This window comes from Gobius niger (genome assembly GCF_951799975.1).
Source record: "Gobius niger genome assembly, chromosome: 16".
NCBI lineage: Eukaryota > Metazoa > Chordata > Actinopteri > Gobiiformes > Gobiidae > Gobius > Gobius niger.
Window position 1 is genome coordinate 31,412,767 of NC_136867.1, and position 143,192 is coordinate 31,555,958.

A 143,192-nucleotide genomic window follows, 5' to 3' on the forward strand; every position below is an offset into this window, starting at 1 on the left:
CCTTTGTCACTAGTTACAGTAAAGAGGCAGCTCCAGGAGTCAGCTTCAGAAGAGCGTCCAGGAGTCAGCTTCAGAAGAGCCTCCAGGAGTCAGCTTCAGAAGAGCCTCCAGGCTTCAGAAGAGCCTCCAGGAGTCAGCTTCAGAAGAGCCTCAGGAGTCAGCTTCAGAAGAGCCTCAGGAGTCAGCTTCAGAAGAGCCTCCAGGAGTCAGCTTCAGAAGAGCGTCCAGGAGTCAGCTTCAGAAGAGCCTCCAGGAGTCAGCTTCAGAAGAGCCTCCAGGAGTCAGCTTCAGAAGAGCCTCCAGGAGTCAGAAGAGCCTCCAGGAGTCAGCTTCAGAAGAGCCTCAGGAGTCAGCTTCAGAAGAGCCTCCAGGCTTCAGAAGAGCCTCCAGGAGTCAGCTTCAGAAGAGCCTCAGGAGTCAGCTTCAGAAGAGCCTCCAGGAGTCAGCTTTAGAAGAGCCTCCAGGAGTCAGCTTCAGAAGAGCCTCCAGGAGTCAGCTTCAGAAGAGCCTCCAGGCTTCAGAAGAGCCTCCAGGAGTCAGCTTCAGAAGAGCCTCCCGGAGTCAGCTTCAGAAGAGCCTCCAGGCTTCAGAAGAGCCTCCAGGAGTCAGCTTCAGAAGAGCCTCCCGGAGTCAGCTTCAGAAGAGCCTCCAGGAGTCAGCTTCAGAAGAGCCTCCAGGCTTCAGAAGAGCCTCCAGGAGTCAGCTTCAGAAGAGCCTCCATGAGTCAGCTTCAGAAGAGCCTCCAGGAGTCAGCTTCAGAAGAGCCTCCAGGAGTCAGAAGAGCCTCCAGGAGTCAGCTTCAGAAGAGCCTCCAGGAGTCAGCTTCAGAAGAGCCTCCAGGAGTCAGCTTCAGAAGAGCCTCCAGGAGTCAGAAGAGCCTCCAGGAGTCAGCTTCAGAAGAGCCTCAGGAGTCAGCTTCAGAAGAGCCTCCAGGAGTCAGAAGAGCCTCCAGGAGTCAGCTTCAGAAGAGCCTCAGGAGTCAGCTTCAGAAGAGCCTCAGGAGTCAGCTTCAGAAGAGCCTCCAGGAGTCAGCTTCAGAAGAGCCTCCAGGAGTCAGCTTCAGAAGAGCCTCAGGAGTCAGCTTCAGAAGAGCCTCCAGGCTTCAGAAGAGCCTCAGGAGTCAGCTTCAGAAGAGCCTCCAGGAGTCAGCTTCAGAAGAGCCTCAGGAGTCAGCTTCAGAAGAGCCTCCAGGAGTCAGAAGAGCCTCCAGGAGTCAGCTTCAGAAGAGCCTCCAGGAGTCAGCTTCAGAAGAGCCTCCAGGAGTCAGCTTCAGAAGAGCCTCCAGGAGTCAGCTTCAGAAGAGCCTCCAGGAGTCAGCTTCAGAAGAGCCTCCAGGAGTCAGAAGAGCCTCCAGGAGTCAGCTTCAGAAGAGCCTCCAGGAGTCAGAAGAGCCTCAGGAGTCAGCTTCAGAAGAGCCCCCAGGAGTCAGCTTCAGAAGAGCCTCAGGAGTCAGCTTCAGAAGAGCCTCAGGAGTCAGCTTCAGAAGAGCCTCCAGGAGTCAGCTTCAGAAGAGCCTCAGGAGTCAGCTTCAGAAGAGCCTCCAGGAGTCAGCTTCAGAAGAGCCTCCAGGAGTCAGCTTCAGAAGAGCCTCAGGAGTCAGCTTCAGAAGAGCCTCCAGGAGTCAGCTTCAGAAGAGCCTCCAGGCTTCAGAAGAGCCTCCAGGCTTCAGAAGAGCCTCAGGAGTCAGCTTCAGAAGAGCCTCAGGAGTCAGCTTCAGAAGAGCCTCAGGAGTCAGCTTCAGAAGAGCCTCCAGGAGTCAGCTTCAGAAGAGCCTCCAGGAGTCAGAAGAGCCTCCAGGAGTCAGCTTCAGAAGAGCCTCCAGGAGTCAGCTTCAGAAGAGCCTCCAGGAGTCAGCTTCAGAAGAGCCTCCAGGAGTCAGAAGAGCCTCCAGGAGTCAGCTTCAGAAGAGCCTCCAGGAGTCAGCTTCAGAAGAGCCTCCAGGAGTCAGAAGAGCCTCCAGGAGTCAGCTTCAGAAGAGCCTCAGGAGTCAGCTTCAGAAGAGCCTCAGGAGTCAGCTTCAGAAGAGCCTCCAGGAGTCAGCCTCAGAAGAGCCTCAGGAGTCAGCTTCAGAAGAGCCTCCAGGAGTCAGCTTCAGAAGAGCCTCCAGGAGTCAGCTTCAGAAGAGCCTCCAGGAGTCAGCTTCAGAAGAGCCTCCAGGAGTCAGCTTCAGAAGAGCCTCAGGAGTCAGCTTCAGAAGAGCCTCCAGGAGTCAGCTTCAGAAGAGCCTCCAGGAGTCAGCTTCAGAAGAGCCTCAGGAGTCAGCTTCAGAAGAGCCTCCAGGAGTCAGAAGAGCCTCCAGGAGTCAGCTTCAGAAGAGCCCCCAGGAGTCAGCTTCAGAAGAGCCTCCAGGAGTCAGAAGAGCCTCCAGGAGTCAGCTTCAGAAGAGCCTCCAGGAGTCAGCTTCAGAAGAGCCTCAGGAGTCAGCTTCAGAAGAGCCTCAGGAGTCAGCTTCAGAAGAGCCTCCAGGAGTCAGCTTCAGAAGAGCCTCCAGGAGTCAGCTTCAGAAGAGCCTCAGGAGTCAGCTTCAGAAGAGCCTCCAGGAGTCAGAAGAGCCTCCAGGAGTCAGCTTCAGAAGAGCCCCCAGGAGTCAGCTTCAGAAGAGCCTCCAGGAGTCAGAAGAGCCTCCAGGAGTCAGCTTCAGAAGAGCCTCCAGGAGTCAGCTTCAGAAGAGCCTCAGGAGTCAGCTTCAGAAGAGCCTCAGGAGTCAGCTTCAGAAGACCCTCAGGAGTCAGCTTCAGAAGAGCCTCAGGAGTCAGCTTCAGAAGAGCCTCCAGGAGTCAGCTTCAGAAGAGCCTCCAGGAGTCAGAAGAGTCTCAGGAGTCAGCTTCAGAAGAGCCTCCAGGAGTCAGCTTCAGAAGAGCCTCCAGGAGTCAGCTTCAGAAGAGCCTCAGGAGTCAGCTTCAGAAGAGCCTCCAGGAGTCAGCTTCAGAAGAGCCTCCAGGAGTCAGCTTCAGAAGAGCCTCCAGGAGTCAGCTTCAGAAGAGCCTCCAGGAGTCAGCTTCAGAAGAGCCTCCAGGAGTCAGAAGAGCCTCCAGGAGTCAGCTTCAGAAGAGCCTCCAGGAGTCAGAAGAGCCTCCAGGCTTCAGAAGAGCCTCCAGGAGTCAGCTTCAGAAGAGCCTCCAGGAGTCAGCTTCAGAAGAGCCTCCAGGAGTTAGCTTCAGAAGAGCCTCCAGGAGTCAGCTTCAGAAGAGGCTCCAGGAGTTAGCTTCAGAAGAGCCTCCAGGAGTCAGCTTCAGAAGAGCCTCCAGGAGTCAGCTTCAGAAGAGCCTCCAGGAGTCAGCTTCAGAAGAGCCTCCAGGAGTCAGCTTCAGAAGAGCCTCCAGGAGTCAGCTTCAGAAGAGCCTCCAGGAGTCAGCTTCATTAGAGCCTCCAGGAGTCAGCTTCAGAAGAGCCTCCAGGAGTCAGCTTCAGAAGAGGCTCCAGGCTTCAGAAGAGCCTCCAGGAGTTAGCTTCAGAAGAGCCTCCAGGCTTCAGAAGAGCCTCCAGGAGTTAGCTTCAGAAGAGCCTCCAGGAGTCAACTTCAGAAGAGCCTCCAGGAGTCAGCTTCAGAAGAGCCTCCAGGAGTCAGAAGAGCCTCAGGAGTCAGCTTCAGAAGAGCCTCCAGGAGTCAGCTTCAGAAGAGCCTCCAGGCTTCAGAAGAGCCTCCAGGAGTCAGAAGAGCCTCCAGGAGTCAGCTTCAGAAGAGCCTCCAGGAGTCAGCTTCAGAAGAGCCTCCAGGAGTCAGCTTCAGAAGAGCCTCCAGGCTTCAGAAGAGCCTCCAGGAGTCAGCTTCAGAAGAGCCTCCAGGAGTCAGCTTCAGAAGAGCCTCCAGGAGTCAGCTTTAGAAGAGCCTCCAGGAGTCAGAAGAGCCTCCAGGAGTCAGCTTCAGAAGAGCCTCCAGGCTTCAGAAGAGCCTCAGGAGTCAGCTTCAGAAGAGCCTCCAGGAGTCAACTTCAGAAGAGCCTCCAGGAGTCAGCTTCAGAAGAGCCTCCAGGAGTCAGAAGAGCCTCCAGGAGTCAGCTTCAGAAGAGCCTCCAGGAGTCAGCTTCAGAAGAGCCTCCAGGAGTCAGCTTCAGAAGAGCCTCCAGGAGTCAGCTTCAGAAGAGCCTCCAGGAGTCAACTTCAGAAGAGCCTCAGGAGTCAGAAGAGCCTCCAGGAGTCAGAAGAGCCTCCAGGAGTCAGCTTCAGAAGAGCCTCCAGGAGTCAGCTTCAGAAGAGCCTCCAGGAGTCAACTTCAGAAGAGCCTCCAGGAGTCAGCTTCAGAAGAGCCTCCAGGAGTCAGCTTCAGAAGAGCCTCCAGGAGTCAGCTTCAGAAGAGCCTCAGGAGTCAGCTTCAGAAGAGCCTCAGGAGTCAGCTTCAGAAGAGCCTCCAGGAGTCAGCTTCAGAAGAGCCTCCAGGAGTCAGCTTCAGAAGAGCCTCCAGGCTTCAGAAGAGCCTCAGGAGTCAGCTTCAGAAGAGCCCCCACCATTAAAACAAGCGTGAGGAGCCATCTCCATCCACTAACCCACACATGGCTTTCCCGTCCAAAAGGGAACTTTTCCTGTGGCCATTGTAGATGTTGTGAGAACATGGTGAAGACACTTTATGGACCTGGATGTTTTCTATAAATGGTTTTATCACCAACACCACATGTAGTGCATGACCTTGAGCCCCTGAGGTGCTTCCACGTGGTCCTCACTAAAGGAGGCTGAAGGACAGAGCGGCTCCTAAGGCCAGACAAACGACTAAAAACTGTGAAAAAGGACAAAGTGTTTGATACAAATAAAGTTTATTTGAACGAAGCGTATTTACAAAAACAAAAAACACTTTTATACAAAAATAGAGTCCAGTCCGTCGGCTCCAGATCCGTCTCTTGGAGCCGCGCGTTCATGCTGCGTTTCCCATGATCCTCCTCTGTCTGAACTACAGTTCCCATGATGCTCTGCTCACTCAGAGCCCTCCCCCTCCTCCTTCTGTTTCTTCTTCTTCTTCTTCTTCTTCACCTGAAAAAACAAACAGCGTTAAAGACGTCCAGAGAGTCCTCGACTGTACCGGGTTAAGTGTTTCTGACCCTGAAGTCAGAAACACTGTTTAGTTTCATCTTGGTCTCGTTTTTCGACCCATCAGCTGCATCTGACGGGTCAGAGTGACCCGGGTCGGCTCTAAAACAGTTTAAACATACGTTTGTGTTTGAGTTCAGCTCTAGTGCCTTTTCCCCACACGCCCTGTTCCTGTCCTACATCAGGGTGAATAAAGTCCACACTAAAGAAAGGCCTGGACTCTAGAGGTCAGAGGTCAGAGGTCAGACAGCCAAGAGATGACATCACAGACATCAGTGAAAATGCGAAACCATCTTGAGCTTCATCACTCCTCGACCAGAGCCTCAGAGGAACATCAGGAGGAGCCTCAGAGGAACATCACGAGGAGCCTCAGAGGAGCCTCAGAGGAGCCTAAGAGGATCAGGAGGAACATCAGGAGGAACCAGGTTGCTCCTGATGTTCCTCTGAGGCTCCTCCTCGATTCAGACCGTGTGACCGTTGGGAGTTTCCCGCCTGACTGATCTTATTGAGGCCGAAAGTAAAAATGTAATTCCTCCTTTGTGAGATCCATAAAGGATTATCTTATCGAAAAACACTTAGATGGAAGTTTATGCTTTGGGTCCATTTTCTGTGGACTTTCTTGATCATAATTTTCCACCTAATTTTCTCCTTTTTTAAATTTATTTTCTGCCACAATTTCTCCCATTTTCCCCCAAATGTAACTTCTTTTCTTTCCCTGATCCTGAAGATCTTCTAAACATTGTCCTGTTTCTGGATATTCTAGTTTGTGTCAGCGCCGTGGCCCCGCCCCCAGACTCACCTCTACAGGCTCCGCCTCCTCAGCCTCAGGCTCCGCCCCCTCGCTCTCTGCTTCCACTTTGATCTTTTTCTCCTTTTTCTTTTTCTTCTTTTCCTTCTTCGTTTCAGCGTCGGCGGCGGCGGCGGGCGTGTCCTCCTCGCTGTCCTCGCGCTTCCTCTGAAAGGGCGAGTGAGGTTAGTGAGGTCAGAGGTCAGAGTGAGGTCAGAGTGAGGTCAGAGTGAGGTCAGAGTGAGGTCAGAACTATAATAAATAAATATGTAGAAACTAGAGGAAAAGCCTGGAGGTCCCGATACACGATATGGTTTGATTCCATCTCATGTAATATATCGATGCGTCTCCAATGACATCACGCATAGTTCCGGTGGCCATTTTGAATACCGAAGTAGAAATATACAGTACTACTACATGCAACAATATCTGTACTCAGGGTGAAAATGAAAGACTGAGACATTTTATTCATAATCATTTCTCAAGAAGATGAAGTTAAAACAGACGTGGCAGCTCTGTCTGTGGAGCAGGATTTACTAAAGATCTGCTCCACTCAGAAGACTAAATGAACACATCAAAGAGAAACAGAAAACCTCTGTCATGTCGGCAAAGTCTGAGTCAAACTGTAAAAATCAGTGTTTAAGACGTTAGCATGCTACGGGCTAGCATTTAGCTTCAACACGATAACACGTGTGGCTCACATCTATGACCTCTCAGGAAATACTACAGTAACAGCTCTGACCTGTTGTGTCCAAGGCTGAAGCTAAATGCTAACCGGTAGCATGCTAACACCTTAAACACTGAAAAATGTCTTTGATTTATATCCTGAGTAGATATTGCTACATGCTGCAATACTGCATAATTCTACTTCAGAATTCAAAATGGCCGCCATAACAAAAGTCACATGACTGAAAAGCTTTTATATCTTAAATATCGATATATTGCCCGAGGTCAGAGGTCAGAGGTCAGACAGCCAAGAGATGATGACATCACAGACATCAGGGATAATGCGAAACCATCTCGAGCTTCATCACTCCTCGACCAGAGCCTCCAGGGGAACCTCAGAGGAGCCTCAGGGGGAACCTCAGAGGAGCCTCAAGGGGAACCTCAGGGGAGCCTCAGGGGAGCCTCAGGGGAGCCTCAGGGGGAACCTCAGAGGAGCCTCAGGGGGAACCTCAGGGGGAGCCTCAGAGGAGCCTCAGGGGGAACCTCAGGGGGAACCTCAGAGGAGCCTCAGGGGGAACCTCAGGGGGAGCCTCAGGGGGAACCTCAGAGGAGCCTCAGGGGGAACCTCAGGGGGAGCCTCAGAGGAGCCTCAGGGGGAACCTCAGGGGGAACCTCAGAGGAGCCTCAGAGGAGCCTCAGGGGAACCTCAGGGGGAACCTCAGGGGGAACCTCAGAGGAGCCTCAGGGGGAACCTCAGGGGAGCCTCAGGGGGAACCTCAGAGGAGCCTCAGGGGGAACCTCAGGGGAGCCTCAGGGGGAGCCTCAGGGGGAACCTCAGAGGAGCCTCAGGGGGAACCTCAGGGGGAACCTCAGAGGAGCCTCAGGGGGAACCTCAGGGGGAACCTCAGAGGAGCCTCAGGGGGAACCTCAGAGGAGCCTCAGGGGGAACCTCAGAGGAGCCTCAGGGGAGCCTCAGGGGGAACCTCAGAGGAGCCTCAGGGGGAACCTCAGAGGAACCTCAGAGGAGCCTCAGAGGAACCTCAGAGGAGCCTCAGAGGAGCCTCAGAGGAGCCTCAGGGGGAACCTCAGGGGGAACCTCAGGGGGAACCTCAGAGGAGCCTCAGGGGGAACCTCAGAGGAGCCTCAGAGGAGCCTCAGAGGAGCCTCAGAGGAGCCTCAGGGGGAACCTCAGGGGGAACCTCAGGGGAACCTCAGGGGAACCTCAGGGGGAACCTCAGGGGGAACCTCAGGGGGAACCTCAGGGGGAACCTCAGGGGGAACCTCAGGGGGAACCTCAGAGGAGCCTCAGGGGGAACCTCAGGGGAACCTCAGGGGGAACCTCAGGGGGAACCTCAGGGGGAACCTCAGGGGGAACCTCAGAGGAGCCTCAGAGGAGCCTCAGGGGGAGCCTCAGAGGAGCCTCAGGGGGAACCTCAGAGGAGCCTCAGAGGAGCCTCAGAGGAGCCTCAGGGGGAACCTCAGAGGAGCCTCAGGGGGAACCTCAGAGGAGCCTCAGAGGAGCCTCAGAGGAGCCTCAGGGGGAGCCTCAGGGGGAGCCTCAGGGGGAACCTCAGGGGGAACCTCAGGGGGAACCTCAGAGGAGCCTCAGGGGGAACCTCAGAGGAGCCTCAGAGGAGCCTCAGAGGAACCTCAGAGGAGCCTCAGAGGAACCTCAGAGGAGCCTCAGAGGAACCTCAGAGGAGCCTCAGAGGAGCCTCAGGGGGAACCTCAGGGGGAACCTCAGGGGGAACCTCAGGGGGAACCTCAGGGGGAACCTCAGGGGGAACCTCAGGGGGAACCTCAGGGGGAACCTCAGGGGAACCTCAGGGGAACCTCAGGGGGAACCTCAGGGGGAACCTCAGGGGGAACCTCAGGGGGAACCTCAGGGGAACCTCAGGGGAGCCTCAGAGGAGCCTCAGAGGAGCCTCAGGGGGAACCTCAGAGGAGCCTCAGAGGAGCCTCAGAGGAGCCTCAGAGGAGCCTCAGGGGGAACCTCAGGGGGAACCTCAGGGGGAACCTCAGGGGAACCTCAGGGGAACCTCAGGGGGAACCTCAGGGGGAACCTCAGGGGGAACCTCAGGGGGAACCTCAGAGGAGCCTCAGGGGGAGCCTCAGGGGAACCTCAGGGGAACCTCAGGGGGAACCTCAGAGGAGCCTCAGAGGAGCCTCAGAGGAGCCTCAGAGGAGCCTCAGAGGAGCCTCAGGGGGAACCTCAGAGGAGCCTCAGAGGAGCCTCAGGGGGAGCCTCAGGGGGAACCTCAGAGGAGCCTCAGGGGGAACCTCAGAGGAGCCTCAGGGGGAACCTCAGAGGAGCCTCAGAGGAGCCTCAGAGGAGCCTCAGAGGAGCCTCAGAGGAACCTTGTTGTAGGAAGTCTTTATGAAGTCACTCATGTTTAAACAGGCCTGTCCCTCGTCACTATGGAAACTTAGTCCCTCGTCACTATGGAAACGTAGTCCCTCGTCACTATGGAAACTTAGTCCCTCGTCACTATGGAAACGTCCTTTGGGTTCGTACCTTCTCTGTGGGCGGCGGCTCCGATGGCGGCTCCTTCTTCACCTTCGAACTGGAAAAACAAACCACAGAATCAGGTCACGAGTTCAACTTCAGGATCAGACAGAAACTGAGGGGGCGGGGACAGGAAGTGAGGGGGCGGGGACAGGAAGTGAGGTGGCGGGGACAGGAAGTGAGGGGGCGGGGACATGAAGTGAGGGGGCGGGGACAGGAAGTGAGGGGGCGGGGACAGGAAGTGAGGTGGCGGGGACAGGAAGTGAGGGGGCGGGGACAGGAAGTGAGGGGGCGGGGCCTGTCCCTCAGTGAGGCAGTGAAGGAGCAGAGGCTCAGACACAGTTTCTCACTGAGAGTTTCCTGTCGCAGACTGACTCCCTCAGAGACCACTTCAGATCAGAGAGGGATAACTGTCTGCTACTACAATACTGCAGTACTACTACAATACTACTACAATACTACTGCAATACTCCCTCAGAGACCACTTCAGATCAGAGAGGGATAACTGTCTGCTACTACAATACTGCAGTACTACTACAATACTACTACAATACTACTACAGAGACCACTTCAGATTAGAGAGGGATAACTGTCTGCTACTACAATACTGCAGTACTGCAGTACTACTACAATACTACTGCAATACTCCCTCAGAGACCACTTCAGATCAGAGAGGGATAACTGTCTGCTACTACAATACTACAACACTACTACACTGCTGTGGGTGGTGTTGTAGAGCCTGTGGGTGGTGTTGTAGAGCCTGTGGGTGTTGTAGAGCCTGTGGGTGTTGTAGAGCCTGTGGGTGGTGTGTTGTAGAGCCTGTGGGTGGTGTAGAGCCTGTGGGTGGTGTGTTGTAGAGCCTGTGGGTGGTGTTGTAGAGCCTGTGGGTGGTGGTGTAGAGCCTGTGGGTGGTGGTGTAGAGCCTGTGGGTGGTGGTGTAGAGCCTGTGGGTGGTGGTGTAGAGCCTGTGGGTGGTGTTGTAGAGCCTGTGGGTGGTGTTGTAGAGCCTGTGGGTGGTGTTGTAGAGCCTGTGGGTGGTGTTGTAGAGCCTGTGGGTGGTGTTGTAGAGCCTGTGGGTGGTGTTGTAGAGCCTGTGGGTGGTGTTGTAGAGCCTGTGGGTGGTGTTGTAGAGCCTGTGGGTGGTGTAGAGCCTCACCTATAGTCCGGGTGCTCCTGGCTCCACTCTGACGGGGTGCTGCCGTTGGGTTTCCCGTGTTTGTCCAGGAGGCCTTTCTGGATCATCATCTTCTTCTGACTCGCCTGAAACAAAAGGTACACAAGTTACACAAACTACACAAACACAAGTTACACAAACTACACAAGTTACACAAACTACACAAACACAAACACCCTGAAGTCCCGGGTTCAGCCTGAACATCTTCAGACAAACTGAAACTAAAAGACGTTTGTGAAGCTGAGCTCGGCCCATCAGAGTCGGGTGATAGATGGAGGTCAGCAGCACCAGAGGCTCTGGGTCTATCAGCTCATCATGTGGGACCAAGTACTACAGTATGACTGCAGTATTACAGTAATAGTTATGAAGTACAGTAGTATAACAGCAGTACTGCAGTATAACAGCAGTACTGTAGTATAACAGCAGTACTGTAGTATAACAGCAGTACTGTAGTATAACAGCAGTACTGTAGTATAACAGCAGTACTGCAGTATAACAGCAGTACTGCAGTATAACAGCAGTACTGTAGTATAACAGCAGTACTGTAGTATAACAGCAGTACTGCAGTATAACAGCAGTACTGCAGTATAACAGCAGTACTGTAGTATAACAGCAGTACTGTAGTATAACAGCAGTACTGTAGTATAACAGCAGTACTGTAGTATAACAGCAGTACTGCAGTATAACAGCAGTACTGCAGTATAACAGCAGTACTACAGTACTCCCCGCGTGGTCCTCGTACCTTTGGGCCCAGGCCCCATTTCCGTGGATACGTGTCTCGCTCCATGATGACCCTCTTGATCTTGGCCACCACGCCGTGGTCACAGGTGGAGATGACGGCGGTGGTCATCAGCGCCACGGCTGCAGCGGGAGAGAACAGACATTCAGATAAAAGGAAACTAAACATTACAACGTTCAGATAAAAGGAAACAAAACATTACAACGTTCAGATAAAAGGAAACAAAACATTACAACGTTCAGATAAAAGGAAACAAAACATTCAGACAAAAGGAAACAAAACATTCAGATAAAAGGAAACAAAACATTACAACGTTCAGATAAAAGGAAACAAAACATTACAACGTTCAGATAAAAGGAAACAAAACATTACAACATTCAGACAAAAGGAAACACAACATTACAACATTCAGACAAAAGGAAACAAAACATTACAACGTTCAGATAAAAGGAAACAAAACATTACAACGTTCAGACAAAAGGAAACAAAACATTACAACGTTCAGATAAAAGGAAACAAAACATTACAACGTTCAGACAAAAGGAAACAAAACATTACAACATTCAGACAAAAACATTTGATAAAAACAGATTTAAAGTTTAAAGTATTTTCCTCAGACCTGCTCTCTAAACCCCGCCCCTCTAAACCCCGCCCCTCTAAACCCCGCCCCTCAGAAAGTGCCGTCATGCACGAGCTAAATGCAGCTGCAGTTACATGGATGACCTGAGGTGGCAGCAGTGAGTCAAAACTGGCATCGAGCCTTTAAACCGAGCGCAGAAAAGTTTGCAAAGGTTTGATGAATAAAGGTTTTTTAAAAAGGCAACAAGTTCATTTGTTCTTTCAGAGCTTCATCACATCAGGAGGAAACGGTTCTAACTAAAGGTGCAAATGTAATATCAAATATTTGAATATTTGTAGAAATAAAGCTAAATGCTTTACTTTGGTCCCATCAGAGTCGGGTGATAGATGGAGGTCAGCAGCGCCAGAGGCTCTGGGTCTATCAGCTCATCATGTGGGACCAAGTACTACAGTATTACTGCAGTATTACAGCAGTAGTATTATAGCAGTAGTATTACAGTAGTAGTATTACAGTAGTAGTATTATAGCAGTAGTATTACAGTAGTAGTATTACAGTAGTAGTATTACAGCAGCAGCATTACTGCAGTAGACCTACAGCAGTAGTATTATAGCAGTATTACAGTAGTATTGCAGTACTGACCTGTACACACGGCCTCTCCTTTGGTCGTGATGACCACGATGTCCTGGCTGATCTCGATGCCGTCCTCGTACCTCAGGACTCCAGGGAGCATGATCTTCGCTCCGTAACAGATGGCGTTCACCTGAAAACACACACCTTTAACCTCCAGAAGACCAGGAGACAGAGCTTTAACCTCCAGAAGACCAGGAGACAGAGCTTTAACCTCCAGAAGACCAGGAGACACAGAGCTTTAACTCCAGAAGACCAGGAGACACAGAGCTTTAACTCCAGAAGACCAGGAGACACAGAGCTTTAACTCCAGAAGACCAGGAGACACAGAGCTTTAACCTCCAGAAGACCAGGAGACAGAGCTTTAAACTCCAGAAGACACAGATCAGGCTGAGGAACCACAGCTTCTACAGGTCAGAGGTCAGACAGCCAAGAGATGATGACATCACAGACATCAGGGATAATGCGAAACCATCTCGAGCTTCATCACTCCTCGACCAGAGCCTCAGGGGGAGCCTCAGAGGGAACCTCGTGAAGGAACCTCCTGAGTCTCAGTATTTGAAGTACTCACAGCGCTGTCCTTCATCACGATGCGTTTGTGTGTATTGTACAGTAGTATTGCAGTAGTATTGCAGTAGTATTTGAAGTACTCACAGCGCTGTCCTTCATCACGATGCGTTTGTGTGTATTGTACAGTAGTATTGCAGTAGTATTGCAGTAGTATTTGAAGTACTCACAGCGCTGTCCTTCATCACGATGCGTTTATGTGTATTGTACAGTAGTATTGCAGTAGAATTGCAGTAGTATTGCAGTAGTATTTGAAGTACTCACGGCGCTGTCCTTCATCACGATGCGTTTGTGTGTATTGTACAGTAGTATTGCAGTAGTATTGCAGTAGTATTTGAAGTACTCACAGCGCTGTCCTTCATCACGATGCGTTTGTGCGACGTCAGAAGTTTCTCGAGGGGAAACACGACTCGTCTCAGATACGTCTCGTCTTTATTATGATCGAACTGCCACTGAGCGTCCAGCACGTCGTGCATCGTCACCAGGTGGTCCTGAGGAGAAGTACTTTACTACCAGTACTACACATACTGTATACTACAGTCACCAGGTGGTCCTGAGGAGAAGTACTTTACTACCAGTACTATATATACTATATACTACAGTCACCAGGTGGTCCTGAGGAGAAGTACTTTACTACCAGTACTACACATACTATATACTACAGTCACCAGGTGGTCCTGAGGAGAAGTACTTTACTACCAGTACTACACATACTGTATATACTACAGTCACCAGGTGGTCCTGAGGAGAAGTACTTTACTACCAGTACTACACATACTGTATATACTACAGTCACCCCCCCCCGGTGGTCAGTGATGTCAGCACTGAGGTCTGTCAGCGTCCAATCAGAACGCTGCTTTGCCTCGTGCTGTTTCTGTCCCAGAGACTAATTACCAAAACCCGAAGCGGAGCCGGGCCCGGACTCAACTCTCTGGATCTTAAAGAGGGGGTGTTCTGCTTTAAAGAGGGGGTGTTCTGCTTTAAAGAGGGGGTGTTCTGCTTTAAAGAGGGGGTGTTCTGCTTTAAAGAGGGGGTGTTCTGCTTTAAAGAGGGGGTGTTCTGCTTTAAAGAGGGGGTGTTCTGCTTTAAAGAGGGGGTGTTCTGCTTTAAAGAGGGGGTGTTCTGCTTTTGTCAGTCCCATAGCACCAGTCTATATCTCACTACAATGATGACAAACCTTCTGTTGGTCTGTAAATGCAGTAAATTAGAATAACTGCCTTGTATAAAATGTCTCTCTCAAAATGGCTGTAGTGAATGTCTTGAAATAGGCCTCTGTCTCTTTAAGAACCTCTGAGCCTTTAGACACGCCCCCTCCACACGCTGTCTGTGGCATCAGTGGGGAGGGGGTTCTGCTGAGGAGCAGTGGTTGGTTACTCGGCTGGTGACCAAAGCTCGGAGGCGTCTCCAGGAGGTGGGGGCGTTCCTAGGAGGACTCAGGCAAACCTATCCCTAAAATGGCCGCCGTCAGAGTTTTTACAGATGACTCAGAAATACGTGAATGTGCCAAGGCAACACTTCAGCCATGTTTTTAATGAGGGAGTGACAGAATAACAGGATGGAAAGCTGGAACAAGTCCATTTTACAGAATACCCCCCCTTTAAAAGTAACCTCCCCAGGACTGACCTTCTCCCCCAGGACTGACCTTCTCCCCCAGGACTCCGGAGCGGACTCTCCTCAGCTCCTGCATCTGCCCCCCGACCCCGAGCAGGAGCCCCATGTGGACACACAGAGTCCGGATGTAAGTGCCAGCCTCACAGGACACCCAGAAGATCCCTGAGGGGAGAGAGGAGGGTTACAAAGGGGGGGTCATGTGAGACACAAGGAGCAGAGGAGGAGCAGGGGAGGAGGAGGAGCAGAGGAGGAGGAGCAGAGGAGGAGGAGCAGAGGGTATTAATAGTGGACTGACCGAGGCGTTTCTCCGGGTCATACTCGATGAGTTTGCTCTCGTAGATGGTCCTCACTCTGAGCTGACGCTTCACTGCAGCGATCAGGGGGGGGCGCTGGAACAAGGCTCCTGTCAGAGTCTCCAACGTCTGAGGAGCAGAAGAAGAACGTGAGGAGCAGAAGAAGAACGTGAGGAGCAGAAGAAGAACGTGAGGAGCAGAAGAAGAACGTGAGGAGCAGAAGAAGAACGTGAGGAGCAGAAGAAGAACGTGAGGAGCAGAAGAAGAACGTGAGGAGCAGAAGAAGAACGTGAGGAGCAGAAGAACGTGAGGAGCAGAAGAACATTTGAACATAAACCCTCTAGAAAAAAACGTCAGTCAGGAGTGAAGCTCGTGTTGGTCACTGATGGCGTTGTGTGGTAGTATTACAGTAGTATTGCAGTAGTATTACAGTAGTATTACAGTAGTATTTGCAGTAGTAGTACCTTGGCGAGCTCGTGTTGGTCACTGATTGCGTTGTGTGGTAGTATTACAGTAGTATTGCAGTAGTATTACAGTAGTATTTGCAGTAATAGTACCTTGGCGAGCTCGTGTTGGTCACTGATGGCGTTGTGTGGTAGTATTGCAGTAGTATTACAGTAGTATTACAGTAGTATTTGCAGTAATAGTACCTTGGCGAGCTCGTGTTGGTCACTGATGGCGTTGTGTGGTAGTATTACAGTAGTATTACAGTAGTATTACAGTATTTGCAGTATTAGTACCTTGGCGAGCTCATGTTGGTCACTGATGGCGTTGTGTGGTAGTATTGCAGTAGTATTACAGTAGCATTACAGTAGTATTTGCAGTAATAGTACCTTGGCGAGCTCATGTTGGTCACTGATGGCGTGTGGTAGTATTGCAGTAGTATTACAGTAGTATTTGCAGTAATAGTACCTTGGCGAGCTCGTGTTGGTCACTGATGGCGTTGTGTGGTAGTATTGCAGTAGTATTACAGTAGTATTTGCAGTAATAGTACCTTGGCGAGCTCGTGTTGGTCACTGATGGCGTTGTGTGGTAGTATTGCAGTAGTATTACAGTAGTATTTGCAGTAATAGTACCTTGGCGAGCTCGTGTTGGTCACTGATGGCGTTGTGTGGTAGTATTACAGTAGTATTGCAGTAGTATTACAGTAGTATTGCAGTAATAGTACCTTGGCGAGCTCGTGTTGGTCACTGATGGCGTTGTGTGGTAGTATTACAGTAGTATTACAGTAGTATTACAGTAGTATTACAGTAGTATTACAGTAGTATTTGCAGTAATAGTACCTTGGCGAGCTCGTGTTGGTCACTGATGGCGTTGTGTGGTAGTATTACAGTAGTATTGCAGTAGTATTACAGTAGTATTGCAGTAATAGTACCTTGGCGAGCTCGTGTTGGTCACTGATGGCGTTGTGTGGTAGTATTACAGTAGTATTACAGTAGTATTGCAGTAGTATTTGCAGTAATAGTACCTTGGCGAGCTCGTGTTGGTCACTGATGGCGTTGTGTGGTAGTATTGTAGTAGTATTACAGTAGTATTGCAGTAGTATTACAGTAGTATTTGCAGTAATAGTACCTTGGCGAGCTCATGTTGGTCACTGATGGCGTTGTGTGGTAGTATTGCAGTAGTATTACAGTAGTATTGCAGTAGTATTACAGTAGTATTTGCAGTAATAGTACCTTGGCGAGCTCGTGTTGGTCACTGATGGCGTTGTGTGGTAGTATTGTAGTAGTATTACAGTAGTATTACAGTAGTATTTGCAGTATTAGTACCTTGGCGAGCTCGTGTTGGTCACTGATGGCGTTGTGTGGTAGTATTGTAGTAGTATTACAGTAGTATTACAGTAGTATTTGCAGTATTAGTACCTTGGCGAGCTCGTGTTGGTCACTGATGGCGTTGTGTGGTAGTATTACAGTAGTATTGCAGTAGTATTTGCAGTAATAGTACCTTGGCGAGCTCGTGTTGGTCACTGATGGCGTTGTGTAGTAGTATTGCAGTAGTATTACAGTAGTATTTGCAGTATTAGTACCTTGGCGAGCTCGTGTTGGTCACTGATGGCGTTGTGTGGTAGTATTGCAGTAGTATTACAGTAGTATTGCAGTAATAGTACCTTGGCGAGCTCGTGTTGGTCACTGATGGCGTTGTGTGGTAGTATTACAGTAGTATTACAGTAATATTTGCAGTAATAGTACCTTGGAGAGCTCGTGTTGGTCACTGATGGCGTTGTGTGGTAGTATTACAGTAGTATTACAGTAGTATTACAGTAGTATTTGCAGTAATAGTACCTTGGCGAGCTCGTGTTGGTCACTGATGGCGTTGTGTGGTAGTATTACAGTAGTATTGCAGTAGTATTACAGTAGTATTTGCAGTAGTAGTACCTTGGCAAGCTCGTGTTGGTCACTGATGGCGTTGTGTGGTAGTATTACAGTAGTATTTGCAGTAGTAGTACCTTGGCAAGCTCGTGTTGGTCACTGATGGCGTTGTGTGGTAGTATTACAGTAGTATTACAGTAGTATTTGCAGTAGTATTTGCAGTAATAGTACCTTGGCGAGCTCGTGTTGGTCACTGATGGCGTTGTGTGGTAGTATTACAGTAGTATTACAGTAGTATTGCAGTAGTATTACAGTAGTATTACAGTAGTATTTGCAGTAATAGTACCTTGGCGAGCTCGTGTTGGTCACTGATGGCGTTGTGTGGTAGTATTACAGTAGTATTGCAGTAGTATTACAGTAGTATTTGCAGTAGTAGTACCTTGGCGAGCTCGTGTTGGTCACTGATGGCGTTGTGTGGTAGTATTACAGTAGTATTGCAGTAGTATTGCAGTAGTATTACAGTAGTATTACAGTAGTATTTGCAGTAATAGTACCTTGGCGAGCTCGTGTTGGTCACTGATGGCGTTGTGTGGTAGTATTGCAGTAGTATTACAGTAGTATTACAGTAGTATTACAGTAGTATTACAGTAGTATTACAGTAGTATTACAGTAGTATTACAGTAGTATTACAGTAGTATTTGCAGTAATAGTACCTTGGCGAGCTCGTGTTGGTCACTGATGGCGATGTGTGGTAGTATTACAGTAGTATTACAGTAGTATTACAGTAGTATTTGCAGTAATAGTACCTTGGCGAGCTCGTGTCGGTCACTGATGGCGTTGTGTGGTAGTATTGCAGTAGTATTGCAGTAGTATTACAGTAGTATTACAGTAGTATTACAGTAGTATTACAGTAGTATTACAGTAGTATTACAGTAGTATTACAGTAGTATTACAGTAGTATTACAGTAGTATTACAGTAGTATTTGCAGTATTAGTACCTTGGCGAGCTCGTGTTGGTCACTGATGGCGTTGTGTGGTAGTATTGCAGTAGTATTACAGTAGTATTGCAGTAGTATTACAGTAGTATTTGCAGTAATAGTACCTTGGCGAGCTCGTGTTGGTCACTGATGGCGTTGTGTGGTAGTATTACAGTAGTATTACAGTAGTATTTGCAGTAATAGTACCTTGGCGAGCTCGTGTTGGTCACTGATGGCGTTGTGTGGTAGTATTACAGTAGTATTGCAGTAGTATTACAGTAGTATTTGCAGTAGTAGTACCTTGGCGAGCTCGTGTTGGTCACTGATGGCGTTGTGTAGTAGTATTGCAGTAGTATTGCAGTAGTATTGCAGTAGTATTGCAGTAATAGTACCTTGGCGAGCTCGTGTTGGTCACTGATGGCGTTGTGTGGTAGTATTACAGTAGTATTACAGTAGTATTGCAGTAGTATTTGCAGTAATAGTACCTTGGCGAGCTCGTGTTGGTCACTGATGGCGTTGTGTGGTAGTATTACAGTAGTATTACAGTAGTATTGCAGTAGTATTACAGTAGTATTTGCAGTAATAGTACCTTGGCGAGCTCGTGTTGGTCACTGATGGCGTTGTGTGGTAGTATTACAGTAGTATTGCAGTAGTATTTGCAGTAATAGTACCTTGGCGAGCTCGTGTTGGTCACTGATGGCGTTGTGTAGTAGTATTGCAGTAGTATTGCAGTAGTATTGCAGTAGTATTGCAGTAATAGTACCTTGGCGAGCTCGTGTTGGTCACTGATGGCGTTGTGTGGTAGTATTACAGTAGTATTACAGTAGTATTGCAGTAGTATTTGCAGTAATAGTACCTTGGCGAGCTCGTGTTGGTCACTGATGGCGTTGTGTGGTAGTATTACAGTAGTATTACAGTAGTATTGCAGTAGTATTACAGTAGTATTTGCAGTAATAGTACCTTGGCGAGCTCGTGTTGGTCACTGATGGCGTTGTGTGGTAGTATTACAGTAGTATTGCAGTAGTATTTGCAGTAATAGTACCTTGGCGAGCTCGTGTTGGTCACTGATGGCGTTGTGTGGTAGTATTGTAGTAGTATTACAGTAGTATTACAGTAGTATTTGCAGTAATAGTACCTTGGCGAGCTCGTGTTGGTCACTGATGGCGTTGTGTGGTAGTATTACAGTAGTATTACAGTAGTATTACAGTAGTATTATAGTAGTATTTGCAGTAGTAGTACCTTGGCGAGCTCGTGTTGGTCACTGATGGCGTTGTGTAGTAGTATTGTAGTAGTATTGCAGTAGTATTTGCAGTAATAGTACCTTGGCGAGCTCGTGTTGGTCACTGATGGCGTTGTGCAGTAGTATTACAGTAGTATTACAGTAGTATTTGCAGTAATAGTACCTTGGCGAGCTCGTGTTGGTCACTGATGGCGTTGTGTGGTAGTATTACAGTAGTATTACAGTAGTATTGCAGTAGTATTTGCAGTAATAGTACCTTGGCGAGCTCGTGTTGGTCACTTATGGCGTTGTGTGGTAGTATTGTAGTAGTATTACAGTAGTATTACAGTAGTATTGCAGTAGTATTTGCAGTAATAGTACCTTGGCGAGCTCGTGTTGGTCACTGATGGCGTTGTGTAGTAGTATTACAGTAGTATTGCAGTAGTATTACAGTAGTATTTGCAGTAATAGTACCTTGGCGAGCTCGTGTTGGTCACTGATGGCGTTGTGTAGTAGTATTGCAGTAGTATTGCAGTAGTATTGCAGTAGTATTGCAGTAGTATTTGCAGTAATAGTACCTTGGCGAGCTCGTGTTGGTCACTGATGGCGTTGTGTGGTAGTATTACAGTAGTATTGCAGTAGTATTACAGTAGTATTGCAGTAGTATTTGCAGTAATAGTACCTTGGCGAGCTCGTGTTGGTCACTGATGGCGTTGTGCAGCCGGACGATTCCCACGTACTCTTTCCCTAAAACAAAGAGCAGTGATTGGCTGCTGTTGCTGTAGCCCACAGGGGGCGGGGTTTACAGGTGAGGGGCGGAGCCACAGGAGAGCACCGCCCCCAGAGCAGTTACTGATACGTCATTAGCGTTTAAGAACGTTATTAGCTGCTGGGACTTCACCAGCATCATGTTATTAGCGTGTCGTTAGCATGTCATTAGCGTGTCATTAGCATGTCATTAGCATGTCATTAGCGTGTCATTAGCGTGTCATTAGCGTGTCCTTGACGTGTTACCTGCGCTCTGCTGGGACTTCACCAGCCTCATGTTATTAGCATGTCATTAGCGTGTCGTTAGCGTGTCATTAGCGTGTCATTAGCGTGTCATTAGCGTGTCCTTGGCGTGTCATTAGCGTGTCATTAGCGTGTCGTTAGCGTGTCGTTAGCGTGTCATTAGCGTGTCATTAGCGTGTCATTAGCGTGTCCTTGGCGTGTCATTAGCGTGTCATTAGCGTGTCATTAGCGTGTTACCCGCGCTCTGCTGGGACTTCACCAGCCTCATGTTATTATCATGTTATTAGCGTGTCGTTAGCATGTCGTTAGCGTGTCATTAGCATGTCGTTAGCGTGTCCTTGGCGTGTTACCTGCGCTCTGCTGGGACTTCACCAGCCTCGTGGCTCGGTCCACACACACGATCAAACAGCCGGTGACCTTTGGGTCGAGCGTGCCGCTGTGACCCGTCTTCTCCACACGGAGGATCCTCCTGATCCAGGCGACCACTTCATGAGACGACGGGTTAGCGGGTTTGTCCAGGTTAATGAAGCCAGACCTGCAAATATATATATATACACTTAAAACACTTATAAAGTACATGTACACACTCCCAGACCTGCAGATATATACATATATATATACACTTAAAACACTTATATAGTACATGTACACAGACCTGCAGACACCCCGCTCCGGGTTATTGTAGAGCTATAGGAGTCTGACTACAGCTCTGTTATTGTAGAGCAGGGGTCCCTGTATCTGGTTATTACTAACTCTCTCCCATTCATTCTCAATGGTGTATGTGGATGCAGTACATGTTTTGGCCACCGGCCTCAAATCGGGGGCGCCGTTTCACTCCTTACAAATAGTTAAGGAAACACATCCAGGTTTATGTTACAAATGGACTCGTAAAAGAATTGATGCTAAACTGACACTTTCAGAATGATCTAATGTGTCGTTTTATTTCAGTTAAATGAGGTAAAGTCACTGCAGGTGCTGTAGATACTGGTGTTTTGCAATATGTTGATTTTGTTCAACTGAAACTAGGCTTTTTTCTTAGTTAACATTGTTTTATTATAGCATAGATTAGATAGAATTAAACGCTAACTATTATTTGTTTAGTTATGTGTGTTTCACGCTCGACATCACCGTCTTTGGCCCCCCCGTTGTAGAGCTTTAACTGAGTGGTACTCCTGCTACAGAGGCAGGACCTCTGGTAGTACTGCAGTAATAGTACCTGACGTAGTCGCTGATGTTCCTCTTCAGGGGGTTGCTGCCGCTCGGTAGAGGAGTGTAGTGACTCGTCCTGATGTTCAGTTTGTCAAAGTTCTACAAAACAAAACACGTCAGACACGAATCCCACAGAACTGCAGTAATAGTAATGTTTACGAGTACTGTCGTATTTAAAAGTATATGATGTTTGTCTCATCTTCAGTCACTAGAGTAGTAGTAGTAGTAAATTTAATAGTATTTGATGTTTGTCTAGTATTAGTAGTAAATTTAATAGTATTCTGTGATCAGATCTGTTTGTCTCGTCTTCGCTCGGAGGCGGAGCTTCGTGTGTCCCCGCGGCGCCGGACGCCTCTCGACAGAACGCCGACAGACACCGAACGCCACGCGGACAGGCCACGCCCCCAGAACGGGAGCGTCGCCGTGACAACAAGCAGCAGCCAATCAGAGCTCAGAGAATGGATAAACAGGTTCATCACGTCACAGACTCCATTATCCCTGCAGTACTGGCCTCCACCTGCAGGGGCAGCAGGTCATATCTGTCCCTGCAGTACTGCCCTCCACCTGCAGGGGCAGCAGGTCATATCTGTCCCTGCAGTACCGCCCTCCACCTGCAGGGGCAGCAGGTCATATCTGTCCCTGCAGTACCGCCCTCCACCTGCAGGGGCAGCAGGTCATGTGCAGTACCGCCCTCCACCTGCAGGGGCAGCAGGTCATGTGCAGTACCGCCCTCCACCTGCAGGGGCAGCAGGTCGTATGCAGTACCCACCTTCAGCAGCAGGGGCCACTGTGACGTGTCCAGAGACGCCGCTTTAGACTCAGGCTTGATCAGGAAGTCCGTGGTCTGCTGGATCTCCTACAAAATAAAAACAGGCTTTTCAAAATAAGACTCATTACACAGGTCTTTCAGAACATTATTATACAAGCCTTTCAAAATAAAACAGGCAGATCTAATCCAATAAAAGACTCACCCCGATTTCATCGTCTCCGATTTTCTTCGTCTTTTTCTTCTTTTTTGTTGAAACTAAAAGAAAAAAAAGATCAAAAACAAATTAAAAAACGAACTGTCGTCAAACGGGTTCATTTACAGCGTGTGTGAAACATCTGTATTAAAACATGAGGCGAATCGTTTCCATGTTTTAGTCAAAGGAATAAAGAGCTCGGTCCCATCAGAGTCGGGTGATAGATGGAGGTCAGCAGCGCCAGAGGCTCTGGGTCTATCAGCTCATCATGTGGGACCAAGTACTACAGTATTACTGCAGTACTACAGTACTACTACTACAGTAGAGGCTCTGGGTCTATCAGCTCATCATGTGGGACCAGAGGTACTGAAGTAATACTGCAGGACTGAAGTAACACTGCAGGACTGAAGTAATACTGCAGGACTGAAATAATACTGCAGGACTGAAGTAATACTACAGGACTGAAGTAATACTGCAGGACTGAAATAATACTGCAGGACTGAAGTAATACTACAGGACTGAAGTAATACTGCAGGACTGAAATAATACTGCAGGACTGAAGTAAAACTGCAGGACTGAAGTAAAACTGCAGTACTGAAGTAATACTGCAGGACTGAAGTAATACTGCAGGATTGAAGTAATACTGCAGGACTGAAGTAATACTGCAGGATTGAAGTAATACTGCAGGACTGAAGTAATACTGCAGGACTGAAGTAAAACTGCAGGACTGAAGTAAAACTGCAGGACTGAAGTAAAACTGCAGGACTGAAGTAAAACTTCTGGACTGAAGTAATACCTCGTCCGCCATGTTTAGAGCGAGGTTTGAAAAGCTCCTGATCTACAGCAGAAACAGCGGATTTAACACTTCGATCATTTACAAAAACACGCTTTTATCTCATGAAATCTCGCGATAAAACAGTCGCCTCGGCGCCAGGCCTGGGTCAGGGACATTACTGTGATTATTAATACGAAACATTCCTTTACATTCACTGTTAAAACACGAAACACTTCAGTAAAATCACAGCTTTAAGGAAAAGTGCAACATTAGAGGATGAACTGGGACGTTATTGAAATAAGTTACACATCTGCGTGGAGGAGCAGCAACACGTGGTCACCGCAGAGACACGTGGTTTTCAGTTTACGCGTTTTTCTGCAAAACTCCGAAACACGAAGCGGCTCAAAAACATCAGGGAGAAAAATCACAAAGAATCACAAAGAAACGGAGCGAAAACAGGACGAGATTCATTCAGAAAACACGAGATTCCGGAGAGAGAGCGCGGAGAGGCAGAGGGACGCGCCACGCAGCAGCGAAAACAGCCCAAACCCGCCGCTTCCGGGATTAAACGGCGGGAAACGTCACTCGCGTTCGGCCTAAACTCCAGTAAAACCTCGCGCCGCCGCGGGTTCGGCCTGAACGCGCAGTTTGAGCCGTTTTTGTGGAGTTTTGTCGCAGAGCCGCAGCCTCACCTTCTGTGTCCGCCATGTTTCCTCCTCTGTCTGCGCACGCGGTCTCTCACTTCCGCCGGGGCTGTCTCACTTCCGGCCGGAGGAGGAGCTCGCTCACGCTTTTATTCCTTTTTTATTCCTTTTTTTTTACGTTTGTTTTTTCTCAAGTGAAGATTAAAATGACCCGCGGGTGACGTCATTACGTTATATATAAATATTAAAAATGTATTTGAAAAGATCTTTCACAGAAGCAGAGCGTGAAAGTGCAGCGCTACTCCTGAGCAGCAGAGGGCGCTGTGTGCTGCGCGGGCTGCATTGCACGTGGGGCTCTGGTCTGGTCTGGTTCGGCTCGGTCTGTGGAGCGGCTGAGGCGGAGGACATGGAGGGTGAGCTCTATCTCTATAAAGTCCTGCGTTTTTACTGTTGTTCTCATATAAACAACACCGCGGCTAATGCTAACCTCGGCTAATGCTAACCACGGCTAATGCTAACCACGGCTAATGCTAACCACGGCTAATACTAACAGCTGTGACTCCGCCCGGTACCGGAAGTAAATAGCCCTTTGAAAATGTCCTGAAAATCACCTCTGATTAGAAACAATGATCAGTTAAACCTTCTGAAGACGCAGATGTTATTGACAGTGTTGGGAAAGTTCATTTTCTACATGAACTAGTTCAAAGTTCAGTTCACAAATTTCAAAATGAACTAGTTCGTTCATAGTTCATAATTGTTTATAGTTAATAGTTCGTTCATAGTTCCAAAAATGAACTAGTTCATAGTTCTTTTTTTTTTTTTTTTGCTGCGAGCTGTTATTCAGGCAAATATTCCATATCTTAAAGCAACAATCTGAAGTATTTTGAGATGCATTTTTGCCTTGGGCGAGCTTCAGCCATGAGTCAAACATATCATGGCCTCACTTAGCTCTTTATGTCTGTCACTGTTTTAGGAGTGGATTTTGGAAATCTTTGCTAATCATATTTTATTTCATTATGTCTATTATTTTTTTTTAAGTTTAATCGGTAAATTCTTGGTGGAAAATGAAGCTACAAATATTCAATTGCATTTGTGTTAATTTGGTAAATTAATCATGTGAATAAGATTGTTTTAGGACCTAGTTTGTAGTTAAAGAACTCCACATTGTGTCTTTATGTAAATGAGCGCACGCGGAGCCACAGACGTTACACAAGAGAAACTCACTTCGTGACCTCACACTGTGGCTGCGGCACCGTGCGGACCCGCTGGTTACCGGTGTGCCAGGGCCTGTGCCAGGGCCTGTGCCTGGGCCTGTGCCTGGGCCTGTGCCGGGGCCTGTGCCGGGGCCTGTGCCTGGGCCTGTGCCTGGGCCTGTGTCAGGGCCTGTGCCTGGGCCTGTGCCTGGGCCTGTGCCGGGGCCTGTGCCTGGGCCTGTGTCAGGGCCTGTGTCAGGGCCTGTGCCTGTGCCAGGGCCTGTGCCAGGGCCTGTGCCAGGGCCTGTGTCAGGGCCTGTGTCGGGGCCTGTGCCGGGGCCTGTGCCAGGGCCTGTGCCAGGGCCTGTGCCAGGGCCTGTGCCAGGGCCTGTGTCGGGGCCTGTGTCGGGGCCTGTGCCGGGGCCTGTGTCGGGGCCTGTGCCGGGGCCTGTGCCAGGGCCTGTGCCAGGGCCTGTGCCAGGGCCTGTGCCAGGGCCTGTGCCAGGGCCTGTGTCAGGGCCTGTGCCGGGGCCTGTGTGCCAGGGCCTGTGCCGGGGCCTGTGCCGGGGCCATAAACAGCAGAGTTCAGCGCCACAGAACTGGACACAGTCGGGCCGCAGGCGCGGGGGCGGAGCTACACTATAGACCCGCCAGAGTTTAGAACCGCTGGTAAACTCTGACGGCGGGTTTTACATTCACTGATCCGCGGTCTTAAACCACAGATATAATAAATCTGGCTCCATAATGAACCAACGTAAGAAGAACGGGAAATGCCGTTCACAGACACCAGAGTGAACGCATGGTTTCATTCATCAGGCAGGAACACTGTGCGTTCAGTTCACGTTCGCCCAAAATATGAACGCGTTCAGGTACATCACTGGTTATTGATGTGGAAGTGATGAAGCCTGAGGTCAAAATGGTTCCTAAGCTTTACAAATAATAATAATGATTATTATTATTATGAATCTGCTGGTTCAGACGTAGCTTTGGGATGTGTTTGTGCTCAGGCTCTAACAGGAAGTCCACGGCTCTGACAGGAAGTGCTCGCAAAATAAAAGACAACGCTGCAGATTTTCACAACATCCTCCTGCGCTGGGACAGACTCAACGACGACGGGTTTAACATGGCCACCAACATCAGCAACATCAGGTCAGAACATCTGTAACATCTGGAGGAACAGCCTCAGTCTGGAGCCTCAGTCTGGAGCCTCAGTCTGGAGCCTCAGTCTGGAGCCTCAGTCTGGAGCCTCAGTCTGGAGCCTCAGTCTGGAGCCTCAGTCTGGAGCCTCAGTCTGGAGCCTCAGTCTGGAGCCTCAGTCTGGAGCCTCAGTCTGGAGCCTCAGTCTGGAGGAACAGCCTCAGTCTGGAGCCTCAGTCTGGAGCCTCAGTCTGGAGCCTCAGTCTGGAGGAACAGCCTCAGTCTGGAGCCTCAGTCTGGAGCCTCAGTCTGGAGCCTCAGTCTGGAGCCTCAGAGTCTCTGAAAGAAACACTCTTTGGTCCAGGTCTCGGTGGAGGTCGGTGGAGGAGGAGTCTGTGTCGTCCTCGTCTCCTCCTGAAGGTGGCGCTGAGGAGCTGCAGAGCGAGTGCTCCAGACTCCAGGACGTCCTGAGCAGAATGGTGAGTTTAGAGCATGTGTTAAATCTGATGAAGACGTTCTGATGTTCTGCCCGTGTCTCAGGAGGCTCTGGTGCTGAAGCTGCAGCGTCTGTTCCAGTCTCACTGTGGCCTTTCAGAACTCAGTCAGTTCAGGAGCCAGGCCCCGCCCCTTTTCCACAGCTGGACCACAGAGGACTTTGGTGAGCCCCGCCCCCTTCACACACACGGCCCCGCCCCCTTTACACACACAGCCCCGCCCCTTTTCCACAGCTGGACCACAGAGGACTTTGGTGAGCCCCGCCCCTTCACACACACACACACACACACGGCCCCGCCCCCTTCACACACACGGCCCCGCCCCTTCACACACACGGCCCCGCCCCCTTCACACACACACGGCCCCGCCCCCTTTACACACACACACACACGGCCCGCCCCTTTTCCACAGCTGGACCACAGAGGACTTCGGTGAGCCCCGCCCCCTTTACACACACACGGCCCCGCCCCCTTTACACACACACGGCCCCGCCCCCTTCACACACACACACGGCCCCGCCCCCTTTACACACACACACACGGCCCCGCCCCTTTTCCACAGCTGGACCACAGAGGACTTCGGTGAGCCCCGCCCCCTTACACACACGGCCCGCCCCCTTTACACACACGGCCCCGCCCCCTTCACACACACGGCCCCGCCCCCATCACACACACGGCCCCGCCCCTTTTCCACAGCTGGACCACAGAGGACTTCGGTGAGCCCCGCCCCTTTACACACACAGCCCCGCCCCTTTTCCACAGCTGGACCACAGAGGACTTCGGTGAGCCCCGCCCCCTCACACACACACACACACACGGCCCCGCCCCCTTTACACACACACGGCCCGCCCTCTTTACACACACGGCCCGCCCCCTTACACACACACGGCCCCGCCCCCTTTACACACACGGCCCCGCCCTCTTTACACACACAGCCCCGCCCCCTTTACACACACAGCCCCGCTCCTTTACACACACACACACACGGCCCCGCCCCCTTTACACACATGGCCCTGCCCCCTTTACACACACAGCCCCGCCCCCTTTACACACACACACACACACGGCCACGCCCCCTTTACACACACGGCCACGCCCCCTTTACACACATGGCCCTGCCCCCTTTACACACACAGCCCCGCCCCTTTTCCACAGCTGGACCACAGAGGACTTTGGTGAGCCCCGCCCCTTCACACACACACACACACACACGGCCCCGCCCCCTTCACACACACGGCCCCGCCCCCTTCACACACACGGCCCCGCCCCCTTCACACACACACGGCCCCGCCCCCTTTACACACACACACACACGGCCCGCCCCTTTTCCACAGCTGGACCACAGAGGACTTCGGTGAGCCCCGCCCCCTTTACACACACACGGCCCCGCCCCCTTTACACACACACGGCCCCGCCCCCTTCACACACACACACGGCCCCGCCCCCTTTACACACACACACACGGCCCCGCCCCTTTTCCACAGCTGGACCACAGAGGACTTCGGTGAGCCCCGCCCCCTTACACACACGGCCCGCCCCCTCTACACACACGGCCCCGCCCCCTTCACACACACGGCCCCGCCCCCATCACACACACGGCCCCGCCCCTTTTCCACAGCTGGACCACAGAGGACTTCGGTGAGCCCCGCCCCTTTACACACACAGCCCCGCCCCTTTTCCACAGCTGGACCACGGAGGACTTCGGTGAGCCCCGCCCCCTTCACACACACGGCCCCGCCCCTTTTACACACACGGCCCCGCCCCCTTTACACACACACACGGCCCCGCCCCTTTACACACACACGGCCCCGCCCCCTTTACACACACACACGGTCCCGCCCCTTCACACACACGGCCCCGCCCCTTTTCCACAGCTGGACCACAGAGGACTTTGGTGAGCCCCGCCCCCTTCACACACACGGCCCCGCCCCCTTTACACACACGGCCCCGCCCCCTTTACACACACAGCCCTGCCCCTTTTCCACAGCTGGACCACAGAGGACTTCGGTGAGCCCCGCCCCCTTCACACACACGGCCCCGCCCCCTTCACACACACGGCCCCGCCCCCTTCACACACACGGCCCCGCCCCCTTTACACACATGGCCCCGCCCCCTTTACACACATGGCCCCGCCCCCTTTACACACATGGCCCCGCCCCTTTACACACACAGCCCCGCCCCTTTACACACGGCCCCGCCCCCTTTACACACACACACACACACACACACACGGCCCCGCCCCCTTTACACACACACACAACCAGGCCTCACTCTGGTTCTGGTTCTGGTTCTGGTTCTGGTTCTGGTTCTGACCAATGGCCGCCGGCTGCTCTGCTTTATGACCACGACACTGGGGGCCGCCATCGCTGTAGTTCCTCCATGTCGCCACTAGGCCTCATTGAAAAGCATTGGAGTTTAGACACGTTAAAAACTACTTTAACGCCTGGTTTAGACTCGGCTGATCTTCCTCCTGAGGAAACGCTGAGTCACAGTTAAAGAAACTGGTTTTAGTAAAAGGAATTAAATCTGGTTCTTAATGAGGGTCGGACTGTTAGCATTGGAGCAGCGCGAGCTACACGTCACACAAGGGCGGAGTCTACGGTGAAGATCCCGCCTTTATGCCCTTTTAAGGAACATGCTTCGTCACAGTTGGGGGGGAGGAGTCTGTAAATCCTCCATGACTCCGCCTCCGCCGTGGTCATTATGGTAAACGAGGAGGAGACGGCCATTATTTTTACAGTCTATGGTCCTGACCCGGGTCTTGTCTTGTAGAGTCCTGGCCGCGCTCGCTCTGCTCCTGGTCCTGGTTCTGGTTCTGACCCGGGTCTTGTCTTGTAGAGTCCTGGCCGCGCTCGCTCTGCTCCTGGTTCTGGTTCTGACCCGGGTCTTGTCTTGTAGAGTCCTGGCCGCGCTCGCTCTGCTCCTGGTTCTGGTTCTGACCCGGGTCTTGTCTTGTAGAGTCCTGGCCGCGCTCGCTCTGCTCCTGGTTCTGGTTCTGACCCGGGTCTTGTCTTGTAGAGTCCTGGCCGCGCTCGCTCTGCTCCTGGTTCTGGTTCTGACCCGGGTCTTGTCTTGTAGAGTCCTGGCCTCGCTCGCTCTGCTCCTGGTTCTGACCCGGGTCTTGTCTTGTAGAGTCCTGGCCGCGCTCGCTCTGCTCCTGGTTCTGGTTCTGACCCGGGTCTTGTCTTGTAGAGGCCTGGCCGCGCTCGCTCTGCTCCTGGTTCTGGTTCTGGTTCTGGTTCTGACCCGGGTCTTGTCTTGTAGAGTCCTGGCCGCGCTCGCTCTGCTCCTGGTTCTGGTTCTGACCCGGGTCTTGTCTTGTAGAGTCCTGGCCGCGCTCGCTCTGCTCCTGGTTCTGACCCGGGTCTTGTCTTGTAGAGTCCTGGCCGCGCTCGCTCTGCTCCTGGTTCTGACCCGGGTCTTGTCTTGTAGAGTCCTGGCCGCGCTCGCTCTGCTCCTGCTCCTGGTTCTGACCCGGGTCTTGTCTTGTAGAGTCCTGGCCGCGCTCGCTCTGCTCCTGGTTCTGACCCGGGTCTTGTCTTGTAGAGTCCTGGCCGCGCTCGCTCTGCTCCTGGTTCTGGTTCTGACTCGGGTCTTGTCTTGTAGAGTCCTGGCCGCGCTCGCTCTGCTCCTGGTCCTGGTTCTGACTCGGGTCTTGTCTTGTAGAGTCCTGGCCGCGCTCGCTCTGCTCCTGGTTCTGGTTCTGACCCGGGTCTTGTCTTGTAGAGTCCTGGCCGCGCTCGCTCTGCTCCTGGTTCTGACCCGGGTCTTGTCTTGTAGAGTCCTGGCCGCGCTCGCTCTGCTCCTGGTTCTGGTTCTGACCCGGGTCTTGTCTTGTAGAGTCCTGGCCGCGCTCGCTCTGCTCCTGGTTCTGGTTCTGCTCCTGGTTCTGACCCGGGTCTTGTCTTGTAGAGTCCTGGCCGCGCTCGCTCTGCTCCTGCTCCTGGTTCTGACCCGGGTCTTGTCTTGTAGAGTCCTGGCCGCGCTCGCTCTGCTCCTGCTCCTGGTTCTGACTCGGGTCTTGTCTTGTAGAGTCCTGGCCTCGCTCGCTCTGCTCCTGGTTCTGGTTCTGACCCGGGTCTTGTCTTGTAGAGTCCTGGCCGCGCTCGCTCTGCTCCTGGTTCTGGTTCTGACTCGGGTCTTGTCTTGTAGAGTCCTGGCCGCGCTCGCTCTGCTCCTGGTTCTGGTTCTGACCCGGGTCTTGTCTTGTAGAGTCCTGGCCGCGCTCGCTCTGCTCCTGGTTCTGGTTCTGACTCGGGTCTTGTCTTGTAGAGTCCTGGCCGCGCTCGCTCTGCTCCTGGTTCTGGTTCTGGTTCTGGTTCTGACCCGGGTCTTGTCTTGTAGAGTCCTGGCCGCGCTCGCTCTGCTCCTGGTTCTGGTTCTGACTCGGGTCTTGTCTTGTAGAGTCCTGGCCGCGCTCGCTCTGCTCCTGGTTCTGGTTCTGGTTCTGGTTCTGACCCGGGTCTTGTCTTGTAGAGTCCAGGCCGCGCTCGCTCTGCTCCTGGTTCTGCTCCTGCTCCTGGTTCTGGTTCTGGTTCTGACCCGGGTCTTGTCTTGTAGAGTCCTGGCCGCGCTCGCTCTGCTCCTGGTCCTGGTTCTGACCCGGGTCTTGTCTTGTAGAGTCCTGGCCGCGCTCGCTCTGCTCCTGGTTCTGACCCGGGTCTTGTCTTGTAGAGTCCTGGCCGCGCTCGCTCTGCTCCTGGTCCTGGTTCTGACCCGGGTCTTGTCTTGTAGAGTCCTGGCCGCGCTCGCTCTGCTCCTGGTTCTGGTTCTGGTTCTGACCCGGGTCTTGTCTTGTAGAGTCCTGGCCGCGCTCGCTCTGCTCCTGGTTCTGGTTCTGACCCGGGTCTTGTCTTGTAGAGTCCTGGCCGCGCTCGCTCTGCTCCTGCTCCTGGTTCTGACCCGGGTCTTGTCTTGTAGAGGCCTGGCCGCGCTCGCTCTGCTCCTGGTTCTGCTCCTGGTTCTGACCCGGGTCTTGTCTTGTAGAGTCCTGGCCGCGCTCGCTCTGCTCCTGGTTCTGACCCGGGTCTTGTCTTGTAGAGTCCAGGCCGCGCTCGCTCTGCTCCTGGTTCTGCTCCTGGTTCTGGTTCTGACCCGGGTCTTGTCTTGTAGAGTCCTGGCCGCGCTCGCTCTGCTCCTGGTCCTGGTTCTGCTCCTGGTTCTGACCCGGGTCTTGTCTTGTAGAGTCCTGGCCGCGCTCGCTCTGCTCCTGGTTCCGGGCCGAGTTGGACCTGAAGACCCGGATCGTCCAGGACTTGGCTCACAGCGACAGTCCGGACCTGATCCTGGTTTATCTCAGTCTGTGGATCCACCAGCCGCACATCCCGGTCCGGACCAGGCTGGACCTGGAGGGACTCCTGCTGGAGACCGGGCACCGGGACTGAGACCGGAGACCGGGCACCGGGACTGAGACCCGAGACCGGGCACCGGGACTGAGACCCGAGACCGGGCTCCGGGACTGAGACCCGAGACCGGGCACCGGGACTGAGACCCGAGACCGGGCTCCGGGACTGAGACCCGAGACCGGGCACCGGGACTGAGACCCGAGACCGGGCTCCGGGACTGAGACCCGAGACCGGGCACCGGGACTGAGACCCGAGACCGGGCTCCGGGACTGAGACCCGAGACCGGGCACCGGGACTGAGACCCGAGACCCGGGCACCGGGACTGAGACCCGAGACCGGGCACCGGGACTGAGACCCGAGACCGGGCACCGGGACTGAGACCCGGGACCGGGCACCGAGACTGAGACCGGGACTGAGACCCGAGACCGGGCACCGGGACTGAGACCCGGGACTGAGACCGGGCACCGGGACTGAAACCCGAGACCCGGGCACCGGGACTGAGACCCGAGACTGAGACCTGGGACTGAGACCCGGGACCGGGCACCGAGACTGAGACCGGGACTGAGACCTGGGACTGAGACCTGGGACTGAGACCTGGGACTGAGACCGGGCACCGGGACCGAGACCCGGGACTGAGACCGGGCACCGGGACTGAGACCCGAGACCGGGCTCCGGGACTGAGACCGGGCTCCATGACTGAGACTGGGCACCGGGACTGAGACCCGGGACTGAGACCGGGCTCCGGGACTGAGACCGGGCTCCGGGACTGAGACCGGGCTCCGGGACTGAGACCGGGCTCCGGGACTGAGACCCGGGACTGAGACCGGGCTCCGGGACTGAGACCCGGGACTGAGACCGGGCTCCGGGACTGAGACCTGGGACTGAGACTGGGCTCCATGACTGAGACCGGGCTCCGGGACCGAGGACCATTTTGGATCCCTGAGACACAGATCAGAGGAAGATCTTCATGTCCTTCAAACTAATATTGTTTTGGTCGATTATTTAAAATCATGATTTTATTCTTGTATCGATCAGATTTATCTTATAGATAAAAGACAGTGAATGTTCCAAAGGTTTCCATTAAAACAAACTTTAAATAAATGTCTTTAAATAAAAAGTCTTGTTTCTTTTTTGTCCTGCTTTAGACACTTCTGTAAAGCTTTTATTTCTTCTTATTTTTCATCAGAATCATCGAGACTCAAACATTTAGATTCACAAAGTTCAGGAGGAAAACACAAACCAACACCTTAGAGTCTTAAAGATTTAGACTTTATTCTGTTTCATGTTTCGTGTTTTGTGTTTCATGTTTCTTGTAGGGCTGAAACGACCAATCGATTATTGAAATCGTCGACAACTATTTCAATAATCGATTAAGCCTTTTCTGGTTCACACAGACTAAAATGGAGCAAAAATGACATAAAAATGTGTTTTTGATGGAAACCTACTTCTATCTCAGCTAGTTGTTTTCTAACATAAAACTATTCTGATTCTGCTGCATCTGGCCACGAACACAAGAGGGCGCCACCTGACCTGCGTTTATCCAGGAGAATCATCTCATCAAACACAGAACTGAGATAAAAATACTAACAATCTACAAAACCACTAACGTTTGAAAGAATATTTCATCATTTTATCCCCAATTATATGATTATATTATATGATTATATAATTATATTATATAATCATATAATTATACTAGCGAGGCCCGGCCTTCGGCCGGGCCTCGCTAGTCTCCACATTTGATATTCTGAGATTATGAGTGATTACAAAGAAATGTCCAACCGGTCACACAGTTCAGCTGTAGACCAGTGGTTCCCAACCCATTCCAAAAACTATGGCCACTACAAATGTGTAAAATAATGAATGCAAAAAATAATTTCAAACAAACAGCAATTGGAGTGTTTGATGCACCCGTGCTCCTTTCTTATAAACTACGACCATATGTTCGCTAAACTCAGGGAATAGAATTCAAGAGACAGTGTGATAATTATGGATAAATATTAGGGGTTCAGCTCGAACGGTTTGGTTCACGGTGCAGGACCCGTGGTTTGGTGCATCACGGTAGTGTGCAATCTAAAAAATAATAAGTAGGTTTTGAAATGAAATAGCCTAATGATCGTTGTTAGACAGTATTTATAACCTTACAATAAAATTGGCAATGCTTTCCAAGCTGCTTTAGAATCAAATGTACCTCTGGGCTCACAATACGTGAAAGCAAAATATAAAACAAATGGTCCAGCAGCAACGTAAAAAAAAAGGAGAAAACTACGCAGTGCAGGCCATGCGCTCGTTAAGTGGTAGTTTCATTTTCGCTTTTACTCACACGGTGGATAAATCACGCGGTGCAGCACGTTAGATTAGAGGCTCGTGTTTGAGCAGGTTTTGGGCAATGTTTTGCGTGTACTTTTTTTCGGAGACAAAGCTTTGGAGACGGAATACGGTCAGCACCAACCACGCACAAACTCAGTACTGTCGCCAGGCTTCCTGGTGTTCCCAAACGGTCTCCCATCCCAGTCCTAACCAGGCCCTTCCCTGCTTAGCTTCAAAGTCGGTATGGGAAATAAAAATGGCGGCGCCCAGGCAGCGGCCATTGAGATTGCGTTTTCTATAATAGATTATAATAATGTATATTATATGATTATATAATTATATTATATAATTATATAATACGATTATATTATATGATTATGTACACAGTGTCACTTTGTGTTTGAAGTGGCTTTAAAATAGTGAAATATTTTCATTTGATTTTTTTGTTTGATTTTAGTAGTTTTGTGCAGAACTGAAGTGGATTTAACCTCATCAACCTCATTAACCTCATTAACCTCATTAACATCATTAACATCATTAACCTCATAAACATCATCAACCTCATTAACATCATCAACCTCATTAACCTCATTAACATCATCAACCTCATTAACATCATCAACCTCATTAACCTCATTAACATCATCAACCTCATTAACCTCATTAACATCATCAACCTCATTAACATCATCAACCTCATTAACCTCATTAACATCATCAACCTCATTAACATCATCAACCTCATTAACCTCATTAACATCATCAACCTCATTACCCTCATTAACATCATTAACCTCATTAACATCATTAACCTCATCAACCTCATTAACATCATCAACCTCATTAACCCCATTAACATCATCAACCTCATTAACATCATCAAACTCATTAACATCATCAAACTCATCAACATCATTAACCTCATTAACCTCATCAACCTCATTAACATCATTAACCTCATCAACATCATTAACCTCATCAACCTCATTAACATCATTAACCTCATCAACCTCATTAACATCATTAACCTCATTAACATCATTAACCTCATCAACCTCATTAACATCATTAACCTCATTAACATCATTAACATCATTAACCTCATCAACATCATTAACCTCATCAACCTCATTAACATCATCAACCTCATTAACATCATCAACCTCATTAACCTCATTAACATCATCAACCTCATTACCCTCATTAACATCATTAACCTCATTAACATCATTAACCTCATCAACCTCATTAACATCATCAACCTCATTATCCCCATTAACATCATCAACCTCATTAACATCATCAAACTCATTAACATCATCAAACTCATCAACATCATTAACCTCATTAACATCATTAACCTCATCAACATCATTAACCTCATCAACCTCATTAACATCATTAACCTCATCAACCTCATTAACCTCATTAACATCATTAACCTCATCAACATCATTAACCTCATCAACCTCATCAACATCATTAACCTCATCAACCTCATTAACATCATCAACCTCATCAACCTCATTATCCCCATTAACATCATCAACCTCATTAACATCATCAAACTCATTAACATCATCAAACTCATCAACATCATCAACCTCATTAACATCATTAACCTCATCAACATCATTAACCTCATCAACCTCATTAACATCATTAACCTCATCAACCTCATTAACATCATTAACCTCATCAACCTCATTAACATCATTAACCTCATCAACCTCATTTACCTCATTAACATCATTAACCTCATCAACCTCATTAACATCATCAACATCATTAACCTCATCAACCTCATTAACATCATTAACCTCATCAACCTCATTTACCTCATTAACATCATTAACCTCATCAACCTCATCAACCTCATTAACATCATCAACATCATTAACATCATCAACCTCATTAACATCATCAACATCATCAACATCACCGACGTCATTAACGTCATTAACGTCACCAACGTCACCAACGTCACCATTAACGTCATTAACCTCATTAACATCATCAACCTCATTAACCTCATTAACATCATCAACCTCATTACCCTCATTAACATCATTAACCTCATCAACCTCATTAACATCATCAACCTCATTAACCCCATTAACATCATCAACCTCATTAACATCATCAAACTCATTAACATCATCAAACTCATTAACATCATCAACATCATCAACCTCATTAACCTCATCAACCTCATTAACATCATTAACCTCATCAACCTCATTAACATCATTAACCTCATCAACCTCATTTACCTCATTAACATCATTAACCTCATCAACCTCATTAACATCATCAACATCATTAACCTCATCAACCTCATTAACCTCATTTACCTCATTAACATCATTAACCTCATCAACCTCATTAACATAATTAACCTCATTAACCTCATCAACCTCATTAACACCATTAACCTCATCAACCTCATTAACATCATTAACATCATTAACCTCATCAACCTCATTAACATCATTAACCTCATCAACCTCATTAACATCATTAACATCATTAACCTCATCAACCTCATTAACATCATCAACATCATTAACCTCATCAACCTCATTAACATCATTAACCTCATCAACCTCATTTACCTCATTAACATCATTAACCTCATTAACATCATCAACCTCATTAACATCATCAACATCATAAACGTCACCGACGTCATTAACGTCATTAACTTCACCAACGTCACCATTAACGTCATTAACGTCATCAACGTTATTAACGTCATTAACGTCACCAACGTCATTAACGTCATTAACGTCACCAACGTCATTAACGTCATTAACGTCATTAACGTCACCAAACTCATTAACATCATCAAACTCATTAACATCATCAACATCATTAACCTCATTAACATCATTAACCTCATCAACCTCATCAACCTCATTAACATCATTAACCTCATTAACCTCATCAACCTCATTAACATCATTAACCTCATCAACGTCATTAACGTCATTAACGTCATCAACGTCATTAACGTCATCAATGTCACCAACGTCACCATTAACGTCATTAACGTCATTAACGTCACCAAACTCATTAACATCATCAAACTCATTAACATCATCAACATCATTAACCTCATTAACATCATTAACCTCATCAACCTCATCAACCTCATTAACATCATTAACCTCATTAACCTCATCAACCTCATTAACATCATTAACCTCATCAACGTCATTAACGTCATTAACGTCACCAACGTCATTAACGTCACCAACGTCATTAACGTCACCAACGTCATTAACATCATCAACGTCATTAACGTCACCAACGTCATTAACGTCATCAACGTCATTAACGTCACCAACGTCATTAACGTCATTAACGTCATTAACGTCATCAATGTCACCAACGTCATTAACATCACCAACGTCACCGACGTCATTAACGTCATTAACGTCATTAACGTCATTAACGTCACCAACGTCATCAACGTCATCAACGTCATTAACGTCATTAACGTCACCAACGTCACCAACGTCATTAACGTCATCAACGTCATTAACGTCATTAACGTCATTAACGTCACCAACGTCATCAACGCCATTAACGTCCCAACGTCATTAACGTCATTAACGTCATTAACGTCATTAACGTCATCAACGCCATTAACGTCCCAACGGCATTAACGTCATCAACGTCATTAACGTCACCAACGTCATTAACATCACCAACGTCATTAACGTCATTAACGTCCCAACGTCATTAACGTCACCAACGGCATTAACGTCATCAACGTCATCAACGTCACCAACGTCACCAACGGCATTAACGTCATTAACGTCACTAACGTCATTAACGTCATTAACGTCACCAACGTCATCAACGTCATCAACGTCACCAACGTCATCAACGTCATTAACGTCATTAACGTCACTAACGTCATTAACGTCATTAACGTCACCAACGCCATTAACGTCATCAACGTCATCAACGTCATCAACGTCACCAACGTCACCAACGTCACCAACGTCATCAACGTCATTAACGTCATCAACGTCATCAACGTCATCAACGTCACCAACGTCACCAACGTCATCAACGTCACCAACGTCATTAACGTCATCAACGTCATTAACGTCACCAACGTCATTAACGTCATTAACGTCATCAACGTCATTAACGTCACCAACGTCATTAACGTCATCAACGTCATCAACGTCATCAACGTCATTAACGTCACCAACGTCACCAACGTCATTAACGTCACCAACGTCATTAACGTCATTAACGTCATCAACGTCATCAACGTCACCAACGTCATTAACGTCATCAACGTCATCAACGTCATCAACGTCATTAACGTCACCAACGTCACCAACGTCATTAACGTCACCAACGTCATTAACGTCATTAACGTCATCAACGTCATCAACGTCACCAACGTCATCAACGTCATTAACGTCATTAACGGCATTAACGGCATTAACGTCACCAACGTCATTAACGTCACCAACGGCATTAACGTCATCAACGTCATCAACGTCACCAACGTCACCAACGGCATTAACGTCATTAACGTCACTAACGTCATTAACGTCATTAACGTCACCAACGTCATCAACGTCATCAACGTCACCAACGTCATCAACGTCATTAACGTCATTAACGTCACTAACGTCATTAACGTCATTAACGTCACCAACGCCATTAACGTCATCAACGTCATCAACGTCATCAACGTCACCAACGTCACCAACGTCACCAACGTCATCAACGTCATTAACGTCATTAACGTCACCAACGTCATCAACGTCATCAACGTCATCAACGTCACCAACGTCATCAACGTCATCAACGTCATCAACGTCACCAACGTCATTAACGTCATCAACGTCATCAACGTCATCAACGTCACCAACGTCACCAACGTCATCAACGTCACCAACGTCATTAACGTCATCAACGTCATTAACGTCACCAACGTCATTAACGTCATTAACGTCATCAACGTCATTAACGTCACCAACGTCATTAACGTCATCAACGTCATCAACGTCATTAACGTCACCAACGTCACCAACGTCATTAACGTCACCAACGTCATTAACGTCATTAACGTCATCAACGTCATCAACGTCACCAACGTCATTAACGTCATCAACGTCATCAACGTCATCAACGTCATTAACGTCACCAACGTCACCAACGTCATTAACGTCATCAACGTCATCAACGTCACCAACGTCATCAACGTCATCAACGTCACCAACGTCATCAACGTCATTAACGTCATTAACGTCATTAACGTCATTAACGTCATTAACGTCATCAACGTCATCAACGTCACCAACGTCATCAACGTCATCAACGTCATCAACGTCATCAACGTCACCAACGTCATCAACGTCATTAACGTCATTAACGTCACCAACGTCATTAACATGGAGGAGTCATGAGGACGAGGAGCCGTGAGGACGAGGAGCCGTGAGGACGAGGAGCCGTGAGGACGAGGAGCCGTGAGGACGAGGAGCCCTGTGGGGACATGGGTCTCATACGTGTAAACCAGCCACACTGGATTGTCGCCCTGGGCTCATTTCCACCCGTCGTCCTTCATGTGCACTCCCTCACACTCTCACTCATCCAGGCCTATTGTACATGTTTTTTAAAATCATAACTGTGTTCAGCTGGAGCAGCTTTAGTTCTTTTGTTCAGATTTGTCACTTTAACTCTTTCCAAAAGCTCCTCCTCCTCATTTACATTTGCTCCAGTTCATACAATAAAGTTTTAAACATTTTGAACACAGTTTAATCGGAGACGTTTGTATTTCCTGTTGAGGAGTGACTCATAAGGACGACGCCCACTCACTTCCTGTCTCCTGAGAGTCGCCGGTGTCCTTACGGTGATGTCACAGTGATGTCATCGGGGTCGCTCTCAGGTGAAAGGGGGCGGAGCTCACTGACGGCTCCAGCTTTTACTGAGATTTACCTGCAGACAGGCCCCGCCCCCCTCGGCTCACACGGACAGGTTTATGTCCTGGCCCCGCCCCTTCACCGGAGATTCACCCGAGCCCCGCCCCCTTCACCGGAGATTCACCCGAGCCCCGCCCCCTTCACCTGAGGCTAAAGGTGAGTCATGGGTTCACGGCCCGATGCACAAAGGTCCAATTCATGAATCAGTGTTAGTCATACTGCAAATACTACTACTACTAATACTGCAAATACTACTACTACTAATACTGCAAATACTACTACTACTAATACTGCAAATACTACTACTACTAATACTGCAAATACTACTACTACTAATACTGCAAATACTACTGCTAATACTGCAAATACTACTACTACTAATACTGCAAATACTACTACTACTAATACTGCAAATACTACTACTAATACTGCAAATACTACTACTACTAATACTGCAAATACTACTACAACTAATACTGCAAATACTACTACTACTAATACTGCAAATACTACTACTAATACTGCAAATACTACTACTGCTAATACTGCAAATACTACTGCTGCTAATACTGCAAATACTACTACTACTAATACTGCAAATACTACATTACTAATACTGCAAATACTACATTACTAATACTGCAAATACTACATTACTAATACTGCAAATACTACTACTACTAATACTGCAAATACTACATTACTAATACTGCAAATACTACATTACTAATACTGCAAATACTACTACTACTAATACTGCAAATACTACTACTACTAATACTGCAAATACTACTACTACTAATACTGCAACTCCATAAGAGAAACCAAGCTCTGATTTTCCTGAAAGAGAAGAATTATAAATAATAAATAAACCTATGAACGAGTATGTTTGTTATTTATCACCATAAATATAAATATATATGTATGTATATATAACAAAATACAATATTTACGGAGCTGGATCCGCTGGCAGGGGAGGAGGCCGGTCAGACCTGGCAGGGGAGGAGGCCGGTCAGACCCGGCAGGGGAGGAGGCCGGTCAGACCTGGCAGGGGAGGAGGCCGGTCAGACCCGGCAGGGGAGGAGGCCGGTCAGACCTGGCAGGGGAGGAGGCCGGTCAGACCTGGCAGGGGAGGAGGCCGGTCAGACCTGGCAGGGGAGGAGGCCGGTCAGACCTGGCAGGGGAGGAGGCCGGTCAGACCTGGCAGGGGAGGAGGCCGGTCAGACCTGGCAGGGGAGGAGGCCGGTCAGACCTGGCAGGGGAGGAAGCCGGTCAGACCTGGCAGGCCCGAGCGTGCTGCAGCTCGTGCGGTCGCTGAGGCTAAAACTCGGGTCTGGGGGGAGTTCGGGGAGGCCATGGAGGAAGACTATCGGTCAGCCTCGAAGAGATTCTGGCAAACCATCCGGCGCCTCAGGAGGGGGAAGCAGTGCTTCACCAACACTGTTTACAGTGCGGGCGGGGGGCTGCTGACCTCGACTGGGGATGTCGGCAACATCGCGTGGCGGTCGGGGACAGCGCCCCTGGATTGGCAGACCGGGGGGTGGTGGTCCCTCTCTTTAAGAAGGGGGATCGGAGGGTGTGTTCCAATTACAGAGGGATCACCCTCCTCAGCCTCCCCGGTAAGGTCTACTCCAGGGTGCTGGAGAGGAGGATCCGGCCGATAGTTGAACCTCGGATCCAGGAGGAACAAGGCGGTTTTCGTCCTGGTCGTGGCACACTGGACCAGCTCTACACCCTCCGTCGGGGAGTTCGCCCAACCAGTCCACATGTGTTTGTGGATCTGGAGAAGGCGTTTGACCGTGTCCCTCGTGGTGCCCTGTGGGGGGTGCTCCGGGAGTATGATGCCCTGGCTCGGGCATCTGTTCCGGATGCCTCCTGGTCGCCTCCCGCGGGAGGAGTTCCAGGCATGTCCTAGTGGGACAAGGCCTTGTGGACCCAGGACACGCTGGTGTCGCCTCAGGGTCAGCACAGCTGGAGGTGTGTGAGGATCGGGAGGTCTGCTGCCTCCGTGACCCGGCGGAAGAAAATGGATTTATTTATGGATCACAAAAGGCCTTGTTTTTTTGAATCTGTCAGAAACATAAATGTCCTAAAGGTGAAAGGCCTGTGAACATTAAAGGGAAAGTGTCTGATATAGTTTTAATTCAACTGAACTTTATTTTCAGGAAACGGAGGAAAATGTTTCAGATTGAGTTGCCTTGTGAACGAAATGCGCGGTTTAAATAAAGTTTATACCGTTATACTCAAAACGTCAGGGTTCAGTGGCCTCCTGGAGGAGGAGGAGGAGGAGGAGGAGGAAGAGGAGGAAGAGGAGGAAGAGGAGGAGGAGGAAGAGGAAGATGCAGTTGAAATGAAGAAGATGAAGGAGAGGATGAAGATAATAGAGTTTTCTCGGCTGAGCCCGGACTCTGCAGAGACTCGTTTTAATCAAAGTCATTTCGGAGCGACTGAGCGCGTGCGCGTGTGGTGGTGGTGGTGGGGGGTGTAGGGGTGGGAGGGGGGGGCGGGGTCAGAGTCTCGCGCTCAGTCCCGCTCGCGCTCAGACCTGGCTCAGACCTGGCGCGGAGCTGGTCCCGGGTCAGACTCAGTCCTAGACTCGGATTAAACTTTCTTTGGACCGAACCCGGGCGCGTGCGCGATGCTCGGGGCCGTGAAGATGGAAGGGCACGAGGCTCAGGACTGGAGCTTCTACAGCGACGAGGTGAGACCCGGACCCGGACCCGGACAGACCCGGACAGACCCGGACAGACCCGGACAGACCCGGACCCGGACAGACCCGGACCAAAACAAGCCAAACCAGCGCCAGGTTTTTCTGTTCAAGTCGCTTCGGTTCAAAGACTTAAACATTTACTAATCTTATAAATAAATATAGATTTACTTATTATAGTATAGTATAGTATTTATTAGATGAGCTCATGATATTAAGGCGAGACGCTGCAGGTGAACAGGGAAAACATGTATATTTACAGATGTCAATGTGAAACTGTTGCTGTCGATCAGTGGCATAAATGTGAGAAGAAAATATACATGGCAAGTTTCTGTCATTTTATCTTTTCATCAGAACAAGGTGTTTTATGTCTAAAAATGCCCCAAATTTCCTCATCTTTTCGGCGACAAAATCTGAATAATGGACAGAGCTACATTCAAATGTATGTTTTTATTTTATTGATGAATGATTTGCCAAGACTTTCTCAGAGCGGATTTAGGATTTCTTGTTTAGTTTTAAAATAAGCTGTTTTTTAGTGGAAAAATGTGTAAAAATTTAATTTTCGCCTCATTTTTTGACATTGAAAACTCAATAAATGGGGCTTAAGGGATTAAATAATAAAAAATCCCTCTGAAAAAATCTCCCAAATCTTGTTCAGTCCGAGGCTGGAAAATGTGAAGTCTTTAGGTCCGACTGACGTGGACATAGTGTCGCCACAATGACACAAACATGTGTTGAAATTGTGTTCTCCCATATAAGTCTATGGGGGAACATTGAATCAGTGCAATATTTAAACATGTTATTGTGAAGATTAGGCATGTTTTCTGTTTCCGGGGGAAAGTTTAAATGTTCAGAGACAGATTTGGCCCAAAACCTGAAAACTGACAGAATGTACTTTAGCCTGAAGTGTCTCCCCTTAAAATAATAAACAGAAAAATCATCCGCTCATGTTAAAGTCACAGTGAGTGACCTTTGACCTCACGGGTCATTAGTGTTGACTCATAATTATAAATAAATGTGTCGGACTCATAAACCTGAGTTAAACTTCCTCCTGTTTCTGCGCCTGAACAAAAGATCTGAATATAAATAAACATTATATAAATATAAATATAGATATAAATATAGAAGTATATATGAGTGTTTGTGTATTTAATGTAAGAAATGACTTCAAATAAATCATTGACCAAAACAGTCCGAGCGGTGACGTAAAGGCGTCTGTGGAAATAATAATAAACATCTGTATAATGTTAATGATAATAATAATAATAATAATAATAATAATAATAATAATAATAATAATAATAATAATAATAATAATAATAATAATAATAATAATGATCCTCATAGAGAGGGTTAAATAAATGCAGCTGATTCATGTTTATATAAAGTAAATCACGGCCGAAACCCGTGCGTAAAACGCGCGCGCTCGGGTTAAATGTTTAATAATAAACACGAGCGCGTCCGACGCAAAGGTTTGTTTAGTGAATTATTCATAAATGTGTGGTTAATATGTAGTATATGTAGTATATGTAGTATATGTAGTATATGTAGTATATGTAGTATATGTAATATATGTAGTATATGTAGTATATGTAGTTAATATGTAGTATATGTAGTATATGTAGTATATGTAGTATATGTAGTATATGTAGTATATGTAGTATATGTAGTATATGTAGTATATGTAGTATATGTAGTATGTGTAGTATATGTAGTATATGTAGTATATGTAGTATATGTAGTATATGTAGTAATAGTTTATTCTGCTGAAAATACAGTTAATAATAAAAGAATAAATGATGTGTTTTTGGAGGTTCAGATAAAAAGAGAAAAACTTCAACAGAACCGTTTATATAAAATATACATATAATACATATAATACATAGTCTATATATAAATATAACTGACAGTGACGGAGCCATGATCTCATTTACGCCTGTGAATCATTAAAGAGTCACATCTTCATATAGGCTTTATATTATATTATATTATATTATATTATATTATATTATATTATATTATATTATATTATATTATATTATATTATATTATATTATATTATATTATTATATTAAACAGGCTAAACTTTATTCATTTATATAAAACATTATTAAAGTCCTGACGACACTCACACAGACCCGGACAGACCCGGACCAGACCCGGACAGACCCGGACAGACCCGGACAGACCCGGACCAAACCCGAACCTAACCCAGACTAAAACTCAACTTCCTCTTTAATCTGATCTTTCTAAACTCCGCCGCGGTTTGTGTTGAGCTCCAGCGTTTGAGCTCAGTTTAAAAGTTTAAAAGTTTAAATGTTTAAATGTTTAAATGTTTAAAAGTTTAAATGTTTAAACAACATTGTTTTATTTGAGTCTCGTGTCGCAGGTTTTGGGCTGAACTCAGAGACAAAGGGCGAGACTGCGCGAGACCTTTTAGAACTATAATCTATAATAATCTATAACTGTAATCTATAATAATCTATAACTGTAATCTATAATAATCTATAACTGTAATCTGTTCATTAATGTTCTTATAATTATCACTTACATTTCCTTAAACAAGGACATGATCAGAACAAACCCATCCCCGGTGCGTCACGAGAGCAGGACGCGCAACAGGACGACGTGAAGCGGCCGGTGGATGTTCAGCAAATCACGTGTGGCGTGAAAGAGGCCTGAGCCTCTCTCCCCCGGCCTGAGCGCGCTCTCCCCCGGCCTGAGCGCGCTCTCCCCCGGCCTGAGCGCGCTCTCCCCCGGCCTGAGCCTCTCTCCCCCGGCCTCAGCGCGCTCTCCCCCGGCCTCAGCGCGCTCTCCCCCGGCCTGAGCGCGCTCTCCCCCGGCCTCTGCCTCTCTCCCCCGGCCTGAGCGCGCTCTCCCCCGGCCTGAGCCTCTCTCCCCCGGCCTCAGCGCGCTCTCCCCCGGCCTCAGCGCGCTCTCCCCCGGCCTGAGCGCGCTCTCCCCCGGCCTCATCCTCTCTCCCCCGGCCTCAGCGCGCTCTCCCCCGGCCTGAGCGCGCTCTCCCCCGGCCTCATCCTCTCTCCCCCGGCCTGAGCGCGCTCTCCCCCGGCCTCAGCGCGCTCTCCCCCGGCCTCTGCCTCTCTCCCCCGGCCTGAGCGCGCTCTCCCCCGGCCTCAGCGCGTTCTCCCCCGGCCTCAGCGCGTTCTCCCCCGGCCTCATCCTCTCTCCCCCGGCCTGAGCGCGCTCTCCCCCGGCCTCATCCTCTCTCCCCCGGCCTCATCCTCTCTTCCCCGGCCTCAGCGCTCTCTCCGCCGGCCTGAGCGCGCTCTCCCCCGGCCTCAGCGCGCTCTCCCCCGGCCTCATCCTCTCTTCCCCGGCCTGAGCGCGCTCTCCCCCGGCCTCATCCTCTCTCCCCCGGCCTCATCCTCTCTTCCCCGGCCTCAGCGCTCTCTCCCCCGGCCTGAGCGCGCTCTCCCCCGGCCTCAGCGCGCTCTCCCCCGGCCTCATCCTCTCTCCCCCGGCCTCATCCTCTCTTCCCCGGCCTCAGCGCTCTCTCCCCCGGCCTCATCCTCTCTTCCCCGGCCTCATCCTCTCTTCCCCGGCCTCATCCTCTCTTCCCCGGCCTCAGCGCTCTCTCCCCCGGCCTCATCCTCTCTTCCCCGGCCTCAGCGCTCTCTCCCCCGGCCTCATCCTCTCTTCCCCGGCCTCATCCTCTCTCCACCGGCCTCAGCGCTCTCTCCCCCGGCCTCATCCTCTCTCCCCCGGCCTCTGCCTCTCTCCCCCGGCCTCTGCCTCTCTCCCCCGGCCTCTGCCTCTCTCCCCCGGCCTCTGCCTCTCTCCCCGGCCTCAGCGCGCTCTTCACCGGCCTCATCCTCTCTCCCCCGGCCTCTGCCTCTCTCCCCGGCCTCAGCGCGCTCTCCCCCGGCCTGAGCGCGCTCTCCCCCGGCCTCATCCTCTCTTCCCCGGCCTCAGCGCTCTCTCCCCCGGCCTCATCCTCTCTTCCCCGGCCTCATCCTCTCTCCCCCGGCCTCTGCCTCTCTCCCCCGGCCTCTGCCTCTCTCCCCCGGCCTCTGCCTCTCTCCTCGGCCTCAGCGCGCTCTTCACCGGCCTCAGCGCGCTCTCTCCCCCGGCCTCATCCTCTCTCCCCCGGCCTCTGCCTCTCTCCCCCGGCCTCTGCCTCTCTCCCCCGGCCTCTGCCTCTCTCCCCGGCCTCAGCGCGCTCTTCACCGGCCTCAGCGCGCTCTCTCCCCCGGCCTCATCCTCTCTCCCCCGGCCTCAGCGCGCTCTCTCCCCCGGCCTCAGCGCGCTCTCCTCGGCCCCGTCGCTCCGCGGCCTCGGTCTGACCCGGGATAAGGATGTATTAAAGCGCTTTTGCATCGGCCCAAAGCGCTTCCGTGTCATTCACTCATCAGTGTCAGACTCTGGAGGCACAAGGAGGAAGTGTTTTGCCCAAGGACACAACGACAGTGCAGCTGCGGGACTCGAACCGCCGAGTCCATCTGCGCCCCCAGACCAGACCGGCCCCGGCCCCGGCCCCGGCTCCGGGTCCACTTTCAGTTATTTTAGTAACAAATACATAATAATACATCGTTATTATTATTGTTGTTTTTTTATTAAATATTGATATGATGTTTAATTGTTAATATTTCACTGATTTACAAACAGATAAAGTCACAGATCCTGTTATTATGACCGAGTGAAGCAGAAGCTCCTGGTTTTCGGATGATCTTCAACCAAAGCCGCACAAATGTACGAGAAATATGAGTTAATAAGAGAGGACCTCAGGACCAAAGCAGCGCCTCTGACCCGGCTCTGACCCGGCTCTGACCCGGCCCAGACCCGGCCCTGACCCGGCCCAGACCCGGCTCTGACCCGGCTCTGACCCGGCCCAGACCTGGTCCAGGCCCGGCTCTGACCCGGCCCAGACCCGGCTCTGACCCGGCTCTGACCCGGCCCAGACCTGGTCCAGGCCCGGCTCTGACCCGGCCCAGACCCGGCTCTGACCCGGCTCTGACCCGGCCCAGACCCGGCTCTGACCCGGCTCTGACCCGGCTCTGACCCGGCCCAGACCCGGCTCTGACTCGGCCAAGACCCGGCCCAGACCCTGCCCTAACTCGGCCCAGACCCGGCTCTGACTCGGCCCAGAACATACTGTAGCTCAGTTTGGAAAAAACTGTTCCTTTAACATTCCCGGCCCTGAGCCTGATGTTCTGATCACAAACAGTGAAAGAGACACTAAGTTAACATGTTAGTTAGTTATTAGTTATGGTCCAAACTACCTCCCAGTTCTTCACAGAGATGAGCGGAGTTAACCCTCATATATATATATATATATATATATATATATATATATATATATATATATATATATATATATATATATATATATATATATAAGAATGTACACTGTGTACCAACTATCCCAGGAAAAACTAAATTGCGACCCGGCCCAGGACTTAACAACAAACCATAAAGTGAAACTGGTTTGATTTATTTTGAATAATAATAATAATTAATAATAATTATTATTGCCTCCTTTAGCGCCTCTATTGCTGCGCCATAACCGAGGACGCCAGACGGCATTTTATTGTCCTGATGTGCCATTAATCAGTAAACATCAAAACTACATTTTTAGCCTCTCCATGTGAATAATGGCTCCAGCCTGCAGAATCTTTTTAATTTCACAAGTGGCATCAGACGACCCTGACGGGCCGTACTTCCATGACCACTGTCCACAGGCTCCTGACAGGGGGCGCTAACGCGCTGTAATGTTGTATAATGTGAGATTTATGTGTCAGCCCCGTTAGAATAACATGGGGGCCCCGGGCGTCACCATAGCAACACCGTACAAAATACGATATGGGTCTCATCGGCTTTTTGGATCGGGACGCCATCAACTATTTTTGTGCCGAATTTCATCCATTTCCGAGAAACTCATTTTTTTCCCATAATGCATTTTTTATTCTGCACCTGGAGGGGGCGCTATCGTGCCCAATGTCACTTTTTCACATTTGCTGTGTCCAGGGGTGAAAGGTCAATAAAATGTATATTTCCGATTTTTAATCGGAGTTTGTTTGCGCAAATGAGCATTCTCCGGACTTCCTGTCAAAATGGCGGACTTCCGGTTTGTCAGGGGGCGTGGCCACAATAATGTTTTTTGTTTGTCGTCACATGACGAATGTCTGTACCGAATCTCGTTTCTCTACGACAAAGTTGACGTCGGCCCCTCCCCCATTGGCGTAATGTATTTTCACTTTTGTAGGTGGCGCTGTGGCGCCATTTCCTCCCCCAATATAAAACACACATTTAAATTAATTTTTCACCGGACCTGAATTTTGGGCAAAGTTTGGTGAGTTTTCGACAATGTTCAGGGGGTCAAATTCCTGCTCATATTATACATTTTTGGACGATCCGCACGCAGCCGTGGGGCTCTGAGGTGTATATACCCCCACTCACACTATATACCCCCACTCACACTATATACCCCCACTCACACTATATACCCCCACTCACACTATACAATAATAAGTATAGTCACTGTTACAGGGTGAGTTTACGGTTGCCATGGCGACAGCGTGGCGTTTACATGAGGCCTTTGCGCCGCGGCCGCTCGGGCCTAATAATAGTAATAATCGGCCCATTGTAATAAGAGGCTTATGTTAAAAACAGTCTGATATTATCATTATTATTATTATTGTTATTATTATACTGTCATAATAATAATGGGCTGATATTAAAAAAGCCGTGTAATAAAAAGGATCTGTTTCTGAATCGAGTTAATTCTGAAAAAGGTCAAACGACAAAAACAGAATGAGAAAAGTATTTTAATAAAAACATGTTTTTACTGAAATAAAGCAACGGGTTATTAAACGGGTTATTAATAAAAGACGGAGCGGAGTTAACCCTCACCGACCCGGAGTTAACCCTCACCAACCCGGAGTTAACCCTCACCGACCCGGAGTTAACCCTCACCGACCCGGAGTTAACCCTCACTATCCCAGAGTTAACCCTCACCATCCCAGAGTTAACCCTCACCGACCCGGAGTTCACCCTCACTATCCCAGAGTTAACCCTCACTATCCCAGAGTTAACCCTCACTATCCCAGAGTTAACCCTCACCATCCCAGAGTTAACCCTCACCGACCCGGAGTTCACCCTCACTGTCCCAGAGTTAACCCTCACCATCCCAGAGTTAACCCTCACCGACCCGGAGTTCACCCTCACTATCCCAGAGTTAACCCTCACTATCCCAGAGTTAACCCTCACTATCCCGGAGTTAACCCTCACCGACCCAGAGTTAACCCTCACTATCCCAGAGTTAACCCTCACTATCCCGGAGTTAACCCTCACCGACCCGGAGTTAACCCTCACTATCCCAGAGTTAACCCTCACCGACCCAGAGTTAACCCTCACTATCCCAGAGTTAACCCTCACTATCCCAGAGTTAACCCTCACTATCCCAGAGTTAACCCTCACCATCCCAGAGTTAACCCTCACCATCCCAGAGTTAACCCTCACTATCCCAGAGTTAACCCTCACTATCCCAGAGTTAACCCTCACCATCCCAGAGTTAACCCTCACTATCCCAGAGTTAACCCTCACCGACCCAGAGTTAACCCTCACTATCCCAGAGTTAACCCTCACCATCCCAGAGTTAACCCTCACTATCCCAGAGTTAACCCTCACTATCCCAGAGTTAACCCTCACTATCCCAGAGTTAACCCTCACTATCCCAGAGTTAACCCTCACTATCCCAGAGTTAACCCTCACCATCCCAGAGTTAACCCTCACCATCCCAGAGTTAACCCTCACTATCCCAGAGTTAACCCTCACTATCCCAGAGTTAACCCTCACCATCCCAGAGTTAACCCTCACTATCCCAGAGTTAACCCTCACTATCCCAGAGTTAACCCTCACTATCCCAGAGCTAACCCTCACTATCCCAGAGTTAACCCTCACTATCCCAGAGTTAACCCTCACTATCCCAGAGTTAACCCTCACTATCCCAGAGTTAACCCTCACCATCCCAGAGTTAACCCTCACCGACCCAGAGTTAACCCTCACTATCCCAGAGTTAACCCTCACTATCCCAGAGTTAACCCTCACCGACCCAGAGTTAACCCTGTTTACTGCATCCATAATGTAGGGTTTACCATTGAGAATGAATGGGAAAAGTTAAAAGAGTGAGTATTAAACATATGCGGCCGCAATAGTAGGTCTATGTCTGGCTGTGGTGGGACAACGGAAGTGTCTGAAGGTCTAAACGCTGAAGGTCTAAACGCTGAAGGTCTAAACGCTGAAGGTCTAAAGGTCTGAAGGTCTAAACGCTGAAAGTCTAAAGGTCTAAAGGTCTAAAGGTCTAAAGGTCCAAACGCTGAAAGTCTAAACGCTGAAGGTCTAAAGGTCTAAACGCTGAAGGTCTAAAGGTCTAAACGCTGAAGGTCTAAAGGTCTAAAGGTCTAAAGGTCCAAACGCTGACGGTCTAAACGCTGAAGGTCTAAAGGTCTGAAGGTGTAAACGCTGACGGTCTGAAGGTGTAAAGGCGTAAGGTCTGAAGGTCTAAAGGTCTGAAGGTCTAAACGCTGAAGGTCTAAACGCTGAAGGTCTAAAGGTCTAAAGGTCTAAAGGTCTAAACGCTGAAGGTCCAAACACCGAAAGTCTAAACGCTGAAGGTCTAAAGGTCTAAAGGTCTAAACGCTGACGGTCTAAACGCTGAAGGTCCAAACGCTGAAGGTCTAAAGGTCTAAACGCTGACGGTCTAAACGCTGAAGGTCTAAACGCTGAAGGTCTAAACGCTGACGGTCTAAACGCTGAAGGTCTGAAGGTGTAAAGGCGTAAGGTCTGAAGGTCTAAACGCTGAAGGTCTAAAGGTCTGAAGGTCTAAAGGTCTAAACGCTGAAGGTCTAAACGCTGAAGGTCTAAACGCTGACGGTCTAAACGCTGAAGGTCTAAAGGTCTAAAGGTCTAAACGCTGAAGGTCTAAAGGTCTAAAGGTCTAAACGCTGACGGTCAGAAGGTGTAAAGGCGTAAGGTCTGAAGGTGTAAAGGCGTAAGGTCTGAAGGTCTCAAAGGTCCTGCAGGACATTCCTGTGGCACCAGTGCATGTTTGTCTTGAAGCTGAAGGTGTTTGTCTCTGTGTCCAGGTCTACTCCCCGATGTCCAACAGTTTACCCAGCGCTCTGCAGATGACGTCCCTGTCCTCCTCTGTGCCGCTGACCTCCTCTGGGCCCTTGTCCTCCTCCGCTCATCTGTCCGGCAGCTGCCTGGGCTCCGGCCTCATGACGCCCATGTCCCAGATGCCCGCGCAGATGCCTTCTCAGATGTCTGCACAGATGTCTGCGCAGATGACCGGGATGCAGCCCGTGTCCTACATGTCCACGTCCAGCGCTCAGAGCTTCAGCTACTGCGAGGGGCCACAGGGGGGCGCCCTGAGCCCGGCGTACGGAGGCTCGTACGGAGCTAGCCGCCGCGATGCTAAGTCCTTCCGCCGCAGTTACCCTCACGCCAAGCCGCCGTACTCCTACATCTCCCTCATCACCATGGCGATCCAGCAGGCGCCCAACAAGATGCTGACGCTGTCGGAGATCTACGCCTGGATCATGGAGCTGTTCCCCTTTTACCGCCATAACCAGCAGCGCTGGCAGAACTCCATCCGCCACTCGCTGTCCTTCAACGACTGCTTCGTCAAAGTGTCGCGCAGTCCGGAGAAGCCGGGCAAAGGCTCGTACTGGACGCTGCACCCCGACTCCGGGAACATGTTCGAGAACGGCTGCTACCTGCGGCGCCAGAAACGCTTCAAATGTGACAAGAAGCTGAAGGCCAACAGCAGCCCCGCCCCCGGCCCCGCCCCCAACACCGCCAACGTCAGCCCCGAGCCGCTGCCCTCCCACAATGCACCTCTGGACGCCTTCGACCACCCGTTCTCCATCCACAGCCTGATGTCGCACAGCGCTAACGCCAACGGGCTAATGTCGCACAGCGCTAACGCCAACGGGCTAATGTCGCACGGCGCTAACGGGCTAATGTCACACGGCGCTAACGCTAACGGGCTAATGTCGCACGCCACCAGCACCAACGGGCTAATGTCGCACGCCGCTAACGGGTTCGGCGCCCGCGGCCTCGAGCTCGACTCCAACTACTACAGCGGCGTTTACCCCCGGACACTGCTCAACCCGTCCTGATCCCGCCAATCAGAGAGCGGGACCGACCGACCAATCAGAGACCAGGACCGACCAATCAGAGACCAGGACCGACCAATCAGAGACCAGGACTGACCGACCGGGACCGACTGACCAATCAGAGAGCGGGACCGACCGACCGGGACCGACCAATCAGAGAGCGGGACCGACCGACCAATCAGAGACCGGGACTGACCGACCGGGACCGACCGACCAATCAGAGACCGGGACCGACAGACCGGGACTGACCGACCAATCAGAGAGCGGGACCGACCAATCACAGAGCGGGACTGACCGACCAATCAGAGACCGGGACCGACCGACCAATCACAGACCGGGACCGACCAATCACAGACCGGGACTGACCGACCGGGACCGACCGACCAATCAGAGAGCGGGACCGACCGACCAATCAGAGAGCGGGACCGACCGACCAATCAGAGACCGGGACCGACCGAGGACTAAACCAGGACTAAAGGTGAATGTGAAGCTGCTGCATGACTCGGAGACTCGGGGACTCGGGGACTCGGGGACTCGGGGACTCGGGGACTCGGGGACTCGGAGACTCGGGGACTCGGGGACTCGGGGACTCGGGGACTCGGGGACTCGGGGACTCGGGGACTCGGAGACTCGGGGACTCGGGGACTCGGGGACTCGGGGACTCGGGGACTCGGGGACTCGGGGACTCGGGGACTCGGGGACTCGGAGACTCGGAGACTCGGAGACTCGGGGACTCGGAGACTCGGAGACTCGGGGACTCGGGGACTCGGGGACTCGGGGACTCGGGGACTCGGGGACTCGGAGACTCGGGGACTCGGGGACTCGGGGACTCGGAGACTCGGAGACTCGGGGACTCGGGGACTCGGGGACTCGGGGACTCGGGGACTCGGAGACTCGGAGACTCGGAGACTCGGAGACTCGGAGACTGAGACTCGGAGACTCGGAGACTCGGAGACTCGGAGACTCGGAGACTGAGACTCGGAGACTCGGAGACTGAGACTCGGAGACTGAGACTCGGAGACTCGGAGACTCGGAGACTCGGAGGCTCGGAGACTCGGAGACTCTGGGACTCGGAGACTCTGAGACTCGGAGACTCGGAGACTGAGACTCGGAGACTCGGAGACTCGGATTTGCTGAGACTGAAGTTTGTAAATGAATTGGACTCGCCCTTATTTGGCACTTCCTGATTCTGCACTGTGACAAAACCAGAACATGCCTTTACACCGACCAATCAGAGCGGAGAATGCGGCTCGGGGGCCGAACACGGCCCGAACTGCTGCAGTGGAACGTTTGTGCATGTTTAACCACTGTGCCACCGCCCAAAGGACCACGTGGTGAGGAGGACCCGCCGGTGCACAGGGGGCATCTCTAACCCCTGTGCCACCGCCCAAAGGACCACGTGGTGAGGAGGACACGCCGGTGCACAGGCCATCTCTAACCCCTGTGCCACCGCCCAAAGGACCACGTGGTGAGGAGGACCCGCCGGTGCACAGGGGCCATCTCTAACCCCTGTGCCACCGCCCAAAGGACCACGTGGTGAGGAGGACCCGCCGGTGCACAGGGGGCATCTCTAACCCCTGTGCCACCGCCCAAAGGACCACGTGGTGAAGAGGACCCGCCGGTGCACAGGGGCCATGTTTAACCCCTGGGCCACCGCCCAAAGGACCACGTGGTGAAGAGGACCCGCCGGTGCACAGGGGCCATGTTTAACCCCTGTGCCACCGCCCAAAGGACCACGTGGCGAGGAGGACCCGCCGGTGCACAGGGGCCATGTTTAACCCCTGGGCCACCGCCCAAAGGACCACGTGGTGAGGAGGACACGCCGGTGCACAGGGGGCATCTCTAACCCCTGGGCCACCGCCCAAAGGACCACGTGGTGAGGAGGACCCGCCGGTGCACAGGGAGCATCTCTAACCCCTGTGCCACCGCCCAAAGGACCACGTGGTGAAGAGGACCCGCCGGTGCACAGGGGGCATCTCTAACCCCTGTGCCACCGCCCAAAGGACCACGTGGTGAAGAGGACCCGCCGGTGCACAGGGGGCATCTCTAACCACTGTGCCACCGCCCAAAGGACCACGTGTGAAGAGGACCCGCCGGTGCACAGGGGGCCATCTCTAACCCCTGTGCCACCGCCCAAAGGACCACGTGGTGAGGAGGACTGTGGTGAACCAGGCTCTGCAGATGTGGCGTCTCAAACCTCTTTTACAGGTCACGTGACTGCGGCGTCAGTGAGGTCACGTGAGGTCAGTGAGGTCATGTGACCACGACGCGGTCACGTGACCTCACAACGTTCTAAACAATCACATATTGTTTTGATGCCGATACCTGAACGATACTTTTTCCGATTTATTCTAAAATATTTGTGTCGAACCAGAAACAATAATGTGGAAGATCTGAACCTTTACAAGACCGAGTTCAACAAATGTGAGAAAAAGGAAAACATTAGCAAAAACAAAAGAGGGTAAAAAAAGGGGAAACAAGTAAAAAATACTTAAACAAAAGGAAAATGCAGCGACAAAAATGGGGAAAAATCATTCCTTTGATTCGGGCGTTTTTGTCCAAACCGAGTCGAGGGTTTTTCAGCCCGATGTTTGTTTTTCGGCGTCCCCGTGGCGACAAGGGTCAGGGGTCACCGTCCACAGCCGCTTTGCATAAATTAGCATAAGCCCCTGAATCACATGACCTGGGTCAGCGTGACTGAAGGAGCTGCTCCCCGGTCCAGACGACTGTCACACTTCGTTTAGAAACGTCCGGATGCCCTTCCCCAAACCCTGCAGGGACGGAACCAGACGCCCCCCCCAGCTTCCAACCCCTCCAGGACTAAACCAGAGACAGTTCAACAGGGACGGACAGAGGGTTCTAGAGGATTATAGAGGGTTCTAGGGTTCTAGAGGGTTCTAGGGTTCTAGAGGGTTCTAGAGGGTTCCAGAGGGTTCTCTATGGGTAATGAAGCTCAGCCGAGCTCCACAACATAGAACAAAATAAAAATATAAATGAAGCTGTGGCTCATGTTCAATGACAAGAGTTTAATAATGACTTAAAGAGGCCAAAATGTTTGAATATAAAGCCCACAGGTCCTCTTTAGGCCCTCTTTAGGCCCTCTTCTTCAGGTCCTCTTCAGGTCCTCTTTAGGCCCTCTTCAGGTCCTCTTTAGGTCCTCTTTAGGCCCTCTTCAGGTCCTCTTTAGGTCCTCTTTAGGCCCTCTTCTTCAGGTCCTCTTCAGGTCCTCTTCAGGCCCTCTTTAGGCCCTCTTCAGGTCCTCTTCAGGTCCTCTTCAGGTCCTCTTCAGGTCTTCTTTAGGTCCTCTTCAGGTCCTCTTCAGGCCCTCTTCAGGCCCTCTTCAGGTCCTCTTCAGGTCCTCTTCAGGCCCTCTTCAGGCCCTCTTTAGGCCCTCTTCAGGTCCTCTTCAGGTCCTCTTCAGGTCCTCTTCAGGTCTTCTTTAGGTCCTCTTCAGGTCCTCTTTAGGCCCTCTTTAGGTCCTCTTCAGGTCCTCTTCAGGTCCTCTTCAGGTCCTCTTCAGGTCTTCTTTAGGTCCTCTTCAGGTCCTCTTTAGGCCCTCTTTATGCCCTCTTTAGGTCTTCTTTAGGTCCTCTTCAGGCCCTCTTCAGGTCCTCTTCAGGTCTTCTTTAGGTCCTCTTCAGGTCCTCTTTAGGCCCTCTTTATGCCCTCTTCAGGTCCTCTTCAGGCCCTCTTCAGGCCCTCTTTAGGCCCTCTTCAGGTCCTCTTCAGGTCCTCTTCAGGTCCTCTTCGGGTCCTCTTCAGGTCCTCTTTTAGCTATAAACATTCTGCTCTGATTCATTTACTCAAGACTCAAGACAAAATGAAATGGATTTTTTTCAGGACATTTTCTGAGCCAAATGTTCAGCTTCTCTTGTCGTCAGTTTGCAAAATTAATAATGTGAAAAACTCAATTAAAAAACTATTACTATTATTATTATTATTACTATTAGCATTATTATTACTATTAGCATTATTATTACTATTAGCATTATTATTACTATTACCATCATTATTACTATTAGCATTATTATTACTATTAGCATCATTATTACTATTAGCATTATTATTACTATTAGCATTATTATTATTATTATTGTTGCTACTATGAATGAGGAGCCGCTTCATCCGTACTAATAGCAATGTTAATTTATTATTTTTGTTTGAAAGGGACAGTAAAGTATGTATATATATATATATATATATATATATATATATATATATATATATATATATTACATATATAATCAGCCCCTGTCCCTGAAAAGCAAAGGAAGACGTAACAACAACAAAACAATAATAAAAGAAAAGAGACGTTTCTAACAGCTCAGGATTAACGTCATGAAAAGTAGAGACTGGTCGTACGGTCACGGGTTTCACTCCTGAACCACTTCAGGTCATGTTATTTTGGTTGTTTTTCAGGGCCTGCACAGTTAACCCATAACTATTATAACTAACCATAACTAACCATAACTAACCATAACTAACCATAACTAACCATCACTATCAAAAAGATCAAAGAAACTGAAACTGAAAAGAATCTTTTATCTTCAGATCCAACTTTTAATGCTTTTGGTCCAAATTTTTCCCCATTTTAAATTTTTACTCAATGTTTTCCCTCATTTTTGTTCATTAAAAAAAAGAAAATATTCAGAAATGTTTTCCCCAATGTTTTCCTTATTTATGACACATTTTCGTCCACATTTTTTCCCCACACAAATGTTCCTCATTTTTGCCACAATTTCCTTCAATTTTTATTGTTAATATTTTGTAAACCTGCAGATCTTCCACACAGTGTTGTTCTGGACACAAACTTTAGTTTAGGTACCGGTATCATTAAAGTACTGGTATTGGTACCCAACCCTACTCCAGAGGCCCCTCTGGAGGACGCCCTGGAGAGGGGCCTCCGGAGGGCCCACTGGAGGACGCCCTGGAGAGGGGCCTCTGGAGGGCCCTCTGGAGGACGCCCTGGAGAGGGGCCTCCGGAGGGCCCTCTGGAGGACGCCCTGGAGAGGGGCTTCCGGAGGACCCTCTGGAGGACGCCCTGGAGAGGGGCCTCCGGAGGCCCCTCCAGAGGCCCTCTGGAGGACGCCCTGGAGAGGGGCCTCCGGAGCGTCCGTCTGCCCAGCCTCGGCGTCCTCTCACTGGGCGTCTCGTCTCTGGTTCTTCATGATCATGTTTTTCACAGATTAATTTTTTAAATTTTCCTCCGTATTCTTCTCCCACAAAAGGCCCCCGGGGGCTGATCCTCGGCCGGGGGCTGATCCTCGGCCGGGGGCTGATCCTCGGCCCTTTGAGTCGGGGCTCTGGGCGTGTGTGTGGGCCCCGTGTGTCCGTCCTCTGATTGGCCGTCGGTGTAAAGGCTGATTCTGATGATTTTATTGATTATTGATTATTGTCTGGCACTGATCGCTGCATGACTTTTTACTGAGCGTCTGTCGCTGCATGTTTAACTTATTGTCTTTTTACAATAAATCAGATTTAAACGTCTGGAGTTTGTGTTTGGTCCTGAAGCTGCGGCCGTGTGTGTGTGTGTGTGTGTGAGCGCGCACGTGTGTGTGTGTGTGTGTCCGTGTGTGTGTGTGTGTGTGTGTGTGAGCGCGCACGTGTGTGTGTGTGTGTGTGTGTGGTCCTAAATCCCGCCGGAGCTTTTCAAAGCGTGTGAATGGCGTGTGAATGGCGTGTGAATGGCGTGTGAATGGCGGCGTGACCCTCCAGTGCGTTTCGTGCTCGTCCCGTGAACCATGAGTGATCGGAGTTTGATCCGCGGCGTTTCTCACGTTCCGCCTGATCTGCCGTCATGGGCGGATAATACATGTATTATCTGTGTATTATCTGCTTATTATCCGCTGATTATTCGCCAATTTAGACGCTTTGATCCGGCGCTGATCCGCCCTCAGAGCAACTGAGCCGCTCATTATCCGCCAGCACCATTTCACGCCGCATTATGGGCCACGCGGCCACGAGAGGAGGAGGACGAGGAGGAGGAGGAGGAAGAGGAGGAGGACGAGGAGGAGGAGGAAGAGGAGGAGGAGGAGGAAGAGGAGGAAGAGGAGGAAGAGGAGCAGACTGAAGTCCTGAACCAAAACCTGGATTCAGTTCATTTTAAACAGTTTTACAGTTAACACTTACAACAAGGAATTCATGAAATATTTATTTGTTAAATATTAAACAAATATTTTCAGATTTATTAAATATTCATTAACTTGTGTTAATAAATATTTATTCAATTTTATTCACTTGTGTTAATAAATATTTTACAAATATTTAAACATTTATTAAATATTTATTAACACAAGTTAATGATAAACTAATAATGAACTTATGGTTTGTTAAAAGTCGAGTGAAGGATTTTTAAGATAAATGTTAAATTTGATGTAAAGTCAAGGCCCATAAAGTTACATTATTATATTACACTGTTAAATCATTATTATATTGTACTGTTAAATCAAAGTGTTACATTATTATGTTAAATCAAAGTGTTACATTATTATGTTAAATCAAAGTGTTACATTATTATGTTAAATCAAAGTGTTACATTATTATGTTAAATCAAAGTGTTACATTATTATATTACACTGTTAGATCAAAGTTGATCCTGGAGCTCTGTTGTCGGGGCTTCGTGCCCCTGTAGGGTCTCCCAGGGCAAACAGGTCCTATAGGTGACGGGTCAGACAAAGAGCGGGTCAGAAGCTCCTCATGACCAACAGGCCCATTTAATCATGAGGCCGTCCTTCTGTGGACCCACCACCTGCAGGGGGCGCCATAAGGGGCTGGTGCCATGTGATTTGGGCAACTCGATCGGTCGCCCCCATGACCCGGCAACGGACAAGTGGAAGAAAATGGATGGATGGAAGGATGGATGTTAAATCAAAGTGTTACATTATTATATTATACTGTTAAATCAAAGTGTTACATTATTATATTATACTGTTAAATCAAAGTGTTACATTATTATATTATACTGTTAAATCACTACATTATTATATTATACTGTTAAATCACTACATTATTATATTATACTGTTAAATCAAAGTGTTACATTATTATATTATACTGTTAAATCAAAGTGTTACATTATTATATTATACTGTTAAATCAAAGTGTTACATTATTATATTATACTGTTAAATCAAAGTGTTACATTATTATATTATACTGTTAAATCAAAGTGTTACATTATTATATTATACTGTTAAATCACTACATTATTATATTATACTGTTAAATCACTACATTATTATATTATACTGTTAAATCACTACATTATTATATTATACTGTTAAATCAAAGTGTTACATTATTATATTATACTGTTAAATCAAAGTGTTACATTATTATATTATACTGTTAAATCAAAGTGTTACATTATTATATTATACTGTTAAATCAAAGTGTTACATTATTATATTACACTGTTAAATCACTACATTATTATATTATACTGTTAAATCACTACATTATTATATTATACTGTTAAATCAAAGTGTTACATTATTATATTATACTGTTAAATCAAAGTGTTACATTATTATATTACACTGTTAAATCAAAGTGTTACATTATTATATTATACTGTTAAATCAAAGTGTTACATTATTATATTATACTGTTAAATCACTACATTATTATATTATACTGTTAAATCACTACATTATTATATTATACTGTTAAATCAAAGTGTTACATTATTATATTATACTGTTAAATCAAAGTGTTACATTATTATATTATACTGTTAAATCACTACATTATTATATTATACTGTTAAATCAAAGCGTTACATTATTATATTATACTGTTAAATCAAAGTGTTACATTATTATATTATACTGTTAAATCAAAGCGTTACATTATTATATTATACTGTTAAATCACTACATTATTATATTATACTGTTAAATCAAAGCGTTACATTATTATATTACACTGTTAAATCAAAGTGTTACATTATTATATTACACTGTTAAATCAAAGTGTTACATTATTATATTATACTGTTAAATCACTACATTATTATATTATACTGTTAAATCAAAGTGTTACATTATTATATTATACTGTTAAATCAAAGTGTTACATTATTATATTATACTGTTAAATCAAAGCGTTACATTATTATATTATACTGTTAAATCAAAGCGTTACATTATTATATTATACTGTTAAATCACTACATTATTATATTACACTGTTAAATCAAAGAGTTACATTATTATATTATACTGTTAAATCAAAGTGTTACATTATTATATTATACTGTTAAATCAAAGTGTTACATTATTATATTATACTGTTAAATCAAAGTGTTACATTATTATATTATACTGTTAAATCATTATTATATTATACTGTTAAATCAAAGTGTTACATTATTATATTATACTGTTAAATCAAAGTGTTACATTATTATATTATACTGTTAAATCAAAGTGTTACATTATTATATTATATGTATAATGTGTTATAATAAACTGCTATATTATATTATGCCAGTATAGTATATTGTGTATATATGTATAATGTATATGTATAGTATATGTATAAAAATAAGCTCAGAAAACGTTAAACTTTACTGACCGAATACTTTCGTAGTACTGACTGAATACTTTCGTAGTACTGACTGAATACTTTCGTAGTACTGACTGAATACTTTTGTAGTACTGACTGAATACTTCCGTAGTACTGACTGAATACTTTCGTAGTACTGACTGAATACTTTCGTAGTACTGACTGAATACTTTTGTAGTACTGACTGAATACTTCCGTAGTACTGACTGAATACTTTCGTAGTACTGACTGAATCTCAGCTCTTTCTGAGAAACTCCTCGTTACGACATTATTAAAGCTGATCATGGTGGACGACTTCAGAGGCAGAGAAAGAGCAGTGTGGGGCCCGGGGCCTCTCTCTGGCCCCCCCTCTATCCCCCCCCCCTCTCTATCCCCCCCCCACCCCTCTCGGCTCGGGGTCAATCTGCTGCAGCTGCTGCTCTTTATTTCATTAAAACCAAGAGGACTTCATTATGAGGCTCAGAGCGGGGGCCAATAACGGGCCCTCAGCGCCGACAATACCCCCCCCCTCACTCAGAGCGCCCCCCCCTCGCTCAGAGCGCCCCCCCTCGCTCGGAGCGCCCCCCCCTCGCTCAGAGCGCCCCCCCCCTCACTCAGACCCCCCCCCTCACTCAGACCCCCCCCCTCACTCAGAGCGCCCCCCCCCTCACTCAGAGCGCCCCCCCCTCGCTCAGAGCGCCCCCCCCCTCACTCAGACCCCCCCCCTCACTCAGACCCCCCCCCTCACTCAGAGCGCCCCCCCCCTCACTCAGAGCGCCCCCCCCTCGCTCAGAGCGCCCCCCCCTCACTCAGACCCCCCCCCTCACTCAGACCCCCCCCCTCACTCAGAGCGCCCCCCCCCTCACTCAGACCCCCCCCCTCACTCAGACCCCCCCCCTCACTCAGACCCCCCCCCTCACTCAGAGCGCCCCCCCCCTCACTCAGAGCGCCCTGGAAGGCAGGTCTGAGTGAGGGGGGTCTGAGGCTCCTGCTGCAGTCTCTGGAGCGGCCTGTCCTCCGCTAACCTGCCCCGGGGCGACAGTGGCTACAGTTTACCACAGAGTCCGAGTGAATGAAGGACGAGCTGCAGCGCTTTGAGGAACTTGTCAACACAGACCCCCCCTCACCCTCCCTGCTCCGTCAGCCCGCCCCGGGCAGAGCCACTGCTCCGTCAGCCTGCCCCGGGCAGAGCCACTGCTCCGTCAGCCTGCCCCGGGCAGAGCCACTGCTCCGTCAGCCTGCCCCGGGCAGAGCCACTGCTCCGTCAGCCTGCCCCGGGCAGAGCCACTGCTCCGTCAGCCTGCCCCGGGCAGAGCCACTGCTCCGTCAGCCTGCCCCGGGCAGAGCCACTGCTCCGTCAGCCTGCCCCGGGCAGAGCCACCCGTCAGCCTGCCCCGGGCAGAGCCTGGGCCACTGATGCTTTAAGGGTTTGGGGGATTACGACGGGATTAAGTCCGGGCTCAAAGCCTCAGAGCCTCAGAGCCTCAGAGCCTCAGAGCCACCCAAGTCGATCTCTGAGGGGGGGGGGGGTTTCCACGGAAACGGAGAAAGTCCAAAAGAATCCGGGACTCGGTCTGGACTTGGATCGATCCTAAAAACTAAAGAGGCAACGATAACAATAATAATGATGCTAATAATAAATATATCTTTATCACAGACCCTCATGTCCCTTTAAAGGGCCCACAGACCCTCAGTCATGTCCCTTTAAAGAGCCCACAGACCCTCAGTCATGTCCCTTTAAAGAGCCCACAGACCCTCATGTCCCTTTAAAGGGCCCACAGACCCTCATGTCCCTTTAAAGAGCCCACAGACCCTCATGTCCCTTTAAAGAGCCCACAGACCCTCAGTCATGTCCCTTTAAAGAGCCCACAGACCCTCATGTCCCTTTAAAGGGCCCACAGACCCTCAGTCATGTCCCTTTAAAGGGCCCACAGACCCTCAGTCATGTCCCTTTAAAGGGCCCACAGACCCTCAGTCATGTCCCTTTAAAGAGCCCACAGACCCTCAGTCATGTCCCTTTAAAGAGCCCACAGACCCTCAGTCATGTCCCTTTAAAGAGCCCACAGACCCTCAGTCATGTCCCTTTAAAGAGCCCACAGACCCTCAGTCATGTCCCTTTAAAGGGCCCACAGACCCTCAGTCATGTCCCTTTAAAGAGCCCACAGACCCTCAGTCATGTCCCTTTAAAGAGCCCACAGACCCTCAGTCATGTCCCTTTAAAGAGCCCACAGACCCTCAGTCATGTCCCTTTAAAGGGCCCACAGACCCTCAGTCATGTCCCTTTAAAGAGCCCACAGACCCTCAGTCATGTCCCTTTAAAGGGCCCTCAGACCCTCAGTCATGTCCCTTTAAAGAGCCCACAGACCCTCAGTCATGTCCCTTTAAAGGGCCCACAGACCCTCATGTCCCTTTAAAGAGCCCACAGACCCTCAGTCATGTCCCTTTAAAGGGCCCACAGACCCTCAGTCATGTCCCTTTAAAGAGCCCACAGACCCTCAGTCATGTCCCTTTAAAGAGCACACAGACCCTCATGTCCCTTTAAAGAGCCCACAGACCCTCATGTCCCTTTAAAGGGCCCACAGACCCTCAGTCATGTCCCTTTAAAGGGCCCACAGACCCTCAGTCATGTCCCTTTAAAGGGCCCACAGACCCTCAGTCATGTCCCTTTAAAGAGCCCACAGACCCTCAGTCATGTCCCTTTAAAGAGCCCACAGACCCTCATGTCCCTTTAAAGAGCCCACAGACCCTCAGTCATGTCCCTTTAAAGAGCCCACAGACCCTCATGTCCCTTTAAAGGGCCCACAGACCCTCAGTCATGTCCCTTTAAAGAGCCCACAGACCCTCAGTCATGTCCCTTTAAAGGGCCCACAGACCCTCAGTCATGTCCCTTTAAAGAGCCCACAGACCCTCATGTCCCTTTAAAGAGCCCACAGACCCTCAGTCATGTCCCTTTAAAGAGCCCACAGACCCTCATGTCCCTTTAAAGGGCCCACAGACCCTCAGTCACGTCCCTTTAAAGAGCCCACAGACCCTCAGTCATGTCCCTTTAAAGAGCCCACAGACCCTCATGTCCCTTTAAAGAGCCCACAGACCCTCAGTCATGTCCCTTTAAAGAGCCCACAGACCCTCAGTCACGTCCCTTTAAAGAGCCCACAGACCCTCAGTCATGTCCCTTTAAAGAGCCCACAGACCCTCAGTCATGTCCCTTTAAAGAGCCCACAGACCCTCAGTCATGTCCCTTTAAAGAGCCCACAGACCCTCAGTCATGTCCCTTTAAAGAGCCCACAGACCCTCATGTCCCTTTAAAGAGCCCACAGACCCTCATGTCCCTTTAAAGAGCCCACAGACCCTCAGTCATGTCCCTTTAAAGGGCCCACAGACCCTCATGTCCCTTTAAAGGGCCCACAGACCCTCATGTCCCTTTAAAGAGCCCACAGACCCTCAGTCATGTCCCTTTAAAGAGCCCTCAGACCCTCAGTCATGTCCCTTTAAAGGGCCCACAGACCCTCAGTCATGTCCCTTTAAAGAGCCCACAGACCCTCATGTCCCTTTAAAGGGCCCACAGACCCTCAGTCATGTCCCTTTAAAGGGCCCACAGACCCTCATGTCCCTTTAAAGAGCCCACAGACCCTCAGTCATGTCCCTTTAAAGGGCCCACAGACCCTCATGTCCCTTTAAAGAGCCCTCAGACCCTCAGTCATGTCCCTTTAAAGGGCCCACAGACCCTCAGTCATGTCCCTTTAAAGAGCCCACAGACCCTCAGTCACGTCCCTTTAAAGAGCCCACAGACCCTCAGTCATGTCCCTTTAAAGAGCCCACAGATCCTCAGTCATGTCCCTTTAAAGAGCCCACAGACCCTCAGTCATGTCCCTTTAAAGAGCCCACAGACCCTCAGTCATGTCCCTTTAAAGAGCCCACAGACCCTCAGTCATGTCCCTTTAAAGAGCCCACAGACCCTCAGTCATGTCCCTTTAAAGAGCCCACAGACCCTCAGTCATGTCCCTTTAAAGAGCCCACAGACCCTCAGTCATGTCCCTTTAAAGAGCCCACAGACCCTCAGTCATGTCCCTTTAAAGAGCCCACAGACCCTCAGTCATGTCCCTTTAAAGAGCCCACAGACCCTCAGTCATGTCCCTTTAAAGAGCCCACAGACCCTCATGTCCCTTTAAAGGACCCACAGACCCTCATGTCCCTTTAAAGGGCCCACAGACCCTCAGTCACGTCCCTTTAAAGGGCCCACAGACCCTCAGTCATGTCCCTTTAAAGAGCCCACAGACCCTCAGTCATGTCCCTTTAAAGAGCCCACAGACCCTCAGTCATGTCCCTTTAAAGAGCCCACAGACCCTCAGTCATGTCCCTTTAAAGAGCCCACAGACCCTCATGTCCCTTTAAAGGACCCACAGACCCTCATGTCCCTTTAAAGGGCCCACAGACCCTCAGTCACGTCCCTTTAAAGGGCCCACAGACCCTCAGTCATGTCCCTTTAAAGAGCCCACAGACCCTCATGTCCCTTTAAAGAGCCCACAGACCCTCAGTCACGTCCCTTTAAAGGGCCCACAGACCCTCAGTCATGTCCCTTTAAAGAGCCCACAGACCCTCATGTCCCTTTAAAGAGCCCACAGACCCTCAGTCATGTCCCTTTAAAGAGCCCACAGACCCTCAGTCATGTCCCTTTAAAGAGCCCTCAGACCCTCAGTCATGTCCCTTTAAAGAGCCCACAGACCCTCATGTCCCTTTAAAGAGCCCACAGACCCTCAGTCACGTCCCTTTAAAGGGCCCACAGACCCTCATGTCCCTTTAAAGAGCCCACAGACCCTCAGTCATGTCCCTTTAAAGAGCCCACAGACCCTCAGTCATGTCCCTTTAAAGAGCCCACAGACCCTCAGTCATGTCCCTTTAAAGAGCCCACAGACCCTCAGTCATGTCCCTTTAAAGAGCCCACAGACCCTCAGTCATGTCCCTTTAAAGAGCCCACAGACCCTCAGTCATGTCCCTTTAAAGAGCCCACAGACCCTCAGTCACGTCCCTTTAAAGAGCCCACAGACCCTCAGTCATGTCCCTTTAAAGGGCCCACAGACCCTCATGTCCCTTTAAAGAGCCCACAGACCCTCAGTCATGTCCCTTTAAAGAGCCCACAGACCCTCAGTCATGTCCCTTTAAAGAGCCCTCAGACCCTCAGTCATGTCCCTTTAAAGAGCCCACAGACCCTCATGTCCCTTTAAAGAGCCCACAGACCCTCAGTCATGTCCCTTTAAAGGGCCCACAGACCCTCAGTCATGTCCCTTTAAAGAGCCCACAGACCCTCAGTCATGTCCCTTTAAAGAGCCCTCAGACCCTCAGTCATGTCCCTTTAAAGAGCCCACAGACCCTCATGTCCCTTTAAAGAGCCCACAGACCCTCAGTCACGTCCCTTTAAAGGGCCCACAGACCCTCATGTCCCTTTAAAGAGCCCACAGACCCTCAGTCATGTCCCTTTAAAGAGCCCACAGACCCTCAGTCATGTCCCTTTAAAGAGCCCACAGACCCTCAGTCATGTCCCTTTAAAGGGCCCACAGACCCTCATGTCCCTTTAAAGAGCCCACAGACCCTCAGTCATGTCCCTTTAAAGAGCCCACAGACCCTCAGTCACGTCCCTTTAAAGAGCCCACAGACCCTCATGTCCCTTTAAAGAGCCCACAGACCCTCAGTCATGTCCCTTTAAAGAGCCCACAGACCCTCATGTCCCTTTAAAGAGCCCACAGACCCTCAGTCATGTCCCTTTAAAGAGCCCACAGACCCTCAGTCACGTCCCTTTAAAGAGCCCACAGACCCTCATGTCCCTTTAAAGAGCCCACAGACCCTCATGTCCCTTTAAAGAGCCCACAGACCCTCAGTCATGTCCCTTTAAAGAGCCCTCAGACCCTCAGTCATGTCCCTTTAAAGAGCCCACAGACCCTCAGTCATGTCCCTTTAAAGAGCCCACAGACCCTCAGTCACGTCCCTTTAAAGAGCCCACAGACCCTCAGTCATGTCCCTTTAAAGAGCCCACAGACCCTCAGTCATGTCCCTTTAAAGAGCCCACAGACCCTCATGTCCCTTTAAAGGGCCCACAGACCCTCAGTCATGTCCCTTTAAAGGGCCCACAGACCCTCAGTCATGTCCCTTTAAAGAGCCCACAGACCCTCAGTCATGTCCCTTTAAAGGGCCCACAGACCCTCAGTCATGTCCCTTTAAAGAGCCCACAGACCCTCAGTCATGTCCCTTTAAAGAGCCCACAGACCCTCAGTCATGTCCCTTTAAAGGGCCCACAGACCCTCAGTCATGTCCCTTTAAAGAGCCCACAGACCCTCAGTCATGTCCCTTTAAAGAGCCCACAGACCCTCAGTCATGTCCCTTTAAAGAGCCCACAGACCCTCAGTCATGTCCCTTTAAAGGGCCCACAGACCCTCAGTCATGTCCCTTTAAAGAGCCCACAGACCCTCAGTCATGTCCCTTTAAAGAGCCCACAGACCCTCAGTCACGTCCCTTTAAAGAGCCCACAGACCCTCAGTCACGTCCCTTTAAAGGGCCCACAGACCCTCAGTCACGTCCCTTTAAAGAGCCCACAGACCCTCAGTCATGTCCCTTTAAAGGGCCCACAGACCCTCAGTCATGTCCCTTTAAAGAGCCCACAGACCCTCAGTCATGTCCCTTTAAAGGGCCCACAGACCCTCAGTCATGTCCCTTTAAAGAGCCCACAGACCCTCAGTCATGTCCCTTTAAAGAGCCCACAGACCCTCAGTCATGTCCCTTTAAAGAGCCCACAGACCCTCAGTCATGTCCCTTTAAAGAGCCCACAGACCCTCAGTCATGTCCCTTTAAAGAGCCCACAGACCCTCATGTCCCTTTAAAGAGCCCACAGACCCTCAGTCATGTCCCTTTAAAGAGCCCACAGACCCTCAGTCATGTCCCTTTAAAGAGCCCACAGACCCTCAGTCATGTCCCTTTAAAGGGCCCACAGACCCTCAGTCATGTCCCTTTAAAGAGCCCACAGACCCTCAGTCATGTCCCTTTAAAGGGCCCACAGACCCTCAGTCATGTCCCTTTAAAGAGCCCACAGACCCTCAGTCATGTCCCTTTAAAGGGCCCACAGACCCTCAGTCATGTCCCTTTAAAGAGCCCACAGACCCTCAGTCATGTCCCTTTAAAGGGCCCTCAGACCCTCAGTCATGTCCCTTTAAAGAGCCCACAGACCCTCATGTCCCTTTAAAGAGCCCACAGACCCTCAGTCACGTCCCTTTAAAGAGCCCACAGACCCTCATGTCCCTTTAAAGGGCCCACAGACCCTCAGTCACGTCCCTTTAAAGAGCCCACAGACCCTCATGTCCCTTTAAAGAGCCCACAGACCCTCATGTCCCTTTAAAGAGCCCACAGACCCTCAGTCATGTCCCTTTAAAGAGCCCACAGACCCTCAGTCACGTCCCTTTAAAGGGCCCACAGACCCTCAGTCATGTCCCTTTAAAGGGCCCACAGACCCTCATGTCCCTTTAAAGAGCCCACAGACCCTCAGTCATGTCCCTTTAAAGAGCCCACAGACCCTCATGTCCCTTTAAAGAGCCCACAGACCCTCAGTCATGTCCCTTTAAAGGGCCCACAGACCCTCAGTCATGTCCCTTTAAAGAGCCCACAGACCCTCAGTCATGTCCCTTTAAAGAGCCCACAGACCCTCATGTCCCTTTAAAGAGCCCACAGACCCTCAGTCACGTCCCTTTAAAGAGCCCACAGACCCTCAGTCATGTCCCTTTAAAGGGCCCTCAGACCCTCAGTCATGTCCCTTTAAAGGGCCCTCAGACCCTCAGTCATGTCCCTTTAAAGAGCCCACAGACCCTCAGTCATGTCCCTTTAAAGGGCCCACAGACCCTCAGTCATGTCCCTTTAAAGGACCCACAGACCCTCAGTCATGTCCCTTTAAAGAGCCCACAGACCCTCAGTCATGTCCCTTTAAAGAGCCCACAGACCCTCAGTCATGTCCCTTTAAAGGACCCACAGACCCTCAGTCATGTCCCTTTAAAGAGCCCACAGACCCTCAGTCATGTCCCTTTAAAGGGCCCACAGACCCTCAGTCATGTCCCTTTAAAGGGCCCACAGACCCTCAGTCATGTCCCTTTAAAGGACCCACAGACCCTGCTGCCGCTGTAGGGTCTCCCAGGGACCCGGGTCAGACACAGAGCGGTTGGTCGACCACCTGCAGGAGGCGCTATGGGGCAAATACATCCGTCACTCAGCATTTAATAATTAGATAAAACTTGGGGTTTTATGTTTTTATTCAGAAGAAAAAGCTGAAATAAATATCACCGAGCGAGCGGCCGAAATCAGGTTCAAAACGTTTCACTCTCATTCATTACAGGTTAATTAAACATGATTTACTGTTAAAAACAGGTTAATTAAACATGATTTACTGTTAAAAACAGGTTAATTAAACATGATTTACTGTTAAAAACAGGTTAATTAAACATGATTTACTGTTAAAAACAGGTTAATTAAACATGATTTACTGTTAAAAACAGGTTAATTAAACATGATTTACTGTTAAAAACAGGTTAATTAAACATGATTTACTGTTAAAAACAGGTTAATTAAACATGATTTACTGTTAATAACTGATTGTTTCTTCATTAAAACAGTTCAAGTCTTTGGTTTCAAATGGAATCACAGCAAACACCGGCCAATCACAGGCCGCTCTGAGGTCACAGGGTGGGTCAGGAGCTGCGTCCTCATTGGTCCAGCTCAGGTGAGGGCGGGTCATGTGATCACACGATGGCACGCACACTTCCTGTTCCCACTTTCTTCCTGAGAACCTCCACCAGACGCTCCAGTCTGAGGAAACAAATATCTGTCAATACATGTGCAACATATATATATATATATATGTATATATGTGTGTGTCTAGTGTATATACATATACGTTATGTATATAAATATACGTTATGTATATAAATATATGTGTAACGTATATGAATATAAATATATGTGTAACTGATATAATATACATATATGTTTAAAGCAGCAGAGTAACTCGTGCCCCTAGAGGCCGTAAGCGTCACTGCAGGTGTCGTACGTGTCGTACGTGAGAGTAAATCTAACGCTGACAAAGACAAAGGGACAGATATTGTTCATCCAGTTACACAATGGAGATCATTGTTTATCTGTAAATACTGTTTAAGTGGAGCTAGCCCACAGCTAGCTTTACCCGTTAGCCTGTTAGCATGTTAGCTTCCTCTTCGTGTGTATTGGTGGCCACACACAAGCTGCAGGTGTGTTTTTCTGTCCAGAGACACCAGGGGGCGATGAAACCTCCCAATCATCCCATAAACACTTGTGTTACCCCCACAGGGAATACAGGGAGGGTTTATTAAGGTCAACAAGTTACTTAGTATTTCTTTAATGTGTATAAATGTAACCCGTTCATAAGTAATAACGGTATAATTACACAAAATGGTCCTTTTGGTTACTTGAATTTTGTCCATACCTGGTGTTTGATACACTGTGCAGACTTGGTCCTCCAGCCACTTCTTCTATGCTTTTGTTTCTTCTTCGTTGACTTTTGAGATGCCCCTGTATATATTCGGGCTTTGACCCTTGACCCCTGCCTCTTCCCTTTTGCAAATCTGATATTGGGAAGAGGTCAGTCATCTATTGTAATCCTGTGTTTTAAGAGTCCTTTTGTCAGTATTTTGCACTTATTTTCTTCTGGGAACATATTTCATTTGCATTTACGTTGATATTGAGCTTCATCCAGACCCGATGTTTTTAATTTATTCATGTGAAGTAATGCGGGAGATGCTAATATTGTCCATTGTCTTCTCTCCTTTAGTTTGGGCTGGATCTTGTTAGCGGCACATGTTGACTGTATTTTTGTATATATTTTTGCCAGAGTAAACGGAGACGCCTCCAAAAGTGACCGCTGTGTCTCGTGGCTTCTTAACACGTCACAAACTGCATAAACTACACAACGCAGACGTCACCGCTCACATAAATAAACTAAAACAGAAATGAGTGAAAGCTCCTGCACACGTCTCACTCTTTCAGACATTTACCACCGAAACGTTTCGGTCAAACGTCGAGTCTGACGAAGTTTGACCGAAACGTTTGCATTCATGTCCCTGCGCTCTGCACATGTGCGGATCATTAGTGACGTAATGTAGATACATCTGTTAAATGTATATAAGTATACATGTAATTGATATAAATATATAGATAATATATATAAATATGTTAAATGTATATAAGTATACAGGTAATTAATATAAATATATAGATAATGTATATAAATATGTTAAATGTATATAAGTATACAGGTAATTAATATAAATATATGGATAATGTATATAAATATGCTTAATGTATATAAATATAAGTAAACGTGCATGTGACTCACCTGCGGATTCTCTCATTGGCCTGAACAAGCTCCGCCTCCGAACGCTCCTTCTCCTGTGACGTCATCAGCAGGCGCCGCTGAAGGGCTGTGACATCATTAGTGAGCGCTGCGGGGGTGTCAGCTATGACCTCATCAGTGGGCGGGGCATCCGAGTGGCTGCAGGAAGTTAGCGTTAGCACTTTTTTGCTAGCGTTATTAATCATTAATTACTAGGTAATAATGGCATGAACGCTGACCTGTGACTGGCTCTGAGCTCCTGAAGCTCCGCCTCCAGCCCCTGTCGCTCGCCCATAGCTGAGTCTCTCTCTCTCTGCAGCGTCAGCAGCTCGTCCTGAGGTCAGAGGTCAGAGGTCAGAGGTCAGAGGTCAGTCAGTACCACGTCAAGTCTGTCGGACGATTCATTCTTTTCAAAATGTGTTTATAATTGACTTGAAAATAAAGTGTTTTCTCAAGATTTAGCGATTTAGAAAATGTAGAATAAAATAAAACTTTTCAAAATCTAATGGATTTGGATTTAAAGTCGAATTAATATTTTATCACCACAAAATAATAAAAATATATATAATCTGGAACTCCATGTAAACAAACACTGAGACAGTATTTTAAGGCGGGGCCTGGGGAGTCTTTCAAACATGAGCTGCTTTTCCCTGCGGCCTGAAAGATACATATAAAACAGTATAATTATTTTTTGCTAGTTTCTGGCAGCTTTTCTGTGAGTGGTTCCCCTGTAACGCCCCGGCCCCTGAATACTGGGATTCGCCCCTGCTCGAAGGCCTTCAGTCGCGCTGTCACTGGGCTCTGGGCGACTGCAGAAAACCCTGAACCGCCCCTGGTTCTTACACCTGGTTCTTACGCCTGGTTCTTACACCTGGTTCTAACGCCTGGTTCTTACGCCTGGTTCTAACGCCTGGTTCTTACGCCTGGTTCTTACACCTGGTTCTTACACCTGGTTCTTACACCTGGTTCTTACACATGGTTTTTTCGCCTGGTTCTCACGCCTGGTTCTTACACCTGGTTCTTACGCCTGGTTCTTACACCTGGTTCTTACGCCTGGTTCTAACGCCTGGTTCTTACGCCTGGTTCTTACACCTGGTTCTTACACCTGGTTCTCGCGCCTGGTTCTTACACCTGGTTCTAACGCCTGGTTCTTACGCCTGGTTCTTACGCCTGGTTCTTACGCCTGGTTCTTACACCTGGTTCTAACACCTGGTTCTTACACCTGGTTCTTACACCTGGTTCTTACACCTGGTTCTTACACCTGGTTCTTGCGCCTGATAGTAATTTCCATCAGAATCATTATTGCCATTGCTTATGAACTGGTTCACAAACTAGGACTTTTTCTTGGTGCAACATTAAACGTGCTATACAAATAAAGTTGACATTGACGTTGAACATAAAAAACAACATTAAACATAAAAAACATACAACACAAACATGTAAAGATAAAAATAAGCTATAAACGTGAAACTATAAGGCTTTCGGGCCATGCATGAGAATATTAAAATAAATAAGATAAAAATAAGAGTGTTGAGTTAAATGTAAACACAAATGCAAACGTTTAACTCAAATCAGTAATAAATATAAAGTTACAGCGAGTCACTCAGGTCCGAGTCAGGATCAGGTGTGGACTCGAGTCTTTCACCTTCGCCTTGTTCCTCATGTTTAAACTGAACAGCCTCATGTTTGTTCCAGCTCGTGTTTATCAAGAGCTTCATGTTCTGTTTGTTTCAGCTTCAAATAACATCATTTATTTCATTAATACAAAACCAAAATCTGCAGGTCTAAGATCCAGGTCCAAGATCCAGGTCCAGGTCTAAGATCCAGGTCTAAGATCCAGGTCTAAGCTCCAGGTCCAGGTCTAAGATCCAGGTCTAAGATCCAGGTCTAAGATCCAGGTCTAAGATCCAGGTCCAGGTCTAAGATCCAGGTCCAGGTCTAAGATCCAGGTCTAAGATCCAGGTCCAGGTCTAAGATCCAGGTCTAAGATCCAGGTCTAAGATCCAGGTCCAGGTCTAAGATCCAGGTCCAGGTCTAAGATCCAGGTCCAGGTCTAAGATCCAGGTCTAAGATCCAGGTCTAAGATCCAGGTCCAGGTCTAAGATCCAGGTCCAGGTCAGCGGTCTTTGAAGTGTGGGGTAAAGGGCGCCCCCTGGAGTCCGCACACATTTCTCTGTTTGAACTTCTTTAATTAAAATTATTCATTGCATTAATTTTTCCTCATCAACATTCAGCAGCGACTCCCCCTCTGCCCCCCCCCTCTTCCTCCCCCCTCTACCCCTCTGCCCCCCCCCACCCCCCTCCCTCTGCCCCCCCCGACCCCCCTCCCTCTGCCCCCCCCCCCAGCCCTGTGGGGGACTTCCTGCTAAAGCTTTTTTTCTCACTATGAAACTGTGGGCGAGAATCCAAAAAAGAAGTCGTCCTGGAGTTGGTTGTAGTAGTACTAGAGTTGGTTGTAGTAGTACTGGAGTTGGTTGTAGTAGTACTGGAGTTGGTTGTAGTAGTACTAGAGTTGGTTGTAGTAGTCCTAGAGTTGGTTGTAGTAGTACTAGAGTTGGTTGTAGTAGTACTAGAGTTGGTTGTAGTAGTACTAGAGTTGGTTGTAGTAGTACTAGAGTTGGTTGTAGTAGTACTAGAGTTGGTTGTAGTAATACTAGAGTTGGTTGTAGTAGTACTAGAGTTGGTTGTAGTAGTACTGGAGTTGGTTGTAGTATTACTAGAGTTGGTTGTAGTATTACTAGAGTTGGTTGTAGTAGTACTGGAGTTGGTTGTAGTAGTACTGGAGTTGGTTGTAGTAGTACTAGAGTTGGTTGTAGTAGTCCTAGAGTTGGTTGTAGTAGTACTAGAGTTGGTTGTAGTAGTACTAGAGTTGGTTGTAGTAGTACTAGAGTTGGTTGTAGTAGTACTAGAGTTGGTTGTAGTAGTACTAGAGTTGGTTGTAGTAATACTAGAGTTGGTTGTAGTAGTACTAGAGTTGGTTGTAGTAGTACTGGAGTTGGTTGTAGTATTACTAGAGTTGGTTGTAGTATTACTAGAGTTGGTTGTAGTAGTACTGGAGTTGGTTGTAGTAGTACTAGAGTTGGTTGTAGTAGTACTAGAGTTGGTTGTAGTTGTACTAGAGTTGGTTGTAGTAGTACTAGAGTTGGTTGTAGTATTACTAGAGTTGGTTGTAGTATTACTAGAGTTGGTTGTAGTAGTACTGGAGTTGGTTGTAGTAGTACTGGAGTTGGTTGTAGTAGTACTAGAGTTGGTTGTAGTAGTCCTAGAGTTGGTTGTAGTAGTACTAGAGTTGGTTGTAGTAGTACTAGAGTTGGTTGTAGTAGTACTAGAGTTGGTTGTAGTAGTACTGGAGTTGGTTGTAGTAGTACTAGAGTTGGTTGTAGTAGTCCTAGAGTTGGTTGTAGTAGTACTAGAGTTGGTTGTAGTAGTACTAGAGTTGGTTGTAGTAGTACTAGAGTTGGTTGTAGTATTACTAGAGTTGGTTGTAGTAGTACTGGAGTTGGTTGTAGTAGTACTAGAGTTGGTTGTAGTAGTCCTAGAGTTGGTTGTAGTAGTACTAGAGTTGGTTGTAGTAGTACTAGAGTTGGTTGTAGTAGTACTAGAGTTGGTTGTAGTAGTACTAGAGTTGGTTGTAGTAGTACTAGAGTTGGTTGTAGTTGTACTAGAGTTGGTTGTAGTAGTACTAGAGTTGGTTGTAGTTGTACTAGAGTTGGTTGTAGTAGTACTGGAGTTGGTTGTAGTAGTACTAGAGTTGGTTGTAGTAGTACTGGAGTTGGTTGTAGTAGTACTAGAGTTGGTTGTAGTAGTACTAGAGTTGGTTGTAGTAGTACTAGAGTTGGTTGTAGTTGTACTAGAGTTGGTTGTAGTTGTACTAGAGTTGGTTGTAGTAGTACTAGAGTTGGTTGTAGTAGTACTGGAGTTGGTTGTAGTAGTACTGGAGTCGGTTGTAGTAGTACTAGAGTTGGTTGTAGTTGTACTAGTGTTGGTTGTAGTTGTACTAGAGTTGGTTGCAGTAGTACTAGAGTTGGTTGTTGTAGTACTAGAGTTGGTTGTAGTAGTACTAGAGTTGGTTGTAGTAGTACTAGAGTTGGTTGTAGTAGTACTAGAGTTGGTTGTAGTAGTACTAGAGTTGGTAGTAGTAGTACTAGAGTTGGTTGTCGTAGTACTAGAGTTGGTTGTAGTAGTACTAGAGTTGGTTGTAGTTGTACTAGAGTTGGTTGTAGTTGTACTAGAGTTGGTTGTAGTAGTACTAGAGTTGGTTGTAGTAGTACTAGAGTTGGTTGTAGTTGTACTAGTGTTGGTTGTAGTTGTACTAGAGTTGGTTGTAGTAGTACTAGAGTTGGTTGCAGTAGTACTAGAGTTGGTTGTTGTAGTACTAGAGTTGGTTGTAGTAGTACAGGAGTTGGTTGTAGTAGTACTAGAGTTGGTTGTAGTAGTACTAGAGTTGGTTGTAGTAGTACTAGAGTTGGTTGCAGTAGTACTAGAGTTGGTTGTAGTTGTACTAGTGTTGGTTGTAGTTGTACTAGAGTTGGTTGTAGTAGTACTAGAGTTGGTTGCAGTAGTACTAGAGTTGGTTGTTGTAGTACTAGAGTTGGTTGTAGTAGTACAGGAGTTGGTTGTAGTAGTACTAGAGTTGGTTGTAGTAGTACTAGAGTTGGTTGTAGTAGTACTAGAGTTGGTTGTAGTAGTACTAGAGTTGGTTGTAGTTGTACTGGAGTCGGTTGTAGTAGTACTGGAGTTGGTTGTAGTAGTACTAGAGTTGGTAGTAGTAGTACTAGAGTTGGTTGTAGTAGTACTAGAGTTGGTTGTAGTAGTACTAGAGTTGGTTGTAGTAGTACTAGAGTTGGTTGTAGTTGTACTAGAGTTGGTTGTAGTTGTACTAGAGTTGGTTGTAGTAGTACTAGAGTTGGTTGTAGTAGTACTAGAGTTGGTTGTAGTAGTACTAGAGTCGGTTGTAGTAGTACTAGAGTTGGTTGTAGTAGTACTAGAGTTGGTTGTAGTAGTACTAGAGTTGGTTGTAGTAGTACTAGAGTTGGTTGTAGTAGTACTAGAGTTGGTTGTAGTAGTACTAGAGTTGGTTGTAGTAGTACTAGAGTTGGTTGTAGTAGTATTAGAGTTGGTTGTAGTAGTACTGGAGTCGGTTGTAGTAGTACTAGAGTCGGTTGTAGTAGTACTAGAGTCGGTTGTAGTAGTACTAGAGTCGGTTGTAGTAGTACTAGAGTTGGTTGTAGTAGTACTAGAGTTGGTTGTAGTAGTACTGGAGTTGGTTGTAGTAGTACTGGAGTTGGTTGTAGTAGTACTAGAGTTGGTTGTAGTAGTACTAGAGTTGGTTGTAGTAGTACTAGAGTTGGTTGTAGTAGTACTAGAGTCGGTTGTAGTAGTACTAGAGTCGGTTGTAGTAGTACTAGAGTTGGTTGTAGTAGTACTAGAGTTGGTTGTAGTAGTACTGGAGTCGGTTGTAGTAGTACTAGAGTTGGTTGTAGTAGTACTAGAGTCGGTTGTAGTAGTACTAGAGTCGGTTGTAATAGTACTAGAGTCGGTTGTAGTAGTACTAGAGTCGGTTGTAGTAGTACTAGAGTTGGTTGTAGTAGTACTAGAGTTGGTTGTAGTAGTACTGGAGTCGGTTGTAGTAGTACTAGAGTCGGTTGTAGTAGTACTAGAGTTGGTTGTAGTAGTACTAGAGTCGGTTGTAGTAGTACTAGAGTCGGTTGTAGTAGTACTAGAGTCGGTTGTAGTAGTACTAGAGTCGGTTGTAGTAGTACTAGAGTTGGTTGTAGTAGTACTAGAGTCGGTTGTAGTAGTACTAGAGTCGGTTGTAGTAGTACTAGAGTCGGTTGTAGTAGTACTAGAGTCGGTTGTAGTAGTACTAGAGTTGGTTGTAGTAGTACTAGAGTTGGTTGTAGTAGTACTGGAGTCGGTTGTAGTAGTACTAGAGTTGGTTGTAGTAGTACTAGAGTTGGTTGTAGTTGTACTAGAGTTGGTTGTAGTAGTACTAGAGTTGGTTGTAGTAGTACTGGAGTCGGTTGTAGTTGTACTAGAGTCGGTTGTAGTAGTACTAGAGTTGGTTGTAGTAGTACTAGAGTCGGTTGTAGTAGTACTAGAGTTGGTTGTAGTAGTACTAGAGTTGGTTGTAGTAGTACTAGAGTCGGTTGTAGTAGTACTAGAGTCGGTTGTAGTAGTACTAGAGTCGGTTGTAGTAGTACTAGAGTCGGTTGTAGTAGTACTAGAGCTGGTTGTAGTAGTACTAGAGTTGGTTGTAGTTGTACTAGAGTTGGTTGTAGTAGTACTAGAGTTGGTTGTAGTAGTACTAGAGTTGGTTGTAGTAGTACTAGAGTTGGTTGTAGTAGTACTAGAGTCGGTTGTAGTTGTACTAGAGTTGGTTGTAGTAGTACTAGAGTTGGTTGTAGTAGTACTGGAGTTGGTTGTAGTAGTACTGGAGTCGGTTGTAGTTGTACTAGAGTCGGTTGTAGTAGTACTAGAGTCGGTTGTAGTAGTACTAGAGTCGGTTGTAGTAGTACTGGAGTTGGTTGTAGTAGTACTAGAGTCGGTTGTAGTAGTACTGGAGTTGGTTGTAGTAGTACTGGAGTCGGTTGTAGTTGTACTGGAGTCGGTTGTAGTAGTACTGGAGTTGGTTGTAGTAGTACTGGAGTTGGTTGTAGTAGTACTAGAGTTGGTTGTAGTAGTACTAGAGTTGGTTGTAGTAGTACTAGAGTCGGTTGTAGTAGTACTAGAGTTGGTTGTAGTAGTACTAGAGTTGGTTGTAGTAGTACTGGAGTCGGTTGTAGTAGTACTAGAGTTGGTTGTAGTAGTACTAGAGTTGGTTGTAGTAGTACTAGAGTTGGTTGTAGTAGTACTAGAGTCGGTTGTAGTAGTACTAGAGTCGGTTGTAGTAGTACTAGAGTCGGTTGTAGTAGTACTAGAGTTGGTTGTAGTAGTACTAGAGTCGGTTGTAGTAGTACTAGAGTTGGTTGTAGTAGTACTAGAGTTGGTTGTAGTAGTACTGGAGTCGGTTGTAGTAGTACTAGAGTCGGTTGTAGTAGTACTAGAGTCGGTTGTAGTAGTACTAGAGTTGGTTGTAGTAGTACTAGAGTTGGTTGTAGTAGTACTAGAGTTGGTTGTAGTAGTACTAGAGTTGGTTGTAGTAGTACTAGAGTTGGTTGTAGTAGTACTGGAGTTGGTTGTAGTAGTACTAGAGTTGGTTGTAGTAGTACTAGAGTTGGTTGTAGTAGTACTAGAGTTGGTTGTAGTAGTACTAGAGTCGGTTGTAGTAGTACTAGAGTCGGTTGTAGTAGTACTAGAGTTGGTTGTAGTAGTACTAGAGTTGGTTGTAGTAGTACTGGAGTCGGTTGTAGTAGTACTAGAGTTGGTTGTAGTAGTACTAGAGTCGGTTGTAGTAGTACTAGAGTCGGTTGTAGTAGTACTAGAGTCGGTTGTAGTAGTACTAGAGTCGGTTGTAGTAGTACTAGAGTTGGTTGTAGTAGTACTAGAGTTGGTTGTAGTAGTACTGGAGTCGGTTGTAGTAGTACTAGAGTCGGTTGTAGTAGTACTAGAGTTGGTTGTAGTAGTACTAGAGTCGGTTGTAGTAGTACTAGAGTCGGTTGTAGTAGTACTAGAGTCGGTTGTAGTAGTACTAGAGTCGGTTGTAGTAGTACTAGAGTCGGTTGTAGTAGTACTAGAGTCGGTTGTAGTAGTACTAGAGTCGGTTGTAGTAGTACTAGAGTCGGTTGTAGTAGTACTAGAGTCGGTTGTAGTAGTACTAGAGTTGGTTGTAGTAGTACTAGAGTTGGTTGTAGTAGTACTGGAGTCGGTTGTAGTAGTACTAGAGTCGGTTGTAGTAGTACTAGAGTCGGTTGTAGTAGTACTAGAGTCGGTTGTAGTAGTACTAGAGTCGGTTGTAGTAGTACTAGAGTTGGTTGTAGTAGTACTAGAGTTGGTTGTAGTAGTACTAAAGTTGGTTGTAGTAGTACTAGAGTTGGTTGTAGTAGTACTAGAGTTGGTTGTAGTAGTACTAGAGTTGGTTGTAGTAGTACTAGAGTCGGTTGTAGTAGTACTAGAGTCGGTTGTAGTAGTACTAGAGTCGGTTGTAGTAGTACTAGAGTTGGTTGTAGTAGTACTAGAGTCGGTTGTAGTAGTACTAGAGTCGGTTGTAGTAGTACTAGAGTCGGTTGTAGTAGTACTAGAGTCGGTTGTAGTAGTACTAGAGTCGGTTGTAGTAGTACTAGAGTCGGTTGTAGTAGTACTGGAGTCGGTTGTAGTAGTACTAGAGTCGGTTGTAGTAGTACTAGAGTCGGTTGTAGTAGTACTAGAGTCGGTTGTAGTAGTACTAGAGTCGGTTGTAGTAGTACTAGAGTTGGTTGTAGTAGTACTAGAGTTGGTTGTAGTAGTACTAGAGTCGGTTGTAGTAGTACTAGAGTCGGTTGTAGTAGTACTAGAGTCGGTTGTAGTAGTACTAGAGTCGGTTGTAGTAGTACTAGAGTCGGTTGTAGTAGTACTAGAGCTGGTTGTAGTAGTACTAGAGTCGGTTGTAGTAGTACTAGAGTCGGTTGTAGTAGTACTAGAGTCGGTTGTAGTAGTACTAGAGTTGGTTGTAGTAGTACTAGAGTTGGTTGTAGTAGTACTAGAGTTGGTTGTAGTAGTACTGGAGTCGGTTGTAGTAGTACTAGAGTCGGTTGTAGTAGTACTAGAGTTGGTTGTAGTAGTACTAGAGTTGGTTGTAGTAGTACTAGAGTTGGTTGTAGTAGTACTAGAGTTGGTTGTAGTAGTACTAGAGTTGGTTGTAGTAGTACTAGAGTTGGTTGTAGTAGTACTAGAGTTGGTTGTTGTAGTACTAGAGTTGGTTGTAGTAGTACTAGAGTTGGTTGTTGTAGTACTAGAGTTGGTTGTTGTAGTACTAGAGTTGGTTGTAGTAGTACAAGAGTTGGTTGTAGTAGTACTAGAGTTGGTTGTAGTAGTACTAGAGTTGGTTGTAGTAGTACTAGAGTTGGTTGTAGTAGTACTAGAGTTGGTTGTAGTAGTACTAGAGTTGGTTGTAGTAGTACTAGAGTTGGTTGTAGTAGTACTAGAGTCGGTTGTAGTAGTACTAGAGTTGGTTGTAGTAGTACTGCAGTTGGTTGTAGTAGTACTGGAGTTGGTTGTAGTAGTACTAGAGTTGGTTGTAGTAGTACTAGAGTTGGTTGTTGTAGTACTAGAGTTGGTTGTAGTAGTACTAGAGTTGGTTGTAGTAGTACTGCAGTTGGTTGTAGTAGTACTAGAGTTGGTTGTAGTTGTACTAGAGTTGGTTGTAGTAGTACTGGAGTTGGTTGTAGTAGTACTAGAGTTGGTTGTAGTAGTACTAGAGTTGGTTGTAGTAGTACTAGAGTTGGTTGTAGTAGTACTAGAGTTGGTTGTAGTAGTACTAGAGTTGGTTGTAGTAGTACTGGAGTTGGTTGTAGTAGTACTAGAGTTGGTTGTAGTAGTACTAGAGTTGGTTGTAGTAGTACTAGAGTTGGTTGTAGTAGTACTAGAGTCGGTTGTAGTAGTACTAGAGTCGGTTGTAGTAGTACTAGAGTCGGTTGTAGTAGTACTAGAGTTGGTTGTAGTAGTACTAGAGTTGGTTGTAGTAGTACTAGAGTTGGTTGTAGTAGTACTGGAGTTGGTTGTAGTAGTACTAGAGTTGGTTGTAGTAGTACTAGAGTTGGTTGTAGTAGTACTAGAGTTGGTTGTAGTAGTACTAGAGTTGGTTGTAGTAGTACTAGAGTTGGTTGTAGTAGTACTAGAGTCGGTTGTAGTAGTACTAGAGTTGGTTGTAGTAGTACTAGAGTTGGTTGTAGTAGTACTAGAGTTGGTTGTAGTAGTACTAGAGTTGGTTGTAGTAGTACTAGAGTTGGTTGTAGTAGTACTAGAGTTGGTTGTAGTAGTACTAGAGTTGGTTGTAGTAGTACTAGAGTTGGTTGTAGTAGTACTGGAGTTGGTTGTAGTAGTACTGGAGTTGGTTGTAGTAGTACTAGAGTTGGTTGTAGTAGTACTAGAATTGGTTGTAGTAGTACTAGAGTTGGTTGTAGTAGTACTGGAGTTGGTTGTAGTAGTACTAGAGTTGGTTGTAGTAGTACTAGAGTTGGTTGTAGTAGTACTAGAGTTGGTTGTAGTAGGACTAGAGTTGGTTGTAGTAGTACTAGAGTCGGTTGTAGTAGTACTAGAGTTGGTTGTTGTAGTACTAGAGTTGGTTGTAGTAGTACTAGAGTTGGTTGTAGTAGTACTAGAGTTGGTTGTAGTAGTACTAGAGTTGGTTGTAGTAGTACTGGAGTTGGTTGTAGTAGTACTAGAGTTGGTTGTAGTAGTACTAGAGTTGGTTGTAGTAGTACTAGAGTTGGTTGTAGTAGTACTAGAGTTGGTTGTAGTAGTACTGGAGTTGGTTGTAGTAGTACTAGAGTTGGTTGTAGTAGTACTAGAGTTGGTTGTAGTAGTACTAGAGTTGGTTGTAGTAGTACTAGAGTTGGTTGTAGTAGTACTAGAGTCGGTTGTAGTAGTACTAGAGTCGGTTGTAGTAGTACTAGAGTCGGTTGTAGTAGTACTAGAGTTGGTTGTAGTTGTACTAGAGTTGGTTGTAGTAGTACTAGAGTTGGTTGTAGTAGTACTAGAGTTGGTTGTAGTAGTACTAGAGTTGGTTGTAGTAGTACTAGAGTTGGTTGTAGTAGTACTAGAGTTGGTTGTAGTAGTACTGGAGTTGGTTGTAGTAGTACTAGAGTTGGTTGTAGTAGTACTAGAGTTGGTTGTAGTAGTACTGGAGTTGGTTGTAGTAGTACTAGAGTCGGTTGTAGTAGTACTAGAGTTGGTTGTAGTTGTACTAGAGTTGGTTGTAGTAGTACTGGAGTTGGTTGTAGTAGTACTAGAGTTGGTTGTAGTAGTACTAGAGTTGGTTGTAGTAGTACTAGAGTTGGTTGTAGTAGTACTAGAGTTGGTTGTAGTAGTACTGGAGTTGGTTGTAGTAGTACTGGAGTTGGTTGTAGTAGTACTAGAGTTGGTTGTAGTAGTACTAGAGTTGGTTGTAGTAGTACTAGAGTTGGTTGTAGTAGTACTAGAGTTGGTTGTAGTAGTACTGGAGTTGGTTGTAGTAGTACTGGAGTTGGTTGTAGTAGTACTAGAGTTGGTTGTAGTAGTACTAGAATTGGTTGTAGTAGTACTAGAGTTGGTTGTAGTAGTACTGGAGTTGGTTGTAGTAGTACTAGAGTTGGTTGTAGTAGTACTAGAGTTGGTTGTAGTAGTACTGGAGTTGGTTGTAGTAGTACTAGAGTTGGTTGTAGTAGTACTAGAGTTGGTTGTAGTAGTACTAGAGTTGGTTGTAGTAGTACTAGAGTTGGTTGTAGTAGTACTAGAGTTGGTTGTAGTAGTACTGGAGTTGGTTGTAGTAGTACTAGAGTTGGTTGTAGTAGTACTAGAGTTGGTTGTAGTAGTACTAGAGTTGGTTGTAGTAGTACTAGAGTTGGTTGTAGTAGTACTAGAGTTGGTTGTAGTAGTACTAGAGTTGGTTGTAGTAGTACTAGAGTCGGTTGTAGTAGTACTAGAGTCGGTTGTAGTAGTACTAGAGTCGGTTGTAGTAGTACTAGAGTCGGTTGTAGTTGTACTAGAGTCGGTTGTAGTAGTACTAGAGTTGGTTGTAGTAGTACTAGAGTTGGTTGTAGTAGTACTAGAGTTGGTTGTAGTAGTACTAGAGTTGGTTGTAGTAGTACTAGAGTTGGTTGTAGTAGTACTGGAGTTGGTTGTAGTAGTACTAGAGTTGGTTGTAGTAGTACTAGAGTTGGTTGTAGTAGTACTGGAGTTGGTTGTAGTAGTACTAGAGTCGGTTGTAGTAGTACTAGAGTTGGTTGTAGTTGTACTAGAGTTGGTTGTAGTAGTACTGGAGTTGGTTGTAGTAGTACTAGAGTTGGTTGTAGTAGTACTAGGGTTGGTTGTAGTAGTACTAGAGTTGGTTGTAGTAGTACTAGAGTTGGTTGTAGTAGTACTGGAGTTGGTTGTAGTAGTACTAGAGTTGGTTGTAGTAGTACTAGAGTTGGTTGTAGTAGTACTGGAGTTGGTTGTAGTAGTACTAGAGTTGGTTGTAGTAGTACTAGAGTTGGTTGTAGTTGTACTAGAGTTGGTTGTAGTTGTACTAGAGTTGGTTGTAGTAGTACTAGAGTTGGTTGTAGTAGTACTAGAGTTGGTTGTAGTAGTACTAGAGTTGGTTGTAGTAGTACTAGAGTTGTTTTTTACAGACATGGTCTGACCTGAGCCGGGTCTGTGTGTTTCTGGGTTAAACACTCGAGTAGAAGTACTGACCTGATAGTAATAGTACTGTAGAAGTACTGTAGTATTGCAGTAGAAGTACTGTAGCATTGCAGTAGAAGTACTGTAGCATTGCAGTAGAAGCACTGTAGTATTGCAGTAGAAGTACTGTAGTATTGCAGTACTGACCTGCAGTTGGGCGAGTTCTCGCAGATGTTCGTCTTCCAGTCGTTTGAGCTGAAAAAATAAAGATGTTTGAATAAAATCATTTAAAGATAAATCTGTCGGAGGGGGGTTTCTGAGGGCGTGGTTTCTGGGGGCGTGGTTTCTGGGGGCGTGGTCTCTGGGGGCGTGGTCTCTGGGGGCGTGGTCTCTGGGGGCGTGTCTGACCTTGGCGGCGTTGGCGTCTCGCTCTGACATCACGGCGTTCATCTCCTGGGCCGTGATGTCAGTCCTGCGTCGCCGTGACGACTGCACACGCTGCACTAAGACCGGCCCCAAGTGCTCCACCTGCTGGGCGGAGTCAGCGGTGCAGATCTGCTCCAGCAGCTCCAGGACGTCCTAAACAAACCACAACATAAGTCCACCTGCAGGGGGCGCTACTGCAGGACGTCCTAAACACAACATAAGTCCACCTGCAGGGGGCGCTACTGCAGCTCCAGGACGTCCTAAACAAACTACAAGATAAGTCCACCTGCAGGTGGCGCTACTGCAGCTCCAGGACGTCCTAAACACAAACACAACATAAGTCCACCTGCAGGGGGCGCTACTGCTGCTCCAGGACGTCCTAAACACAAACACAACATAAGTCCACCTGCAGGGGGCGCTACTGCAGCTCCAGGACGTCCTAAACACAACATAAGTCCACCTGCAGGGGGCGCTACTGCAGCTCCAGGACGTCCTAGACCAGGGGTCGGCAACCTTTAACACCGAAAGAGCCATTTGATCCGGTTTCCACGGAAAAGAAAACACTGGGAGCCACAAATACTTTTTGACATCTAATGCTGGGTTTACACATAACGACGACAAGTCACGAATGCCACGAATCCACATTCGTGGCCGAGGATCACGAATGTGGGTGATACGGGGTAGAGGTTTCACGCGCCGCTACGAACTGTTGCGACCTGTTACTGCGTGTTACGATTAATGGCACGAATTATTACGCAGGGTCACGAATATGCGTCCCGCACTGCTGCGAGCTGCTGCGGGTTATTGGGAATTGTCGCGTTCTGTCAAAAATCTGTCAAGAATTGGGCGAATGTGGACAAGATCGCCTGCCGCGCACACCGGGTTGGAGGCGGAGCAGGGACGTCTCGCTCCGCCGTGCTCCCCTGACTCCTTGGGCTCTTGCCAAATCGGGTTAAACAAAAAGCAAATACACCAGCTCCGGCCTGTCAATATACTGGAGAATAGCAATAGTTTTTCAGTCTATGGGACAGTCACACCAGTTCAACCCCGCTCCTGTCAATGTGTAACACGGGCAAACACATCAACAAACGCACGCGCTTCATGTCAGATAAGTCCGTGCAACAGCCGCACAATTTGGGCTGACTTTACTCCACAGAATAAGCATAAAAACACTACACTCACTGTGCACTCGATCTCCTGAGGATCCGTCGTAGAACTCGCTGCTCTTAAACCTCTTTATCCATGATTCTCACTCGTCTGGTCGATCATCAGCTCCAGTTGGAAAAACTTTATAATCCACAAACACAGGCCTGTCTCCACCTGCCCCGCGCCCACCGCCGCTTGCTTTACGCGTCTAAGGTTGTAAATAAGCCTTAACTTCTCTGTGGTGTAGCTGCTGGAACCAGCGTGGGAGATGCATTCAGGGACCGCGGGAAAGGCGCTTCGTACTGTCCCTTTTTTCCCACACAAACGCGGGGAAAATCGGGACAAATATATAAGTGGGGTTCTCCAGCGGGGGGGCAATAGGGGTGACAGGGACTGGCTCCCAAACATCAGGAGGAACGACCGCAGGAGGAGGAAAAGCCGGCGTTTTGGCGGGTATACCGGCTTTCACGAGTATGACGTTTATTTTGAGCGACGAAAAACAATAAAATATATTTATTCTAACATGTCAAGATCACAATAATCTTCCAATTTAGAACTAAAATATTAAAGAACAACACAAATAAAACACACTTCAATTCAATATTTAGTTTTTTTTTTTTTTTTGTAATTTATTTTCCCAAGCCACTCAGAGCCGCAGTATAAGGATGAAAGAGCCGCATGCGGCTCCGGAGCCGCGGGTTGCCGACCCCTGTCCTAGACAAACCACAACATAAGTCCACCTGCAGGGGGCGCTACTGCAGCTCCAGGACGTCCTAAACACAACATAAGTCCACCTGCAGGGGGCGCTACTGCTGCTCCAGGACGTCCTAAACACAACATAAGTCCACCTGCAGGGGGCGCTACTGCAGCTCCAGGACGTCCTAAACAAACCACAACATAAGTCCACCTGCAGGGGGCGCTACTGCTGCTCCAGGACGTCCTAAACAAACCACAACATAAGTCCACCTGCAGGGGGCGCTACTGCAGCTCCAGGACGTCCTAAACACAAGCACAACATAAGTCCACCTGCAGGGGGCGCTACTGCTGCTCCAGGACGTCCTAAACACAACATAAGTCCACCTGCAGGGGGCGCTACTGCTGCTCCAGGACGTCCTAAACACAACATAAGTCCACCTGCAGGGGGCGCTACTGCAGCTCCAGGACGTCCTAAACAAACACAACATAAGTCCACCTGCAGGGGGCGCTACTGCTGCTCCAGGACGTCCTAAACACAACATAAGTCCACCTGCAGGGGGCGCTACTGCTGCTCCAGGACGTCCTAAACACAACATAAGTCCACCTGCAGGGGGCGCTACTGCTGCTCCAGGACGTCCTAAACACAACATAAGTCCACCTGCAGGGGGCGCTACTGCTGCTCCAGGACGTCCTAAACAAACCACAACATAAGTCCACCTGCAGGGGGCGCTACTGCAGCTCCAGGACGTCCTAAACAAACCACAACATAAGTCCACCTGCAGGGGGCGCTACTGCAGCTCCAGGACGTCCTAAACACAACATAAGTCCACCTGCAGGGGGCGCTACTGCAGCTCCAGGACGTCCTAAACACAACATAAGTCCACCTGCAGGGGGCGCTACTGCAGCTCCAGGACGTCCTAAACAAACACAACATAAGTCCACCTGCAGGGGGCGCTACTGCAGCTCCAGGACGTCCTAAACAAACACAACATAAGTCCACCTGCAGGGGGCGCTACTGCTGCTCCAGGACGTCCTAAACAAACACAACATAAGTCCACCTGCAGGGGGCGCTACTGCAGCTCCAGGACGTCCTAAACAAACACAACATAAGTCCACCTGCAGGGGGCGCTACTGCAGCTCCAGGACGTCCTAAACAAACACAACATAAGTCCACCTGCAGGGGGCGCTACTGCAGCTCCAGGACGTCCTAAACAAACCACAACATAAGTCCACCTGCAGGGGGCACTACTGCTGCTCCAGGACGTCCCAAACACAACATAAGTCCACCTGCAGGGGGCGCTACTGCAGGACGTCCCAAACACAACATAAGTCCACCTGCAGGGGGCGCTACTGCTGCTCCAGGACGTCCTAAACACAACCACAACATAAGTCCACCTGCAGGGGGCGCTACTGCTGCTCCAGGACGTCCTAAACAAACCACAACATAAGTCCACCTGCAGGGGGCGCTACTGCAGCTCCAGGACGTCCTAAACACAACATAAGTCCACCTGCAGGGGGCGCTACTGCAGCTCCAGGTGGAACATCCTTTTTCAGTAGTTTTTCCCTTAACCTGAAAACTGATCCTCCCAGGTCTGAGATTCATGTCAGTGATTCAAACTGAGACACAAAACCATCACTTTTTTTTTTCCTTTTTGACACTGAAATACAATTTTTATAATAATTTGCAGCGTCGTGTATGAATTAGCATCACACTATATCTGCAAACTGAAGCATATTTTAAAATTTTACTTAGGGTTGAAAATACTTTTAGTTCGTCCAAGTACTTTGATAAGCTTTGGTTCCTCACTTCTCTAGATCTTCTTCACCAGGTTTTCCTCAGAGATAGAAAAAGCTCATGTTGCTGAATTATGGAGTTTAACATTTTTCCATCAGAATAAAACGGGACATTCTGGTCATCGCTACGGCAACACCGTGAAAAATATGGCATAGGTGTGATTGACTTTTCTGATCGGAGCGACCAAATAGACTTTTGTGCCAAATTATTTTCATTTTCGTAAAACTAAAATTTGTACTCACCATATAATTCCTATAGGGGGCGCTATCGCGCCAAATTTGGATTTTTAGTTTAGGACTGTGACTTTAACACATGATGATAAAAATCGGGCTTCACATGTGCGAATGGGAGACAGACAGACAGACAGACAGACAGACAGACAGACAGACAGACAGACAGACAGACAGACAGACAGACAGACAGACAGACAGACAGACAGACAGACAGACAGACAGACAGACAGACAGACAGACAGACAGACAGACAGACAGACAGACAGACAGACAGACAGACAGACAGACAGACAGACAGAGGTCAGGGGTCAGGGGTCAGGTCCTCACCAGGTCACAGTCGTCCACTGAGTCCAGCTCCACAGAAAACCTGCAGACACACAAATGTTCCTCATGAAAAACACAAAGTCACATTTAAAGCGACGCCTCAGGTCCGTCAGGAGCCACTGGGGGGCGCACATGACGTCACTACATCGTTAACAGCCTACAATATGTTCTGTAGTTAGTGTGGTAACTATGGAAACAGACTAAACGTCTCTACATGACATCTTCACTGAAGGTTCTTGAGTCTTCATCTGTCCTCTGCTGCTGAAGTGAGATCAGGGAGGTTCAGCCTGAAGCTCCTCCCTGAGGTCTTCATCTGGACTGAGCCTTAAAGGGCCTGGAGTCCAGAGATCAGGGAGGTTCAGCCTGAAGCTCCTCCCTGAGGTCTTCATCTGGACTGAGCCTTAAAGGGCCTGGAGTCCAGAGATCAGGGAGGTTCAGCCTGAAGCTCCTCCCTGAGGTCTTCATCTGGACTGAGCCTTAAAGGGCCTGGAGTCCAGACTGAGGCGTAACCGTAGTAACCGTCTTCATGCAGATGTCGAGTCTGAGTTTGTTGCTTATTCCTGTGCAATTCCTGAGGCCGATTCACATGAAACAAAAACTGTCCCGAAGTCCAGTGTCCACTCTCTCAGGTCACATGACTGTCAGTCCTTATTTATTTATTATTTATTCTTTACACTGTCTGACTCATAAAGGCGTCGGAAGAGGACACAATAATGAACCCGGAGGAACCCGGAGGAACAAGGAGGAACAAGGAGGAACAAGGAGGAACACGGAGGAACACGGAGGAACCCAGAGGAACACGGAGGAACACGGAGGAACACGGAGGAACCCGGAGGAACACGGAGGAACACGGCTCCTGCAGGGACAGAGCGGCCTCCAGGTGGCGCTAGGCCTGAGGGGGAGAATCTGATCCACTTCATTATCTCCTCAACTCATCTTTATTTAAATCCAGATTTCTCTTTTTGAAACGCTCGTCCTCAGCTTTATCCCCCCCCCTGCCCCCCCCCTCTGCTGCCCCCCCCCTCCTGCCCCCCCCTGCTCTCCCGCCCCCCCCTCTCTTTCATTTCCTCCTCTCACTTCTCATCTGTCGGTGATGATCCTGGTCTCAGTCCAGTTCTCGTCCTGAGTCGGACTTGATTAAACCTGGTCCCTGAAGAGTCCGGGCCTGGTCCAGGTCCAGCCTCCACAATAAACTGTAATAAAAGTGTAATAAAGAGCGACTCAGGACGCAGCCGCAATAAGGCCCCCGGACCGGGACTAAACCGGGACTACAGCGGGTCTAAACCAGGTCTAAACCGGGACTACAGCGGGACTAAACCAGGTCTGAACCGGGACTAACGCGGGACTGAACCGGGACTACAGCGGGACTAACGCGGGACTGAACCAGGTCTAAACCGGGACTGAACCAGGTCTAAACCGGGACTAACGCGGGACTGAACCAGGTCTGAACCGGGACTAACGCGGGACTGAACCAGGTCTGAACCGGGACTAACGCGGGACTGAACCAGGACTAAACCAGGACTAACGCGGGACTGAACCGGGACTACAGCGGGACTAACGCGGGACTGAACCAGGTCTAAACCGGGACTGAACCAGGTCTAAACCAGGTCTGAGCCAGGTCTAAACCGGGACTACAGCGGGACTTAACCGGGACTAAACCAGGACTAAACCAGGTCTGAACCGGGACTAACGCCGGACTGAACCGGGACTACAGCGGGACTAAACCGGGACTAAACCGGGACTAACGCCGGACTGAGCCAGGTCTAAACCGGGACTACAGCAGGACTAAACCGGGTCTAAACCGGGACTAACGCCGGACTGAGCCAGGTCTAAACCGGGACTACAGCAGGACTAAACCGGGACTAACGCGGGACTAAACCAGGTCTAAAGCGGGACTACAGTGGGACTGAACCAGGTCTAAACTGGGACTACAGCGGGACTGAACCGGGACTAAACCGGGACTAAACCAGGTCTAAAGCGGGACTACAGTGGGACTAAACCAGGACTAAACCGGGACTAACGCGGGACTGAACCAGGTCTAAACTGGGACTACAGCGGGACTGAACCAGGTCTAAACCGGGACTAAAACGGGACTAAACCAGGTCTAAAGCGGGACTAAACCAGGTCTAAAGCGGGACTAAACCAGGTCTAAAGCGGGACTAAACCAGGTCTAAAGCGGGACTACAGCGGGACTGAACCAGGTCTAAACCGGGACTAAACCGGGACTAAACCAGGTCTAAAGCGGGACTAAACCAGGTCTAAAGCGGGACTGAACCAGGTCTAAACCGGGACTAAACCGGGACTAAACCAGGTCTACAGCGGGACTAAACCAGGTCTGAGCCAGGTCTGAAGGAGGACTAAAGCAGGTCTAAAGCAGGTCTAAACCAGGACTAAACCAGGACTAAAGCAGGTCTAAAGCAGGTCTAAACCAGGACTAAACCAGGACTAAACCAGGACTAAACCAGGTCTGAACCAGGACCAAAGTGAAACAGGACCGGCCCCTGATCCCTGAGCAGGAAGGGCCTGGTCCAGGGTTGCCAGGTCTGAGCAGCCAAACCCGCCCAAAACTATCGGAAAACCGCGGAAAACCCGCGGACATACGGCGCGGCTCGAATTTTCAATATTGTTTTATTGTGAGTGGTGGTGGGAGGGGCCGATGGCACAGACTGGCAGCCTGGCTTCCATCAGTCTACCCCAGGGCAGCTGTGGCTATAACAGCAGACTAAAGCCTTATCGCTCAGTAAACCTGTGGGTGAAGGTAAAGGCGTACTTATTGCCGTGTTTAAAACAGACTCTGTGAGGGAAAAATAAACTTCCTCTACCCCCACAGAAAGTCAGGTACGTCAGCTTTAAGGTTCTGCTCAGACCCTGATCCGAGAGGAGGCGAGGAGGCGAGGATGAGGAGGCGAGGAGGCGAGGAGGCGAGGAGGCGAGGAGATAAAGAGCTCCATATTAGCCGCGAGCAGATAAGGAGGGAGGAGATATAGGAGGGAGTTAAGGACTTAGGAGATGAGGAGTTAGGAGGCAGATGAGGAGATGAGGGATCAGGAGCCGAGAGAGGTTTAAGGAAATGAGACGCTCCGAGAGGCAGCTCTACAAGAGAGAGGGGAATTAGGGGAGGGGGGGGGGGAGAGGGGGAGAAAAGGTAGAAGGGGAGGTGGGGGGGAGGAGAGGGGGAGAAAAGGTAGAAGGGGAGGGGGGGGGGAGAGGGGGAGAAAATGTAGAAGGGGAGGGGGGGGGGGAGAGGGGGAGAAAAGGTAGAAGGGGAGGGGGGGGGAGAGGGTCCGTTGTGGCTCATGGTTTTTATGGATTTCACGGCCAAAACCAAAATGCGTTTTCGAAAGTGAGTTACTTCAGTTTCCACCAGAGTAATGCTAACACATGCTAACACATGCGAACACATGCTAACACACGCTAACACATGCTAACACAGCGTAATCATGTGACCAAAGCGGACTCACTGATTGGCTGCAGCCTGCGTCAGTCTTTGGGCCGTGAGCAGGGCCTGATCTCGCTCCTCATTGGCTAACAGCAGTCGTGACATCATCGCCTGCTCCCGCTCTTTTTGGGCCGACATTAACTGCTCCACCAGCTCTGAAATAAAACAAACATATTTAAATATAAAACACAGAGATTTAAATACAGCTCTGAAATAAAACACAGATATTTAAATACAAAACACAGATATTTAAATACAGCTCTGAAGTAAAACACAGATATTTAAATACAGCTCTGAAATAAAACACAGATATTTAAATACAGCTCTGAAATAAAACACAGATATTTAAATACAAAACACAGATATTTAAATACAGCTCTGAAATAAAACACAGATATTTAAATACAGCTCTGAAATAAAACACAGATATTTAAATACAGCTCTGAAATAAAACACAGATATTTAAATACAGCTCTGAAATAAAACACAGATATTTAAATACAAAACACAGATATTTAAATACAGCTCTGAAATAAAACACAGATATTTAAATACAGCTCTGAAATAAAACACAGATATTTAAATACAAAACACAGATATTTAAATACAGCTCTGAAATAAAACACAGATATTTAAATACAGCTCTGAAATAAAACACAGATATTTAAATACAGCTCTGAAATAAAACACAGATATTTAAATACAAAACACAGATATTTAAATACAGCTCTGAAATAAAACACAGATATTTAAATACAGCTCTGAAATAAAACACAGATATTTAAATACAAAACACAGATATTTAAATACAGCTCTGAAATAAAACACAGATATTTAAATACAGCTCTGAAATAAAACACAGATATTTAAATACAGCTCTGAAATAAAACACAGATATTTAAATACAGCTCTGAAGTAAAACACAGATATTTAAATACAAAACACAGATATTTAAATACAGCTCTGAAATAAAACACAGATATTTAAATACAGCTCTGAAGTAAAACACAGATATTTAAATACAAAACACAGATATTTAAATACAGCTCTGTAATAAAACACAGATATTTAAATACAGCTCTGAAATAAAACAAACATATTTAAATACAGCTCTGAAGTAAAACACAGATATTTAAATACAAAACACAGATATTTAAATACAGCTCTGAAGTAAAACACAGATATTTAAATACAGCTCTGAAGTAAAACACAGATATTTAAATACAGCTCTGAAGTAAAACACAGATATTTAAATACAGCTCTGAAGTAAAACACAGATATTTAAACACAGCTCTGAAACACGTCATGATGACCTCTGTCGTGGGAGCGTGTGGTTGACTTGTGGTTGAAGTGGCCAGTGGGTTAGAGAAGTGGTTGATGGCCGTGCACAGGTGAGTCTTACCTGTGGTCTTAGACCACGCCTCCTCCTGGCTCCGCCTCTGTCGGAGCTGGTCATCGATGTCTCGTCTCTGCAGATCCTTCTCCTTCTGCACCAGCTGCTCCTGGAGCTGCACAAACACCAGGCCGTAGTTCAGTTATACCCTATACACCCCTAACCCTCTATACCCCTAACCCTATATACCCCTAACCCTCTATACCCCTAACCCTATATACCCCTAACCCTCTACACCCCTAACCCTCTATACCCCTAACCCTATATACCCCTAACCCTATATACCCCTAACCCTATATACCCCTAACCCTCTATACCCCTAACCCTCTATACCCCTAACCCTATATACCCCTAACCCTATATACCCCTAACCCTATATACCCCTAACCCTCTATACCCCTAACCCTATATACCCCTAACCCTATATACCCCTAACCCTATATACCCCTAACCCTCTATACCCCTAACCTTCTACACCCCTAACCCTCTATACCCCTAACCCTATATACCCCTAACCCTCTATACCCCTAACCCTATATACCCCTAACCCTCTATACCCCTAACCCTCTATACCCCTAACCCTCTATACCCCTAACCTTCTACACCCCTAACCCTATATACCCCTAACCCTCTATACCCCTAACCCTCTATACCCCTAACCCTATATACCCCTAACCCTATATACCCCTAACCTTCTACACCCCTAACCCTCTATACCCCTAACCTTCTACACCCCTAACCCTCTATACCCCTAACCCTATATACCCCTAACCCTATATACCCCTAACCCTATATACCCCTAACCCTCTATACCCCTAACCTTCTACACCCCTAACCCTCTATACCCCTAACCCTATATACCCCTAACCCTCTATACCCCTAACCCTCTATACCCCTAACCCTATATACCCCTAACCCTATATACCCCTAACCTTCTACACCCCTAACCCTCTATACCCCTAACCTTCTACACCCCTAACCCTCTATACCCCTAACCCTATACACCCCTAACCCTATATACCCCTAACCCTATACACCCCTAACCCTCTATACCCCTAACCCTCTATACCCCTAACCCTATATACCCCTAACCCTATATACCCCTAACCTTCTACACCCCTAACCCTATATACCCCTAACCCTATATACCCCTAACCCTCTATACCCCTAACCCTATATACCCCTAACCCTATATACCCCTAACCCTATATACCCCTAACCCTCTATACCCCTAACCTTCTACACCCCTAACCCTCTATACCCCTAACCCTATATACCCCTAACCCTCTATACCCCTAACCCTATATACCCCTAACCCTCTATACCCCTAACCCTCTATACCCCTAACCCTCTATACCCCTAACCTTCTACACCCCTAACCCTATATACCCCTAACCCTCTATACCCCTAACCCTCTATACCCCTAACCCTATATACCCCTAACCCTATATACCCCTAACCTTCTACACCCCTAACCCTCTATACCCCTAACCTTCTACACCCCTAACCCTCTATACCCCTAACCCTATATACCCCTAACCCTATATACCCCTAACCCTATATACCCCTAACCCTCTATACCCCTAACCTTCTACACCCCTAACCCTCTATACCCCTAACCCTATATACCCCTAACCCTCTATACCCCTAACCCTCTATACCCCTAACCCTATATACCCCTAACCCTATATACCCCTAACCTTCTACACCCCTAACCCTCTATACCCCTAACCTTCTACACCCCTAACCCTCTATACCCCTAACCCTATACACCCCTAACCCTCTATACCCCTAACCTTCTACACCCCTAACCCTCTATACCCCTAACCCTATACACCCCTAACCCTCTATACCCCTAACCCTATATACCCCTAACCCTATATACCCCTAACCCTATACACCCCTAACCCTCTATACCCCTAACCCTCTATACCCCTAACCCTATATACCCCTAACCCTATATACCCCTAACCTTCTACACCCCTAACCCTCTATACCCCTAACCTTCTACACCCCTAACCCTCTATACCCCTAACCCTCTACACCCCTAACCCTATATACCCCTAACCCTCTATACCCCTAACCCTATATACCCCTAACCCTCTATACCCCTAACCCTCTATACCCCTAACCCTATATACCCCTAACCCTATATACCCCTAACCCTATATACCCCTAACCCTCTATACCCCTAACCCTATATACCCCTAACCCTATATACCCCTAACCCTATATACCCCTAACCCTCTATACCCCTAACCCTCTATACCCCTAACCCTATATACCCCTAACCCTATATACCCCTAACCCTATATACCCCTAACCCTCTATACCCCTAACCCTATATACCCCTAACCCTCTATACCCCTAACCCTCTATACCCCTAACCCTCTATACCCCTAACCCTCTATACCCCTAACCCTATATACCCCTAACCCTCTATACCCCTAACCCTCTATACCCCTAACCCTCTATACCCCTAACCCTATACACCCTTAACCCTATACACCCCTAACCCTCTATACCCCTAACCCTATATACCCCTAACCCTCTATACCCCTAACCCTCTACACCCCCCTAACCCTCTATACCCCTAACCCTCTATACCCCTAACCCTCTACACCCCCCTAACCCTCTACACCCCTAACCCTATACACCCCTAACCCTCTACACCCCTAACCCTATATACCCCTAACCCTATATACCCCTAACCCTCTATACCCCTAACCCTCTACACCCCTAACCCTATATACCCCTAACCCTATATACCCCTAACCCTCTACACCCCTAACCCTATATACCCCTAACCCTATATACCCCTAACCCTATATACCCCTAACCCTCTACACCCCTAACCCTATATACCCCTAACCCTATATACCCCTAACCCTCTATAACCCTAACCCTCAGCTAACAGCTAATGCTGACCACAACTAATGCTGACCACGACTAATGCTAACCACGGCTAATGCTAACCACGACTAATGCTAACCACGGCTAATGCTAACCACGACTAATGCTAACCACGACTAATGCTAACCACGACTAATGCTGACCACAACTAATGCTGACCACGGCTAATGCTAACCACGAGTAATGCTAACCACGGCTAATGCTAACCACGACTAATGCTAACCACGACTAATGCTAACCACGACTAATGCTGACCACAACTAATGCTAACCACGGCTAATGCTAACCACGGCTAATGCTAACCACGGCTAATGCTAACCACGGCTAATGCTAACCACGACTAATGCTAACCACGACTAATGCTAACCACGACTAATGCTAACCACGGCTAATGCTAACCACGACTAATGCTAACCACGGCTAATGCTAACCACGGCTAATGCTAACCACGACTAATGCTAACCACGACTAATGCTAACCACGACTAATGCTAACCACGACTAATGCTAACCACGACTAATGCTAACCACGACTAATGCTAACCACGACTAATGCTAACCACGACTAATGCTAACCACGACTAATGCTAACCACGACTAATGCTAACCACGACTAAAGCTAACCACGACTAAAGCTAACCACGACTAATGCTAACCACGACTAATGCTAACCACGACTAAAGCTAACCACAACTAATGCTAACCACAACTAATGCTAACCACGACTAATGCTAACCACGACTAATGCTAACCACGACTAATGCTAACCACGACTAATGCTAACCACGACTAAAGCTAACCACGACTAATGCTGACCACGACTAATGCTAACCACGACTAATGCAAACCACGACTAATGCTAACCACGACTAATGCTAACCACGACTAATGCTGACCACGGCTAATGCTAACCACGACTAATGCTAACCACGACTAATGCTAACCACGACTAATGCTAACCACGACTAATGCTGACCACGACTAATGCTGACCACGACTAATGCTGACCACGACTAATGCTAACCACGGCTAATGCTAACCACGGCTAATGCTAACCACGACTAATGCTAACCACGACTAAAGCTAACCACGACTAATGCTAACCACGACTAATGCTAACCACGACTAAAGCTAACCACGACTAATGCTGACCACGACTAATGCTGACCACGACTAATGCTAACCACGACTAATGCTGACCACGGCTAATGCTAACCACGACTAATGCTAACCACGACTAATGCTGACCACGACTAATGCTGACCACGACTAATGCTAACCACGGCTAATGCTAACCACGGCTAATGCTAACCACGACTAATGCTAACCACGACTAAAGCTAACCACGACTAATGCTAACCACGACTAATGCTAACCACGACTAAAGCTAACCACGACTAATGCTGACCACGACTAATGCTAACCACGACTAATGCTAACCACGACTAATGCTAACCACGACTAATGCTAACCACGACTAATGCTAACCACGACTAATGCTGACCACGACTAAAGCTGACCACGACTAATGCTGACCACGACTAATGCTAACCACGACTAATGCTAACCACGACTAATGCTAACCACGACTAATGCTAACCACGACTAATGCTAACCACGACTAATGCTAACCACGGCTAATGCTAACCACGACTAATGCTAACCACGACTAATGCTAACCACGACTAATGCTAACCACGACTAATGCTAACAACGACTAATGCTGACCACAATTAATGCTAACCACGACTAATGCTAACCACGACTAATGCTAACCACGACTAATGCTAACCACGACTAATGCTAACCACGACTAATGCTAACCACGACTAATGCTAACCACGACTAATGCTAACCACGACTAAAGCTAACCACGACTAATGCTAACCACGACTAATGCTGACCACAATTAATGCTAACCACGACTAATGCTAACCACGGCTAATGCTAACCACGACTAATGCTAACCACGACTAATGCTAACCACGACTAAAGCTAACCACGGCTAATGCTGACCACGACTAATGCTGACCACGACTAATGCTAACCACGACTAATGCTAACCACGACTAATGCTAACCACGACTAATGCTAACCACGACTAATGCTGACCACGACTAATGCTAACCACGACTAATGCTGACCACGACTAATGCTGACCACGACTAATGCTGACCACGACTAATGCTAACCACGACTAATGCTAACCACGACTAATGCTGACCACGACTAATGCTAACCACGACTAATGCTGACCACGACTAATGCTGACCACGACTAATGCTAACCACGACTAATGCTAACCACGACTAATGCTAACCACGACTAATGCTAACCACGACTAATGCTGACCACGGCTAATGCTAACCACGACTAATGCTAACCACGACTAATGCTAACCACGACTAATGCTGACCACGACTAATGCTGACCACGACTAATGCTAACCACGGCTAATGCTAACCACGACTAATGCTAACCACGACTAATGCTAACCACGGCTAATGCTAACCACGGCTAATGCTGACCACGACTAATGCTGACCACGACTAATGCTGACCACGACTAATGCTAACCACGACTAATGCTGACCACGACTAATGCTAACCACGACTAATGCTAACCACGACTAATGCTAACCACGACTAATGCTAACCACGACTAATGCTGACCACGTCTAATGCTAACCACGACTAATGCTAACCACGACTAAAGCTAACCACGACTAATGCTAACCACGACTAATGCTAACCACGACTAAAGCTAACCACGACTAATGCTGACCACGACTAATGCTAACCACGACTAATGCTAACCACGACTAATGCTAACCACGACTAATGCTAACCACGACTAATGCTAACCACGACTAATGCTGACCACGACTAATGCTGACCACGACTAATGCTAACCACGACTAATGCTAACCACGACTAATGCTGACCACGACTAATGCTAACCACGACTAATGCTAACCACGACTAATGCTAACCACGACTAATGCTAACCACAACTAATGCTAACCACGACTAATGCTGACCACGACTAATGCTGACCACGACTAATGCTAACCACGACTAATGCTGACCACGGCTAATGCTAACCACGACTAATGCTAACCACGACTAATGCTAACCACGACTAATGCTGACCACGACTAATGCTAACCACGACTAATGCTAACCACGGCTAATGCTAACCACGACTAATGCTAACCACGACTAATGCTAACCACGACTCAGGGGGGAGGGGGAGTAACTCAGGGGGGAGGGGGAGTACCTCAGGGGGAGGGGGAGTACCTCAGGGGGGAGGCAGAGTACCTCAGGGGGGAGGGGGAGTACCTCAGGGGGAGGGGGAGTACCTCAGGGGGGAGGCAGAGTACCTCAGGGGGGAGGCAGAGTACCTCAGGGGGAGGGGGAGTACCTCAGGGGGGAGGGGGAGTACCTCAGGGGGAGGGGGAGTACCTCAGGGGGAGGGGAGTACCTCAGGGGGAGGGGGAGTACCTTGCTGTTGAGGTCTCGGAGAGAGTCGAGTTCCTTCAGTAAAAATGAGATGTTTTTGTCTCTGTCCAGAAACGCTGCACTCTGATTGGTCGACGCCGTCATCCTGAAACAAACATTTAAACGTCACTTTCTGTCAACGCCTCAAAACTGTAAAGAGAAAGTACTGCAGTATTTGCAGTAGAGAATACTGCAGTATCAAAGTATTCAGTCAAATCCATTGAAATAAGTGTTTGATGTAAATGAGAACGCCCGCACAGCGCCCCCTGCTGTTCACAGAGGATCATTATGGAGGAAAAGGTTCAACTCAAATACTACTCGAGTAAAGTACACATCCTTAAGTACAGGAGTAACTTTACTGTTACTGACGCCTCTGCCTCCTCCTTCAGTCCCTTCTCTTCCCTTTCCATCCCCCCTCTCTGTCCCCCCTCCCCCTCTCCCCCACCCTACCTCTCTCTCCCCCTCTCTCTCTCCTCTCCCTCTCTCCCCCTCCCTCTCTCCCCCCCTCCCCTCTCTCTCCCCTCTATCTCTCCCCCCTCCCCCTCTCCCCCACCCTCTCTCTCTCCCCCCTCCCTCACTCCTCTCTCTCTCTCCTCTCCCCCTCCCTCCCTCCCTCCCGTTTATTTCTGGGTAAAAAGTGGATATTATTTCGTTTTGGCGTGTGAACCCAGTTTAATAAGGCGCAGAGCGGCGGCGGCGGCGGCGGCGGCGCTGGAGCGAAAGGTCGGAGCGTTTCGTGAATCAAGTAAAACAAACAGAGCGTGAGAAGGTCACGGAAACGCGGCGGCGACAAAAGGAGCGCTCAATAAAAGCTTTAATAAAAACACAGTGGCTTCCACCACACAATACTGCAAATACTGCAGTACTGCAGTACTGCAGTACTACAGTACTACAGTACTGCAACACCCTGACCACTACAGCAGCCCAATACTGCAGTAAAATACAGCAGCTTTAAAGACACAATACTGCAAATACTGCAGTACTCCAGTACTACAGAAGTGAACATGACTGTCCTGTTTCTGGTTCTAGGATCATACATGAGCGTTAAAGGGGGTGTTATGTATAATGTGATGATGTCATTCCCTCATGGCTCAGTCACGTATGTTATATATGTTTATATGTAACACTTCACTCACAGGTTCACACGGGTTCTCCTCATGCCTGGTGTCACTGAGCGACTCGCTCCTCCACGGGCACAAACACAGGTACTCATCAACTCGTCTAAGCTCAGGTAAGAACACAGGTACTCATCAACTCGTCTAAGCCCAGGTAAGAACACAGGTACTCATCAACTCGTCTAAGCCCAGGTAAGAACACAGGTACTCATCAACTCATCTAAGCTCAGGTAAGAACACAGGTACTCATCAACTCATCTAAGCTCAGGTAAGAACACAGGTACTCATCAACTCGTCTAAGCCCAGGTAAGAACACAGGTACTCATCAACTCGTCTAAGCCCAGGTAAGAACACAGGTACTCATCAACTCGTCTAAGCTCAGGTAAGAACACAGGTACTCATCAACTCATCTAAGCTCAGGTAAGAACACAGGTACTCATCAACTCATCTAAGCTCAGGTAAGAACACAGGTACTCATCAACTCGTCTAAGCCCAGGTAAGAACACAGGTACTCATCAACTCGTCTAAGCCCAGGTAAGAACACAGGTACTCATCAACTCGTCTAAGCTCAGGTAAGAGCACAGGTACTCATCAACTCGTCTAAGCTCAGGTAAGAACACAGGTACTCATCAACTCGTCTAAGCTCAGGTAAGAACACAGGTACTCATCAACTCGTCTAAGCTCAGGTCAGAACACAGGTACTCATCAACTCGTCTAAGCTCAGGTAAGAACACAGGTACTCATCAACTCGTCTAAGCTCAGGTCAGAACACAGGTACTCATCAACTCGTCTAAGCTCAGGTAAGAGCACAGGTACTCATCAACTCGTCTAAGCTCAGGTAAGAGCACAGGTACTCATCAACTCGTCTAAGCTCAGGTAAGAACACAGGTACTCATCAACTCGTCTAAGCCCAGGTAAGAACACAGGTACTCATCAACTCGTCTGAGCTCAGGTAAGAACACAGGTACTCATCAACTCGTCTAAGCTCAGGTAAGAACACAGGTACTCATCAACTCGTCTGAGCTCAGGTAAGAACACAGGTACTCATCAACTCGTCTAAGCCCAGGTAAGAACACAGGTACTCATCAACTCATCTAAGCTCAGGTAAGAACACAGGTACTCATCAACTCGTCTAAGCTCAGGTCAGAACACAGGTACTCATCAACTCGTCTAAGCTCAGGTAAGAGCACAGGTACTCATCAACTCATCTAAGCTCAGGTAAGAACACAGGTACTCATCAACTCGTCTAAGCCCAGGTAAGAGCACAGGTACTCATCAACTCGTCTAAGCTCAGGTAAGAACACAGGTACTCATCAACTCGTCTAAGCTCAGGTAAGAACACAGGTACTCATCAACTCGTCTGAGCTCAGGTAAGAACACAGGTACTCATCAACTCATCTAAGCTCAGGTAAGAACACAGGTACTCATCAACTCGTCTAAGCCCAGGTAAGAACACAGGTACTCATCAACTCGTCTAAGCCCAGGTAAGAACACAGGTACTCATCAACTCGTCTAAGCTCAGGTAAGAACACAGGTACTCATCAACTCGTCTAAGCTCAGGTAAGAACACAGGTACTCATCAACTCGTCTAAGCTCAGGTAAGAGCACAGGTACTCATCAACTCGTCTAAGCCCAGGTAAGAACACAGGTACTCATCAACTCGTCTAAGCTCAGGTAAGAACACAGGTACTCATCAACTCGTCTAAGCCCAGGTAAGAACACAGGTACTCATCAACTCGTCTAAGCTCAGGTAAGAGCAGACCTCAGGCTGGAAAAACGCTCCTTTAACTATCTATGCAGACAAAGCCTGAGGGCCACATTTGGCCCCCGGGCCGCACTTTAATCGCTCTGAGGAGTGAGCGCAGATGGACTGGCCCCGCCCATCAGTTTGCATTACCTGTCCACTTTAGGCTCCGCCTCCATCAGGCCGGGTCCTGACAGGCTCCTCCTCACAGCGGGACGGGGAGGAGAGGGCGGAGCTCTGGGGGGAGAGGCCGGAGCTCTGAGAGGAGAGGGCGGAGCTCTGGGGGGAGAGGGCGGAGCTCTGAGAGGAGAGGGCGGAGCTGTGGACAAACACAGGGTGATGTTGTACATGTTTTAGTGTGTGTAAAGGAGCGAGGGGCGGAGTCAGAGCTCACCTGGGGAACAGGTGTGGTCCAGGCTGATCCCAGTCCTGCAGAAAAAGCAGATTCAGAAACTTTATTCAATCCCAACAGGTCGATTCATTTACAGATCCATCCAACTCAGAAAATCCAAACATTCAGTGCTTGAAATTGTTGAAATGTATAAAGGTGATGTTTCTGAAGTGATGCTAAATAACAGCAGGAAGAAAAAAGGCAAAGCTGACAAAATATAGTGATTAGAGTTAAAGGGATATTTCAGGATTTTACCATTTTTGACTTAGGGCCTCCTACTTCCTACTTATCCAGAGTGTTGTTGTCTTCATTCATGCAGTTCTTATATTTGAAGAGTTTAGTGGTGCTAGGCTAGTGCTAGGCTAGTGCTAGGCTAGTGCTAGGCTAGTGCTAGGCTAGTGCACTGACCACATACATGTCTGTGTGACTGAATCATGTTTGAAAAGAACTTATATTTGAGCAGCATCAGTTCCTGGTTGTTGCTACGCAGCGGCGGAGTGATCTGCTCAGTGACCGGATCTACAGTCGTTTGTTTACCTGCGGCCGCATCACGAAGTGATATAAAGTGATATTAAGTGATAGAGTGATATAAAGTGATATAAAGTGATATAAAGTGATAAAGTGATATAAAGTGATATAAAGTGATATAAAGTGATATAAAGTGATATAAGTGATAAAGTGATATAAAGTGATATAAAGTGATATAAAGTGATATAAGTGATAAAGTGATATAAAGTGATATAAAGTGATATTAAGTGATATAAAGTGATATTAAGTGATAAATTGATATAAAGTGATATAAAGTGATATAGTGATATAAAGTGATAAAGTGATATAAAGTGATATAAAGTGATATAAAGTGATTTAAAGTGATTTAAAGTGATTTAAAGTGATTTAAAGTGATATTAAGTGATATTAAGTGATTTAAAGTGATAAAGTGATATAAAGTGATAAAGTGATAAAGTGATATAAAGTGATATAAAGTGATATAAAGTGATATAAATTGATATAAAGTGATATAAAGTGATATAAAGTGATTTAAAGTGATTTAAAGTGATATTAAGTGATTTAAAGTGATAAAGTGATATTAAGTGATATAAAGTGATAAAGTGATATTAAGTGATATAAAGTGATAAAGTGATATAAAGTGATATTAAGTGATAAAGTGATATTAAGTGATATAAAGTGATATAAAGTGATATAAAGTGATATTAAGTGATATAAAGTGATATTAAGTGATATTAAGTGATATAAAGTGATAAATTGATATAAAGTGATATAAAGTGATTTAAAGTGATTTAAAGTGATATTAAGTGATTTAAAGTGATAAAGTGATATAAAGTGATATAAAGTGACAAAGTGATATAAAGTGATATAAAGTGATATAAAGTGATATTAAGTGATATAAAGTGATATAAAGTGATATAAAGTGATATAAAGTGATATACAGTGATATACAGTGATATACAGTGATATTAAGTGATAAAGTGATATTAAGTGATATAAAGTGATAAAGTGATATTAAGTGATATAAAGTGATATTAAGTGATATAAAGTGATATTAAGTGATATAAAGTGATAAAGTGATATTAAGTGATATAAAGTGATAAAGTGATATAAAGTGATATAAAGTGATATAAAGTGATATAAAGTGATATTAAGTGATATAAAGTGATATTAAGTGATATAAAGTGATAAAGTGATATTAAGTGATATAAAGTGATAAATTGATATAAAGTGATATAAAGTGATTTAAAGTGATTTAAAGTGATATTAAGTGATTTAAAGTGATATTAAGTGATATAAAGTGATATAAAGTGATGAAGTGATAAAGTGATATAAAGTGATATAAAGTGATATTAAGTGATAAAGTGATATAAAGTGATATAAAGTGATATAAAGTGATATACAGTTATATAAATTGATATAAAGTGATATTAAGTGATAAAGTGATATAAAGTGATATAAAGTGATATAAAGTGATATAAAGTGATAAAGTGATATAAAGTGATATAAAGTGATATAAAGTGATATAAAGTGATATAAAGTGATATTAAGTGATATAAAGTGATATTAAGTGATATTAAGTGATAAAGTGATATAAAGTGATATAAAGTGATATTATGTGATAAAGTGATATAAAGTGATATAAAGTGATATAAAGTGATATTAAGTGATATTAAGTGATATAAAGTGATATAAAGTGATATAAAGTGATATTAAGTGATATTAAGTGATAGAGTGATATAAAGTGATATAAAGTGATATTAAGTGATATTAAGTGATATAAAGTGATATTAAGTGATATAAAGTGATATAAAGTGATAAAGTGATATAAAGTGATATAAAGTGATATAAAGTGATATAAAGTGATATAAGTGATAAAGTGATATAAAGTGATATAAAGTGATATAAAGTGATATAAGTGATAAAGTGATATAAAGTGATATAAAGTGATATTAAGTGAAATAAAGTGATATTAAGTGATATTAAGTGATATTAAGTGATATAAAGTGATATAAAGTGATATAAGTGATAAAGTGATATAAAGTGATATAAAGTGATATTAAGTGATATAAAGTGATATTAAGTGATAAATTGATATAAAGTGATATAAAGTGATATAGTGATATAAAGTGATAAAGTGATATAAAGTGATATAAAGTGATATAAAGTGATTTAAAGTGATTTAAAGTGATTTAAAGTGATATTAAGTGATATTAAGTGATTTAAAGTGATAAAGTGATATAAAGTGATAAAGTGATAAAGTGATATAAAGTGATATAAAGTGATATAAAGTGATATAAATTGATATAAAGTGATATAAAGTGATATAAAGTGATTTAAAGTGATTTAAAGTGATATTAAGTGATTTAAAGTGATAAAGTGATATTAAGTGATATAAAGTGATAAAGTGATATTAAGTGATATAAAGTGATAAAGTGATATAAAGTGATATTAAGTGATAAAGTGATATTAAGTGATATAAAGTGATATAAAGTGATATAAAGTGATATTAAGTGATATAAAGTGATATTAAGTGATATTAAGTGATATAAAGTGATAAATTGATATAAAGTGATATAAAGTGATTTAAAGTGATTTAAAGTGATATTAAGTGATTTAAAGTGATAAAGTGATATAAAGTGATATAAAGTGACAAAGTGATATAAAGTGATATAAAGTGATATAAAGTGATATTAAGTGATATAAAGTGATATAAAGTGATATAAAGTGATATAAAGTGATATACAGTGATATACAGTGATATTAAGTGATAAAGTGATATTAAGTGATATAAAGTGATAAAGTGATATTAAGTGATATAAAGTGATATTAAGTGATATAAAGTGATATTAAGTGATATAAAGTGATAAAGTGATATTAAGTGATATAAAGTGATAAAGTGATATAAAGTGATATAAAGTGATATAAAGTGATATAAAGTGATATTAAGTGATATAAAGTGATATTAAGTGATATAAAGTGATAAAGTGATATTAAGTGATATAAAGTGATAAATTGATATAAAGTGATATAAAGTGATTTAAAGTGATTTAAAGTGATATTAAGTGATTTAAAGTGATATTAAGTGATATAAAGTGATATAAAGTGATGAAGTGATAAAGTGATATAAAGTGATATAAAGTGATATTAAGTGATAAAGTGATATAAAGTGATATAAAGTGATATAAAGTGATATACAGTTATATAAATTGATATAAAGTGATATTAAGTGATAAAGTGATATAAAGTGATATAAAGTGATATAAAGTGATATAAAGTGATATTAAGTGATAAAGTGATATAAAGTGATATAAAGTGATATAAAGTGATATAAAGTGATATAAAGTGATATTAAGTGATATAAAGTGATATTAAGTGATATTAAGTGATAAAGTGATATAAAGTGATATAAAGTGATATTAAGTGATAAAGTGATATAAAGTGATATAAAGTGATATAAAGTGATATTAAGTGATATTAAGTGATATAAAGTGATATAAAGTGATATTAAGTGATATTAAGTGATAAAGTGATATAAAGTGATATAAAGTGATATAAAGTGATATAAAGTGATATTAAGTGATAAAGTGATATAAAGTGATATTAAGTGATAAAGTGATATAAAGTGATATAAAGTGATATAAAGTGATATAAAGTGATATAAAGTGATATTAAGTGATATTAAGTGATATAAAGTGATATTAAGTGATATTAAGTGATAAAGTGATATAAAGTGATATAAAGTGATATAAAGTGATATAAAGTGATATTAAGTGATAAAGTGATATAAAGTGATATTAAGTGATAAAGTGATATAAAGTGATATAAAGTGATATAAAGTGATATAAAGTGATATAAAGTGATATAAAGTGATATTAAGTGATATTAAGTGATATTAAGTGATAAAGTGATATAAAGTGATATAAAGTGATATTAAGTGATAAAGTGATATAAAGTGATATAAAGTGATATAAAGTGATATAAAGTGATAAAGTGATATTAAGTGATATAAAGTGATATAAAGTGATATAAAGTGATATTAAGTGATATTAAGTGATAAAGTGATATAAAGTGATATAAAGTGATATAAAGTGATATAAAGTGATATTAAGTGATAAAGTGATATAAAGTGATATAAAGTGATATAAAGTGATATTAAGTGATATAAAGTGATGTGTGAATAACCCACATGCGTGTGCGTGACACATGACACACGTGTGAATAACCCACATGCGTGTGTGTGACACATGACACACGTGTGAATAACCCACATGCGTGTGTGTGACACATGACACACGTGTGAATAACCCACATGCGTGTGCGTGACACATGACACACGTGTGAATAACCCACATGCGTGTGTGTGTGAGTGAGGACTGATGTTTACAGGAGTTTTTAAAATGATTTCTAAGAGAAGGGGTCAAAGGTCACCTGGCGCTGCCTGGACTCCTGGGCGGGCTGCGGGAGTGAGTGCGGGCCGGGCTGGTGGGGCTCCTGGGGGGGCTCCTGTGGGGGCTCCTGGGGGGGCTCCTGACGGGGCTCTGGGCGGGGCTGCGGGGCGACAGGGCGAGGGGCGTCCGGGGGCCTGGTGAGGGCAGTCTCTGTCGCAGCTCGTCGTTCACTCGAGGGTTAGCTGCACAAACACACACACGCACACACACACACACACACACACAAACACACACACACAAACACACACACACACACACACACACACAAACACACACACACGTTTACATCAATGATCTCATCTGAAGACTTTAACCTGAGCTTCAGCTTCAGCGCCGAGAGGGAGACGAGTGTTTACTGCCCTCATTAAGGAGCTAAAGACCAGGCTAACCACGGGCGCTAATGACGAGCTAATGACGGCCTAATGCAGGAAGCTAACACGGCGCGCTAATGCGGAGCGCTAATGCGGAGCGCTAATGCGGAGCGCTAATGCCGCCACTTAATTAAGAGCCGCGTGAAGAGCTGAGCAAAGTGAGTTCAGGTGAAAACAAACACGACGACTTCATAACAGAGACGAGGAGGCACAGAGCAGCTAATCAGGACTCGGCCGGGATTATACCAGGACTAAACCAGGACTAAAGCAGGACTACAGCAGGACTACAGCAGGACTCGGCCGGGATTATACCAGGACTAAAGCAGGACTAAACCAGGACTACAGCAGGACTACAGCAGGACTCAGCCGGGATTATACCAGGACTAAAGCAGGACTAAAGCAGGACTACAGCAGGACTACAGCAGGACTCGGCCGGGATTATACCAGGACTAAAGCAGGACTAAACCAGGACTAAACCAGGACTACAGCAGGACAAGGCCGGGATTATACCAGGACTAAACCAGGACTAAACCAGGACTAAAGCAGGACTACAGCAGGACAAGGCCGGGATTATACCAGGACTAAACCAGGACTAAACCAGGACTAAACCAGGACTAAACCAGGACTAAACCAGGACTAAACCAGGACTACAGCAGGACAAGGCCGGGATTATACCAGGACTAAAGCAGGACTACAGCAGGACAAGGCCGGGATTATACCAGGACTAAACCAGGACTAAACCAGGACTAAAGCAGGACTACAGCAGGACAAGGCCGGGATTATACCAGGACTAAACCAGGACTAAACCAGGACTAAACCAGGACTAAACCAGGACTAAACCAGGACTAAACCAGGACTACAGCAGGACAAGGCCGGGATTATACCAGGACTAAAGCAGGACTACAGCAGGACAAGGCCGGGATTATACCAGGACTAAACCAGGACTAAACCAGGACTAAAGCAGGACTCGGGCAGGACTAAAGCTGGACTAAAGCAGGACTAAAGCAGGACTAAACCAGGACTAAACCAGGACTAAAGCAGGACTAAACCAGGACTAAACCAGGACTAAACCAGGACTAAAGCAGGACTAAACCAGGACTAAAGCAGGACTAAAGCAGGACTCGGACAGGACTAAAGCAGGACTAAAGCAGGACTAAAGCAGGACTAAACCAGGACTAAAGCAGGACTAAAGCAGGACTAAAGCAGGACTAAACCAGGACTAAAGCAGGACTAAAGCAGGACTAAACCAGGACTAAAGCAGGACTAAAGCAGGACTCGGACAGGACTAAAGCAGGACTAAAGCAGGACTAAAGCAGGACTAAAGCAGGACTAAAGCAGGACTAAAGCAGGACTCGGACAGGACTAAAGCAGGACTAAAGCAGGACTAAAGCAGGACTAAAGCAGGACTAAAGCAGGACTAAAGCAGGACTAAAGCAGGACTAAACCAGGACTAAAGCAGGACTAAACCGGGACTAAACCGGGACTAAAGCAGGACTCGGGCAGGACTAAACCAGGACTAAAGCAGGACTAAACCAGGACTAAACCAGGACTAAACCAGGACTAAAGCAGGACTCGGGCAGGACTCGGGCAGGACTCGGGCAGGACTAAAGCAGGACTAAACCAGGACTAAAGCAGGACTAAACCAGGACTCGGGCAGGACTCGGGCAGGACTAAACCAGGACTAAAGCAGGACTAAAGCAGGACTAAACCAGGACTAAACCAGGACTAAAGCTGGACTAAACCAGGACTCAGGCAGGACTAAAGCAGGACTAAAGCAGGACTAAAGCAGGACTAAAGCTGGACTAAACCAGGACTCAGGCAGGACTAAAGCAGGACTAAAGCAGGACTAAAGCAGGACTAAAGCTGGACTAAACCAGGACTCAGGCAGGACTCGGGCAGGACTAAAGCAGGACTAAAGCAGGACTAAAGCAGGACTAAAGCTGGACTAAACCAGGACTCAGGCAGGACTAAAGCAGGACTAAAGCAGGACTAAAGCAGGACTAAAGCAGGACTAAACCAGGACTAAAGCTGGACTAAACCAGGACTCAGGCAGGACTAAAGCAGGACTAAAGCAGGACTAAAGCAGGACTAAAGCAGGACTAAACCAGGACTAAAGCAGGACTAAACCAGGACTAAAGCAGGACTAAAGCAGGACTAAAGCTGGACTAAACCAGGACTAAAGCAGGACTAAAGCAGGACTAAAGCAGGACTAAAGCAGGACTAAACCAGGACTAAAGCAGGACTAAACCAGGACTAAAGTAGGACTAAAGCAGGACTAAAGCTGGACTAAACCAGGACTCAGGCAGGACTCGGGCAGGACTAAAGCAGGACTCGGGCAGGACTAAAGCAGGACTAAAGCAGGACTAAAGCAGGACTAAACCAGGACTAAAGCAGGACTAAAGCAGGACTAAACCAGGACTAAAGCAGGACTAAAGCAGGACTAAACCAGGACTAAAGCAGGACTAAAGCAGGACTAAAGCAGGACTAAAGCAGGACTCGGGCAGGACTAAAGCAGGACTCGGGCAGGACTAAAGCAGGACTAAAGCAGGACTAAAGCTGGACTAAACCAGGACTCAGGCAGGACTCGGGCAGGACTAAAGCAGGACTAAAGCAGGACTAAAGCAGGACTAAAGCAGGACTAAACCAGGTCTAAAGCAGGACTAAACCAGGACTAAAGCAGGACTAAACCAGGACTAAAGCAGGACTAAACCAGGACTAAAGTAGGACTCGGGCAGGACTAAAGCAGGACTAAAGCAGGACTAAAGCAGGACTAAAGCAGGACTAAACCAGGTCTAAAGCAGGACTAAACCAGGACTAAAGCAGGACTAAACCAGGACTAAAGCAGGACTAAACCAGGACTAAAGCAGGACTCGGGCAGGACTAAAGCAGGACTAAACCAGGACTAAAGTAGGACTAAAGCAGGACTAAAGCTGGACTAAAGCAGGACTAAAGCAGGACTAAAGCAGGACTAAACCAGGACTAAAGCAGGACTAAACCAGGACTAAAGCAGGACTAAACCAGGACTAAAGCAGGACTAAACCAGGACTAAACCAGGACTAAACCAGGACTAAACCAGGACTAAACCAGGACTAAAGCAGGACTAAAGCAGGACTAAAGCAGGACTAAACCAGGACTAAACCAGGACTAAAGCAGGACTAAAGCAGGACTAAACCAGGACTAAAGCAGGACTAAACCAGGACTAAAGCAGGACTAAAGAAGGACTAAAGCAGGACTAAAGCAGGACTAAAGCAGGACTAAAGAAGGACTAAACCAGGACTAAAGCAGGACTAAACCAGGACTAAAGCAGGACTAAAGAAGGACTAAACCAGGACTAAAGCAGGACTAAAGCAGGACTAAAGCAGGACTAAAGCAGGACTAAACCAGGACTAAACCAGGTCTAAACCAGGACTAAACCAGGACTAAAGCAGGACTAAAGCAGGACTAAAGCAGGACTAAAGCAGGACTAAACCAGGACTAAACCAGGACTAAAGCAGGACTAAACCAGGACTAAAGCAGGACTAAACCAGGACTAAAGCAGGACTAAAGCAGGACTAAACCAGGACTAAAGCAGGACTAAACCAGGACTAAAGCAGGACTAAAGCAGGACTAAACCAGGACTAAAGCAGGACTAAAGCAGGACTAAAGCAGGACTAAAGCAGGACTACAGCAGGGCTAAACCGGAGCCGTCCTGAACTGAAGACAAAGCTGTTTTGTTTATGAGACGCGTGTCATTTCCTGTTTCTTCCTGTGGCTCAGACGCTGCAGGGGCTCATGGGAAATGGAGTTTATGCAGATCTGACTCCAGCTGTTTCTGCCGCCAAAGAAAATCCCCTTTATTCACAACACGCCCCCCCCCCCCCCCCCCCCCCCCGCAGACCACAAATACTACTGCAATACTACAAATACTAATACTACACGCCCCCGCTGCAGACCACGAAGAGTACTGCAATACTACAAATACTAATACTACACACCTCACGCTGCAGACCACAAATACTACTGCAATACTACAAATACTAATACTGCAATACTACAAATACTAATACTACACGGCCCCCCCCCCACGCTGCAGACCACGAAGAATACTGCAATACTACAAATACTACTGCAATACTACAAATACTACTGCAATACTACAAATACTAATACTACATGCCCCCGCTGCAGACCACGAAGAGTACTGCAATACTACAAATACTAATACTACACGGCCCCCGCTGCAGACCACAAATACTACTGCAATACTACAAATACTAATACTACACGCCCCCGCTGCAGACCACAAATACTACTGCAATACTACAAATACTAATACTACACGCCCCCGCTGCAGACCACGAAGAGTACTGCAATACTACAAATACTAATACTACACACCTCACGCTGCAGACCACAAATACTACTGCAATACTACAAATACTAATACTACAAATACTAATACAACACGCCCCCCACGCTGCAGACCACAAATACTACTGCAATACTACAAATACTAATACTACAAATACTAGAAATACTACACACCTCACGCTGTAGACCACGAAGAGTACTGCAATACTACAAATACTAATACTACAAATACTAATACTACACGCCTCACGCTGCAGACCACAAATACTACTGCAATACTACAAATACTAATACTACACGGCCCCCCCGCTGCAGACCACGAAGAATACTGCAATACTACAAATACTACAAATACTAATACTACACGGCCCCCCGCTGCAGACCACAAATACTACTGCAATACTACAAATACTACAAATACTAATACTACAAATACTAATACTACACGCCCCCCGCTGCAGACCACAAATACTACTGCAATACTACAAATACTAATACTACAAATACTAATACTACAAATACTAATACTACACACCTCACGCTGCAGACCACGAATACTACTGCAATACTACAAATACTACAAATACTAATACTACAAATACTAATACTACACGGCCCCCCCGCTGCAGACCACGAAGAATACTGCAATACTACAAATACTACAAATACTAATACTACACGCCCTCCGCTGCAGACCACAAATACTACTGCAATACTACAAATACTAATACTACACGGCCCCCCCGCTGCAGACCACAAATACTACTGCAATACTACAAATACTAATACTACAAATACTAATACTACAAATACTAATACTACACACCTCACGCTGCAGACCACGAATACTACTGCAATACTACAAATACTAATACTACACGGCCCCCCCGCTGCAGACCACGAAGAATACTGCAATACTACAAATACTACAAATACTAATACTACACGCCCTCCGCTGAAGACCACAGATACTACTGCAATACTACAAATATTAATACTACAAATAGTACCAGTACTACAAATACTACCAGTACTACAAATACTACAAATACTACAAATACTATACTACAACTTCTAATGATACTGCACTGCATTCCAAATTATTATGCAAATTGTATTTTTGTGTCAAAAAAGTAAAAATATATAAATATGAAACTCATGATGGTTTTGTGTCTCAGTTTGAATCACTGACATTAAACTCAGACCTGGAGGATCAGTTTCAGGTTAAGCCCAGTTAAGGGAAAAACTACTGAAAAAGGATGTTCCACTTTATTAAGCAGATCATCATTTTTAAGCAATATGGGAAAGAAAAAGGGTCTTTCTGCTGATGAAAAGTGTGAAATAGTTGAATGTCTTGGTCTCGGTGTGAAAACCTTCGATATTTCAGTAAAGATGAAGCGTAATCATCAAACTGATCAGAGATTTGTGGCTGATTCAGACACACTCGGGTTTGTGCAGATAAAAGCACAATGAGGACGGTTTCTGCCAGACAAACACATCAGATTAAGAGAACAGCAGCTACAAAGCCGACCCTCCAGAGGCTGCAGTTGTGCATAAACCTTCTCTCCGGGCCTCCCCTAAACTGTTCATCGAAGCTGAAGCAGAAACGGCTGCAGTGGCTCAGAAATACATGAGACTCATTTTCAAACAGTCTTGTTCCCTGATGAGGCCGTGTGACCCTGGATGGTCAGATGGATGGAGGTGAATGGCCACAATGTCCCAACAAGGCTGTGACGTCAGTAAAGAGGGGGCGGAGTCATGTTTAGGATCCCTGAAGGAGTGAAAATGACCTCTTTCTGACTGACCACTTTCTTCATCCTCTTCATCATGACATCATGTCCTGCTTTAAAGAAAACCTCTGCATCACTGGCTGCTATGGGCATAAAGGAGAGAAACTCATGATGTGGACCCCCTCCTCCCCTGACCTCAGCCCTATTGAGAACCTTTGGAGCCTCAAGCAAAACTTCTATGAGGGTGGGAGGCAGTTTTCATCCAAACAGCAGCTCTGGGAGGTTATTCTAACATCCTGCAAACAAATCCAAGCAGAAACTGTCCAAAAACTCACAAGTTTAATGGATTTAAGAATTTTGAAGCTGCTCAAAGAAGGTCCTCTGGTAAAATATAACTTGACCTGTTCAGATGTTTTTGATTTCAGTAAATATGAACCTCCTGATCCTGCAGATTCAACAAATGACCATAATTAATTACAAGCTTTAAAATGTATTGAAACGATGAGCAGCAGAATAATTTGGAACAGTGGATTTTGAGTTTTTTACTACATTTATTTTTGAAATAAATCCTGTTTTCACTGATATTTTTTCAGCCACATTTAAATGATCGTCAGTCACAGACGTGAACATGAGGCCGAGTCGCATTTGAGTCGACGGTTTAGGAAATCAGAGAAAAATGTCATTTACATAATAATGTGGAACGCAGTGTTTAGTACTACTACTACTACTACTATACTACTACTAATGATACTATACTACTACTACTACTACTACTACTAATGATACTATACTACTACTACTACTACTACTAATGATACTATATTACAAATTAGGGCTGGGAATTGATTTCATTTCCCAAATCGATTCGATTCAATGTCATTGATTCTGGATTCAGTAAAGGATTATCAGCTCTAACCCCTGTGCCACCGCAGGAGGCCGAGGGCCGCAGGTTGAGAACCCGTGTCCATGATGGCGGCGGCGGACCGTGATGGCGGCGGCGGACCGTGATGGCGGCTGAGCGTGTGGGCCGCAGGATGAGAACCCGTGACCGTGATGGCGGAGGACCGTGATGGCGGAGGACCGTGATGGCGGCGGCGGACCGTGATGGCGGCTGAGCGTGTGGGCCGCAGGATGAGAACCCGTGACCGTGATGGCGGAGGACCGTGATGGCGGAGGACCGTGATGGCGGCGGCGGACCGTGATGGCGGCTGAGCGTGTGGGCCGCAGGATGAGAACCCGTGACCGTGATGGCGGAGGACCGTGATGGCGGAGGACCGTGATGGCGGCGGCGGACCGTGATGGCGGCTGAGCGTGTGGGCCGCAGGATGAGAACCCGTGTCCGTGATGGCGGCGGCGGAACCGTGATGGCGCTGACGTGGAATATTCATATTTGATTTCTGTGATTAATATTCGGCGTTTGGGCGAATCCTCCTAAATGTCCGCGCATGTTCCGGGCGGCGGCGCCGTTTGAAGTGGACGACACGGCGCTCGGCTCTGGCCAATCACAGCGCGGCGCCGCGCTCTCATTAATGTTTTAAGCTGGATTTAATTCGCGCTGGTCGCGGCGGCGCCTCCAACTGGTCGCATGAATATTTATAACTGTGTCGCTGTGATTACACGGCTCCGCGGCAAATCCCCACAATCCCCCTGATCCGGGAGCGGGGGGGAGGGGGGGGGGGCGGGGGGGAGGGGGGGCGTGAGGGGGGGAGAGGAATCCATCAGCGCCCAGAAACACGGGAAAAGTAAAGCAAAAAGTTAAAAAGGAGTAAAAAAAAATAACCAGAAGAGAAGAGAGGAGAGGGGAGGGAGGGGGAGGGGGAGGGAGATAGAGGAAGGAGGGAGGGGGGAGGGAAGAGGACAGAGGGGGAGGTAGGGGAGAGAGACGGGGGGGAGGGACGGGGGGGGGGGGGACTGTAGCATAAGTTTTTTCTAAAACTCTCTCGCTCCAGTTCATTAAAACTCCAGGAGTTCATTAGAAAAGTCTCCTCCTAACAGTACTTGTACTACAGTACTTGTACTACAGTACTTGCACTACAGTACTTGTACTACAGTACTTGCACTACAGTACTTGCACTACAGCACTTGTACTGCAGCACTTGTACTACAGCACTTGTACTACAGCACTTGTACTGCAGTACTTGTACTACAGCACTTGTACTACAGCACTTGTACTACAGTACTTGTACTACAGTACTTGTACTACAGTACTTGCACTGCAGTCCTAACACAGTGACACGCCGCCCTCTGCTGGCCTCTGCGAGTACAACATGTGGCTGAACTGGACAAAAAAGTATTTACTGAACAGAAGTAAAGTTACTCCAGTCAGGTACTCGAGTATTTGAGGACCTGTAGTTTTACTTGGGTACAGTGAGTACTCTGAGTACTCTGAGTATAAAGTATGAAGTACCTTTGTACATGTCGACCAGAGACTCGCGCAGTTCTTTGGAGACGATCCATGAAGGACCCGGACCAGGACCAGGACCAGGACCAGGACCAGGACCAGGACCAGGACCAGGACCGGACTGTGGAGCGGACTCACTGCAACACAAGAGGAGGCCGGGTTTAGTCCCGGTTTAGTCCCGGTTTAGTCCCGGTTTAGTCCCAGTTTAGTCCCGGTTAAGTCCCAGTTAAGTCCCGGTTTAGTCCCGGTTTAGTCCCGGTTTAGTCCCGGTTTAGTCCCGGTTTAGTCCCGGTTTAGTCCCAGTTTAGTCCCGGTTAAGTCCCAGTTAAGTCCCGGTTTAGTCCCGGTTTAGTCCCGGTTAAGTCCCGGTTTAGTCCCGGTTTAGTCCCGGTTTAGTCCCGGTTAAGTCCCGGTTTAGTCCCGGTTTAGTCCCGGTTTAGTCCCGGTTTAGTCCCGGTTTAGTCCCGGTTTAGTCCCGGTTTAGTCCCGGTTTAGTCCCGGTTTAGTCCCGGTTTAGTCCCGGTTTAGTCCCGGTTTAGTCCCGGTTTAGTCCCAGTTTAGTCCCGGTTTAGTCCCGGTTTAGTCCCGGTTTAGTCCCAGTTTAGTCCCGGTTTAGTCCCGGTTTAGTCCCGGTTTAGTCCCGGTTTAGTCCCGGTTTAGTCCCGGTTTAGTCCCAGTTTAGTCCCAGTTTAGTCCCAGTTTAGTCCCGGTTTAGTCCCGGTTTAGTCCCGGTTTAGTCCCGGTTTAGTCCCAGTTAAGTCCCAGTTTAGTCCCGGTTTAGTCCCGGTTTAGTCCCGGTTTAGTCCCAGTTTAGTCCCGGTTTAGTCCCGGTTTAGTCCCGGTTTAGTCCCAGTTTAGTCCCGGTTTAGTCCCGGTTTAGTCCCGGTTTAGTCCCAGTTTAGTCCCGGTTTAGTCCCGGTTTAGTCCCAGTTTAGTCCCGGTTTAGTCCCGGTTTAGTCCCGGTTTAGTCCCGGTTAAGTCCCGGTTTAGTCCCGGTTTAGTCCCGGTTAAGTCCCAGTTAAGTCCTGGTTTAGTCCCAGTCCGGGGTCAGACCTGCTGTGGGCCTCCAGGACCCGGATCCTGGCCTTAGTCCGGTTTAGAGCCAGCTTTAGGTCCTGGACTCGAGACGCCATTAAACTCTGTCTCCATGGCAACACACAGCCCCGTCACATGACCTCACGCAGCCTCTGATTGGCTCACGGCGCCGCCATTAACATTAATGAAGACGACTCACATTTCATTAGAACCAGATCAGGACCAGACCAGGACTAAACCAGGACTAAACCAGGACTAAACCAGGACCAGACCAGGACTAAACCAGGACTAAACCAGGACTAAACCAGGACTAAACCAGGACTAAACCAGGACCAGACCAGGACTAAAGCAGGACTAAACCAGACCAGGACTAAACCAGGACCAGACCAGGACCAGACCAGGACCAGACCAGGACTAAACCTGGACTAAACCAGGACTAAACCAGGACAAAACCAGGACAAAACCAGGACTAAACCAGGACTAAACCAGGACTAAACCAGGACTAAACCAGGACTAAACCAGGACTAAATCAGGACTAAACCAGGACCAGACCTGGACTAAACCAGGACTAAACCAGGACTAAACCAGGACTAAACCAGGACTAAACCAGGACTAAACCAGGACTAAACCAGTACTAAACCAGGACTAAACCAGGACCAGACCAGGACAAAACCAGGACTAAACCAGGACTAAACCAGGACTAAACCAGGACTAAACCAGGACTAAACCAGTGCTAAACCAGGACTAAACCAGGACTAAACCAGGACTAAACCAGGACTAAACCAGGACCAGACCTGGACCAGACCAGGACTAAACCAGGACTAAACCAGGACTAAACCAGGTTTAGTCCTGATCAGTGTTGGGGAAACATATCACAAAAGCTTAGAGGTACAGAATTATATTACATTAAATAATAATATTATATTATTGTTATATTTTTATTATAACAGACGGACATGATCTAATACGGATCGACTCAGTTTGGATTTTTGGACGGGCGATATTTCAGGCTCTATTTGAGGTCCTCACATTAGCCTCACATTAGCCTCACATTAGCCTCACATTAGCCTCACATTAGCCTCACATTAGCCTCACATTAGCCTCACATTAGCCTCACATTAGTGCTAACGACCACCAGACCACAAAGGATTTGGAGTCAGTGTCATTAAAGCACTTTGGATTTGGGGTCAGTGTCGTTAAAGCACTTTGGATTTGGAGTCAGTGAAGTTAAAGCACTTTGGATTTGGAGTCAGTGTCGTTAAAGCACTTTGGATTTGGAGTCAGTGAAGTTAAAGCACTTTGGATTTGGAGTCAGTGAAGTTAAAGCACTTTGGATTTGGAGTCAGTGTCATTAAAGCACTTTGGATTTGGAGTCAGTGAAGTTAAAGCACTTTGGATTTGGGGTCAGTGAAGTTAAAACACTTTGGATTTGGGGTCAGTGAAGTTAAAACACTTTGGATTTGGAGTCAGTGAAGTTAAAGCACTTTGGATTTGGGGTCAGTGTCATTAAAGCACTTTGGATTTGGAGTCAGTGAAGTTAAAGCACTTTGGATTTGGAGTCAGTGAAGTTAAAGCACTTTGGATTTGGGGTCAGTGTCATTAAAGCACTTTGGATTTGGAGTCAGTGTCGTTAAAGCACTTTGGATTTGGAGTCAGTGAAGTTAAAGCACTTTGGATTTGGAGTCAGTGTCATTAAAGCACTTTGGATTTGGGGTCAGTGTCGTTAAAGCACTTTGGATTTGGGGTCAGTGTCATTAAAGCACTTTGGATTTGGAGTCAGTGTCATTAAAGCACTTTGGATTTGGAGTCAGTGTCGTTAAAGCACTTTGGATTTGGAGTCAGTGAAGTTAAAGCACTTTGGATTTGGAGTCAGTGAAGTTAAAGCACTTTGGATTTGGGGTCAGTGTCATTAAAGCACTTTGGATTTGGGGTCAGTGTCGTTAAAGCACTTTGGATTTGGAGTCAGTGAAGTTAAAGCACTTTGGATTTGGGGTCAGTGTCGTTAAAGCACTTTGGATTTGGAGTCAGTGTCATTAAAGCACTTTGGATTTGGAGTCAGTGTCATTAAAGCACTTTGGATTTGGGGTCAGTGTCGTTAAAGCACTTTGGATTTGGGGTCAGTGTCATTAAAGCACTTTGGATTTGGAGTCAGTGAAGTTAAAGCACTTTGGATTTGGGGTCAGTGAAGTTAAAGCACTTTGGATTTGGGGTCAGTGTCGTTAAAGCACTTTGGATTTGGAGTCAGTGAAGTTAAAGCACTTTGGATTTGGAGTCAGTGAAGTTAAAGCACTTTGGATTTGGAGTCAGTGAAGTTAAAGCACTTTGGATTTGGAGTCAGTGTCGTTAAAGCACTTTGGATTTGGGGTCAGTGTCGTTAAAGCACTTTGGATTTGGAGTCAGTGAAGTTAAAGCACTTTGGATTTGGGGTCAGTGTCATTAAAGCACTTTGGATTTGGAGTCAGTGTCATTAAAGCACTTTGGATTTGGGGTCAGTGAAGTTAAAGCACTTTGGATTTGGAGTCAGTGTCATTAAAGCACTTTGGATTTGGGGTCAGTGTCGTTAAAGCACTTTGGATTTGGAGTCAGTGTCGTTAAAGCACTTTGGATTTGGGGTCAGTGAAGTTAAAGCACTTTGGATTTGGAGTCAGTGAAGTTAAAGCACTTTGGATTTGGAGTCAGTGTCGTTAAAGCACTTTGGATTTGGGGTCAGTGAAGTTAAAGCACTTTGGATTTGGGGTCAGTGTCATTAAAGCACTTTGGATTTGGAGTCAGTGAAGTTAAAGCACTTTGGATTTGGAGTCAGTGAAGTTAAAGCACTTTGGATTTGGGGTCAGTGTCATTAAAGCACTTTGGATTTGGAGTCAGTGTCATTAAAGCACTTTGGATTTGGGGTCAGTGAAGTTAAAGCACTTTGGATTTGGAGTCAGTGTCATTAAAGCACTTTGGATTTGGGGTCAGTGTCGTTAAAGCACTTTGGATTTGGAGTCAGTGAAGTTAAAGCACTTTGGATTTGGAGTCAGTGAAGTTAAAGCACTTTGGATTTGGAGTCAGTGAAGTTAAAGCACTTTGGATTTGGGGTCAGTGTCATTAAAGCACTTTGGATTTGGAGTCAGTGAAGTTAAAGCACTTTGGATTTGGAGTCAGTGAAGTTAAAGCACTTTGGATTTGGGGTCAGTGAAGTTAAAGCACTTTGGATTTGGAGTCAGTGAAGTTAAAGCACTTTGGATTTGGAGTCAATGTCGTTAAAGCACTTTGGATTTGGAGTCAGTGAAGTTAAAGCACTTTGGATTTGGAGTCAGTGAAGTTAAAGCACTTTGGATTTGGAGTCAGTGAAGTTAAAGCACTTTGGATTTGGAATCATGGACTCGAAGACTTATTAGACGGTTATAATGCACATATAACCGTCTAATGCAGCTCCTGAGGAGGAGCTCAGACCTGAGGAGGAGCTCAGGCCTGAGGAGGAGCTCAGACCTGAGGAGGAGCTCAGGGCTGAGGAGGAGCTCAGGGCTGAGGAGGAGCTCAGGTCTGAGGAGGAGCTCAGGTCTGAGGAGGAGCTCAGGTCTGAGGAGGAGCTCAGACCTGAGGAGGAGCTCAGACCTGAGGAGGAGCTCAGACCTGAGGAGGAGCTCAGACCTGAGGAGGAGCTCAGGCCTGAGGAGGAGCTCAGACCTGAGGAGGAGCTCAGGTCTGAGGAGGAGCTCAGGTCTGAGGAGGAGCTCAGGTCTGAGGAGGAGCTCAGGTCTGAGGAGGAGCTCAGGTCTGAGGAGGAGCTCAGGTCTGAGGAGGAGCTCAGGCCTGAGGAGGAGCTCAGACCTGAGGAGGAGCTCAGACCTGAGGAGGAGCTCAGGCCTGAGGAGGAGCTCAGGGCTGAGCTCCTCCTCAGGCCTGAGGAGGAGCTCAGGCCTGAGGAGGAGCTCAGGGCTGCAGAGAACGTTCATGTTTTTAAGACCCACCTTTTTAACTTAGCTTTTAACTGATGTTTATTTATTTTGTCCTAATATATAATATATAATAATATATATAATATATAACAATACATAATAATATATAATTCATAATATATAATATATACGGGAGGGTGTACCAGGCATTTGGTTTTACGGTTTCACAAAGTGCTTTACAGATAACAACATTTCTGTAAAGCTTTCAGTGTGAAAAGCACTTTATAAATAAAGTTTGATCGAGTGATTAGAACATTATGGACAAAAATAAAGAGAAACAAAAGCTCTACTTGAACACTGGGCTTTTATTTGGAAAGAAGGAAGTCCTCAGTCCGGGTTAGTCCAGATGTTTGACTCGCTGCAGCAGCTGCTCCAGTTTCCTCGGGTATCGGTCCTGGGTCAGTCCTGGTCCTGGTCCTGGTCCTGTCTCAGGTCCTGGTCCTGGTCCTGGTCCTGGTCCTGGTCCTGGTCCTGGTCCTGGTCCTGGTCCTCTGTCCTCTGCTCCAGCCGGTGTCTCATGATCTCAGTCCTGGTCCTCAGTCCTCAGTCCCGGTCTCCACTCGCTGCAGCAGCCGCTCCAGTCTCCTCGGGTCGAGCCGGTGTCTCATGATCTCGGTTCCGTTGAGGTGAAACACCGGGATGTGGTACCGGTACCGCTCCCAGAACACGGCATTCTGAGGCTCCGAGATGTCCACGGTCTGGAGCTGGACCTGAGGAGGAGACCCGGGTCAGAGCCAGAAACAGGAGCCAGAAACAGGAGCTGAACCAGGACCAGGACCAGGACCAGGACCAGGACCAGGACCAGGACCAGGACCAGGACCAGGACCAGGACCAGGACCTGAGACAGGACCAGGACCTGAGACAGGACCAGGACCAGGACCAGGACCTGAAACAGGACCAGGACCAGGACCAGGACCAGGACCAGGACCAGGACCAGGACCAGGACCAGGACCAGGACCAGGACCTGAGACAGGACCAGGACCAGGACCAGGACCAGGACCAGGACCAGGACCAGGACCTGAAACAGGACCAGGACCAGGACCAGGACCAGGACCAGGACCAGGACCTAAAACAGGACCAGGACCAGGACCAGGACCTAAAACAGGACCAGGACCAGGACCAGGACCAGGACCAGGACCAGGACCAGGACCAGGACCAGGACCTGAGACAGGACCAGGACCAGGACCTGAGACAGGACCAGGACCAGGACCAGGACCAGGACCAGGACCAGGACCTGAGACAGGACCAGGACCAGGACCAGGACCAGACCCAGCGTTTGCCCCTGGTCAGTCCGGGTCAGGTCCTGGTTTTCGGACTCACCCTGTGAATGAACGGCTGTAGCAGCTCTTTGGCCTCGTCGCACAGAGGACACGGCTCCTGCAGAAACAGCACACTTTAGACCCGGGGGGGGACAGGGGGAGAAGGAGAGAGGGGGGGGGGCAGTACCTTGGTGAACAGGGTGAGGACGGGCACAGGTTTGGAGCAGAAGGTCCTGGCTCTGGTCAGGAACATGACCTGGATCAGAGACGAGTCGTTAGAGTCGTTTTAATAAGTTTGTACTAAAGAATAAACGTGATCTTTCACAAACGACTCCTCATGGACAAATGTTATTATCGTTATCATCATCATCATCATGTCTAAGTTAAAGGAACAGGCCAGCGTTTTTCCACACTGAGATATGTTCTTACCTGAGCTGTGACGAGTTCTTTAGGACCTGTCTGATCTTCAGTCACGTAAACACAGCGCAGACGGCGTTAGCATTTAGCCTCTCCCTCTCTCCTCTATAGCGTTAGCATTTAGCCTCTCTCCTCTATAGCGTTAGCATTTAGCCTCTCCCTCTCTCCTCTATAGCGTTAGCATTTAGCCTCTCCCTCTCTCCTCTATAGCGTTAGCATTTAGCCTCTCCCTCTCTCCTCTATAGCGTTAGCATTTAGCCTCTCCCTCTCTCCTCTATAGCGTTAGCATTTAGCCTCTCTCCTCTATAGCGTTAGCATTTAGCCTCTCCCTCTCTCCTCTATAGCGTTAGCATTTAGCCTCTCCCTCTCTCCTCTATAGCGTTAGCATTTAGCCTCTCCCTCTCTCCTCTATAGCGTTAGCATTTAGCCTCTCCCTCTCTCCTCTATAGCGTTAGCATTTAGCCTCTCTCCTCTATAGCGTTAGCATTTAGCCTCTCCCTCTCTCCTCTATAGCGTTAGCATTTAGCCTCTCCCTCTCTCCTCTATAGCGTTAGCATTTAGCCTCTCTCCTCTATAGCATTAGCATTTAGCCTCTCCCTCTCTCCTCTATAGCGTTAGCATTTAGCCCCTCCCTCTCTCCTCTATAGCGTTAGCATTTAGCCTCTCCCTCTCTCCTCTATAGCGTTAGCATTTAGCCTCTCCCTCTCTCCTCTATAGCGTTAGCATTTAGCCTCTCCCTCTCTCCTCTATAGCGTTAGCATTTAGCCTCTCCCTCTCTCCTCTATAGCGTTAGCATTTAGCCTCTCCCTCTCTCCTCTATAGCGTTAGCATTTAGCCTCTCCCTCTCTCCTCTATAGCGTTAGCATTTAGCCTCTCCCTCTCTCCTCTATAGCATTAGCATTTAGCCTCTCCCTCTCTCCTCTATAGCGTTAGCATTTAGCCTCTCCCTCTCTCCTCTATAGCGTTAGCATTTAGCCTCTCCCTCTCTCCTCTATAGCGTTAGCATTTAGCCTCTCCCTCTCTCCTCTATAGCGTTAGCATTTAGCCTCTCCCTCTCTCCTCTATAGCGTTAGCATTTAGCCTCTCCCTCTCTCCTCTATAGCGTTAGCATTTAGCCTCTCCCTCTCTCCTCTATAGCGTTAGCATTTAGCCTCTCCCTCTCTCCTCTATAGCGTTAGCATTTAGCCTCTCCCTCTCTCCTCTATAGCATTAGCATTTAGCCTCTCCCTCTCTCCTCTATAGCGTTAGCATTTAGCCTCTCCCTCTCTCCTCTATAGCGTTAGCATTTAGCCTCTCCCTCTCTCCTCTATAGCGTTAGCATTTAGCCTCTCCCTCTCTCCTCTATAGCGTTAGCATTTAGCCCCTCCCTCTCTCCTCTATAGCGTTAGCATTTAGCTTCTCCCTCTCTCCTCTATAGCGTTAGCATTTAGCCCCTCCCTCTCTCCTCTATAGCGTTAGCATTTAGCCTCTCCCTCTATAGCGTTAGCATTTAGCCTCTCCCTCTCTCCTCTATAGCGTTAGCATTTAGCCTCTCCCTCTCTCCTCTATAGCTCCAAAACAGGTCAAGATAGAAGCTACCAAGCTCTTCCACGTTTTCCCTATTTAAATATGGTTACGTGAAGTGTTCCACTACAAAGTATAATTACACACAATTAAACAATGTGGATTTTCTAAGCGGATAAAAGGGGGGACTATATTGTAAGGCGTAATAATACCAGGAGTAGTTCGGCATCCGCGCAGTAAAGTGAAGAGCTGTTTAGAGGAGAGAGGGAGAGGCTAAATGCTAATGCTAAGGCACGGGGGAAGACCGGACAGGTCCTAAAGAACTCGTCACAGCTCAGGTAAGAACATATCTCAGTGTGGAAAAACGCTGGCCTGTCCCTTTAAAGCCACACTGTGGAACATGAGAGTCAGGTCTGAGCCGCAGGAAACAAAATACAAAAGTAACTCTTTACAAACCTGTTACTCCAGATGTTCTGTGACTGTGGAGACGAGAGCAGGTCTTCTACAGGAGCCACACGCTACAGCAACACGCTACAGCAACACGCTAAAGCCACACGCTAAAGCCACACGCTGAAGCATGAGCGCAGTACACTTGTGTTGTAGGGTTGTGTTGTGTTGTGTTGTGTTGTGTTGTGTTGTGTTGTGTTGTGTAGGCATGACTGGTCTAGAAAAAAACCTGAAAATCTTGGTAAAAATGGGGAAAATGCGAAACATGTGAAGGTTTTTTTCGAGCCTGTTTTTCTTGATAATATAAATAAATGATAGAATGATCAGTCTGTTTTATGGTTCTATTTGACAAATACACCAGCGTCGGAATCAGAATCGCTAAAGTCCTGGTTAAAGGAATAGGCCACCGTTTTTATATACTAAGATATGTTCTTACCTCACTTTAGTCGAGTTAATATATCCCCGTCTGGTCTTTGTCTGTGCGCTCTGTCACGCAAACGGAGCACATACGCAGCCTCTCCCATATGTGACATAGCTCCGAAAAAGCTCACGATAGAAGCTACCAAGCTCTTCCACGTGTTCCCTATTTAAATAAAGTTACGTGAAGTGTTTTCATGCGAAGTATATTTACACAGAAATGTAACGTGTCGATTTTATAAGCAAATAAAAAGGGGGACTATATTGTGAGGCGTAATGATACGAGGAGCACAGCGTCCGCGTAGTAACTCCTAAAGACTTCCCCGCTCACTTCCGTCAATAACCTTTAGGAGTTACTGCGCGGACGTTTTACTCCTCGTATCATTACGCCTCACAATATAGTCCTCCTTTTTATTTGCTTATAAAATCGACACGTTACATTTCTGTGTAAATATACTTCGCATGAAAACACTTCACGTAACTTTATTTAAATAGGGAACACGTGGAAGAGCTTGGTAGCTTCTATCGTGAGCTTTTTCGGAGCTATGTGACATATGGGAGAGGCTGCGTATGTGTGAGCGCACGGACAAAGACCAGACGGGGATATATTAACTCCACTAAAGTGAGGTAAGAACATATCTTAGTATATAAAAACGGTGGCCTATTCCTTTAAAGTGATCGGCATGTTTTGCTCAGTAAATTATTATCCAAATATATTTCCAAACCTGAACCAGTTTGACGTGAACAATATGTGACGGTAAAACAGCCACAAACCGTGCACTTCGGTATTCATTTACTGTTAGTTTATTTATTCATTTATATTTATTGTTGTTTGTTTTATTTATTCATTTATATTTATTGTTGTTTGTTATATTTATTCATTTATATTTATTGATGTTTGTTATATTTATTCATTTATATTATTGTTGTTTGTTTTATTTATTCATTTATATTTATTGTTGTTTGTTATATTTATTCATTTATATTTATTGTTGTTTGTTTTATTTATTCATTTATATTATTGTTGTTTGTTTTATTTATTCATTTATTTATATTTACTGATGCCCTTTTAACCCAGAGAAACAGAAACTCCCGTTTATTTCTTTTTGTTTTGTTTTTAAAAGTCACCTGAGCCGTGACTGCGCATGCGTCACATTCCTGTTAGCATTAGCTCGTTAGCATTAGTTCGTTAGCTCCGGAGACTCACGGGCGTCAGGCTCCTGCGGCCGGGCAGAGCTGGAGGAAGAACCGGAGGAGGTCCCGGTGGTTCAGGAGGTCCCGGAGGTCCTGGAGGAGGTTCTGGAGGACGTTCTGGAGCTGAGGAGGTCCAGGATCAGAAGCTCCGCCACGGACTTCTTCTTCTGCGGCGGGAGAACCTTCTTCGATGAGGTTATTAAGAAGAGGAATCACATTGAAGGAGCGTTACCGCCCCCTGCTGGATCAATATTTCATTCACTCAATCAAACAGGGCATTTTCCCCGTGATTGCAGCGCCCCCTGCTGTTGCTCTCAGACCCCACACGCTCTCACAGTGACACGCTCACAGCGCCCCCTGGCGGCGGGGCAGAGCGCGGGGGGATTTCCTGGGCGGAAGCGGCGGAGGGGGTTTCCACAGAGGACCAGAGTCAGGGCTAAACAAAGACTAAACCAGGACTAAAGCGGGACTAAACCGGGACTAAAGCGGGACCAGAGCCGCGTCCCGGAGCCATGAGCCGAGTCCGCGGAGCCCCTGAAGCCGAGACAGGCGCCCCGTGAGCCCGCAGAGCCAGAGCTGAGGAGCCGCTGCTGCTGCATGTGAGTCCCGGGTACTACTGCTACTACTACTACTACTACTACTACTACTACTACTGCGAATACTACAGCGAATACTGCGGTGCTACTGCGAATACTACTGTGATACTCCCGCGATACTACTGTGGTCCTCCCGCAGTTCTCCTGTAGCTAACCGGAGCTGTTAGCACCAGAGTCTGGAGCGTTAGCCGTTAGCCTCAGAGGACTACAAACACACAGGACTACAAATGCTATGGCTAGGGTTAGCTCTGGTTAAACTCGGGTTAAATATAAACTGAGGGTTAGTGTTAGGGTGAGGGTTAGTGAGACTTAACCTGAACCCCGAGTCTGACTCAGACAAACGGGTTCAGTCATGACGAGAGAAACGGAACCAAAACAAAACAAAAACCGAAGCGCAGATCCGCGGGAATTCCCTGAGTGTGAGCCTGAGGACCAACAATCAGGGCTTTACTCAGGAACCACGGGAATATACAGATATATATACAGATATATACAGATATATATACAGATATATGCAGATATATATATACAGATATATGCAGATATTTATGCACTGTTTATACTCAATACTGTCATACTGAGCCTCTGGAAAGTATTCATACACCTCGAACTTTTGCACATTTTGTCATGTTTACAGCCCTAAACATAAAGATTTTATTTTGATTTTTTTACTGAACGTTCACACACAAGTAACAGACGACTGTGAAGTGAAAGCAAAATGATACATGATTCTGTTATTTTTCAAAAAATAGAAAAGTGAAAAGTGGGGCGTGCATAAGTATCATACAGCATGAATACTTTGTGGAACCTCCTTTTACTGCAATAACAGCACAAGTCTTTTGGGTTTGACTCTACAAGATTTGCACATGTAGAGACTGACTTTAGCCCATTCCTCTTTACAAAACAACTCCAGCTCTGTCACATTAGAAGGAGAGCGTTTGTGAACAGCAGTTTTCAGATTATTCCACAGATTTTCAGTAGGATTTAGGTCAGGACTTTGACTGGGCCATTCTAACACATTAATATGTTTTTATTGAACCATTCCATTGTAGATTTATCTTAGTGTTTCGGGTCATTGTCCTGCTGAAGGTGAAGCTCCGCCCCAGCCTCAGTTCTCTCTCTCTACATAACGTTTGTCTCATCTGACCAAAGCTCCTTCTTCCACATGGAGCTGTGTCCTCCATATGACTTCTACAAACTTCAAACAGGATTTCTTATGGCCTCCTTTCAATAATGTCTTTCTTCTTCCACTCGTCCATGAAGGCCAGGTTTGTGTAGATACGACTTATAGTTGTCCCATGTCCAGATTCCCCCAGCTCAGCGGCAGGACTTCACAGCTCCTCCAGAGTTATCTTGGGGCACTTGGTTGTATTTCTCACCAGTGTCTCCTTGTTCGGTTTGTTAGTTTAGGTGAACAGCCGTGTCTTGGTAAGTCTGCAGTGGTGCTTTACTCTTTCCATTTCTGAATGATGGATTGAACAGTTGCTCCGGGAGATGTTTAAATCTTGGGAAATCTTTGTATAACTTAATGCTGCTTTAAACTTCTCCACAGCTTTATCCCTGACCTCTCTGGTGCTCCTGGACCTTCATGATGTTGTTTAGTGACCACAGCTCTGAGGGCCTGAAAGAACAGCTGTAATTATACTGAGAGTAGATCACACACAGGTGCCTCTATTTAACCGTTAGGCCAAGGTTTGAACATTCTGGAGTCATTAGGAATGTTTTAAAGGCAATTTAATGCACTCAGAAAATACTGTATGATACTTATGCACGCCCCACTTTTCACTTTTCTATTTTTTGAAAAATAACAGAATCATGTATCATTTTGCTTTCACTTCACAGTCGTCTGTTACTTGTGTGTGAACGTTCAGTAAAAAAATCAAAATAAAATCTTTATGTTTAGGGTTGTCAACATGACACAATGTGCAGAAGCTCAATGTGTATGAATACTTTCGAGAGGCTCTGTACATGCAATACAATATAAACAAAACTCAAGCTACGACTGCATTTAAATGTTTTAAACTGTGATGTCACTGATGATGATGATGTCGTTTGTCAGGTGATGTCTGGGCGGAGCCACGATGCTAGGGAGGTGCAGATCCCACTCCAGCAGGCTCCGCCTCCTCCCCACAGGCCGTCCAATCACTGGCCCAGCGAGGCCACGCCCCCCACAGGTAAGACCCACCATCACCGTGACGACGGGCCGTTACTCCTTTATAAACATGGTTGTGTTGCTCCTGTAGGGGGCGCTCTGTGGCCCTCCAGGGGGGGGGCGCTCTGTGGCCCTCCAGGGGGGGGGCGCTCTGTGGCCCTCCAGGGGGGGGCGCTCTGTGGCCCTCCAGGGGGGGGCGCTCTGTGGCCCTCCAGGGGGGGGGCGCTCTGTGGCCCTCCAGGGGGGGGTTCCGGGAGCGGTTCGTCCTGATGATAAACATGGTTGTGTCTCTCCTGTAGGGGGCGCTCTGTGGCCCTCCTGTAGGGGGCGCTCTGTGGCCCTCCAGGGGGGGGGCGCTCTGTGGCCCTCCTGTAGGGGGGGTTCCGGGAGCGTTTCGTCCTGATGATAAACATGGCTGTGTCTCTCCTGTAGGGGGCGCTCTGTGGCCCTCCAGGGGGGGGTTCCGGGAGCGGTTCGTCCTGATGATAAACATGGTTGTGTTGCTCCTGTAGGGGGCGCTCTGTGGCCCTCCAGGGGGGGGCGCTCTGTGGCCCTCCAGGGGGGGCGCTCTGTGGCCCTCCAGGGGGGGGTTCCGGGAGCGGTTCGTCCTTCCCCCGGATGATAAACATGGTTGTGTTGCTCCTGTAGGGGGCGCTCTGTGGCCCTCCAGGGGGGGGTTCCGGGAGCGGTTCGTCCTTCCCCCGGATGATAAACATGGTTGTGTTGCTCCTGTAGGGGGCGCTCTGTGGCCCTCCAGGGGGGGGCGCTCTGTGGCCCTCCAGGGGGGGGGCGCTCTGTGGCCCTCCAGGGGGGGGGCGCTCTGTGGCCCTCCAGGGGGGGCGCTCTGTGGCCCTCCAGGGGGGGCGCTCTGTGGCCCTCCAGGGGGGGGTTCCGGGAGCGGTTCGTCCTTCCCCCGGATGATAAACATGGTTGTGTTGCTCCTGTAGGGGGCGCTCTGTGGCCCTCCAGGGGGGGGTTCCGGGAGCGGTTCGTCCTGATGATAAACATGGTTGTGTTGCTCCTGTAGGGGGCGCTCTGTGGCCCTCCAGGGGGGGAGCGCTCTGTGGCCCTCCAGGGGGGGGTTCTGGGAGCGTTTCCTCCTGATGATAAACATGGTTGCGTCTCTCCTGTAGGGGGCGCTCTGTGGCCCTCCAGGGGGGGGTTCCGGGAGCGGTTCGTCCTGATGATAACATGGCTGTGTCTCTCCTGTAGGGGGCGCTCTGTGGCCCTCCAGGGGGGGGTTCCGGGAGCGGTTCGTCCTTCCCCCGGATGATAAGTACCGCTGTGAGGAATGCCGGCTGGTTTTGGTGCAGCCTCGTCAGACCGAGTGCGGACATCGGTTCTGCGGTTCCTGCATCGGCGAGCTGCTCAGGTAAGCCCCGCCCTCTCCGCGGACTCACGGCTGTTTCCGTGGTTACGGCTCTAACACGTGTCTCTGTTTCAGTCGCCCGAACCCGGTGTGTCCCGCCGACTGTGAGCCGCTGTTCAACGATAAGGTACGACTGAAACAGGACAGGTTCATCTGCCCCAGGTCACATGACCTTTACCTACGTACAGATGTTTCCCTCTCAGGCCCCAAGCAGCAGCTCAGGGTTTAACTACAAGACAAGTAACTGTCAGTCGCACCTACAAACACCTCTCAGGCCCCGAGCAGCAGCTCAGGTTTAACTACAAGACCAATAACTGTCAGTCGCACCTACAAACACCCCTCAGGCCCCAAGCAGCAGCTCAGGATTAACTACAAGACAAATAACTGTCAGTCGCACCTACAAACACCTCTCAGGCCCCGAGCAGCAGCTCAGGTTTAACTACAAGACCAATAACTGTCAGTCGCACCTACAAACACCTCTCAGGCCCCAAGCAGCAGCTCCGGGTTTAACTACAAGACAAATAACTGTCAGTCGCACCTACAAACACTCACTGAACAGTAATGAGATGGTTTATTTGAAAGAAACCGTTACAGCAGAAAGTCTGTACAACATAAGTGCTGACGGGACACAGGGAAAGTGTCATCAATAAAGGGTAAAGAGTAAAGGCTAAAGAAGGCTTAAAGCTAAGGCGGCTAAAGGCTAAAGAAGGCTAAAGGCTAAAGAAGGCTAAAGGCTAAAGAAGGCTAAAGGCTATAGAAGGCTATGGAAGGCTAAAGGCTAAAGAAGGCTAAAGGCTAAAGAAGGCTAAAGAAGGCTATGGAAGGCTAAAGGCTAAAGAAGGCTAAAGGCTAAAGAAGGCTAAAGGCTATAGAAGGCTAAAGAAGGCTATGGAAGGCTAAAGGCTAAAGAAGGCTAAAGGCTATAGAAGGCTAAAGAAGGCTATGGAAGGCTAAAGGCTAAAGAAGGCTAAAGGCTAAAGAAGGCTAAAGGCTATAGAAGGCTAAAGAAGGCTATGGAAGGCTAAAGGCTAAAGAAGGCTAAAGGCTAAAGAAGGCTAAAGGCTAAAGAAGGCTATGGAAGGCTAAAGGCTAAAGAAGGCTAAAGGCTAAAGAAGGCTAAAGGCTATAGAAGGCTAAAGAAGGCTATGGAAGGCTAAAGGCTAAAGAAGGCTAAAGGCTAAAGAAGGCTAAAGGCTAAAGAAGGCTATGGAAGGCTAAAGGCTAAAGAAGGCTAAAGGCTAAAGAAGGCTAAAGGCTATAGAAGGCTAAAGAAGGCTATGGAAGGCTAAAGGCTAAAGAAGGCTAAAGGCTAAAGAAGGCTAAAGGCTATAGAAGGCTAAAGGCTATAGAAGGCTAAAGGCTAAAGAAGGCTTAAAGCTAAGGCGGCTAAAGGCTAAAGGCTATAGAAGGCTAAAGGCTAAAGAAGGCTAAAGGCTATAGAAGGCTTAAGGCTAAAGAAGGCTTAAAGCTAAGGCGGCTAAAGAAGGCTAAAGGCTATAGAAGGCTAAAGGCTATGGAAGGCTAAAGGCTATAGAAGGCTAAAGGCTATGGAAGGCTAAAGGCTATGGAAGGCTAAAGGCTATAGAAGGCTAAAGGCTATGGAAGGCTAAAGGCTATAGAAGGCTAAAGGCTATGGAAGGCTAAAGGTTAAAGAAGTCTAAAGGTTGTTGTTTCTGTCGTAGATTTTCCGGGACGTTTGCTGTCAGCGGGAGATTCTTGCGCTGAAGGTTTTCTGTCGAAGTGAATCCAGCGGCTGCAAAGAACAGCTGTCCCTGCAGCAGCTGCCGGTCAGTCACTAACTACTCACCTAACCAACTAGTTAGGTGTTAACTAACCCTAAGTCTGACACGGCGGCGCTGATTCGTTCCAGTGGTGTAAATGTTTTCTCACTTTCTTCACCCTGTGCATTTTTTGTGCGTGTCCGTGTATCCGTGTGCGTGTGCGTGTCCGTGTGTCCGTGTATCCGTGTATCCGTGTGCGTGTATCCGTGTGCGTGTCTGTGTGTGCGTGTATCCGTGTCCGTGTGCAGGACCACCTGACCGTGTGCCCGTTCCTGGAGGTGCCGTGTCCGCTCGGTCGCTGTAAAGAGCGGATGATGAGGAAAGATGTTCCTGAACATTTGAACTGGAAATGCAAACACCGAGAAGCGAGCTGCGAGTTCTGCCTCAGCAAGATGCCCCTGACGGACCTGCAGGTGAATGTGACCAACACTGCCTTAACACTGCCTTAACACTGCCCTAACACTGCCCTAACACTGCCCTAACACTGCCCTAACACTGCCCAAACACTGCCGTAACACTGCCTTAACACTGCCTTACCACCGCCCTAACACTGCCTTAACACTGCCCCAACACTGCCCTAACACTGCCCTAACACTGCCCCAACACTGCCCTAACACTGCCTTAACACTGCCCCAACACTGCCCTAACACTGCCTTAACACTGCCCTAACACTGCCCTAACACTGCCTTAACACTGCCCCAACACTGCCTTAACACTGCCCCAACACTGCCCTAACACTGCCTTAACACTGCCCCAACACTGCCCTAACACTGCCCCAACACTGCCCCAACACTGCCCTAACACTGCCCCAACACTGCCCCAACACTGCCCCAACACTGCCCCAACACTGCCCTAACACTGCCCAAACACTGCCGTAACACTGCCCCAACACTGCCCTAACACTGCCTTAACACTGCCCCAACACTGCCCTAACACTGCCCCAACACTGCCCCAACACTGCCCCAACACTGCCCTAACACTGCCTTAACACTGCCGTAACACTGCCCCAACACTGCCCTAACACTGCCCTAACACTGCCCCAACACTGCCCCAACACTGCCCTAACACTGCCTTAACACTGCCCTAACACTGTCCTAACACTGTCCTAACACTGTTAGGGCAGTGTTGGGGCAGTGTTTGGGCAGTGTTAGCCCTAACACTGCCCTAACACTGCCCCAACACTGCCCAAACACTGCCGTAACACTGCCCCAACACTGCCCTAACACTGCCCTAACACTGCCCTAACACTGCCCCAACACTGCCCAAACACTGCCGTAACACTGCCCTAACACTGCCCCAACACTGTCCCAACACTGCCTTAACACTGCCCCAACACTGCCCAAACACTGCCGTAACACTGCCCTAACACTGCCCCAACACTGTCCCAACACTGCCTTAACACTGCCCCAACACTGCCCCAACACTGCCCTAACACTGCCCCAACACTGCCCTAACACTGCCCCAACACTGCCCAAACACTGCCGTAACACTGCCCCAACACTGCCCTAACACTGCCCAAACACTGCCCTAACACTGCCCTAACACTGCCCCAACACTGCCCTAACACTGCCCCAACACTGCCCAAACACTGCCGTAACACTGCCCCAACACTGCCCTAACACTGCCCTAACACTGCCCTAACACTGCCCCAACACTGCCCCAACACTGCCCCAACACTGCCCTAACACTGCCCTAACACTACCCCAACACTGCCCCAACACTGCCCTAACACTGCCCCAACACTGCCCCAACACTGCCCCAACACTGCCCAAACACTGCCCTAACACTGCCCCAACACTGCCCCAACACTGCCTTAACACTGCCCTAACACTGCCCAAACACTGCCCAAACACTGCCCCAACACTGCCCCAACACTGCCTTAACACTGCCCTAACACTGCCCAAACACTGCCCTAACACTGCCCAAACACTGCCCTAACACTGCCCCAACACTGCCACTACACTGCCTTAACACTGCCCTAACACTGCCCTAACACTGCCCCAACACTGCCCTAACACTGCCCAAACACTGCCCTAACACTGCCCAAACACTGCCCTAACACTGCCCCAAACACTGCCCCAACACTGCCTTAACACTGCCCTAACACTGCCCCAACACTGCCCTAACACTGCCCAAACACTGCCCTAACACTGCCCCAAACACTGCCCCAAACACTGCCCCAACACTGCCTTAACACTGCCCCAACACTGCCCCAAACACTGCCCCAACACTGCCCTAACACTGCCCCAACACTGCCCTAACACTGCCCAAACACTGCCCTAACACTGCCCCAAACACTGCCCCAAACACTGCCCCAACACTGCCTTAACACTGCCCCAACACTGCCCCAACACTGCCCTAACACTGCCTTAACACTGCCCCAACACTGCCCTAACACTGCCCTAACACTGCCTTAACACTGCCCTAACACTGCCCTAACACTGCCCCAACACTGCCCCAACACCGCCTTAACACTGCCCCAACACTGCCTTAACACTGCCCCAACACCGCCTTAACACTGCCCCAACACTGCCCTAACACTGCCCAAACACTGCCCCAACACTGCCCTAACACTGCCCCAACACTGCCCCAACACTGCCCCAACACTGCCTTAACACTGCCCAAACACTGCCCCAACACTGCCCCAACACTGCCCCAACACTGCCTTAACACTGCCCCAACACCGCCTTAACACTGCCCAAACACTGCCCCAACACTGCCCCAACACTGCCTTAACACTGCCCCAACACTGCCCTAACACTGCCCAAACACTGCCCTAACACTGCCCCAACACTGCCCCAACACTGCCTTAACACTGCCCTAACACTGCCCTAACACTGCCCAAACACCGCCTTAACACTGCCCCAACACTGCCCCAACACTGCCCTAACACTGCCCCAACACTGCCCCAACACTGCCTTAACACTGCCCTAACACTGCCCTAACACTGCCCAAACACCGCCTTAACACTGCCCCAACACTGCCCCAACACTGCCCTAACACTGCCCCAACACTGCCCCAACACTGCCCCAACACTGCCCTAACACTGCCCCAACACTGCCCCAACACTGCCCCAACACTGCCCCAACACTGCCCCAACACTGCCCCAACACTGCCCCAACACTGCCCTAACACTGCCCTAACACTGCCCAAACACTGCCCCAACACTGCCCTAACACTGCCCTAACACTGCCCTAACACTGCCCAAACACCGCCCCAACACCGCCCAAACACTGCCCCAACACTGCCTTAACACTGCCCCAACACTGCCCTAACACTGCCCCAACACTGCCCAAACACTGCCCCAACACTGCCCCAACACTGCCCAAACACTGCCCCAACACTGCCCTAACACTGCCCCAACACTGCCCCAACACTGCCCAAACACTGCCCCAACACTGCCTTAACACTGCCCTAACACTGCCCTAACACTGCCCAAACACTGCCCCAACACTGCCCTAACACTGCCTTAACACTGCCCCAACACTGCCCTAACACTGCCCCAACACTGCCCAAACACTGCCCCAACACTGCCCCAACACTGCCCCAACACTGCCCTAACACTGCCCCAACACTGCCCCAACACTGCCTTAACACTGCCCAAACACTGCCCCAACACTGCCTTAACACTGCCCTAACACTGCCCAAACACTGCCCCAACACTGCCCTAACACTGCCCCAACACTGCCCCAACACTGCCCTAACACTGCCCTAACACTGCCCCAACACTGCCTTAACACTGCCCTAACACTGCCCTAACACTGCCCAAACACCGCCTTAACACTGCCCCAACACTGCCCCAACACTGCCCTAACACTGCCCAAACACTGCCTTAACACTGCCCAAACACTGCCCCAACACTGCCTTAACACTGCCCTAACACTGCCCTAACACTGCCTTAACACTGCCCAAACACTGCCCCAACACTGCCTTAACACTGCCCTAACACTGCCCAAACACCGCCTTAACACTGCCCCAACACTGCCCCAACACTGCCCTAACACTGCCCCAACACTGCCCCAACACTGCCCCAACACTGCCCTAACACTGCCCCAACACTGCCCCAACACTGCCCCAACACTGCCCCAACACTGCCCCAACACTGCCCCAACACTGCCCTAACACTGCCCTAACACTGCCCAAACACTGCCCCAACACTGCCCTAACACTGCCCTAACACTGCCCTAACACTGCCCAAACACCGCCCCAACACCGCCCAAACACTGCCCCAACACTGCCTTAACACTGCCCCAACACTGCCCTAACACTGCCCCAACACTGCCCAAACACTGCCCCAACACTGCCCTAACACTGCCCAAACACTGCCCCAACACTGCCCTAACACTGCCCCAACACTGCCCCAACACTGCCCAAACACTGCCCCAACACTGCCTTAACACTGCCCTAACACTGCCCTAACACTGCCCAAACACTGCCCCAACACTGCCCCAACACTGCCCCAACACTGCCCTAACACTGCCCTAACACTGCCCCAACACTGCCTTAACACTGCCCTAACACTGCCCTAACACTGCCCAAACACCGCCTTAACACTGCCCCAACACTGCCCCAACACTGCCTTAACACTGCCTTAACACTGCCCCAACACTGCCCTAACACTGCCCCAACACCGCCTTAACACTGCCTTAACACTGCCCCAACACTGCCCCAACACTGCCTTAACACTGCCCCAACACTGCCCCAACACTGCCTTAACACTGCCCCAACACTGCCCCAACACTGCCCTAACACTGCCTTAACACTGCCCCAACACTGCCCCAACACTGCCCTAACACTGCCTTAACACTGCCCCAACACCGCCTTAACACTGCCCCAACACTGCCCCAACACTGCCTTAACACTGCCTTAACACTGCCCCAACACCGCCTTAACACTGCCCCAACACTGCCCCAACACTGCCCCAACACTGCCCCAACACTGCCTTAACACTGCCCCAACACTGCCCCAACACTGCCCCAACACCGCCTTAACACTGCCTTAACACAGCCCCAACACTGCCCTAACACTGCCCTAACACTGCCCTAACACTGCCCCAACACCGCCTTAACACTGCCCCAACACTGCCTTAACACTGCCCCAACACCGCCTTAACACTGCCTTAACACTGCCCTAACACTGCCCCAACACTGCCCCAACACTGCCTTAACACTGCCCCAACACTGCCCCAACACTGCCCCAACACTGCCTTAACACTGCCCCAACACTGCCCCAACACTGCCCTAACACTGCCTTAACACTGCCTTAACACTGCCCTAACACTGCCCTAACACTGCCCTAACACTGCCCTAACACTGCCCCAACACTGCCCCAACACTGCCCCAACACCGCCTTAACACTGCCCTAACACTGCCCTAACACTGCCCCAACACTGCCCTAACACTGCCCCAACACTGCCCCAACACTGCCCCAACACTGCCCCAACACTGCCCCAACACTGCCCCAACACTGCCCCAACACTGCCCCAACACTGCCCCAACACTGCCCCAACACTGCCCCAACACTGCCCCAACACTGCCCCAACACTGCCCCAACACTGCCCCAACACTGCCCCAACACTGCCCCAACACTGCCCCAACACTGCCTTAACACTGCCCCAACACTGCCTTAACACTGCCTTAACACCGCCTTAACACTGCCCCAACACCGCCTTAACACTGCCTTAACACTGCCTTAACACTGCCCCAACACTGCCTTAACACTGCCTTAACACTGCCCCAACACTGCCTTAACACCGCCTTAACACTGCCCCAACACCGCCTTAACACTGCCTTAACACTGCCCCAACACTGCCTTAACACTGCCTTAACACCGCCTTAACACTGCCCCAACACCGCCTTAACACTGCCTTAACACTGCCCCAACACCGCCTTAACACTGCCTTAACACTGCCTTAACACTGCCCCAACACTGCCTTAACACTGCCTTAACACCGCCTTAACACTGCCCCAACACCGCCTTAACACTGCCTTAACACTGCCCCAACACTGCCTTAACACCGCCTTAACACTGCCTTAACACTGCCCCAACACTGCCTTAACACTGCCTTAACACTGCCTTAACACTGCCTTAACACCGCCTTAACACTGCCCCAACACTACCCCAACACCGCCTTAACACTGCCTTAACACCGCCTTAACACCGCCCCAACACTACCCCAACACCGCCTTAACACTGCCTTAACACCGCCTTAACACTGCCCCAACACTACCCCAACACCGCCTTAACACTGCCCCAACACTGCCCCAATACTGCCCCAACACTGCATTAGCACTGCCCTAACACTGCCCTAGCACTGCCCTAACACTGCCCTAGCACTGCCCTAACACTGCCCTAACACTGCCCTAACACCGCCTTAACACTGTCCCTGACCTCTGAGCCGCCTCTTTAATGATTTCGTTTGATTTTATTTTCAGAAACACAAAGAGAGCGTCTGTCCTGCGTTTCCTGTTTCCTGTCCAAACCTCTGTTCATCTGCTCCTCTGCCGCGCTGCGAGGTCAGTCCTGCAGCCGATACTGCCGATACTACCGATACTACCGATACCACCGATACTACCGATACCACCGACACTACCGATACCACAGATACTACCAATACTACCGATACTACCGACACTACAGATACTACCGATACCACCGATACTACCGATACTACCGACACTACCGATACTACCGATACTACCGATACTGCCGATACTACCGATACCACCGATACTACCGATACCACCGACACTACCGATACTACCGACACTACCGATACTACCGACGCTACATTACCGATGCTACCGATACTGCTTCTTCTACTCCTGCTTCAGTGTAAAGTACCACCTTAACCCTGTGTTGCAGCTGTCTGTCCACCAGGGGGAGTGTCCCAAAGCTCAGATCAGCTGTGTTTTCCAAAGGTTCGGCTGCTCCTTTAAGGTCAGTTTATTTTACAATATTAAACAGATGCTCCTCTCAGTACTCGAGTAACACTTCCTCAGTACTCGAGTAACACTTCCTCAGTACTCGAGTAACACTTCCTCAGTACTCGAGTAACACTTCCTCAGTACTCGAGTAACACTTCCTCAGTACTCGAGTAACACTTCCTCAGTACTCGAGTAACACTTCCTCAGTACTCGAGTAACACTTCCTCAGTACTCGAGTAACACTTCCTCAGTACTCGAGTAACACTTCCTCAGTACTCGAGTAACACTTCCTCAGTACTCGAGTAACACTTCCTCAGTACTCGAGTAACACTTCCTCAGTACTCGAGTAACATTTCCTCAGTACTCGAGTAACACTTCCTCAGTACTCGAGTAACATTTCCTCAGTACTCGAGTAACACTTCCTCAGTACTCGAGTAACACTTCCTCTGAGTACTCGAGTAACACTTCCTCAGTACTCGAGTAACACTTCCTCAGTACTCGAGTAACACTTCCTCTGAGTACTCGAGTAACACTTCCTCAGAGTACTCGAGTAACACTTCCTCAGAGTACTTTTGTACTGTTACTTGAGTAATTGTTTGAGCCATTACTTTACATATGTACTTTTTCATTTGGACACAGATTTCAGTCCAGATTTGGTGGAATAATTCTCCTGTTTTAGTCGAGTGCATTTTAGCAATCTGAGCACATGTTCTCCGGTTTGGCTTTACCCAAATCTGAGCACATGTTCTCCGGTTTGGCTTTACCCAAATCTAAAAACGTCTGGAAAAAAGTGTCAAAACAGCGACGAAAACGAGGATGAAAACGCGACAAAAATGTGACAGAATAAAAACAACTACACAATAAAAAAGTGGCAAAACAACTACAAAAACACACGGCGACAACAGAAAAGTTACCATCGGTTTAGCAGGTCTTAGCTTTCAAATGAGGCGTCACTCTGGCCAAACTGTCCACTCAATAAGCTTTAGATTTGGGTAAAGCTAAAGGTTTAAATGAAGCATCGTTTCCTGTTTCTCTGGTTCAGGGGCTGAAGGAGGAGCTGAAGCTTCACGAGGCGTCGTTTGTGTCCGAACATTTGAGGATGATGTCATCCAGAAGCTCCGCCCTCGAGAGCAAGGTCCCGCCCACATCCTTTAGGAAATATTTATATTCATGTTCTTCACTTTAGTCTATAGATGTTTGTAAAGTGTGTAAAGGTGCAGATTCAGTGACGATGAACTTTATCACTCTCTCCCCCCTCCCCCTCCCCCCTCTCTCCCCCCTCCCCTCCCTTCCCCCTCTCCTTCCCACAGGTGGAGGAGGTGAGGGCGGAGCTCTCAGAGCGTTATAAAGTCCTCCCTGGTTTGAGCAGCCGTTTGTCGGACACTGAGGCTCAGAGCGAAGACCTGAGGGAGAGGGCGAGGCAGAGCGAGCAGAAACTCTCTACTGTCCAGGTGAGTCAGGCCCCGCCCCTTTACCTTTAACCCTGAGGGAGAGGGCGAGGCAGAGCGAGCAGAAACTCTCTACTGTCCAGGTGAGTCAGGCCCCGCCCCTTTACCTTTAACCCTGAGGGAGAGGGCGAGGCAGAGCGAGCAGAAGCTCTCTACTGTACAGGTGAGTCAGGCCCCGCCCCTTTAACCCTGAGGGAGAGGGCGAGGCAGAGCGAGCAGAAACTCTCTACTGTCCAGGTGAGTCAGGCCCCGCCCCTTTACCTTTAACCCTGAGGGAGAGGGCGAGGCAGAGCGAGCAGAAACTCTCTACTGTCCAGGTGAGTCAGGCCCCGCCCCTTTACCTTTAACCCTGAGGGAGAGGGCGAGGCAGAGCGAGCAGAAGCTCTCTACTGTCCAGGTGAGTCAGGCCCCGCCCCTTTACCTTTAACCCTGAGGGAGAGGGCGAGGCAGAGCGAGCAGAAGCTCTCTACTGTACAGGTGAGTCAGGCCCCGCCCCTTTACCTTTAACCCTGAGGGAGAGGGCGAGGCAGAGCGAGCAGAAACTCTCTACTGTCCAGGTGAGTCAGGCCCCGCCCCTTTACCTTTAACCCTGAGGGAGAGGGCGAGGCAGAGCGAGCAGAAACTCTCTACTGTCCAGGTGAGTCAGGCCCCGCCCCTTTACCTTTAACCCTGAGGGAGAGGGCGAGGCAGAGCGAGCAGAAACTCTCTACTGTCCAGGTGAGTCAGGCCCCGCCCCTTTACCTTTAACCCTGAGGGAGAGGGCGAGGCAGAGCGAGCAGAAACTCTCTACTGTCCAGGTGAGTCAGGCCCCGCCCCTTTACCTTTAACCCTGAGGGAGAGGGCGAGGCAGAGCGAGCAGAAGCTCTCTACTGTCCAGGTGAGTCAGGCCCCGCCCCTTTACCTTTAACCCTGAGGGAGAGGGCGAGGCAGAGCGAGCAGAAGCTCTCTACTGTCCAGGTGAGTCAGGCCCCGCCCCTTTACCTTTAACCCTGAGGGAGAGGGCGAGGCAGAGCGAGCAGAAGCTCTCTACTGTCCAGGTGAGTCAGGCCCCGCCCCTTTACCTTTAACCCTGAGGGAGAGGGCGAGGCAGAGCGAGCAGAAGCTCTCTACTGTACAGGTGAGTCAGGCCCCGCCCCTTTAACCCTGAGGGAGAGGGCGAGGCAGAGCGAGCAGAAACTCTCTACTGTCCAGGTGAGTCAGGCCCCGCCCCTTTACCTTTAACCCTGAGGGAGAGGGCGAGGCAGAGCGAGCAGAAGCTCTCTACTGTCCAGGTGAGTCAGGCCCCGCCCCTTTACCTTTAACCCTGAGGGAGAGGGCGAGGCAGAGCGAGCAGAAGCTCTCTACTGTACAGGTGAGTCAGGCCCCGCCCCTTTACCTTTAACCCTGAGGGAGAGGGCGAGGCAGAGCGAGCAGAAACTCTCTACTGTCCAGGTGAGTCAGGCCCCGCCCCTTTACCTTTAACCCTGAGGGAGAGGGCGAGGCAGAGCGAGCAGAAACTCTCTACTGTCCAGGTGAGTCAGGCCCCGCCCCTTTACCTTTAACCCTGAGGGAGAGGGCGAGGCAGAGCGAGCAGAAGCTCTCTACTGTCCAGGTGAGTCAGGCCCCGCCCCTTTACCTTTAACCCTGAGGGAGAGGGCGAGGCAGAGCGAGCAGAAGCTCTCTACTGTCCA

The 143,192-nt window shown here is 47.8% G+C and overlaps 6 protein-coding genes across 8 annotated transcripts in view; 3 read left to right on the plus strand and 3 right to left on the minus strand.

Moving 5' to 3' along the window:
• Nucleotides 1-4,741: 4,741 nt before the first annotated feature.
• dkc1 (dyskeratosis congenita 1, dyskerin) lies at nt 4,742-23,763 on the minus strand (the record flags this gene model as incomplete). 2 transcript variants are annotated; one of them, XM_079573719.1, is made up of 15 exons in its annotated part: nt 23,724-23,763; nt 22,266-22,318; nt 22,064-22,150; nt 21,302-21,393; nt 20,436-20,620; nt 19,757-19,821; nt 14,572-14,698; nt 14,308-14,438; nt 13,013-13,156; nt 12,111-12,231; nt 10,895-11,013; nt 10,135-10,238; nt 8,988-9,036; nt 5,819-5,974; nt 4,742-4,962 (listed from the first exon to the last, which is right to left on the minus strand). In XM_079573719.1, the coding sequence occupies exons 1-15, from the start codon at nt 23,737-23,739 to the stop codon at nt 4,906-4,908; spliced, it is 1,506 nt and encodes a 501-aa protein (XP_079429845.1). In that variant the 5' UTR covers nt 23,740-23,763. The 2 variants fall into 2 exon arrangements, with proteins under 2 accessions (XP_079429845.1, XP_079429846.1); XM_079573720.1 differs by lacking the exons at nt 4,742-4,962; nt 5,819-5,974; nt 8,988-9,036 and having other exon boundaries at nt 10,131-10,238.
• Nucleotides 23,764-23,996: 233 nt separating this feature from the next.
• cinp (cyclin dependent kinase 2 interacting protein) lies at nt 23,997-31,892 on the plus strand. Its single transcript, XM_079573698.1, has 5 exons — nt 23,997-24,088; nt 25,876-26,017; nt 26,370-26,484; nt 26,546-26,663; nt 31,684-31,892. Exons 1-5 carry the CDS (start codon nt 24,082-24,084, stop codon nt 31,881-31,883), a joined length of 582 nt encoding a protein of 193 aa, XP_079429824.1. The 5' UTR covers nt 23,997-24,081; the 3' UTR covers nt 31,884-31,892.
• A 10,782-nt stretch (nt 31,893-42,674) lies between these two features.
• foxa1 (forkhead box A1) lies at nt 42,675-52,997 on the plus strand. The gene is made up of 2 exons (XM_079573952.1): nt 42,675-42,809; nt 51,920-52,997. Exons 1-2 carry the CDS (start codon nt 42,747-42,749, stop codon nt 52,955-52,957), a joined length of 1,101 nt encoding a protein of 366 aa, XP_079430078.1. The 5' UTR covers nt 42,675-42,746; the 3' UTR covers nt 52,958-52,997.
• A 17,123-nt stretch (nt 52,998-70,120) lies between these two features.
• mipol1 (mirror-image polydactyly 1) lies at nt 70,121-117,134 on the minus strand. 2 transcript variants are annotated; one of them, XM_079573925.1, is made up of 13 exons: nt 117,044-117,134; nt 108,166-108,367; nt 103,231-103,265; nt 102,990-103,113; nt 99,981-100,083; nt 93,575-93,680; nt 92,195-92,327; nt 88,737-88,776; nt 84,522-84,692; nt 84,321-84,368; nt 72,134-72,228; nt 71,898-72,053; nt 70,121-70,336 (listed from the first exon to the last, which is right to left on the minus strand). In XM_079573925.1, the coding sequence occupies exons 1-13, from the start codon at nt 117,051-117,053 to the stop codon at nt 70,270-70,272; spliced, it is 1,290 nt and encodes a 429-aa protein (XP_079430051.1). In that variant the 5' UTR covers nt 117,054-117,134; the 3' UTR covers nt 70,121-70,269. The 2 variants fall into 2 exon arrangements, with proteins under 2 accessions (XP_079430051.1, XP_079430050.1); XM_079573924.1 differs by having other exon boundaries at nt 102,990-103,155.
• Nucleotides 117,135-122,481: 5,347 nt separating this feature from the next.
• Nucleotides 122,482-127,470, minus strand: cUnh5orf63 (chromosome Un C5orf63 homolog). The gene is made up of 5 exons (XM_079573931.1): nt 127,264-127,470; nt 123,460-123,528; nt 123,334-123,390; nt 122,540-122,723; nt 122,482-122,493 (listed from the first exon to the last, which is right to left on the minus strand). The coding sequence occupies exons 2-4, from the start codon at nt 123,523-123,525 to the stop codon at nt 122,550-122,552; spliced, it is 297 nt and encodes a 98-aa protein (XP_079430057.1). The 5' UTR covers nt 123,526-123,528; nt 127,264-127,470; the 3' UTR covers nt 122,482-122,493; nt 122,540-122,549.
• Nucleotides 127,471-127,583: 113 nt separating this feature from the next.
• traf3 (TNF receptor-associated factor 3) overlaps nt 127,584-143,192 on the plus strand; it is a gene marked incomplete at its 3' end in the record, with an annotated part of 19,756 nt that continues 4,147 nt past the window's right edge. Inside the window, exons 1-10 of the mRNA XM_079573699.1 lie at nt 127,584-127,849; nt 129,906-130,020; nt 131,211-131,370; nt 131,443-131,494; nt 133,050-133,154; nt 133,397-133,561; nt 139,583-139,663; nt 140,013-140,087; nt 141,117-141,209; nt 141,385-141,525. Of these exons, the coding sequence (XP_079429825.1) occupies nt 129,909-130,020; nt 131,211-131,370; nt 131,443-131,494; nt 133,050-133,154; nt 133,397-133,561; nt 139,583-139,663; nt 140,013-140,087; nt 141,117-141,209; nt 141,385-141,525 (984 nt within the window). The remainder of the gene's footprint in view (nt 127,850-129,905; nt 130,021-131,210; nt 131,371-131,442; nt 131,495-133,049; nt 133,155-133,396; nt 133,562-139,582; nt 139,664-140,012; nt 140,088-141,116; nt 141,210-141,384; nt 141,526-143,192) is intronic.

What these genes read in the sequence shown, in the direction of transcription:
- cinp (XM_079573698.1), top strand. An exon ending in ACCAACATCAGCAACATCAG is followed by an intron (nt 26,018 to 26,369) that starts GTCAGAACATCT and finishes TCTTTGGTCCAG; the next exon opens with GTCTCGGTGGAGGTCGGTGG. An exon ending in AGGACGTCCTGAGCAGAATG is followed by an intron (nt 26,485 to 26,545) that starts GTGAGTTTAGAG and finishes CCCGTGTCTCAG; the next exon opens with GAGGCTCTGGTGCTGAAGCT.
- foxa1 (XM_079573952.1), top strand. Translation starts at nt 42,747, where the DNA reads ATGCTCGGGGCCGTGAAGATGGAAGGGCACGAGGCTCAGGACTGGAGC. An exon ending in GGAGCTTCTACAGCGACGAG is followed by an intron (nt 42,810 to 51,919) that starts GTGAGACCCGGA and finishes CTCTGTGTCCAG; the next exon opens with GTCTACTCCCCGATGTCCAA.
- mipol1 (XM_079573924.1), bottom strand. An exon ending in AGGAGTCCAGGCAGCGCCAG is followed by an intron (nt 103,266 to 108,165) that starts GTGACCTTTGAC and finishes CTTTTTCTGCAG; the next exon opens with GACTGGGATCAGCCTGGACC. An exon ending in GAGAACTCGCCCAACTGCAG is followed by an intron (nt 72,229 to 84,320) that starts GTCAGTACTGCA and finishes CTCTGACCTCAG; the next exon opens with GACGAGCTGCTGACGCTGCA.
- cUnh5orf63 (XM_079573931.1), bottom strand. Translation starts at nt 123,525, where the DNA reads ATGTTCCTGACCAGAGCCAGGACCTTCTGCTCCAAACCTGTGCCCGTC. An exon ending in TCCTCACCCTGTTCACCAAG is followed by an intron (nt 123,391 to 123,459) that starts GTACTGCCCCCC and finishes CTGTTTCTGCAG; the next exon opens with GAGCCGTGTCCTCTGTGCGA. An exon ending in TACAGCCGTTCATTCACAGG is followed by an intron (nt 122,724 to 123,333) that starts GTGAGTCCGAAA and finishes TCTCCTCCTCAG; the next exon opens with GTCCAGCTCCAGACCGTGGA.